At 34.3% G+C, this 144,179-nt stretch overlaps 7 protein-coding genes across 15 annotated transcripts in view; 4 read left to right on the top strand and 3 right to left on the bottom strand.

The window, feature by feature from the left end:
- LOC106070832 (uncharacterized) overlaps nt 1-49,772 on the top strand; it is a 51,471-nt gene extending 1,699 nt beyond the window's left edge. The window contains exons 2-13 of one of the 2 annotated variants that reach the window (XM_056003915.1): nt 25,274-25,372; nt 26,481-26,663; nt 26,790-26,888; nt 27,887-28,044; nt 28,963-29,090; nt 31,198-31,324; nt 32,543-32,704; nt 34,445-34,573; nt 35,772-35,939; nt 36,712-40,641; nt 43,035-43,170; nt 49,250-49,772. In XM_056003915.1, the coding sequence (XP_055859890.1) occupies nt 25,279-25,372; nt 26,481-26,663; nt 26,790-26,888; nt 27,887-28,044; nt 28,963-29,090; nt 31,198-31,324; nt 32,543-32,704; nt 34,445-34,573; nt 35,772-35,939; nt 36,712-40,641; nt 43,035-43,170; nt 49,250-49,446 (5,511 nt within the window). In that variant the 5' untranslated portion in view covers nt 25,274-25,278 and the 3' untranslated portion in view covers nt 49,447-49,772. Of the gene's footprint in view, nt 1-25,259; nt 25,373-26,480; nt 26,664-26,789; nt 26,889-27,886; nt 28,045-28,962; nt 29,091-31,197; nt 31,325-32,542; nt 32,705-34,444; nt 34,574-35,771; nt 35,940-36,711; nt 40,642-43,034; nt 43,171-49,249 lie in introns of both variants that reach the window. The other variant, XM_056003916.1, reaches the window with a different exon arrangement.
- LOC129921732 (uncharacterized) lies at nt 3,497-15,622 on the top strand. Its single transcript, XM_056004317.1, has 2 exons — nt 3,497-7,425; nt 15,115-15,622. Exons 1-2 carry the CDS (start codon nt 3,497-3,499, stop codon nt 15,620-15,622), a joined length of 4,437 nt encoding a protein of 1,478 aa, XP_055860292.1.
- Nucleotide 49,773: 1 nt separating the features above from the next.
- On the bottom strand, nt 49,774-62,572 carry LOC106070833 (uncharacterized). Its single transcript, XM_013230806.2, has 10 exons — nt 62,109-62,572; nt 58,314-58,393; nt 57,611-57,697; nt 55,966-56,029; nt 54,969-55,060; nt 54,037-54,155; nt 53,495-53,587; nt 52,809-52,921; nt 52,130-52,207; nt 49,774-51,831 (listed from the first exon to the last, which is right to left on the bottom strand). The coding sequence occupies exons 1-10, from the start codon at nt 62,277-62,279 to the stop codon at nt 51,706-51,708; spliced, it is 1,023 nt and encodes a 340-aa protein (XP_013086260.2). The 5' UTR covers nt 62,280-62,572; the 3' UTR covers nt 49,774-51,705.
- Nucleotides 62,573-68,062: 5,490 nt separating this feature from the next.
- LOC106070831 (alternative oxidase, mitochondrial-like) lies at nt 68,063-74,185 on the top strand. Its single transcript, XM_056004627.1, has 10 exons — nt 68,063-68,543; nt 68,919-69,022; nt 69,453-69,554; nt 70,324-70,387; nt 70,490-70,581; nt 71,295-71,413; nt 71,500-71,592; nt 71,722-71,834; nt 72,685-72,762; nt 73,422-74,185. The coding sequence occupies exons 1-10, from the start codon at nt 68,253-68,255 to the stop codon at nt 73,545-73,547; spliced, it is 1,182 nt and encodes a 393-aa protein (XP_055860602.1). The 5' UTR covers nt 68,063-68,252; the 3' UTR covers nt 73,548-74,185.
- Nucleotides 74,186-74,928: 743 nt separating this feature from the next.
- LOC106063209 (intraflagellar transport protein 57 homolog) lies at nt 74,929-86,820 on the bottom strand. Of its 2 annotated transcripts, none has more exons than XM_056004625.1 (11): nt 86,646-86,820; nt 84,775-84,942; nt 82,516-82,624; nt 82,045-82,098; nt 81,439-81,557; nt 79,581-79,677; nt 79,385-79,462; nt 78,321-78,443; nt 77,316-77,582; nt 76,640-76,706; nt 74,929-75,731 (listed from the first exon to the last, which is right to left on the bottom strand). In XM_056004625.1, the coding sequence occupies exons 2-11, from the start codon at nt 84,936-84,938 to the stop codon at nt 75,556-75,558; spliced, it is 1,254 nt and encodes a 417-aa protein (XP_055860600.1). In that variant the 5' UTR covers nt 84,939-84,942; nt 86,646-86,820; the 3' UTR covers nt 74,929-75,555. The 2 variants fall into 2 exon arrangements, with proteins under 2 accessions (XP_055860600.1, XP_055860601.1); XM_056004626.1 differs by having other exon boundaries at nt 78,321-78,440.
- Nucleotides 86,821-87,054: 234 nt separating this feature from the next.
- Nucleotides 87,055-105,027, top strand: LOC106063208 (tetratricopeptide repeat protein 12-like). Of its 2 annotated transcripts, XM_013221518.2 has the most exons (17): nt 87,055-87,157; nt 90,220-90,375; nt 91,321-91,416; nt 92,183-92,331; nt 93,588-93,698; nt 95,189-95,321; nt 96,759-96,947; nt 97,293-97,362; nt 97,718-97,812; nt 98,128-98,308; nt 98,432-98,524; nt 99,334-99,397; nt 100,822-100,950; nt 101,600-101,872; nt 102,680-102,776; nt 104,177-104,399; nt 104,778-105,027. In XM_013221518.2, the coding sequence occupies exons 1-17, from the start codon at nt 87,079-87,081 to the stop codon at nt 104,845-104,847; spliced, it is 2,208 nt and encodes a 735-aa protein (XP_013076972.2). In that variant the 5' UTR covers nt 87,055-87,078; the 3' UTR covers nt 104,848-105,027. The 2 variants fall into 2 exon arrangements, with proteins under 2 accessions (XP_013076972.2, XP_055860826.1); XM_056004851.1 differs by lacking the exon at nt 101,600-101,872.
- Nucleotides 105,028-107,474: 2,447 nt separating this feature from the next.
- LOC106063206 (uncharacterized) lies at nt 107,475-142,485 on the bottom strand. Of its 6 annotated transcripts, none has more exons than XM_056004856.1 (22): nt 142,228-142,485; nt 142,037-142,138; nt 139,725-139,885; nt 139,154-139,307; nt 138,377-138,466; nt 137,040-137,690; nt 133,962-134,066; nt 132,973-133,183; nt 131,161-131,736; nt 130,402-130,478; nt 129,065-129,246; nt 128,673-128,909; nt 127,808-127,873; nt 126,428-126,882; nt 125,192-125,244; nt 124,471-124,786; nt 122,871-123,264; nt 116,907-117,002; nt 116,249-116,284; nt 115,162-115,272; nt 114,410-114,507; nt 107,475-113,453 (listed from the first exon to the last, which is right to left on the bottom strand). In XM_056004856.1, exons 3-22 carry the CDS (start codon nt 139,815-139,817, stop codon nt 113,306-113,308), a joined length of 4,149 nt encoding a protein of 1,382 aa, XP_055860831.1. In that variant the 5' UTR covers nt 139,818-139,885; nt 142,037-142,138; nt 142,228-142,485; the 3' UTR covers nt 107,475-113,305. The 6 variants fall into 6 exon arrangements, with proteins under 6 accessions (XP_055860831.1, XP_055860836.1, XP_055860833.1 ...); XM_056004861.1 differs by having other exon boundaries at nt 122,928-123,264; XM_056004858.1 differs by having other exon boundaries at nt 142,044-142,138.
- Nucleotides 142,486-144,179: the final 1,694 nt, after the last annotated feature.

The following is a 144,179-nucleotide window of genomic DNA, read 5'->3' as shown; positions in this document are numbered from 1 at the left end:
GTTTACATTAGTTAGTTAGAACTAGTGGGAAGTGTGGTCGAGTGGCTAAGTGCGCTTGAACTTGGCTTGTCTTGGCTACCTAGAAGGGGGCTCGAGGTTCGGGCAGAGTTGTGTTTACTGAGCGCCTAAAGGCAGCACGGAAAACCAACTCCTAGATACCCCCTTCCCCCACTGGTCCACAAATGAGATTGGACCAAAGCGCTCTGAGCATGCTATAAGCATGAAAGTAGCGCTATATAAAAACTATAATAATAATAAAAAAAATAAGACGGCAGTTGAATTTTCTATGCGTGCCAAAAATTAAATTGTATGGTTTATTTAAAGTGATGTCAAGTTCAAGAATAAATGTTTTGTATTTATTCTGAACAGTGTTACGTGAGGCCTGAATATGTGTTCCACGAACTACTGGAATCATTAACTAGTAGATGTTCTAGGTTTAGAACGGGATTAGTTGAATCGGGAATTTCCTTTTAGCGTCGTGACTTTAAATAGCACTTTATTTGGACGGAAGTAGTTCTGGGATAGTAACGGCAGTTGGAGACGCACTCTTCTAGCTGAGGCAAAACGTTGTTTGTATTAAGGACTGATGACAGTGGACTGTGCCCCCTTCTTTAGGAATTAAAGGTAGATTTTAAGTTGAACAAGCTTTATCAAGTCATTTTCTAAATTTAGTAGATCTATATGTGTGGTGCGTGTTGGCAAACCGCAAGGCCTGAGTGTGAGTTATTACAAAATTCTACATTTTACAACATCTAATAACACCGACACAATATAGGCCACCACGTGAACGAATCTCTCTATAAAAAAAAAAGTAAGTGTTTAGCTAAGTGATCAGAATATTCGAAGTGTTCAGTTGGAGAAAAAGTTTGGGAAACACTGATTTAGTATTTCTGTTTAAGTTTATACCTTAAACTAGTATCTCCGACTTTATGATGGTGTGCGAAAGATCAGACAATGGAGGTTTCACAAAGCCACCTATAAGACTGTCTCGACCACACAAACCCACACCACATCGTTTCACTGAGTGCTTCAAACAGGTTAAGCACCAAGAAAAAAAAATGCTAATTTCAAGATTAACACTTTATTCGAAGTACGTATCTGCGTTATTATCTAATTGAATGGTTCCAAAAGTAAAAAGTAAAGTATGTAAATATCTAATGATTCCCACAACTTTTATTTCGCTAAAACAATTAAAAGTTAATTAAAATTAGAAAACACTTATTTGAACAATGATAATATTAACCTGAAAAACATCTTCGGGGCCATAAATATAAGTATTAACAAGCAAAATATTAAACGAAAAAAGAAAAGGAAAAAGCTTATTTAAAGGGAAAGAACTCCGTTCTTAATTTACAAGCTATTTCCCTTATTCGATATCAAGAAAAATATTTAAGTGCCAATAATTAATAGACTAATTAAGTATTTTTGTTTATTGATTCATGTTTTGTTAGTCAAAATAAATAATTATTTAATGAATCAACTTGATCTGAGAATGCGTGAGGGGGAAATTATCTAATTGGACTAAAACCAACAAATTTAGCCATATCTGTGAAAAATGAAGTATTAGTTTCTCTTGTGATATTAAACAATATAATTATTTACCAGTAATTAATTTACCAATTTGTTAATTTTTTTCTTATTGATTCTTGTCTTGTCTATGTCAATGAATAATGTGCGAAGTTTCAGCTTGATCCGAGAATGGGCGTGGTAGATGTTGTGAAAGGATCTTGGTGTGTGTGTGTGTGTGTATGTCGCGGAGCATGAGTGTCACCCTTAAGTTACGCCCCTGTTCTGTACCTGTCCAGCGGTTGAATGGGTCAGCCTAGCGGGTAGCGAGAGGTCAGGAATGCAGAAGTCAGTAGAGCGGCTAGGCCTGTTAGTGTAGGTTGTGAGGTAGAAACTAGAGAGGAAATAAAGTGCTGTATTCATAGAAAGGAAAGCTAGTCGAGTTTGTTACTTCAATGTTTTGTGGTGCATTAAAATTAGGTTAGTCGTCACATGTTTGGTGGAGCAGCAGTTCGATCCAGCCCTACAGTGTCCACTGTTGGTATTTATAGTGTATAACGGTCGCCTTGTTCGGCACGCCAGGAATTAATATCTGGCTTTATTACACCGATAGTTGTCACACCCAGTCTAGCAAGTCTTGATACCTGCGTGTGAAACACCGGTGCTTTGAATACACTGTATCTCATATCCATACGTATCTGACTAACAAATAGGCCTATCTTGTGGCAGGAGTTCTGTATAGTTTCAATGATATATAGCAGAGAAAAGCATTAGTCTACATTAGTCTACATTAGTCTACCTCTTAGAGTTGCAATTGTAGTACATCGTACATCGTTTAACATTGGACTGCATAGTGACGTCATCAATGCAACCTAGAAGACACTTTAACTAAAGCAGTGTCTGACATCTAAGACAATATTTCCATTTCCGTGTGGGTGAAACGTAGACAGATTCAAGCTGCAACCATTTAGACCAGTGTGAGTTCCTCGGACACATTGACAACTGTGTGTGTGTGTTCAAGGAGGAGAGACAGCAACATTGAAACATCCAGCAGCTAAGTAGCTTACCTTTCCTCGTTTTCAAAATTAACGTTAATATTTGGGGGTTTTGAGTATTGAGTTGAACATTCAGCTAATAGTTTTAATGTATGATGTGTAGATGTTGATTGTTTTATTGTATAGCTTGTTCTAGTGTGTGTTTATTGTCAGTAGAGAGTGTCCTAGGGTAAAGGGCGCATTGTCGTATCAAGCGCAAGACTCTCTTTTGATCATAAATACTTATATATTAGATGTGACAGGGTTGTGCATACATTCTGTTTACTCTAATCTTCTAGATCGCTAACATAAAATCTGTTTATTTTTGCCCTGTGTCTATATGGATGAAAGTTTGACAGTACCTATTTTATCGTTCCTTATTGCATCAAAAAAAAAATCAACTCCCAATTAGCTGTAGAATAGTGTAAAGGACGTATTGCTGTAGCCCTTGTAGTGGGTAAGTATTTCCATTGCCAGGTTACTAGTTCAATCATTTTTATTTTAGCTTTGAGGTGTGTGGCGGTGTTGACATGGAGAAAACTATTAGTGAAGTTGAGAAAGTAGAAAGATATTATGCGTTGGGAGAGAGAAGAGGGTTATCGGGAACAGAGCTTGACCAGTGGGTGCAGAATTGCCTAGACCAGGAAAGTGAACGAGCAAAACGTGAGGCAGATAGGAAAGATAAGCAAGCAGAGGCGGAAAGAAAAGAAAGAGAAGCAGAGGCGGATAGAAAAGAAAGAGAAGCAGAGGCGGAAAGAAAAGAAAGAGAAGCAGAGGCGGAAAGAAAAGAAAGAGAAGCAGAGGCGGATAGAAAAGAAAGAGAAGCAGAGGCGGATAGGAAGCAGCAGTTAGAAAAAATTAAATTGGAAAATGAGCATAAACTGAATTTAGAAAAACTAAAAGGCCAACAAGGAACTAGTGAAAAAACAGTAAGTAAAGAGGGAAGTAATACAGACATGCCAGGAGAAGAAAGAAATAAGACGGACATGCTAGGACGTAGTAGCCGACTATTTGAAAAAATTCCCAAATTTGACGAACAAATAGATAACCTAGATTCTTATATACGTAGATTTGAGACCATAGCGATATCCACAGACACCCGACAGGAACTTTGGGGACCGCAACTACTGACATTAATAGGGGGTAAAGGGCTAGATGCATGTCAGACCCTGACTGAATCAGGCATGAAAGATTATAAGACATTAAAAAAGACTTTACTGGAATTCTACGACTTTACAGAAGACGGTTACAGACGAAGATACTACGCTACGAAACCCAAAGACGGACAGGATTTTAAAGTTTTTGTTAATGATCTGACAACGACATTCGATAAATGGTTTGACGCGACCGGTCTAGACAAAACTTTTAGTAAGCTCAAAGAGTTCCTCTTAATAGACAGAGTACTAACTTTGTGTGACGGACAATTATTTGGATTTATACAAGAAAGACAACCCCGAGATCTCAAAAGTTTGACAGAACTGTGGCAAAGGTATATGGCTGCTCATCCGGACAAACGAGTAACTTGCCAGACTGAGCAACCTGACATTGTATTTGCCACTAGAAATGTATCGAATATACAAGTGGGGCAGCGTTCTCGACCCACACTTAGGCAACAGAATGATGGCATGAGGCCTAGGAGTCTGTCCACTATAGAATCAAGGCGCTGTTTTGAATGTGGCACGTACGGACATATAGCCAGAAACTGTAACAATAGTCGACAGAGAAATAGGGGAGGAAGAGGAGGCCTGCATCAACAAGCGGGGTACAGATCAGATTACAATAACAGAGCCTATGTTGCAGTGCTTAACAAGGGTGATGGGGAAGTTACTTGTTTCACTACGCTTGTAGGAGAGAAGAGAGCCTTGACTATCAGGGATACGGGAGCAACACTAATCGCAGTCAGAGATACATTTGTCGAGAAAGACCAATATACAGGGACCTGGAAGCAGGTTGAGGTCTTTGGAGGACAAAGGTACAGCTGGCCGGTGGCTAAAGTGATTGTAAATACACCGTATGTGAAAGGAGAGGTGATGGCTGTAGTTTTTAAAGATGGCCCATATGATTTGATCATAGGTAACATACATTCACGAATGCCACATTTGGGAAAAGGTGAAATCAACAAATGGTGCAGAGAAGAAGTCCTATTAATGGAGACCAGACAACAAGCTAGACAAAGACAGAGAGAGGAGACTGAAGCAAAAACTTTGATTAGTGACCACGGCATAATGGAGAACGCAACAGATATGTCTCTAGAAGAAAATGGCAGTGTGATTCGGGAGTCTCATAGTGAGAGTCAAATGTGGTCGCCAGAGGAGTTTCAAGAAGGGCAGAGGTCCGATCCGTCACTAGAGAAAATATTTAAATTTGCCAAAGAGAAATCCGTGGTGAAGTCGAAAACAACGGAACATTCGTTTCTGATAAAAAACAACACGTTGGTACGGAAATATACAGATACAAAGGGGGAGCTAATACAGCTTGTGGCGCCACAAAAATATAGACCCCAAATTTTGCATCAAGCCCATGACTTGTCAGTCGCAGGTCATTTGGGTATATTAAAGACAAAACAAAGAATCCAGACAGCCTTCTACTGGCCCAATATGACTAAGGATGTAACAAATTATGTTAGGTCATGTCAGGTTTGTATGCTTAAAGACAAACGACCACCAAGACAGGCTCCATTACAGCGAACAGATCTAGCGGAGAAACCCTTTGAGAAAATAGCCATTGATATAGTGGGACCAATGAACCCAATGTCAGCCAGGGGCCATCGATACATTCTCACAGTAGTTGATCTCGCTACCAGGTGGCCAGAAGCTATTCCTCTGAAGTCCACAACTGCTGATGATATCACGTCGGCATTGATTATGTTGTTCGCTAGAACGGGGCTCCCAGATACCATTCTATCAGACAGAGGACCCCAGTTCGTAGCAGAACTAACCAAGCAAATAACTGGCACACTAGGAATTCATCAAGTATTTACCTCACCATATTGCCCTCAGAGCAATGGGGTCTGTGAAAGACTGAATGGAACAATCAAAAGTATACTGAGTAAGGTGTCGTCCGAGAAACCAGAAAACTGGGATCTACTTCTTCCTTGCGTTTTGTTTGCGTATCGAGAAATACCGCAAACTTCCACAGGATTTTCACCCTTTGAGCTAGTATATGGAGCAAAGCCTAGGGGCCCTATAGACATTCTGAAAACTTTGGTGTACAAACAGAACATTGACCCCGACAGCCGCACCACGTACGAGAAAGTGATAGATCTCCGAAGCAGAATCGTCACTGCATGTCAGGCAGCGAGAGCGGCCCTAGAAGAAAGGGGGGAACTAGTTAGACAAAGAGTCAACAGAGGTCGAAAATTAAGACCTTTTAAAGCCGGGCAACAAGTTAGGGTTCTTCTCCCTTCAAAAACAAATAAATTGCAACTAGCATGGCAAGGGCCTTTTGCAGTCACGAAAAGGATATCCAATGTGGATTATGAAGTTGAAATTAGAGGGAAAAGAAAAATTTTTCACTCAAATATTCTTAGTGATTTTCACCTACGACCTTGCGAATTAGAACTGGCCAACGACAATGGTACAACTGAATCGGCATTGACAAGTGGCATAGCTCAAATAGCGTGTGCATTTCTTTGTGAAGAAAATGATGGAGATGACGTAGGTCCAGAATTACCGCTACTCCCAAGAGAAAAAGAAGACTGGCATGATGTCAAAATAGGAGCTGCACCACATGGAGTTAGAATGAAAATACTGGAGGTGTTAGAGTCTTTTAAAGACATATTAACTCCTACACCAGGAAGAACAACGACAATTAGACATGACATAAAGTTAACGTCGACAAAACCGATTAAGTTGCGGCCATATGACATCCCATTACATCACAGAGATGCAGTGCTAAAGGAAATACATGAGCTACTGGAAGAAGGAATCATCGAGAGATCGGACTCACCCTACTCAGCACCAATTATTATTGTAAGAAAAAAAAATAAGGACGAGATAAGATTATGCGTAGATTACCGTCACCTCAACAAAGTAACAGTGCCAGATTGTGAACCCATGCCAAATCCAGAAGATTTGTTTGTTAAGTTAGCACAAGCAAGAATTTTCAGCAAGTTAGATTTGTCTCGGGGATATTATCAGATACCCTTTACAGAAAGAGCGAAGCCACTCACCGCCTTCATCACGCCGTTTGGACTCTACCATTGGAACTACATGAGCTTTGGCCTCTCCAATGCACCGTCCACCTTCAACAAACTAGTTCGAAGAGTGCTTGAGGGTCGTACAGATGTTGTAGCTTATTTGGATGACATCTGCTTATTCCACAACAGTTGGGAGGAGCATGTAGAGGGCATACAATCCCTGCTATTGTTATTGAGACAGCATGGTTTGACGGCCAGACCCAGTAAGACAGAGGTTGGAATGGGCGAAATCCAATTTTTAGGGCACGTCGTTGGTAAAGGTCAATTAAAACCTGTCCATGGAACGGTGCAGAAAATTTTAGAGCTGAAGACGCCTACATCACTTAAAGAAGTGCGAGCTTTGATAGGTCTTTGCAACTATTATAGGAAGTTTATCCCAAATTTCGCGTCTTTGTTGGAACCTATCACTTCTTTAACGAGAACAAAGACTTACGGGAGAAACACAGACACAGAGCTCAGGACATCCAAGAAGCTCACATGGAATGATGAATGTGAGCAGGCCTTGCAGAACTTGAGACAGGCCTTTCAGATGGAACCTATTCTGAAATTGCCTGATGTATCAAAGCCTTTCACCCTTTTTACTGATGCCTCATCCGTTGGCTTAGGAGCCTGCCTTATGCAGGAAGTACATGGTGATTTACATCCAGTATTATATTCCAGCAGAAAACTGTCGGAAACAGAAAAAAGGTATGCAGTAATAGAAAGGGAATGTTTGGCAATTGTTTGGGCCATCAATAAGTTTTCCAAATACTTAGCAGGGGCACCATTTGTTCTGCACACTGACCATGCACCTCTTATAGCATTAAATACTAAGAAGATGACCAGTGCAAAACTAACACGTTGGGCTCTGAGTCTTCAGGGCTTTACGTTTCAAGTGGTACCGGTGCCTGGCAAGGGAAACGTTATTGCAGACACATTGTCGCGGAATGTCTAGAACAGTCCCTGGACGGTAAGTTCGTGTTCTTCTCCACCCTCCAAAGTCTAAGTGTAACTAAATAAGTTCATGATGTCCACGGTAAGTGTCTGAATGTTCAACTCTGGGTGGGAGAAATAAAATAAAAGTTCACTTTTTTATAAAGAGGAAAGGTAACTGCTTAATTTTGCTATATCATTCCATGTCAACTTACACACAACTCTACATATAAACAATGACTTTAACAACAACAAATTTCATTTTAACTATTGTTGAACAGTGTCTCCTGATAACCCAGACAGCAACAAATGAAACCTCTATGACTTCCAACTTGAACTTCAAGACTACATAGGTACATTGTGTATAACAACATTGACGGGGATTGTCAATGTGCATTAACTTTCATGGACGACCCGCACATATTCAAATGGAAGTTGCTCTGAACGAAAAACATGAATGTCGTCAAGAGCTGATTTCATTGATGTTATTATGATTATTCTAATTCTTATTATTACATTTATTTCTTATTACTCTTTCATGAATTGCTTCCTTATGTTCTATGTCCTTTAATTTTTATGCGTATCTTGTCTTGTATCCTTATTCTCATTTATTGTGTGATTCATACTTTATCTGAAATTTGTTCCTATTTTATAAATCACTTTCATAGGATAGTTAAAATGTTAGTTTTAGGATAGTTTGTTGTGCTGTTGTACCAACAGCTTCTGAAAGGTGGGGGGAATGTTGTGAAAGGATCTTGGTGTGTGTGTGTGTGTGTATGTCGCGGAGCATGAGTGTCACCCTTAAGTTACGCCCCTGTTCTGTACCTGTCCAGCGGTTGAATGGGTCAGCCTAGCGGGTAGCGAGAGGTCAGGAATGCAGAAGTCAGTAGAGCGGCTAGGCCTGTTAGTGTAGGTTGTGAGGTAGAAACTAGAGAGGAAATAAAGTGCTGTATTCATAGAAAGGAAAGCTAGTCGAGTTTGTTACTTCAATGTTTTGTGGTGCATTAAAATTAGGTTAGTCGTCACATGTTAATGTTGTGAAAGGATCTTGGTGTGTGTGTGTGTGTGTATGTCGCGGAGCATGAGTGTCACCCTTAAGTTACGCCCCTGTTCTGTACCTGTCCAGCGGTTGAATGGGTCAGCCTAGCGGGTAGCGAGAGGTCAGGAATGCAGAAGTCAGTAGAGCGGCTAGGCCTGTTAGTGTAGGTTGTGAGGTAGAAACTAGAGAGGAAATAAAGTGCTGTATTCATAGAAAGGAAAGCTAGTCGAGTTTGTTACTTCAATGTTTTGTGGTGCATTAAAATTAGGTTAGTCGTCACAGTAGAAATAACGTGTACAGACTTTGTTGTTAAATGTTTTACGTTTCGGATGTTCCTTCAGAGTTGAAGATAATTTACTTCCTAGTCTAAACCTTCCGCAGGACAAGGGGAATGAAAGGGGACAGGGTTTAAACTCTGGACCATCGATAAGTCCGAATGACACCCAGAGCACAAACTGCACGAACAGACAGACAAACAGAGTTGATATAAGCTTTGTAAAAAATGTAACTCTGGTTGAAATGCAGCTATAAGATATCTTCTTGACACCGCTGAGGGGAGACAACAATAGATATATTTTATCGTAACGAATCTTAGTGATAAAGAATGACTATAGGTTCTTGGGGTATCACATTCCTATCCCTTTGTCTGTACACATAATCACCATTTCTTTTTGCCTTGTTAGAATCTCTTTCAATGACAGGCCCGCCCATTTCATTCTTTTATGTTGTCTTCCCATCGCTTTTAGTGTCTGCCTCTTCTTTTTTTTTTTCCTGGAACTGAGAATATTGTGATATGACCATAAGTTTTATTTTGCGTTTTTTTTTAACAGTCGTTAGCAGGTAAGTAGGTCATCGTGGGGTTAAGTCGGGAATCGCCTTTGTATTCCTGTTTCTAATCTCTTTGTTTGTGATACGGTCTTTACATGTCATACTTAGGATCTTTCTGAAGCATCTCAATTTAATTGCTAGGATGCTCCTCTCTAGTTCTGCAGTCAGCGTCCAAGAATCGCAAGTATATAAGAATGTGGCAATGACCAAGGTACGCATCAGTCTGATTTTAGTATTTTTAGCACATTAATATTGTAACGTAAAATTCTCTATCATTCTAATGTGTTTGTTTCCCTATTCTTGACCTGTATGACAGTAAATACCTGCTTCCTCGTGGCCGAACATGGTAGACTTTCTTATTCTACTGGTTGTGATGGGGCCGGTGAAAGACTGTGAGACTGACTACGACCCACCCCTTAAAGTGGACCTACATATATTGTTAACCAAATGTGCTTGTTAAATATAAGAAAATAAAGGGATTGAGATTTCATATACAAGCCTTTTACTTCGTTACAAAAATGTCATGCCTTTAGATTGAAGCTTGAAGCGAGTAGGGCCCAACATTAAATGTTCTGTTGTCAGTATCCCCTAGGTTAATATAAAAATAAGGAATAGTGTTAGTTTAGAGAGATTCCCTAGTCGATTAATCTCTAAGCTTAGGTTTTCCTACTTTGTACTATTGTTTTCTCTTTCAATTTTCCTTTATATTGTGAGCTAGTCACCCATAGTGGTATTGCGATGTCAATGACCATTAAAATTTATTTAGTTGATAAAGAACAAATTTAGTCGGATAAAGTTCACTGGTTGATCCCTGAAAGTAGTTCCATCCCTCTATAGTAAATGGTAGTAAGTGGTATTATAGGGTTAGGGTTAGGGGTTAGGGACCATTGAAATCGATTTAGTTGATATGGAATAGATTTAGGTTTTTAAAGTTAACTGGTTGATCCCTGAAAATAATTCCGTCCCACTATAGTAGATAGTGACTTATGGTGGTGACATTCTCAATGTGTGTTTGTAATATGGGGGAGTCTTTTTTTAAATCAAGACATGTGTGTAAACCAGTTGCAGTTGTATTATTAGTATTATTAATATTATTATCATAAGAGTCTGAAAAGGGGTATAACTATTACAATGAGAAAAAACATTTTCGTGCAGTTGTCTACCTTTAATTGTCTCCTGGGATGTTTACTTGTTCATAAGAAGGTTATTAAATGTCTAATGTTATTGAGTAGGCAACATTATGCGAGCTATGGCCCTTTCCTTTACTCTGTATGCACTATACCAGTGTTTCCCAAAGTTTCCCCCTAGTGTTCCGCGAGGCATGTGTTCCACAAACTACTGGAATAATTAACTAGTAGGTCACTACGTGAATAAAGGTCTCTAAAAATAAGCAAAGTGCTAAATACTTGGAATGTGCAAAGTGACTTCTCCAATTACATCAATAAGCGGCGAATATTGAAATCTAGAGGAAGTTTCATTCATACATCTATATATATTATAGCTAGACTGGAAAACGGAGGCATTATCTAATTTGATAATAATCAGATCACAGACCTATATTTAGAGAGAGATTGTTATGTTCGTAACTCTTTTTCAAGCTGCAAGGGAAGTCGCCCGAATCTAGGAAATCTGTCTTTTCTGTCTTAGAAAAGTCATTATCTTTAGTTTTCAAAGTTTAGAAATAATACAATACCATTTTGCGGATTTTTAATAGAATAGGCTATTAATCACAGAGCTATACATTCAAGCAAATAAATGAAATGAAGCCATTTCCTGTTAGTTTCCATTGAGATAATATTTTGAAAATCCTAGATTGAAATAATTCACGTCTGTTGAATTTAATCATTTTATACCAAGTACTTCTGACACCAAAATGTCACCGTATTATTTTATTTCATTAGATTGATACCGAGATCTTATAAGATTATGTATCTAAAAATTGCAAAATAATAATTATAAGAAGAGAGTACTCTTATTTTCGATGTTTAATTACTAGATCTAGATCTAAACATTAGCCTAAATTATAAATTACATAGATTAGGGTTGAAAAAACAGCTTTACTTCTTAGAACTACTTTACAAAAACAACGCTTTGTCTCAGCTTTTTGGAAGTTTTTCACGACATTTTTGTGTAGTGTTCTGTGATTTCAACACAGTGAATGTTAATTAGAGTAATCTCCTCTTTTGTTTACACCACACTTCGATTTGTTAAAGCCGGTCTAAATGTTCGGTAAAGATCAGAATACAATAGGACTCAATAGCGTAGACAAAGAAGAGACAACGCTATAGAATGATGTCGGGTGATATAGGGAACCTGAATACAAACTTCAGAGAATGGAAAGAGAAAGATTAGAAGAGAATCTGAAATCAATAGTGGATTATAAATTAAATCAATGACGCTGTTACCAATGAAATATCTCGATTAAAAGATCAAGTGATCTCCGTACCAACCTTGCTCTAGTATGGCTTGCTGGCTGCTCGTTGGTTTCAAAATATGTTGTTCGTTGCTCCACTGCCATCTTCATAGAGCTAACCTCAATATTAATTTCGTTAGTGTGGGTGTATCTTATCTCAACTTATCTTATGAAATACAGACGTTACTTCAAAAACGAAGATGATTACGTCCTACGCTTGTTCCTAGGTCAATCTAGTCATGCATTTTAACCAATGACTAAATTCTGCCAAGTCATTTGTTTTCGTGGCTGGCTCAGGCAACCCATTCTATGCCCTATAGCACTAGGGAAGAAGTAGCATTTTTTTATGTATCTTTCTGAGCATTTGATTAGGTTTTCTTTTTTAAATTTGAAGATTATGGTTCTGTGTTTTATGTATAATTGCTACTTTACTTTTAAGTCTTCTATCCCGATGGCTTTCTAAATTTAGAGATTTTACTAAAGGTGTTACTCTAGTCAAATGTGAATATTCGTTTGTAATGAATCTCACTGCTCTATTTAGTGTCTGTTCCAATTTCTTAATGTTTTCTTGAGTTGAGTAGTCCCAAACAGAGGATGCGTGTATGCTATAAACTTAAGATTTAGAACTTCGATTCTAAAGCAGTCAAAAGAGCACAGAAATTAACATATAGCTTTAAAAATAATTCATCAACGCTGCATATATTCTGTTCAACAAATTCACCATAGACACCAAAAAGCTAGCTGTAGTTATCTGCCGTAGACGAAAGTTCTCCAGTAGCTGTTACAGGCTTAAAGACAACAAACAGACTATCTCACTTCAGAAACAAATTTGCTCCATTTTCACGTTCATAATCCTATTCTTAATCCTATAAAAACCTTTATTTGTGGTCCGTTGTCTCCTGACACATTCTTGTCTGCTCTAATTGTAACCCCATGACCATAGTCACGACATGGTGTGGCGAGCTACGTGGACAGTGTCCAAATTTTTGGAAAGTCTCTGATACTTTGGAAGACGCCCAGCAAAAAGAGATGTTCTCAGAATTAACTTTGTGTGTTACCTGCCACACAAAAAAAAAGATGCAGTGCATCACAGTGCGCCACAGTGCACCAAAGGGTTTAACCATAGACGTATATATTATATCTAGACTGGAAACCGGAAATAATTTCTTATCCGCGACTGATCGATTCACAGACCTATACATATATAGATTTTTATGTACGTAAACTCTTTTTTCAGGCTCTAAGGGGAGTCACCTTTATCAATCTTTTCTGTCTTAGAAAAGTAATGATCTTTAATTTTCAAAGTTTAGGAATAATGCAAAATCATTTCTCGGATATTCACGCAAATATATGAAACAAAGCCATTTCCTGTTTTTTTCCATTGAGATAATGTTTCAAAAATCCTAGATGGAAATAATTCATGTTGATTTAAATCATCTTTTGTACATTTAAATAGATTGATTACCTAGATCTTTCTAGATTATGAACTAAATAAAAAGTAATATGGGACAGCACTGACCAAGGCACGAACCATAGACCTTCCGATTCATCAACCAGGGTAGCAACTGCAGCATCGCAGTGCCAAGCGAACAAGAGACTAGATCATCCAGTTCCCTCCTCCCCCCCCCCCTCAAAACACACACACACACTAATAATCTTTCTGATCAGCCTCGTTCGTAAGCATGTCAACTAGAAATCAGCGGGTCACGTTTGTAGTAACTCAATAGATAATGCAGAAAGTAAAGCGTATGCATCTATATATGTATGTCCCGAATAAAAATCAAAACAGTTGGACCAATCTTGATAAAACTTTGCATAAAATACCCTTAGATCATGACAGAGACCGTAGAGTATGTTTTTAATGTTATTCCCACAACCGGAGGGCCCTAAAACACAAAAAAACAACTAATTGTATCTATTAAAAAACGAAACTTTTTAACAAATCGGGTAAACCTGTTTTCTCAGTAATTTATATTGGTCATTTATTGGACATACATATTTATATGTCAAATGAACGGGTAAACCTACTTTCATTCTCTTCTGTTATTTTAGTAGCAAAATTAAAAAAAAAATGTGAAGGAAACATTCTCCAAGTTTGACTTAGATCTGAATCCAATTCACTAGATTAGTAATACACAAGCTAAGGCCCGCAGGGCATATCCGGCTAGTTTATTATAACTCTGTGACATTTTAGATCGCCACTATTCGCTGTATGTGTACATTGAACGGTTTCCATATGGAAAAATATAAATTGCGCGCATTTCATAAAATTTTTTACCCCATAAAAAATGAAATGTTTAGGCTTTAAAATTGGTTTGTAGTAACTTTCCTCTTTTGAGACCTAAGACTAACTAGAAAAAGACGATAGTTCATTTAAAGACAGACGGACAGACATACAGCTCAAAAACAGTATTGACTTTTCCTACGAGGACCACAAAAAACTATGATAATTATGTTTCCATACTTTTGTGCACAGACCTAATTCTGAAAAGCTGAATTCTACTTTTATCATTTTATTAGATCAGTGTTACAGAAATCAGTTGTTAAAATTACGTTTTCTGCACATAGTGGAATGGAAGGATAGTTAGTGTAGCTAGGGATTTGTGGGCCCGGGGGCTGATCTCTTTAGGGGCCCCTTCATTTTGATGTTTGACATCATGACATAAGATAATGGCGTAATTTTAAAAGGAAAAACAAATTTCGGATAGTAGGGGCCAGGGGGATTTTCAAAATTGGACCCACCCCCCTCGCCCCATCCTAGTTACGCTACTGGGGATGATGAAGTGGCTAAAGCGTGCTGCTTCCTGAAGCTTCTTGTTTCACCCAGCTCTTCAAGCATAGATGAGTTTAACTGTGGAAAGTAACGGCAGCTGGCAAGATAACATCCTCATTGTTTGTTTGTTTTTTTTTTAGAGAAGATCCAAGATTTGTAAATACCTGGCAGTCCGCCCCCGAATACCCCGAACCTAAAAGCATGTTAGAATTGAAAAAGAAAAGAATAATAGTAATTATAAATGCAATATCATTTGTTTTTCTTAAGGTATATATTTAGCATGTATATTTTTTAAATTCTATATTTCTGACTCGGTCTAGGCCCCAATTTGAGGTGATGTCAATCCGGCCAGAGTGTTTTATTACACTGGTTAGGAAACATTTCATTCAATCACGACAAAAACTATTATAGGGAGAACAAACTAAAGTACACACGAGTGAACTACACACAAGTCAACTACACACAAGTCAACTACACACCAATCAACTACACACCAATCAACTACACACAAGTCAACTACACACCAATCAACTACACACCAATCAACTACACACAAGTCAACTACACACCAGTCAACTACACACAAGTCAACTACAAACAAGTCAACTACACACCAGTCAACTACACAACAGTAAACTACACACCAGTCAACTACACACCAGTCAACTACACACAAGTCAACTACACACCAGTCAACTACACACCAGTGAACTACAAACAAGTCAACTACACACCAGTCAACTACACAACAGTAAACTACACACAAGTCAACTACACACCAGTCAACTACACACAAGTCAACTACACACCAATCAACTACACACCAGTGAACTACAAACAAGCCAACTACACACCAGTCAACTACACAACAGTAAACTACATACAAGTCAATTACACACCACAGTCAACTACACACTAGTCAACTACATACAAGTCAACTACACACCAGTCAACTACACACAAGTCAACTACACACCAGTCAACTACACACTAGTCAACTACACAGGTCAATTACACACCAGTCAACTACACAACAATCAACTACATACAAGTCAACTACACACCAGTCAACTACACATATAATGGACATGCACAACTAGATTATTTTCTATTGTGTAAGACCGAAGCCAAAGAAAGGGAAAGACACAAAGATAAAGGCACATTCCTCGTTCCATATGCTAGGACAAATTTGTACAAATACTCCTTCTTCCCTAGTGCTATTAGAGCATGGAATGGGTTGCCTGAGTTAGCCAGGAAAACCAGTGACTTGGTAGAATTTAAGTCATTGGTTAACATGCATGACTAGATTCATGACGCGTAGGACGTAATCATCTTTGATTTTTGAAGTAACGTCTGTATTTTATAAGATAAGATAAGCGTGTAATAAAGATACACAGTGGACGCGAAAGTTGTAAAAAGTTACAGAGATAGAGATTAGCACATGGCTACCCGTATAACAAAGTTATCTTATATTTAGGAACAAAGTCTGTAATTTATTACACATGATCTTACAAATCTAAGAGTGAACTAACGAAGGTAGATGTGATCTGCCTTCAGCGTGAAAATCCCATATACATTTTGGAGCTCATTCAGACGCAATACGTTTAGTTATATTTGAACCAAAATGCCGGGACTCTCGGGTGGGTGGGGCGTGTAGAAGCCTGATAAAGCTCACCATTTCCCCATATGTAAACAAATAAAACATTTGATTAGAAAACGATTGACTGCTCTCGCACAGTACTAGCTGTGCTCCGACAGCCACGACGTAAAGTAACTTAGTAAGTTCACAGTATTACATTAACGAAAATTGTGCTTCTCGAGAAAAGAATTTAGTTCTATAAATTTTATTTCGAAAACGGCTCTAACAATTTTCTTTATAATTTCAAGGTATGTGTATATTAATGAGAAAAGAATTCTCCACTTATAGGCCACATCGGGAAAACTCAAGGTCGACCGTTATATCGGTTTTAAAATGTCTCATTATCGAAAAATTAATTTTGGCTAGAATGTTTAATGAATGAAAATTTTTTATATGACGTCAAAGGGAAAAAACATGACACCGCTTACGTCACTAGGCTCACAGCAGTACACTAAGGCATTTCTTTGCAAACAAGAACACGTTTTAATGAATCAATTGGCATAATTAAACATTTGCGCACCATCTTTCTGTAGATTAATCTATTATGTAACTATGGATGAAAAATAAGGAAATTAAATTTGCTAATCCTAGTACAACTTGGCGCTACACTTTCATGGAGGTCGTCAGAGCAGGTGGGAAGAGACATTGCCAGTGACAGATTTTTGTGGAAGCAGCTTGCCGCCCAATGCGCCAAACGACTCGGGAGGATCTAAGTCAGTAAGAATAGCACATAAGGTTTTGAAAATAAAACTTTTTAACAGCAGGCTAATGCACTGTAAATACCTCAGAATATGCATTTTGTTCTGTTTTAATAACGGAAATAGTGCTTGGCAATGGCGGGGAGTCTACAATGTTTCCACTAACTCCAGGAAGAACCTAATGAAGGGTACAGTAAACGTCTTCCGAAAGAATGAAGGGATTAATTATGTACACACACACGCATACACACATACGCATACACACATATGAATTTTTTTTTTGGGGGGTGGGGGAGAAAAAATCCCCCCAAACAACCACTGCCGAAAAAAATCTTGTCTACGCCCATGATATATATATATATATATATATATATATATATATATATATATAATTATATATATATATATATATAATTATATATATATATATAATAACCAGCAGTCCTAATTGTAAAACCCTGAAGATCGCTGGTCGGGCTCACACTACACTGGGTCTATGATGTTATTTAGTGCCCATTATTTCTGTGACGATGTTATGTTTATAATGTTGTTTACAATTCAATCCTTATTTCCCTTTAATAATAATAATAATCTTTTATTGTCCGTACGGAAATTTGTCTTACAGTTTGTGCATTACACCAAACAAAAAACATTATAATTTAGAACTATAAGAAACCAAAGTGTACATTCACACCAGACTCACTCGTAATTTACATGTGACAAAGTTTATATCAAATTGTTTCTATTTAATGATTTGATTGCCAGGGGAACAAAAGAGTGTTTGTGTCTTGTATCTCTTTTGTGATGGTAAAATCACAAAATTCCAATCTAGTGAATGATTTTTCATTCCTAAAATCTTTATAGCTTTATTATAGATGTTTGTCTCAAACAACTGCCCAAATGGGTTTTGTTTTTTTGCCAATGATTTTACCAGCAACATTTAGGATTCTATAAAGTTTATTTTTACTTTTAATACTCAGATTGCCATACCAGGCAGTGATACTAAAACTTAAAATATTGCAAATATGTGCGTGATAAAACATAGCCAAGGCCTTTTCGCTAACACTAAACGAGGGCAGTTTTCTCAGTAATCGTAATAATTGCTGCCCTTTTTTGCTGATATGATCAGTATTTGCAGTAAAATTTAGTTTATTGTCAAGGATAGTACAAAGATATTTAAAAAGTTTTTGAACTAAAACTTTTTAACAGCAGGCTAATGCACTGTAGATACCTCAGATTATGCATTTTGTTGGGTTTTAATAACGGAAATGGCACAAACAGAATCGTTGGCCTGTGAAATATGAAATGAGGAAAACAAACAGAAGAAATGTCTTGTGTTCTTTTTTCTCTCATTTAATGAACTCCTTCAAAGACATAAATTCAAACAATTCATTAATTATTCATTCAACATTATCTTGACATAAAATCTTGCAAAATAAAACCCCAAAATATACTGTTTCTTAGTTACACTCTAGTTATACTGTTACACTGTTACAAATTTACTCTTATATAACTTTATACTGATATAACTTTGGACTGATAGAACCACGGAGTGATACAATTTTGGACTAATACAGCTTTAGAGTGATACAACTATGGACTGATACAGCTTTAGAGTGATACAACTTTGGACTAATAGAGCTTCGGAGTGATACAACTATGGACTGATACGGCTTTAGAGTGCTACAACTTTGGACTAATACCGCTTTGGAGTGATACAACTTTGGTTTGATACAGCTTTGAAGTGATACAACTCTGTACTGATACAGCTTTGGAGTGATACAACTTTATACTGATACAATTTTTTATTGATATTAATTATTTTTAATATGACTCTAGAACTTGTGGACCTGCAACTGTTCATGGAATTTCAACAGCTCAAGGACCTCTCGATTAACTCCTTTCCCTCAAGTTATACCTCTTTAAATCGACATTTCTAGAATCCCAGAAACTTCTATTTCAAATATTACTAATAGCTTTCACCTTCTAGAAACTGACATTTATTCCTGACCTCTTCCTCTGGTCGGTTAATTGTACACGTGCTTACACTGTGAACAGGGGCGTAACTAGGGATTTGGGGGCCCGGGGGGATTGACCTCTTTGGGGGCCCGTTGCATTTTGACATTCGACATATGACATGAGATAATGTACGCAAAAATATATAAGCCCAAAAAAATAATCATGAAGACTCTTTTAATGAATAATGCCGTTGTTTATTAGTTAAATAATGCACAAGTGACAAATCTCAATTGATATCGCTTCACGTCGTGCATTCTGTGCAGAAAGACAACTATAACATCAACTACATCGATACTTTCTAGTTTTTGTGACTTCACTGACATTAAAGCCATGATAAGCCTTTCTTGTGTCATTGTGCTCCTGAGATAGCTTTTGATAAACTTGAGCTTTGAGAATGATCTCTCACATGACGCAATAGAGGTGGCCTGAGTTAGCGGTATTCGGAGGAGGTTGCAAAGTTTGAGCACACGTAATTCCCATATGAAGCCTTTTTCCCTTAATATGTCTATTGGTGATTGTATTACTGGTTTGTTGATGAAAAGTGCTCGTGCATTAATTACATCATTGAAAAAGCGATTTTCCATTTATTTCATCATACAAACAGGAAAAATAGCACAGTTTGTCATAAGCATGTCTCCATCTAGAAGAAACCCAAAGGTATCCATTTTCTTTCCAGCCTTTGGAATCTGCCCTTCATCTCCATATGAAATCTGTCCAGCACTTCTGTTGCAACACGTTTGATTTGCAGTTCTATTGACAGTCCTACATTAGAATTCAACTTCCCATCAAGTCTTTTCTTTCTTCTGGTTGTTTTGATTACAGGGAATCCATAGTATTCCCTACCTTCTTTTGCTTTTTCGATGGATTGGGTTTTTGTCAGTTTCTTATCATTTTGCAGAAAGCATGAAAGGGTACTAATTTCTTTAGCAGCTTCCCGTATATGCAGTCCAGACTTTTGTAGTTTCTTCTGAACTATATTAATTGGGCGCAGGAGCTTTGACTAGAATTCAAGATAGGCAAAAAATTCTTAATTTTCCACTGCATGAAGAAGCTTCTGTGCTAATATTATATGGTATTACGTCATTGTTGGTTGTTTATGTTTTGTGCGAAAGCAAAAGGATTCAGAGCATACAAAAGTGGGAAAGATCCATATCTCGTTTTGCTCGAGTTTAGAAATACTCCGATAAGTAGACTGACGTATTCACCATCACAACTGCTGATGAGTAGAAGACTCAGGGAATCATTCCAACTGATCCCAAACTATTGAAACCATCGGTAGCTGAAAATGCAGATACATTACTCAACGAACGACAGATGAAAAGCAAAGTGAAATACGATGCAAAAGCAAGACTACCTAAAGATTATTCTGTCGTCTAGGTCAAACATGGCAGAAAGCAGTTGTCATAAAATAAACAACATTCAGCACCCAGATCTTACACCATAAAGACCAACCTCGGAAAAACATACAGAAGAAATCAAAGCTTTTTGAATAAGAGTTTCGATGAAGACATCTCTGGGTACTATGATACCGATTAAGACAATGAACTGCAAACTGTTGGAACAAACGAAACAGTCAGTTATAGACCAACGTCTAGAGAACTTGTTGAGCCAGTCAAGATAACCAGAAGTGGACGAATAGTTAAAGTTCCTAGTAGACAGGGCCGGCCTTAGGCTTCTGCAGCCTATGCGGTCGCAGTGGGCCCCGCGCTTTCATAGGCCCCGCGCTTATTCTAAGTATTAAATTAAACCATTATAACGTAAATAAATTAACAGGGTTTTCGCGACCTCCTGATTTTCCAGGGCCTCCAGGAAATCTCATGAAAAGGCAAAATATACGATAAAGTCCTGAACTTTTTTTGAATTTATTCAAATCTCATGAAGAATAGACCAAATTGACATTTTGGGGTGCCAATAAATAAAAAGTGGCATTGCGAGCTTTCATTTGATAAAAATTTACTCTAATTTTAAAAAAATCATTTTGACATTATGCTTATCCCTACCCAGACTAGGCCCCGCGCGATCCGTTTGGCCTAGGGCCCCGCAAATGCGAGGGCCGGCCCTGCTAGTAGATATCACTCTTAAGAACTTTAAAAGGAAGGATGTGATAATAACTTCAAAGGGAAGGATGTGCTAATATTATATGATATTACGTCATTGTTTGTTGTTTATGTTTTGTGCGAGAGCAAAAGGATTAGATGGAAATAAAAAGGGAGTTTCCATTGGATTAAGGAAAGATGAATAGAGGGGTAATAACTCGAGTGTGAAGTTTAATTCTGAAATTATAGACGCCAAACCCGAATAATGCACTATTCTAGCATTATTAAGAATAACTTTTAGATCTGTTATACTCGATTCTGTAAATTTTGATTAATTAGTGTAGCCATAAAATACTCGCCATTTAGATATATTATTAGTAAAGGTAACAAGATACCTGGAATTCGCTGTATATCATGCAGTTCTATTCGTGGCAACAAAGTTTAAAATGTAAAACCAACTTTAAAAAAAACTTTGATCTCTGTGGGAAAAAATATTTTTAAAATTTCAACAAAGTCAACGTACTGATAGACCTAGATCTAGGTTTAGTCTTTGTGATAACTTTAATTCATAATTGTTGAAAAAAAAAAGACACCCGTTGACACTATTAGTCAATCAAATATATTAAGTTATGTATTTACAAATAAATTTCGGACACCCATTTGGGGGCCCCCCCTAGGTGGGGGCCCGGGGGGATTTTCAAATTCTCCCCCCCCTCCCCCCCCCTTAGTTACGCCACTGACTGTGAACTTCTTTTGACCTGACCTTTTTCTAGAATGAAGTAGAATAAGGTCACAGTATCGTTTCGTGGCATAAACGACATACCCTAATCGACTCCACCACACTTAATAGCGCCTAGCTTCCGAGCCGGCTGGTCTCGGGTTTGAATGTCGGTGAAGACTTTGATTCTCAGCTTCGAGAATCTTAGGATGCCCCTGAGTCCACCCAACTCTGCAATTAGGTGGGGAAATTAAGGCAGTTTGTCATTGTGCTTGCCGCTTGACACCCTCTTTAACCGTCGACTAGAGACACAGATGACTTGTACATCCTCTGTTCTACAGATTGCGAGGTCTGAACGAGGAACTTCACTATACTTTACTTAAGCCAAATGTATTGGTTTACAACATCTAAGCTCTTTTGAAGAATATTTTGGTAATCTTTTGTCATCAAATGTTTGTTCAGCATGTTTAACAAAAGTTTCACTTTGGACGTTTGTCTTGTGTGTTGAGGTTTTTACAACAAAGCTTTTAACAAGTCACTCTGTCTGTCTGTCTGTCTGTCTGGTAAAAAGTTCGTACTCTTTTTTTCTCCCACACCCTATCTTGGATGACGCTGAAACTTTGCAAAACTATTTCCTTTACCTCAATGGCGTACCCGTCGGCTCGGGTTCGAGAAAATCTTGGTGGGCCCCCCTCCAGCCAATAAGACAAATTTAGTGTGTGACAAAAAATGAGTAATCTAAATGCAAAGACATTCCAATGTAAAGATCGTACCTTTTTTAAAAAATAATTTATTCGAATGGATGGTTTTAAGGTCATACGATGAGAATGTGTGGGCATTGGCATCGTATTGGTTTCAAAATCAACCACTGCAAGAAAACAAAGAAACAAACAAACTTGGAATGGATGGTTTTGAGGTCATACGATGAGAATGTATGGGCATTGGCATCGTATTGGTTTCAAAATCAACCACCACTGAAATCCGCTATCGGAATAATTTAAATAGGCACTCGCTGAACCTCCAAGAAAACATTTAACATCTATATTTCATTTAGTATGGGGATCCAACCCAAGACTTGTGTGACAGGCTCGAGCTAAATGGGAGATGGCATAAACACGGCTTGGTGTTGGACCGAATTGATGTTGGAAATCCAGTGCCAGTGCTTCTTGTGACTGAATTAGAGACAGTATTATAAGCGCACATTCTTATAAGCACGGGATAAAACGATATAAGCAATTAATATCTATTCGTTTTAAGACACATTAGGAAGTAATATGTAAGCATGCAGTTTAAATATTGGACTATTAGTGTTAAGAGACTGTAGATGTATACGACGTAACCACTGCCTGCTACACAAGTAAATATCACTCCTGTACTGCGAGGACTATAGGACGTAACCACTGCCTGCTACACAAGTAAATATCACACCAGTACTGCGAGGACTATAGGACGTAACCACTGCCTGCTACAGAAGTAAATATCACACTAGTACTCCGGGTTCAAGAACATCTTGATGGGCTTCTCTACAACCAATAAGACAAATTTAGTGTGTGACAAAAAATGAGTAAACTAAATGTAAAGACATTCCAATGTAAAGATCGTACCTTTTTCTTAAAAAAAGTAATTATGTCATAACGTTTGATTCAGATAGGACTGCATATAAGTAATAGTGTCTTAAAAGTCTATGTTTTTACAGTTTCTTATCAGAGTTAAACTACTTAAAATTGTTTCAAATGAACAAACAAATGTTCTTCCTAAGTTCTAATGTGGGCTCCAACTGGCCTTGAGGCATGGCCCCAAGCGTAATGAGTTCCTTCGCGCCATGGTTGCTACGCCATAACTGTGGGCCCCTATTGCTTGTGGGCCCGGGTTCATTGAACCCCTTCGCGCCATGGATGCTACGCCACTGCTTTACCTGCCAAAACAAGAATCAATTTTAAAAAGTAACCAATTAGTTAATTAGTTATTGGTAATAAATTATTTTGTTTGGTATCTCGAACAAGGGAACGAAATTGCAATTGACTGAAGTGGTGGTAAACACGGAATTATTTCCCTTTATATGTTGTCGTCTGAGTCTTAGTGAACACAAACCAGACAAATAGGAGGAGACTATAGAAACAATAGATAAGTCAACAATCTTTCACGTTCATAGGCTTCCCACTAGCAAAGTGGTTACCGCTTGTTCTTGAGAAGGTTTAAGCCATGAGTTCGAATTCAGGTCATTCCCACCCCCACCCTTTTTTTTATTTGTTTAAATGCTTTTGTTATTGTTTGTCTCGATCTATTACAAATGTAATGACATGACTTATCCAAACTAATTGATACAAGTACACTTAACGTAAGCTTTGTTTTTTTTAAGTATTTTTTAAAAATATTTTCTTGTTTTTTGCTATCGCTTACACAGAGAAACAGTTCTTCAAAACCATTAAGATAGTGGCATTACTGGCACTACTAATGTTTATATATTATCTTATAATTAGTGGAAGTTTTCAAAGGACCAATGTAATTTATATAAAGATGTTAACAAACATAATAGTGTAGGCACAAGAATGGAGAACTTATTTAACATAACAAGTGACATGAGAATGTTTAAAACAAAATTCTGTTTGTCCTTTATGAAGTTGTATGTAGGAACTATTACTTGGCTCTCTTGAAGGATAGATTTAACCAGAAAAACATTTTTTAAAAAATAAAAAATTTAAAGACATTTTACCTCCATCATAAACTTAAAATCTAGTCAAATAAATTTCTTTAAAAATTAAATTCTCAAGCCGGGTATTGAGCTCTTACTTTGGAACCGTCGATGTACCAAAGACGTTACCATTAATTTATTAAACTCTTGAGTGAATAGAGCCTACATGCGGAAATACCAGAAGACGTAGTCTGTTCAAGATAAATATTTACTAGTTGAAATTTACTTGCCAAATTTAAATATATTATACTTTTTAAATTTATAACGGTCTAACCAAAGGGTGGCCAAGGAGCTAGTAATTCTTTTTCCAAGGATTCATCTAATGTTAAATTTCTAGAAAAATCGTTAGAGCCGTTTTTGAGAGTCGCGTTCACCCATCCAGGTTATGCCCAACCAGAATGTTTGAATCCGAAAGAGTGACTTGAATATAAGTATTGTAATTAACATGATTGTGTAGATCCAATTAGCTTTCTATGTTTAGAACGTCTATCTGTGACGTGTACATTCGATTAAAGAGTGAGACTTCTTGAAACATGTCACTATTTCAGATACCTTGATACTCTCTATATGACTCTCAGATTGTTTATTTTATAAACCATAATACTATCTATACGACTCTCAGATTGTTTATTTCAGATACCATGATACTCTCTATATGACTCTCAGATTGTTTATTTCAGATACCATGATACTCTCTATATGACTCTCAGATTGTTTATTTCAGATACCATGATACTCTATATATGACTCTCAGATTGTTTATTTCAGATACCATGATACTCTCTATACGACTCTCAGATTGTTTATGCCTGTGTGCGTCATTGACCTTTGCTATGGTCTCTGTTGTGACGGCTAAGAACACTAAAGGTAATTAAAACTAAATGGTATATCCATAGGTGTATCCATAGGAGCAACAATACATTGGTCTAACACAGCAGATAATCTGAGGGGAGGGGGGTAGCTGTAACAATGAACAAGATATAATGATACATTTATATATAATTGTAGCGATACAGAGAAGTAACGATTAACATACGTGAGTACAAGCCATGGGTTAAAATTTACATATGTACTTAGTTGTAAGGACTATACATATGTGTAGTGATATATAGGTTGAGTATCAAATTAGTATGGCTATTGGGGGCGTTTTAACAATTGGCTTGAAATAAAACTACGACATTGGCAACAAGCACTTCGAATGCTCTGCAGACAATGAGATCATCAACTGTGTAACCAAATCATCTCCCCTTTATCAGAATCGCTTTCATGTGCAATTACTTGCCTCAATGTTCTCCACACCAGTCACTATACAGTTATTCTCAAACTGTTGGACTGTGCCGGGCGCGTCGACCTTAGCGGCGTAGGGGTCCGCAGAAAAATGAAAATTCAATGCATACATTTAGTCGGTGCAGGATCTCATTCAGTCAATTCAGCAATTTTGGATTATCTCGTGGAAATGAGATGAATGCCTGGGCATTAGCTGTGGTCGGAGCGATGTCGCCCACATATCAGTTCCCCCCTATCCACACAGCTGATGTATCTATAGGACCGGGCTGTTTCGGGTCAGCGGCGTCGCAGGCTCTGCCAGGGTGTAGCCCTGAGTGCTGCAAATTGCCTAAGGATCGCCGACACCTGGTTTGTCCTCAGGGTTGACTCCCCAAGCCTTTCCCATGATTGGGTATAGCTGCAAGGCAGCAGAGGTTTGAATTCACAGTTTTCCTTCTAAGTGGTTAGCTCATTTAAAAACTGTTTGCTTAAAATGACCAGCAAGACAAGAAGACATGGTGAAAAAGAGAGCCTTGTATGAATTACAAAGACTATGCGCTTGTGTTTTGTTTAATCGTCAAATATAAAGTTTACTCGTTTTATAGAAAATTCTTCTGTGAACTAACAGTAATGTTTTGTAAAATCTAAATTTGGAAACAGGAGAAAGATTCATTTAAAATCAACTTTTTTTTATTCTCCTCACCGGTAGATCACTCCGACAGCTATAAACGAGTCTGCTACTACACCAACTGGAGTCAGTACAGGCGCGACCAAGGGAAGTTCCTCCCTACAGACATTGATCCCCATATTTGCACACATCTTATTTTCGCTTTTGCAAAGATAGACAAGGGAGTACTCGCCCCTTACGAATGGAACGATCTTCAATATCCTTGTAAGTTTCAACATTATTTATAAGATTAGTTTTTTGTACTTACACATTTTTAATTCAGGTGTAGGCCTCAAACAAAAGCAGGACATTTAATATTTGATTGTTGACTCACATTTTTGGTATTTTCAGTTTTATATAAACAATTCAACGCACTCAAAGAAAAGAATCCCACACTAAAGACATTGTTGGCTGTAGGCGGGTGGACACATGGTTCGCAACCTTTCACAGGTATGTCTCTTAACTGCGCGTCTTATCGTTGGGAGTCGAAATCGCAAGAAACACCGCACTCTTGTAAGATATTTGTGAGCGATTTGATGAGCACTGCCCTGCATTATGTTAGGGTCAGGGTCAATCTTTGTATTATTAATATAAGATTGTTGTGCTGGTGACTAAGTTTAATATTAAATTTTAGGATTTATTTTGTAGTTAGGGTTATGTTTAATCCTTGTGGTGCAGCAAGAGTATCTTTTGTATTTCATGATGTATTTTGATAACTTATGTGTAGACATCTGTTATCAATGGTAACGGATTGTGTACACTCTCAGTAATAGACGATTTTTGTTTTATAGCAATATATCTTTTGTATTTGAAAATATATTATATAGAAGGCAACACAATAGTATGCTAAATATTTATTACAATCTAGAACAAAGGTCATAATGTCCTCTAGAGGTTTTGCTTACATAGGCAAATAGGTTTTGCACATTATTATAGACCACACAGATGTAGCACATTGCGAAATTGAACAGGTTGTAGTTTTTGCTTTAAGGGTTTTTCAATTTATAGTAAGTCCCTTTTACGAAATAAGATTGGTAAGGGAGTTAAATATGGATAGAGGGTGATAATGTTGTTTTTCAAGAGTAGTGTACTTGCAAAGTCCTGCTACATTTTATTTCCAATGATAGACCTTCCTGTTGACCTTTACTCGGTGCTTTATCATTTGCACATTACTTTATAGGAATCATATTAATTGGATTTATTGGGTATTTTCAGGATACGTTTTAGATTCTGAACAATGTAAATTATTGTATATTTAAAGATCCCTGTTGCCAACTATAATGATGACAATTATTACGTGCTACATCGAAGAAACTTAAAAATCTGATCTTACAACGCAAATAAATAAAAAAAAATACAATTGGCATGATCGCAATAGTTCGAGTGAAAACCAGAAAGTATCTTTGTAAATAGCTTTGTATTTGATTTTCTTCAATTTTCTTTTCCAGAGATGGTGACTAGTAAGGCCAGTAGGCTGAAGTTTATCCAACACGCCATTGAGTATCTACGTACTCATGGATTTGATGGATTAGACTTGGATTGGGAGTATCCAGCCAATAGAGGGAGTCCAGAAGGAGACCGAGAAAGATTTACTGCCCTTGTTCAAGTTAGTCTAAATATATTTTTGTTATTTCACTAACAACTTGATCCCAGACAATGAAACGACCAAGCAACTCTGCTAATGTTTATCATAAATCATCTTCAGGACTTTGTCTACGCTATCTATCTATTCGAATTCTTTGCCTAATCGAATATCTGTCCAAACAATGTCATGCCATAGATTCATCACCATCTGTCCTTTGACGTTGTAGACGTGAGGGTGCCGGTTCGCGTAACCATCGATAAAGGCCTGTAGGTAATCGGTGACGTTCTCGCCATTATCCCGATGGAACCTTAGAAGGATTTTATTCAAAGGCCAGACTTGAACCGGGAGCTCTTAACCCCAAATCCTCATTGAAGGTTTCAAAATTATTGTGACCATTACTGGCTTGGGTTGTACCATATACATAGCCCAACACGCTTCGGTCCTGGGCCCGCTCGCTACAGGCGGCCAAAGGCTGCGCTAACCACGTGAATTTCTTCGTATTTTTATTCTGTAGCCGGCACTATACCATGTAAGGGCCACTAGTCCAACCATGGGACTCTGAACACTGTGTTTCATCCTCATCCAGAGTAAGAAGAAAAAAAAGCTCACCCAAGGTATCCTGACAGAGGCCTGGTTAGCTCCCCTTTGGCGATACTGGAGCTAGAATCCTTGAGGTTCGCGTAATCAAAATTCTCCACTCTAACCGGTCAGCATCAATTCATTCATCAAGAAGCCGGTCCATATCTTTCTTTTACATTGACAAGCCAGCTTTTCCTTGGACGATCTTTCTTCGTGCTCCCATTAATGTACAATGATAGAGGGGGGGGGGATATGTCATAGACGCGTGCCTCACCATATGACCCAACCAGCTCAGCTTTTGTTGTACTCATAATGATGTTTATGCCATTGAATATAATACATGTACACCAATCTTCACAGGAACTGAGAGAGGCATTCGAGAAGGAGGCAAAGACAAGTAACAACAAGGAGCGTCTCTTACTTTCGGCAGCGGTTCCAGGAGGGGAACGTCTGACGAATTCCGGATACGACGTGAAAACTCTCAATAAGTAAGATTTCTTTTCATACTTTATTACACTGCTCTTAGTAGATATCTTATCTTATATAATACAGACGTTACTTCAAAAAAGAAGATGATTAGAATAGAACAAGACCCTAAAGAAAGTAATAAACATCATTACCTCTATACCTTTTTTTTGGCAGGGGGGGGGGGACATACATTTCCGTCATATATGTCAGGGGCCTCATCACCAAGAAAATAGTGTTGGGTCTAATAGAACCGGCCCTCTGGGCCTTATTATGCACTGTGTGCAAAGAGAGTGTATCTTCTCGAACCGGATGTTGCTCGCGGGTCGTAGTTAGGTATATTTTAGTATAACCGAATGTGTTTATTCTCTGTAAATAATAATGATACTAATAATAATAAGAAGAATATAATAATAATAATAATAATTATAATAATAATAATAATAATGTGGGCGAGTCAATTGAACACATTATGGCAGGATGTCCAGCCCTATCAGAATCAGCCTACCTAGGTCGCCATAACCAAGTTGCAAAGTTAATACACCAACACCTGGCTTTGACTTACAAATTGATCGGTAAGGACACTCCCCCTTATTATAAATACTCTCCGCAAGAGGTTCTCGAGTCTACTGAACATCTGCTGTACTGGGATAGGCCTATTCTGACCGACAAAACGGTAGATTTCAATCGCCCGGATCTGTCGTTCATCGATAAAAAAGAAAAAACCGCTACCATTATCGATATCGCCGTACCACTGTCTCATAATTTAAGAAAAACTGAGATAGAAAAACAAAGAAAATATGGGAACCTAGGCTTGGAGATTAAGCGTCTATGGAAATTGTCCAAAATAACAATATACCCCATTGTTATATCAACCGAGGGGATAATAACAACTGACCTCACAGACACCTTCAAGGCCCTTAACATTCCTAGGAACATCTTCGTTGCCTGTCAGAGGGCGGTACTGCTGCAGACCTGCCACATCACCAGAAAATTCCTCAGTGGAAACTGTTAAAGGGACTACGATGAATTTTGTTTCTCTTTAGCGAAACTCGACCCTGGCAGCGCCAGAGAATGACTACTCGTTCATTTCTAACATAATAATAATAATATGTCAACCTAAGCTTGGAGATTAAGCGTTTATGGAAGTTGTATAAAATAACAATAAACCCCATGACTAACCTCACAGATACCTTTTAAGGCCCTTAACATCCCTTAGAAGACTCTCTTTTGTCTTCAGAGGGCAATACTGATGAAGAGGGCGGTTCTACTGCATACCTGCCACACCTCAGAAAATTCTTCAGTGGACACTGACAACGGGACTACAATGAATTTTGTTTCTATTTAACGAAACTCGACCCTGACAGTGCCAGAGAATGACTACTCATTCGTTTTTTACATAATAATAATAATGGCAATGTCTTTGATATTCCGAAGATTAAGGATGAGTACAGTGTTTCACATGACTACGCAAACCCAGTTGTGACCTGCATATTGTTCAATATCTGATGCAGACATAGTTGTTGTCTGCCGGGGTTCTATATAAGTTTTCTTTTCGTATTCTGCGCCTGTCTTCAATACGGGCTTTCCTTTGGGTCTCAAATGTGTGTCCCGCAGCTCTCTCTCTTTCTCTCTCCTTTCTACGTGAGAGCTCTCCAATTGTCTCTTACGAAGGCCATCTGCTGCCAGCTACTTTCAACTATGCAAGTGAGGGCAAGATGGCATCAGCGTTAAACTTTACAGCGCATACAGGGGGAGGGGGGCACCGCTGCTTTCCGTCCACTTTTAAGCTCACCTAAAAGGATTGCCTTGAGCAGGATAAGTGTCTGACACAGCTCAGCTCTTGAATTGTAAGTAGTGCACAGTATAGAAGCTCTCTCTCTGCTAAAACAATCAAGAATGTAGATATACTAACGCTGTTATACTTTTCGTGGATATGAAATCTTTTTCTTTTAAGTTAATTTACAATTTTAAAAAGGTAAGTTATTAAGCTTGTATGTGGTATCCACTTAGAATTTTAAACAATTATTATTTTCGCATGAATCAAATCTCATGAATCAAATCTCATGAATCAAATCTCATGAATCAAATCCCATGAATCAAATCTTATGAATCAAATCTCATTTACAGGTACGTGGACTTTTTTAACTTGATGAGCTACGACCTTCACGGGTCATGGAGTCCAATCATAGGTCATCATGCTCCGCTAATCGGTGGGGAGAAATGGATGGACGCCAAAGGAGACTCTCTTAGTGTGGTAAGATGGTCTACACCAATATTTGTGAAATTCGTTGTTTTAAAAAAAGAGATAAGATAGTTGACACCACAATGTAGAAAGATGACATAATAGTGTGGTAAAGTGTTTAATATTATTGTTGCATTGCAATAAGTCGTAATCACAGTGTGGTAAGATAGTTGAAATTAAAATAAAAGGTAGATTTATCGTAAATTCATACATAGTTTAAATTGTTTTATTAAAATGTTGACAAATACATGTATAGAGATATTAGTCAATTTTATAACAACAAAATTTCATTCATCTTCTTTTACTTTTAATGTATGTTTCGATCCACAATAGCTATTATCAATTAACTCTGCAAATAAAAAAAATATTGAAAAGTACTTTGAACTTTTTAAAAAAACTTTTTTGGCTTGAGACATAAATTTGATATTTTTTTCTGCTTATATCTAGATATTGTGTCACTGTATGAATTTTATTGCAAAAAAAATTTTTTTTTTGTTTCGGCCAAAAAATTAAGCGCTTGCAAAGTTTTTAATTTTAAGTCTAATCCGAAATGTTTAAAAGCCTATGCAATTCGTCAGACAGACTGCTTGAAAGGAAACCATGAGTCAGTTAAGTATCAGAATATGTATCCGAAATGATTAGTTCCAAGTTAGAACTTACTATATAAAATCTAGAGTCTAGACTAACCTGATATTCTATGACATCAAAAACGAAGATAAGATCATTTTATTAGTCCGAATAAATGGAAATTCAGCATTACTACAGTTGTCTACCTCAGCGATACCTATCCCTATCTCTTAGTCTGTTGAACCGTTGGGGCACTACACAAGATCTGTTGACCGTCTTTCTCCATTCCTCTCTGTCTTTTGCCTTGGATAGAAATTCATTAAATGACAGACCTGTCCATTCTTTTATGTTTTAATTTTCTCTGTCTGCCTCTTCTTCATTTTTCTGGTACTGTTCCCTGAAGGAAAGTCTTTGCGAGCCCTGAGGACCCTATGATGAAGCCAGAGTGTTAAACTTTGTATTTCTTGACCGTGGTTAGAAGGTCATCGTTAGTAAGTAAGTAAGTAAGTAAAGTACCCCTTTCAGACCTTGTGGTCTATAGGGCAGATGATGTAAAGGTCATCTGTTTCTTCACACTCGATACACGCATGAAACTGAGGTTCCAACTAATGAAATGATCGGACTACATGGGTGAAATGCTTATACGTTCATTGACATTAACAGGAGCAATCAGTCAACTTGTGGTTGAAGCTTGGAGCTGATCCAAACAAACTTGTTATGGGACTAGCACTCTACGGCAAGACATTCAAGCTTTGCAATAAAGGATTCGAACCAGGAGACAAGAGTTGCGGTTCAGCCAACCCAGACACGCTCAACTATTATGAGGTAAAACTATTCAACATGTCATTGTTCCTAAAGAGAATAGAAGGAAAAATGGAAATGTTACAGGTTTAGGTTTTATTTCAAGTAGCTGGTTTTTTTTTTTTATTTTTCTCATAGCCATCCTTGTTGTAATTGGTTTAACCCAACAATGTCACTAAATAAAGCTTTAATGTTGCTAAACGAAATAAAAGTTACAAACCAAAAGAAGAAAAAATTGATCCAGCAGTGCTAAAAGAGCACAAAATTAATCATAAGACTTGAAAACAAAAATATTTCAAACATTCGCTTCTCCAGACTTGTTTTATTTTGTCCACCGGATACCCCAAAAAGATTGTTATTTATGGATTTACCTCCACGAATGAAAATCTATAATAGCTATATATTTCTATATGTATATGTGAGCTTGCGCTCCCAGAGCTATATTTTTATATATTTTATTTTTATAGGCTTTGTGCCAAACTTATTATTTGTACTTCCGCTTTTTGTGTATAAAAAGTGATGCCACGCTGTTTTAAAACAGCTCAGTGTACAGTTGACCAGTGGTCAGTACCATATCTGTCTGTGTGACAGCTGAAGATCTTTGTGGTCGGTCGTCTAATTATATTTTTATTCCTGTACCTGGGACGGCCTGTAAGTGTAGAAATATTTTATATTTTTTTACTAGATCTATACTATGTGTAAGGTAGTTATTTTATTTTCTACTTTGTCATAATAGTTGGCAACATGCTGTACGGAAGATGGCGGCGTCCATCAGTCCTAATAGAATATAGATCTAATATAGTTTTGCATTTATGTATTGCAGGCTATTATTACTGCTGTGTTACTGCTTTTAACTGCTGCTTTTAACTGCTGCTGTTGAATATTACTGCTAATAGCTGCTGTTTGTAACTGCTGTTTTAGATCTATTGAAATCTATTCTAATTCTAGGGAATCTAGTGTTATTTTGTTTCTGCTATTGATAGTTTTGTTAAATTGTTTCTGTAGATCTATTCTAGATCTAATTCTAGGGAAGCTTAAGCTAGTGTTATTTTGTTTCTTTATTATCGCCTTAGTAAACTTAGTTATATTTATAGTCTGTTTCTCAGTTCTGTTCTTAGTGAATAGTAAGGTACTGAGCCTAAGGATAAGATATTCTTGTTTTAGTGTTAGTGTTATGAGTGTAATTGTAGTGTGTTTATGTAGATCTAGGTCTAGTGTAGTAGTTTTAGTGATTTAGTTAGATAGTTGTTTTGATCAGTTTGTGTCAGATAGTTGGTTTGGTTAGTTTGGTAGTGTTTGTAGTGGTGCAGATTTAGAGGGTAGTTTATAGTGGTTAGTGTATATATTATTATTTGATTCCATGTAAATAAAGTTTCATTTTGTTTATTTATACTAAACTAAAGTTTGTTATCTTGTTTCCATTTAGTTTAGTTTAGTATGTCTGGTTACTTAGGTGACTCTAGCCCCTTGGTCGTAGACCGAGGTGTCACAGATGAGCCCACCCAGTAGCGCAAACATCTGCCTACTGTTGGTAATAATTTAATGTTGAGCAGAAGAGAATAGGTCCTCTCTCTATCCACTCGCGCCTGCCTGACCTGCTCACATATATATTGTTATCCGAAAAATAAAACAACTGGCAAAGTCTTGATTAACACTAACACAAAGCTTTCTTTTTGGATGGAGAGTTTAGTTGAGTCTAACTGCACGCTTGAAGACATAACTCTCTCTCTACATGTTGTCGCTAATTGACTTGACCGTTCCCAGATTGTCCAGAAGCTCAAGTCCGGCAAGTACGAGAAGAAGTGGCTAGAGAATGAACTGGTGCCTTACGCCTACAGCCCATCGGAGAAACTTTGGGTTGGCTTTGACGATGAAGAGAGTATCACGGCTAAAGTAAGTCATTAGAAGAGCAAATTAGAAGCTCTCTCTCTCTCTCTCTCCTTTCTCTCTTTCTCACTCTCTCTCTTTCTCTCTCTCTTTCTTTCTTTCTCTCTCTCTTTCTCTCTCTTTCTTTCTCTCTCTTTCCTTCTCTTTCTCTCTCTTTCTCTTTTTTCTGTTTCAAATATAAAGTCCGCAAGTTCTGTATCCATTTGTTTATTCAAAATAATTGCATGTTACAGAAATAATTAAACTTTGCGAATATTTTGCCAATTGACATGTAAGAGTATTTCTCATAGTCAAAAGTGTAAATTTGTTTCACGACAAACAATCAAATCATTTATCATTTTCAGTGGGAGAAGGTGTAATCTGCAACCCTCGTGTGAACACTCACGAAACTAAAATAAGCTGAACCCTGGTTTTTACAAAACATTTATCAAATCACTCTATCGGTCTGTCTGGTACAAATCTTGTACACGTTATTTCTCCCACACCCAATCTCGTATCAAATTGAAATTTCGCACAATTATTCATATTTGACGACAATGCGTGAAAAAAATTAACAAATCAATGAATCGATTAGTGGTATATAATTAATTTTGTTTTTTTTTAATTAGAAAAAGAGAGCTTATTCTTGCGGTACTGAGATATATGACAGTGATTTTCTGTTTTTAAAAATGATTTTTTTTTCTTGAAAGTGTCGGTCAGAACACGGTCAATAGTGGACAGAACACGGTCAATAGTGGACAGAACACGGTCAATAGTGGACAGAACACGGTCAATAGTGGACAGAACACGGTCAATAGTGGACAGAACACGGTCAATAGTGAACAGAACACGGTCAATAGTGGACAGAACACGGTCAATAGTGGACAGAACACGGTCAATAGTGAACAGAACACGGTCAATAGTGGACAGAACACGGTCAATAGTGGACAGAACTCATTCTCTACGACCCATCGAATCATGAAAATGTCATTTCGTTCATTAGTTTAGTAACGAATAGTATCATCAGTGCACGTAAAAAAACGAATTATTACACAGTTAACTGAATGTTGAAAGTAATCGAACAATTTGAAACAGTCAAGTCAATAACAGTTCAATTCTTAACGAGCCAATGAATGTATTGATCTAGTGTACCAGTAATGAGAAGATGTTCCTGATCCATAACTTTGACCAAAACATAATCACATGTGTAATTTCATATTTTCAGGTGAACTTTGCCAAGAAAAAGAAGTTGGCAGGAGTCATGGTTTGGGCGATAGATGGCGACGACTTCTCCGGAAAATTCGGCAGTGGTGCGAAGTACCCAATGATGAATGCTATCCGAAACTCTATTGAAGGAGTTAAAGACGACTCTCTAAAACACTCTCCCAACAAAGTAATCCTTTTTTTTTTAAAGTAAATGTCAAGAATTGTTTAAGAGAAAAAAAATATTTTTAAAAGATAATCATTGAATTTTGGAAAAATGATAAAATAATCGTTAAATTATCAGCAAATTTTTATTAGATTATGCCGTAATGAAAATTATCACTAAGATATCATCTAAATATTGGTTAGGATTATAAGTAAACAATCGCGAAATCATTAAATTATTATTAAAAATAAAAATATCAATAAATTATAATAGAATCATAAAATTTTCAGTAAATAAACATAATATTATCTTCAATTATCAATTAATAAGTTTTCATAAAATCGTACAATTATAAGTAACTTATCATTACATAATTATCAATATTATATTACTAGCAAAGTCTCATCGATATATTGATTAATTATCAGCAAATTATCATCATGTTATCTTGAAAGTGTCAGTAAATTATCAGCAGAATATCGTTAAAATTTAGCAGAAAAAGTTTTAATAAATTGTCAGCATATTATCCCCCCAAAAAATAAATCGTATAAAAATCATCGAAATATCATTAATTCTTAATATCATTGAACTATCTGTAAATAAACAGTAAATTATCATAAAATTATCATTATATAACTAAAAAATTGTTAGTGATAACTTTACCACTCAAACCACACTTTTTATATCTATTTTCTTTTATTATAAAAACATTACTATATTTATAAGAGAAGACAATCATTATTTGAATAATATAAACTCATACACCTTATAATCCCTTTCTTTATTTGAATTCTAGTTAAAAGAACTATCAGAGAAAGACAAAGACGATATAAAAAAGACAGCCTCTATAGAAAAGAAATCGGCACAAGTAAAGGAGGATCAAGTATTAAAAGAAGCCTCTGCCCTCAGCCAGGATAAGACAGCACAGAGCTCAAGTGATAGCGACAGCAAGGCTATTCAATCTTCGAACACTGCACTTAATGGTGAAACAGCTCCAAACGCTGTCCCAAAGATTAAAAACGACTCGGACCTGGTTAAAACCGACACAGAAATGATCCACAAAGACGAAATGAGAAAGAAATCTGACATCATTGACTTGAAAACTGATCAACAGAGTATCATCAATGCCCCAGTGGTTATTAGAATACCACCAGCTCCTTATTCTGACCTGGACAAGGAACTGTTCCAGAAGCCCATGGCTGTTCCTCTCCATGCTAACTTATTAGCGCCTAAAGTTGGAGCAAGTGATAAGAAAACTTCACCAAAGCCAGAACACAAGCAAAGAAGCATCACCATCCACAACACTGGCGCACAGCTCCGTGAGCGGCTAAAGCAAGTGCATCAAAAATTTGCAAGTTCTCAGACAAACCTGTCATCTAACGCAGTGTCCAATCGACCTGTAATCACAATCGACAAACCTGCTTCAACGGAAAGAACTCCAGTGATCCGAAAACTTGGTCAAAGGTCTAGAGGTCAGCCTAAAAGAAATTCGCCACTTAAATCTTCTAGTGTATTTGAGCCTCCAAAGGAAACTGCCTATCAATACCCGACATTCATTAAATATTCACCTAAATCGAGCCTCACCAGTCATTCTTTAATTCAACAACCTTCTTTGGCAGAGGCTAGCGACACACCCTGGTTCACAGATATTAAGGCGCAAGAGATGAACAATCCAAACCAACCAAAAGAAAAGTCTACCTCAGGAATCAAAGGCAAGCCGAAACGACGTACAACTTATTCCAAGCCACAGTCAATGATGATTAATGCAGTTCCGTTTGCAAAAAGTGTTGCACAACTGATTGAAGGCAAGAAAACGGACGAGGAAACACAGGCTGTTGATAAAGCCAAAATTGTAGCCAGCCAAGTAGCAAACAGGAATCCATCTTTCGGCAGATACGTCACTTTACATCCTGAAGAGCTCGAAGGATGGCGAACTACAGTTGTAGCAGGAACGGATGCACCAGAATGGGTTTCTAGACTAATGATAGAGAAAAAGGAGCCAATCAAAGAAACGGCCAATGAGGACTCCGACAATCTAGTGTCTGTCAACATCCAGTCTTTAGAAAACCAGAAACAAAATTCTTTCTTCGACAAAGAATCTTCCGAGCTCAAAGCTGATGACACTTCATCAGAACAGGTTAACGAAAATCTTCCTAGCAATGAAGGAGACGGTGGTAGAATTTTAGCAAAGGTAACACTACCATACAGCTTAAACCAGATGAAGCTAAGAAGGAAAGCGGCAAGAAGACACTACTTCCCTACTCCATACAAATCTCTGTCACCGTTTGCTTCGCAAAAGGAAAAACTAAGTCGCAATTATGACAGAATTCCAAAGATCTCAAAGTACTCTAGATTTAACGACGACGAAATCGCCAGCATTAAGCAGTCACATATGAAAGCCAATAGAAAATACCAGATGAACGCTAAGCCCAAAAGAGCTCAACAGCCAGAAAGTGCTTTACAGAACAGTGGAGAAAACAAGTGGTGGGACGGCCCAACTACAAGCAAGTCAACGGCTACAGCTACACCAGCGTCGCTCGTTGATGAAGCCACTGTGTTTCTCCGATCTTCAGAAAGGAAAAAATCTCACTATGATCAGCAGTCTGCCGGGCTCGTGCAAGAGAGGCGAGACTCTAAGGATAGTGGTTTAACTTTAGAAACTACAACTGCAAACAAAAAGGTGCAGACAACAACGGACTCTAAGACTGAGCACGAGAAGAATAACAGGGCAAGCGAAGCTCAGTCGCCCACAAAAGAAGAGGATTTTGTCAACTTGAACAGTTTTCTACACAAAACGACCACCACCCAGTACGTGACAAGTACGAGAAACCACGAAGAGATCACGACGTCCGCACCGCAAACATCGTCTCGTGGTTTTAATCTACCGGCGAGATCTTCGTACAAGAACAACAAACCCTGGTGGTCAGTTACCACCACAACATCCGCGCCATCAAGCGGCGGAATCAAGACTTTCAAAAAGCACAAATTTCCCAATTCCGGGCGTAAGTACCACGGTGAATCTATCAACGCCGTTCATAATGAATTAATGGGGATATCCGACACACCCGTCTTTAAAGGGAATCTTGATTTGAACAAAATAAATCCAGATGTTGCACCAAAAGACAATTTAGAAAATATTAAACTGAGCAAGAAACAAGATGTTATTGTGGATGAGCAGACATCTGAAAAACTGTCATTGAAAAACGAAATGTCTGAGGATGCTCAAGAAGGGAAACTGAATGAAACAGAAACAACTAGCCAAGCAAACAAGGTTTCCGACTCCAACTTACCGTATGAAACTGCGAAACCTGACTCCCAACCATACCACTCCAAACTGACATTAAAAACATTTAAGCACAACCCGACCCCAGAGAAAATATACCATTACCGTCATGCACCAGGTCAGAGTGAAACGGAACACTCCCACAGACGAATTAATAAGCTTGCTGAAAACGAAATTCCACACAAAGGTTTCTCGCAGCCGCCGTCTATAAGCAGCTTCACCCCAGACATTAGGGACTGGACCAAAATCCGAAACCTGCTTCGGAATTCCACAGTCGTAGCCGAGATCAAGTCCAAGTTGGACGAGATTCACCGAAGCGTCACACGCGATTTGACCACCGAGATGCCGACCGAGGAGCCGAAAAAAATTGATGCGAACGGCAAGAAATCAAGTAAATGGTACGAACGAAAGGCAGGCTCCGGAAACGAGAACCAAGTCCAAATGTCTCCTTCTGTGGACACGGAAGTTGGGCAATCAAGTAATTCCAAGAGCTCCGTTGTAAAAACCAATGACGATGACAGCAAGTTGAATGTAGATTCTAACAGCCAAAGTGTTGATAGGTTGAATAAATCTCCATCTAATGATGATAAATCACTTTCTTTGATTAGGAACGCAAAAGATGATGTCTCTATGAACAAAGATACTGAGCCATTGATCAGCGACATTTCGAACAAACAGATAGCTGACAGCGTCATTTCGAACAAACAGATTGCCGACAAACGCCAAAATAATGATGAAAAAGCATTATTGAAAACACCGAATACTTTTCAGGACGTAAAGTCCACATCAAACAAAGATGTTAGGAAGAGCGACAAAGCAGAGAAAGTTCTGGACGACAACGATGGACTACAATGGTGGGAAAAAAACAAGAAAAGCGACAGCAAGCTTTCGGAGGTTATTGAAGGTAAAGAAGACTCCAATTTAATTCAGAGCAACGCACCAGTCATGTCTGGAAAAGACGCTAACAAGGAAAGGTATGAAAAGTATTCTTCTCTTCGCCAAACGGGTCCCAGAAGAAACAAGTATAATATGTCATCAGCTGCGAACTCCAGGTCCAGTGTACAGACGTCAACACAGGAGGTGAGCACAAAGAGATTTGAGACGACATCTGCAGACACTCGAAGCATGACCAAGAACTCCGCGAACACACTAACCAAGTATCCCATGAAGAAGCCTAGCGGAACAAGAGAGTTCAGAGATTTCAAGAGACCCAAGAACTACAACGGCTACGTAGTCAACAACATCAGACGCGAGGGGCTGAGAAAGAACTCCGCCATTAATGCTTACAGCAGCAGAATGCAGCAAAGCAGTCAGAAGAACACAAATAATTCTCACAGCGAAGTTACTCAGTTTATGAGCAACTACGGAATGAAGGATCCTTCTAGAAAGTTGGACTCTAGACATTTACAGATGAATGCAGTTCCAGAAAATGAACCTTACCAGGTTGGCATCTAAAAGAATCATTATTTGTACAAAGCTTATATCAACTCACTCTGTCTATTTGGTCAAAAGTGTTTACACGTTATTTCTCCCAAACCCAATCTCGGATCAAGTTAAAATTTTGCCCAATTATTTCTGGTACTTGAGAAAGCAAAAATATCAATTTTTAAAATAACCAATCAGTTAAGTAACTATTGGTAATTAACTAATTTGTTTGGTTTCAAACGATGGAAAGAAATTGTACTTAATAGATATGGTAGTATATGCTGAATGAGTCTCCTTTATACTTTGTATAGAGAACTAAGTCGTCGCTTAAATATTTAAAACTAACAATAGATAACTATAAAAGCTATGAAATCTTCTATTTTCAGAAGCAATTTGCTAGAACAGTGGTCCTTTTGTTGGCTTGGGGAGGATTGAGTCCTCAAGTTCGAATTTTTTTTTTTATAGAATGCACTGAAAAATCGATCATGGTAACATTTACAATTATACAACCTTCATTCTTCGCCTCCCCTTTCCCAACTGATCCAGACAAGTGATAGGATCATAGCGCATTGAGAAAGTGATAGGATCATAGCGCATTGAGAAAGTGATAGGATCATAGCGCATTGAGAAAGCTAAAAGCATGAAATTACGCTAAACAAAAACAATTGGTAAAATTAATATCTAATCGCAAAAATGTATCACTGTTAGTCTAGATCTATGGCAAATTTAATTACATTACTGTTGTTGACAATGTTTTGCCTGGAGAAATGTTTTATTACAACATTACAACATTAAAACATTCGTAGAAACTACAATCTGAGTGGTTGGGCTCAAAAACCTGGACACGGATCTCGATCTCTTACGATTTTCCTAGAAATTTGAAAGTTAATGTAGGTCGTTAAGAAAAGAATTACTAGCTCGTTGGCCACAATGGAAAAACCCTAGTTTGTCCGTTATATTGTTTTTTCAAATTTTAAAAAGAAGAAAAACAAGGTTACAAAGACAGTTTGTGTGGGGACACAAACTTAAATTCGGTCCCCAAAGTGGTCCACCCAGGCAGGTAAAAAAGCAGAGAAGAATGGAGAAAGAAGGTTCACGGATCTTGTATGATGCCCCAGCAGTCTACAGACCAAAGGATAGGTGAAAGTGAATGTGAAGTTAGATGTGAACCTGGCCTAACTAATGTCTTATAATGAATATATAATTGCTCTAATTGTTTTGTTAAGGGACAATCTCTTATTCCTCAAGAAAAAAACATTTCGTAAAAAAAAAAAAATTCCTTTAGTTCAGTGTTCCGTTGTAGTGATTATGCCGCATATGCTGGAGTTCACACGATAATATGGAAAAACTACTTATTAATTGTTTTTAAGTATGTCCAACTTATATGTATACTAAATAGATTATTTAGTATAACATAATTTACTAAACTTAGTAATACTAATGTAAAAAAATTTGACAAAAAAACTAACACCGTTTGCATAAATGCGTTTAAATTATGGCAATTTGTTATTCACCCTACTAAGGCACCTCCAATGTTTATTACTATTAATAGTGAATAGTTGTAAAAGTGGTGTATTTTTATGAAAAAACTGCTTGCATAAGATGATTTAAAAAATTAGATTTTTCGCTTTCAGAATAAAAAAATAGCCGTTGCATCAAAACTTTGAATGGTCTAAAATATTATGATGTCGGATTTTCACTATCTTTTCTAGTTTACGGGACGGACGGACAGACGGAAGGACGGACATTCCACACAAAACTATTAGCGTCTTTTCCCCTTTCGGGGGCCGTTAAAAATTAAATCTGTCTGGAGAACAAAAAAATATTTATCTTGATCGGATTCTACGTCTTTGGTTTTTTCGCATTCATTCAAGAGCTTAATAAAATTGATTTTCAGGAACAATTGGCACATCATCTTTAAGTCGTAGATCTAAAGACCTATCTTTGGAATATTATAACAAGCAAAATAAAAAAAATCCTTTAAAAAAAAGCAAAGCTTATCTATAGGGGACGAACTCCGCCCTTAAAAAGTATATCTATCAATAATGTAGGCCTACACTTTATTTCCGTTGTTCGATATCAAACAAGATATTGTTGTTTTCTTAGGTACAATGAATACTTTTTTTTTAACTTGATCGGAGAATGCACGAGGGAGAAATAGGGTTAACAATTTTTAAACACTTCTTACCAGACAGACTGAGTGTGTTCACATTCGCACTGTACAAACTAGTAGATCTATACATTAGCTTAAGATGGGATTTTAATCGTTCTAAAAGTTGTGTAGGCCTATTTTTTTTTTTAAATATTTTTCTATATGTTTTTCTTGTTTATGTTTTTATTCAGCCCAAGAACACCATGATGACAATGTTTCACTGTGTGACAATTGTTTTATTTATGTTTTTTCTATTTAGCCTAAGAACACCATGATGATTGAAATCGTCACCCAACCTGGACAAACACAGCCTTACGATCTTATGAAAGAAAATGTGGACAGAGTCACGGACAAACCAGAGAGCAGCTTTAAATATAAGACTGTAAAAAACACAGGTAGGTTTAGGACCGGATCTAGACTTGAAGAGGCCCTAAGCTGAGATATGGGGCTCCTTGTCATCAATTTTTCATTTGCTTTTTAGTTAAAATTATTGAAAATGTCCCTTTACCAATTTTTGGGACCCCCATCACAAGTAAGTTCAGAGCAACGCACCAGGTATGCCTGGAAAAGATCTTAATTAGCTATATCTCATGTTGCATATAGGTAAATCAAGCACTGAGTGTTATAGAGACATATCAGAGAACAGCTTTTGATATAAGACTATAGATAGGTACCCTTCTATATGGATCTGAGACATGGGTACAATACAAAAAGCAACTAAGACTACTTGAGCACTTTCACCAAAGATGCTTGCGCTCCATCATGGACATACGGTGGCAAGACCGCACTACAAACAGAGATGTCCTTGCGAACGCCGGTATGGACAGTATAGAGCAGTGGTCTTCAACGGGGGCGATATCGCCCCCAAGGGGGCGTTTTCGAGATTTTGGGGGGCGCTGAGAGCCAAAGGGGCGGTAGGGGGGCGCTGAGCACAAAATGGGGCGGTAAGGGGGCGCTGGGCATAAAGGCGGAAAGAAGAAAATTAAGGTGCCCTGAAACAAAACAAATTAAAAAATTCTTCAACATTAAAGCTGGGAAACTAAATATAGACAAATTATAAATAACTTGCTTCTAATTAAAGAACAGAAACAGCGTTAGAAATTGAGTTCGGGAATCCCATTTTCTATTTTTAAATTCTTACTCTTTTGCTGTGATAGGAGAGTATTTATTGTCCTTGCGCGTATAAACGTTTAAGATTTGATAAACAAAGTAGGTAATACGCCTTTTAGATTATAGTTTATTTTATCTACATATGTTAATATAGTGATATGTAAATGTTAATTGCAAAAAAAAAAAAAAACAATACAGGTAACATTTAATACAATAATTTAACTTTTTAAAAACAAAAAACATTGATAAAATGTTGTTACGAAATCTCACTGGTATTGAGATTTAGTGAATTTCCACTAGAAAAAAAGTATGTTCTACTTTGATCGCATTTCAGATGAGGTTATGAAACCAAATCGGCTTCACGAACATATAGCGATATCCAGAAATAATTTAAGAATATTCACGAACAATTATAAAAATCTACAATTAAAACAATATTAAAAACAAAAAACGGCAAAGCAGGATATGTTTTAATGGCTTCTTAGAAAAATGCATAGCTTTTTGAAAATTCTTATAATGTTAAAAATTGATTAAAACTAAATTTATTTTAAAACATATGTAACACAAAAATACTTTTTTTTCTGTTAGAGATGAAATATTATTTCAAAATTGTCTAGTTATGTAGCTTCTGAGGACATATAGGAAACCATCAGTGGTTGGACGCTACAATGACTTTATAGGTAATATAGAATAAAGAACAAATCTATTTACTATTCACATTGTGAGTTATGATACACAAGAAAAGTTTAGCCCGCAATTTCATTTATATTTGAATTTAATTATAAAACTGTAAATAAAATACAAACCCATGCCGAAATAAGGCGCATCTTTCAACAGTTTGGTGAAACAAATGATGAAAATGGTGTTAGACTCTTGTTGTAAACTGAAGTTCGCTGGATTTCGAAAGGAGTTTGTTAATTGTTATGGCTCGTTTTTTAAAGCTCTTAAATAATATTTTTTTTTTTTTTGAGAAACGGGAAGATTCAACGTTTGGCGATGACTTAAAGCAGGCTAAAAAAAATGTTTTACATGGTAGGCATCTAACACAAGTGAATGAAACAAACCTCCGACTGCTAGGAAAGAGATTGACTTTTATTGATAATATCATTTTCTCTTTTATCGAGATATTAAATCTATTTTAAAGGATTTTACACTCTCACATAACTTGTTTGTTGACAAATGAATTACTGCCCAAGGACACCGATATCTATGCAATTTACATAACAATGCTCTATGAAGAAATTAAGATTCGCTTCTAAAATTAAATATATATATATATATATATATATATATATATATATATATATATATATATATATATATATATATATATATATATATATAAATGACAATTATTAAACATCTTTTACTGGCGTTCAAATTGAGTTGCATGAAAAAATAGATTTACAAAACTATGTCTTCAGTAAAAAGAAGGTAAACATAGGAGGCACACAGTGGCGTAGCTAGGGTGGGGGGAGGGGGGAAATTTGAAAATCCACCGGGCCCCCATTTAAGGGGGGGGGCCAAATTAGTGCTTTTTTAATTAATTAAATTAAATATTACGCAAAATGTAGCGGCCCCCAAAGATGTCAAGCCCCCTGGCCCCCCAAACAATGGAGATTCCTAGCTACGTCCCGGAGGCACAACAGAGATGTGGCTGCATTTAAATGTTTCATTAAAATTCCAAAACTGTGGTCGAAATACGAATTATGTTTTAGCTGTTCAGTAAACCTACATGGTTAACCTAGATTTAGTGCGTAACAAAGTTAATGAATAAGCAAAGAAATAGACAGGATGTAGCGACTAGAGAAGACCTTCGCCTTGCCTTGGCTAACTTAAAGCTTGAAATTTCTAATATTGTCAGACTGCAGGAAGCACACGGTTAGCTTAATTTCATTTTGTATAGAATTCAGCAATAATAATATTTATATTAAAAAAACAACTATATTTACAATTAAACCTAAAAACAGTAGGCCCTAATAGTCAAAAATTTAAACGGAGACTATTCTTATGATTTGAAAGAAAGTCTTTACAATTAATTTTTGTGTGTAATCACTGCAAATTATTTGACATAAGTTTTTCCATAATGATAATATTGCCTGTTTTTTGCCTTTAATTCCGAAGATTACGGCTGAGTCCAGAGTTTCACATAACTACGCAAACCCAACTGCGACCTACATATTTTCCGAATTTTATGCAGACAAAGCCTTTGTATGCTGGTGTTCTATTTAAGTTTTCTTTCCGTCTTTTGCGCCTGTCTTCAATAATGGCTTTTCTTTGAGTATCAAATGTTAGTCCCGCAGTTTTTGTAAGAGCTCTCGAACTGTTTCTCTCAGAGGCTATCTGCTGCCAGAGAATGCTGCCAGGTACTTTCCTCTATGTCAGTGAGAGCGAAATGAATAAATCTTTATAGCGTTCACCGGGGAGGGGGGCACCTCTGTAACTCAGTCCTCCTCAAAGCTCGTCAGTTATAGGCCAAGGAGTTCACAACAATCGCCTTTTGGCATGCGGTCGTCTCCCAAGCGGGTTAAGTGTTATTGACAGCATAACAATTAATAGATAGATGATATTTTGCTCAAATTTGCCTTCTCACGCTTCTTTATAACTGTTTTTCTTAGAGGGGGGCGCTGGCGGATTTTTTTTTAAAGAAAAAATTCGAAAAGGGGGCGGTAGGCCAAAAAAGGTTGAAGACCACTGGTATAGAGGGACTGCTTATGGGCCGACAGTTACGCTGGGCAGGGCACCTATCCCGTATGGGAGACGAACGTATGCCAAAGGCAGTCTTTTTTTATGAGTTAAAAGGTGGTCGACGTAACAGAGGTGCCACACGGAAACGCTTTAAAGACAAAGAAGAGAGCACCTGGGTGCATGCGGTCTCAGTACGAGACAGCTGGAGGTCACTCACGAAGGCTACGGGATACACATTTGAGACCAAAAGAAAATCCGCTTCCGAAGTAAGACGCAGACGGCGAAAAGAAAATCTAAATCAACTACCGGTGGATAATGGTTATGCTTGCCCTGGATGTGGCAAAATGTGTAGATCACAGCTGGGACTGCGCAGCCATCGGAAATACTGCATTTCTCGCTAATCTTCGGACTCGAAGACAAGCCTTATTATTGTATTGTTATAGGTAGGTCAGAGGCAAACCAGAGAGCACCTTAGGCTAAATATAAGACTGTAAAAAACAACAACAGTAGATTCGAGGTAAATCAGATCGCTGCTTTAAATATCATACTGTAAAAAAACACAGGCAGATCAGTGGAAAACCAGAGAGCAACTTTAAATACAGAAGGTCGGAGGCAATCCAAAGAGCAGCTTTAAATACAGAAGGTTGAAGGCAATCCAAGGAGCAGCTTTAAATACAGAATGTCGGAGGCAATCCAAAGAGCAGCTTTAAATACAGAATGTCGGAGGCAATCCAAAGAGAAGCTTTAAATACAGAATGTCGGAGGCAGTCCAAAGAGCAGCTTTAAATACAGAATGTCGGAGGCAACCCAAAGAGAAGCTTTAAATACAGAATGTCGGAGGCAGTCCAAAGAGCAGCTTTAAATACAGAATGTCGGAGGCAACCCAAAGAGAAGCTTTAAATACAGAATGTCGGAGGCAGTCCAAAGAGCAGCCTTCTGCTAAATATAATACTGTAAAAACACATGTTGTGCATAAGTCAGCCAGAGAGAAGCTCAAAATATACAACTAAAAAATTAATAAAGGTGTATCTAACCAACGACCATAAGTATATATGAAACAACAAGCAAACGAACGGCACATTTATTTTTTATTCCATACGCTAGAACAAATTCGTACAAGTGCCCCTTCTTCCCTAGTGCTTTTAGAGAATGGAATGGGTTGCCTGAATCAGTCAAGAAAAGCAACGACCTGGCAGAGTTTAAGTCATTGATTACCATGCATGACTAGATTGAAACATGAAATGCATAGGACGTAATTATCTTCATTTTTTGAAGTAACGTCTGTAATATATAAGATAAGCTAAGATAGATTTATTTTCGTGTTTTGTATTTTCCTTGCATTACAATGTAGCATAGGCCTACAAAAAAAAAAAAATTGATAGCTAAGGCATAAAAAAAGCTTAAAGACATTTCAAAACTATGATTGAGACAGACTTCTGGTGTTTAGTTTTAGGTCTAGAGACTGAAATTCAAAATTTGATAAATTGCTTTCAAGTTAGATTTAGACAATTGATTTTAGTTTCAGAATACTAACTATAAAATATAATAATTAGGGCTATGTTATGGTTTGTAGCACAATAAACAGAATTAGCCTACACCTACGCTCGTATGAATTATACATGCAGGGTCGGATTTAAGGGAGGGTAGGCGAGGCTACTATCCTAGAGACTCGCCCAAAAAGAGGGGCCTCCACAATAGAAAAAAAAAAATCCGAATTTTGACATTTCCAAAAATTTATTAAAGTTGTTTTTTTTAAGCATTTATTTTAGCCTTTTTACCGACAATGCTTTAAATCTTTCTGTTTCAATTGGCGACACTGTCGAGGTGCCTGCGTGTATCACTGGCGGATCCAGGATGGGGGGCGGACGCATTTTAGTAAAGAAATCACACAATATGTATACGAATTTATTAGTTATGTTAATAATATGTAGGCTACTAATAATTTATTATATTTCAAACTATTTTTAGATTATTTCGCCCCCCCCCACTCTAGTATGTTGCTGCCTGTAAATTTATAGTAGAATATTTTTCAAGTAAAACATTATTCAAGAGGTTCTTTTTAATAGTATGAATAATGAGCTGTAGACGTCAGCAGAATGCGTTTCTGCAGTGAAGAATGCAAGAAAATGGATTTGGCGTCGTGGCTTCTGGGGCGTTAGGGTTTGGAAAAAAATCGCCCCCCCCCCCCCACTCCAAAGTTCTGGATCCGCTAGTGGGATGTATCGTACACCGATTTACGGCAGTGGGTTTTATCTTCCACGCACTCAATAATATATATTTTGTTTACTTAAGTATGTACATTAAATAGCTTTTTTAAAAAAAGAAGAAAAATGATATTAAATTTACAAATATTCTAATTCTTTCTTCTAAAATATGGCATGCTTTTAGGAATAATAATTATTATTAAGAAGTGAATTTTTATTAAAGCTGTCAAAAAAAGTTTAGGGGCCTCCACATTCTTAAATCCGTCCCTGCAGTATATCACCATTTGGCCTACCAGTTAATAGCGAATGTTCCTTTTAAAAAAAAATAGTTTGCAACCAACGTCTAAGGATTTTCACATACACTTAGGGCCTAAATATAGGCAAACGAATGCCTGATATTTGTATAACAAAAAAAAAACCAGCTGTAAAAAAAAAAAAAAGAGTCTGTATTATCAACTTGTGCTCTCACCAGGTAACTTCAGCTGTCCGTCAACATTCGGTATCTACCCTGACACGTCAGACTGCCGCAAGTTCTATCAGTGCGTCTGGTACGTCGCCTTCCATCACATGTGCGGACGCGGCACGGCCTGGAATCAAGACAACAGGACATGTGACTGGCCGAAACGGACCGACTGCTTACTATCAATGGAAGGCGAGCTTGTCAACTGATCGTCTGCATCACCGAGTGTTCAAAAGTGTATAAAGTGACTCTGCACCGCGCTACTGACTCCTCATTGAATGTGGCTGTTCTTGCACTAGGCGGTGTTCAGTAAAGACAAAACCAATCCGTTCTATAAATATCGTTTTCATTTGTATTGTTGTATTGTTTATTTGTTGTGTAGTAAACATACTTGAATGTTAATACATCTTTATTTTCTTATATAAAAATAGCAATGCACATTAAAAAAAACATTTTTATTTTTGTTCAAGCTTATCCGCAAATTAAATTGGTATCTAACAAATTTAATTTTTAAATAAACAAGGAAAACTATGTCCTCATGAGTTAATGTCTTTATTTTTCTTGCTTCATCGCAATGATTATCTAATAAAAGTATTGAAAAAAAAAAGAAGATACTAATGAATATTTCTACATTTTCCCCATGAACTATATACAAGAATTTAAATTTAACAGGCTCCACCACTCTAGGTTCAAAGCTTACAAAAGAAAGTGAACATTTAGTTTATAATGTTTGAGAAATCATTCTGCTTGCCAGAATGTAGGTTCTTATGTGGAACCATGTGACTGTGAGTTTGTTTAACATTTCTAAACTGTAACCATTAGAAAAGTTTAAACGAAAGTTTACACTATGGAGTATGACATAAGATATACTTGCAGAAGTTCATAAAATGTTTAGTGATTCCTCTAAACAACAGTGTCAGACTCAACTTCATTCTCTTTTTATTTCAATTGTATTTGTAAACAAAAGCTTTCTTTCCCTTCTTTGACCAATTAACTGTTTCCCCCATCACCTTTTTGTTTTAGCTCATATGGTGCTGCTTGATCATCAACAGAAAACACATGTGCAAAATAATGAATACAGAAAATTGTGCTTCCACATATGAACCTATATTCTGGCCAGCAGTTGAATGTTATTTCATTCAGTTATTGATTTGAATAGAAATTAGTGGTTCCACTTATGAGCCTACATCTTGGCAAGCAGTTCATTGTTATTTCATTCAGTTATTGACTTACTTATTATAATATGTTGATATACATTTTTACTGCAATCCCAATCAGAAAACTCAAGTTGAAAAGCTATAAATTGTACCAAAAAAAAATAATATTTTCTTCAGGGGAGTAACTCTGTAAATTAATCTTTAGCCAAAAGAACAAATACAGACTTTTTTCTTTACATTTATATGCAATTGCACTACAGGAGACATCAAGTGTCATTAGTTGTAAATCTAGACTAAGTATGGCAGCTTTGTTCAGGAGACTTTAGAATTATGTAGATAATGAGAATGAGTATTTTGTGTGAGGAAAAGTGAAACAAACATAGAATGAAGAGAGCTCTCTTCATTGCTTGTGTACATGTCAAGATATCAAGAGTGTGAACAAAGGAAACATACAAAACTGAAACATGTCATGTTATATTATCATTATATTATCAAATAAAGCCAAATTGTAAGATCTATATGATAGTTTTAACAGAAAGACATTTGAGAATAACAATTATGAACATCAAAATGAATTCATAAAATGTCAAATATATCATGTGGTATAATGCAGCTGTTACTGCTATGGCAAAAAGCAATTTAAAAATGAAATAATAATTGTAAACTATAGACCAAATATCAGTCATTAGTATTTACAAAAAGAGCAAGATTCCTTAATATATAATCTCAGTTTTAATAGAAAAATAATAATAAGCAACAAGCAAAATAGAAAAAAATACTTTTTACAAAAGCTTATCTTGTCTTAAGGTACAAACTCCCAATTAACAACTACATATTTCTAAATTAAGTAGAATTTACTTCCCTTTTTTATATGAAACAATATAATTAATTACAATTAATTAACTTATTGGTTAATTTTTTTGATACATGTTTTCCTAGGTACAATAAATAATTGTGTTTCAACTGCATCTGAAAATGAGTGTTGGGAAAAATAACATGTTTAAAATTTTTCCTAGACAGACAGACAGACAAAGTTGATATAAGCTTTGTAAAAAAAAAAAAGAGAAAATTGGTTTGCTTACAATGTGGTTCAGTCTAAAGCTACCAAAAAAACCCAGCCCTACCAAAGCTTCTCTTTAGTACAACGTTTGTATCTCTGAATTGAACTATGTATATTACTGGTAAAAGTTTCAAAAGTAAAATTGCTTTGTTCTGAAAACCTTTCATTTAATTAAAAACAAAAAACAAAAATAATGAAAGTATGAATGTAACAACCAATGAAATCACATAAAGCAAAAAAAAAAAAAGTAATTAATGACCAGGTTTGTAAGGGTTAAAGTCATCCTTGCGTAATGAGGCCAGACAATGGTTGACCACTCGATGGTGAGCCTCATCAGCTCTGATGGCCAGTATGACATCTTTCATGGTGGCATCAGGCTGTAAGAAACAAATCAATTAATCATTTGGCAGAAAATTTTTTGCTGATGTAAATAAAGACACATGGAAGATGCACCAAAACAGAAAGCAATAATAATAATAATAATAATAAAGTTAAAACATCATAATAAAGTAAAACAGATAAAATGTCAAGGTAGTGCTTTATTATTTTTTGATGAGCCAAACCTCAAACTATTTCTAACCATAGAGTATCCTGTTTTTTTTTAGTTCTGAAGACCTAACAGCTACAAAACAGTTGAAACTACTTGTGTCATATGTGAAATGATAGACAACTTACTTGAAGTTTCCAATATCTTATAGCAACATCAGGAGCTGGCTGTGTCTTCCAATGTTGCATATTACCTTGTTCAATATCCTGTCAAAGCAAAAATTAATGACTTGTGATGCAACAGAGAATTTACAAAAAAATCTTCATAACATTTAGCATTGACAAAACCAAATTGAAAGACATTTTTTTTATTATTTTGTTCTGTTGATGTTAATATATAGCAAAAAAATCACAATAGTAAAAAAAAAAAGCCTCACACTTCAACTGACATCACCTCTATCAACTAATCACCTATATTCCCACCAAATGCCTTTATGATAGTAGATAAGGAAGGAAGTTTTTAATAGTTGATTTTTTTTGCATAAAGCAATTTAGTAACATTACATTAACACAGTAAAGAGTTTTAGATAATGAAAAAGTTATTAAGTAATGCCACTAAATATAAAATAACAAAATAAAAAACAGTGCACTCTGGGTCACGCTAAAGACTTTATTCTAAAAACTAATATAATGGCAGCATTTAGCAGCCTGATGGGTGATTTTGAAATAGAAAAATCAGCTCTGTGTGGTATTATGGAGTCTAAAACTTCTACTCACATAGTCAATGGGGAAAAAATTGACAAATGCTGTATCACTGTAAATGTAAAACTACTAGGCTTGTAAGGCAACGTATTGTACTGCCCTTTACCTTTAGACAGTTGGTGTAAGTTTTAACAGCTTCTTCTTCCAAGTAGCCCACAAACCTGTGACAATACTTTGGACTCAAAATGTAGCTGATGCCAAACCAGGTGACAAAGAAACCTGGGAAACGAAACAGTTAAGTAGTTTTAGATGCATTCATGTATAAATATCAATCAATAAATATAAATATTTATTTGTAAGGGTGAATTAAAGGAGAGAAACAGTTATATGTTAAAATTAAGGAATACCTGTAAATTAAATCAATTATATTGAAATTAAAATGTTGATAGCTGTTATGTACGTAGCATAGTGTGAATGAGGAATGGTGTAAATGCATGTTGAAAGAAGTAGAGAGAGAGAGAGAGAAAGAGAGAGAGAGAAAGAGAGAGAGAGAGAGAGAAAGAGAGAGAGGAAAAAAAAACAATAACAATGGAGTAACAGGCATCTCTACTATTAACATTGTTTATACTTCATCTCAAGATGAAATTATTTGTAAACCAACTAGTTGCAGTATTAATTATTATAGCCCTCCATTGCTTTATTTTTTTTTTTTGTAATTTGTTTCTATTGACATTCATAAATCACTAGTGTTTTTATATTTTCTAGAAAGTTTAATTTCAAATATAGCTACTACAGTGTATATATAAAAACACACAAAAAAACAACAACAATATAACAAGCAACAATAAACACCTTGGGATCCAATAACACAGAGTCTGAACAGAAGAGAAGGTTGCTTCAACTGTAAGGCTGTCAACAAATGCATTCTTTCATTCTCTGCCTCTTCTAAACAAACCAAAAGGTACAAAGTTCACTTTACAAAATAAAAATGATTATACCTCAAATACAATAATAATAAATATTTACACAAACATAGTATTTAATAGCTTTTTAAAATAAATACTAAATGTCAAATTAACTATGTACTTAATTCAATGATACTTTAATAAAATTAAGATAAAGATGATTGGCTACATCTTGAAAAAAAAAATTTCAACTAATATTGCAAAATGAAAAATTTTCATGGAATCATAAAAAGAAAAGAAAAAAAAGAAAAAAGAAAATGGATTTTAAAAAACCTGGCATGGAATAAACCATGAAACTGTTGAAAGAAAAATTGAGAGAGAAAAAAACAGAATTAAAAAATTGGAACGATGTTAAAGATTAATGATTAATTTCTGGATGAGAAGAAAATAGTATTATACTTTTATAAATTAGGTTTACAAAGGATTTACCCAAAAGTGTGTGTATCCAGCCCTGGTCTCTCTGCATTCTCCTTAATGACCTCATATGCCTCATCATGGCAGCTACCATTCCTGGAACTCCAGCAACAGTTTCCAGGAAACAAATGCGGCTTAAAAAAAAATTAGAAAAAAAACTTATTTCTTTTTTTCTGAAACGTATATTATACTGTGGAAATCCAATATTAATAAAATTACAGCTATTTCTTTTCAAAATGATAAACCTGAAATAATGTCAAGGGATGAGGGTCTATAGGTTTAATACAAATCCTTAACATGTTATGATTTACAAAAATATGTCACTGCAGTTGACCCTTGATAGTCCAATGGTTAGGAGACCAAGGTGGTGTTAGATTATCAAAATGCTGGAATGCCAAAGGTTAGCTGTACTTTTAAGAATTTTGCTGCATATGTCAAGAAAATTTTATTTATTATGCACTGTAGTAAAATATATTCTCTTAAGACTTTTCAATGGTATAAAAAAAATAATAGATGAAAAAGAAGAGTTTATTGATCTAAAAAAGGGAAAAAAAAAACAAAAAAAAAACTTCAACTATGTTTGGTCAAATTAAAGTGTTTTTCTCTTGGTGGTCTTTACTGGATTTCACAAAATGTTCTAATTTCTCTCAACTATAAAAAGCATTAAATTAAAACCCAGTCTCCAACAGGATTTAAATTTTAGCTACCAAGCATTATTCTATCTCCATATTGAGCAAATTTTAAACCCAAATTCTAAAACCTGTCAACAATTTTCAAACAGTTATGTGATCTTACCCAAAAAGTTTTAGAAAAAGGTTTGGATGTGTATAATAAAAGTTCTTTTTTTTTTTTACCTGTTTTGAAAGTTAAAATGCTAAGGATGATAACATAAGCAAAATTTAACAGTTCAGGAAATTAAAAAAAAAATTATTTTAACCCTAGCTTACTTGATCCATTTTTTCTCATTGGTTTCTCCATGTTTGAATCCAGAGAATAAATCAAATGCAGAGCGTAGAATCTGTACAGTTTTGTAAGCCAACTGAGGAAGCATTTATAAATACTTGTATGTTATTTACTATCTATATATGCCTGATTAAATACAATTTTAGGATATTACAAATTTTTTTTATTTATTTGGACTTTATTATATTTTTTCTGCTAGTCTTTACAAACAATCAGTCACGGCAGTGAATTTTACTTTGGTCTCCACACTATAACATTGACAAGCTATTCTTAATTACACTTGTGCACTGTTTGTGAAGCCACCATTAGCATTCATCAAGAAATTAAGTCAAATACTAAATATAGCAAAAATCTGAAGTTTAAACATTTTGGCATTTGATAAATTAAAAAGAAATTAAAAAAAAAAAGACAATGAGGGTCATTAGGTACTAATTATGTAGGCCTACTAAAAAACAACAACTATATTTTGTAAATATTGTTACAAATCTCCACTATCCAGGCTCTCTACAAGCTGCACCACCAGACACAACAAACTTAAAGGACCTCACAACTCAGGGCTCCAATTAACAGTAACAGTTTAATTTCAAATACATTACAAATACTGCAAAGTTGGCAACAACATAACACTGACAGTCCAAAAAGCTAGCCTTACTCCGACTTCAAACGTGAAGTGTCTTGACTCAAGCACACTCGCTCTTATATAGGGTCTCTACTGGCCTTCTTGAACCGGATGGAGCGTTGCTTGACCACTCCAGTTGATCACTTTCGCAGTGACTTGCGTGCGAAATATTTACACACAGGTCCTTGCCGAACGGTGTGTACTTCCACTGGTCATGGTTGACCGCTTGTCTAGCGCTGGACTGGGGCGATTTGCATAGGCTAAAAACACACACAGCCTACAACCATCTGTGTCACCACCAGGCTTACAACAATTTACAATAATTTATTTGACTATACATAATATTAATAACAGAAACTTACTTTATCAATAATTCCCTCTGGTACTTTATGAGTTATCTCTACATTATGGAGTTGGTCTTCACTCCTATAATCACAATATAAATGACTTAGAGTTTCAATCTGTAATTAACTTGAACATAAAGATTAAACACATGAATAAAGGGCAAATGTAACAATCTTACTTATGGAACTGTTGATGTGTGTTTTATACAGTTTGTACCACTCAGAGTTTGGTAGTTAACATCCTTTGTAACTGCTGTTATCAACGACTGATTTGTCGTTTATAGCTAACACTAATAGTTTTGTTATTAATTGTTTATGATAATCAACCAAGGAAATCCTATGCATAACTGGGAGTCAAACACTTAGTGAGGTTGCAACAGAGCGTTGCATGAGGTTTGCGGGACATGTTATACGACAAAATGAACAACGCATGACAAGGAGGCCAATATGAGGAAAGCGCAAACAGGGACGTCCTTGTATAACTTGGCATCACACCTTCAAGGAGGACCTCAGAACAGTGGAAACCAGGTGGGAGGAGGCTTCAGACATTGCCAATGACAGATCTTTATGGAGACAGCTTGCCGTCCAATGCGCCGAACGGCGCGGGAGGATCTAAGTCTAAGTCTAATCAACAGGAACTATTTCCAAATGTAGGCAAAAAATATGATATAATAGTTCAGGTGTTTAGTATATAAAGGATCTGTTGAAAAATTACATATTTAACAAATGTATCATAGGTCTAACTTTTTTTTATTCAATAATTAGCAACAGAGCCTGCTGCCCCAAAGTTGAACTAATGCGACATTCACTAGATAAAAGTGATAAATTATTTAGAAAAAAAACAATGGTTAGGTTAACATAACAGAGGTCTAAACTAGATCACCATTTACCTTTTTTGTTTTAAGGTTAGTTGTGAAATATGCAGAAATCCTTTTGAATTTCATTTCAGTAAAAGTAACAGAAGATAATTAATCCAATTTTTAAAGGTTATAAAAAAAACAACAACAGAAACATCAGATATATTGAACCATATTAATCAGTTCCATGATGTTCAATTTGAGGTACTTTAAACTACTGACATGATGGTCAAGAATTTAAATCATTTTAGCTATCAAATTCTAGAGTTTAAATCATTTTAGCTGTCAAATTTTAGAATTTAAATCATTTTAGCTGTCAAATCCTACATGAAATTTTTGAAGAATTAAAAATGCAATGATAGTTGACCATATTATCTTAACATAATTAGAGTCTCATTTTCTTCATTGTTTTTTTTTTATTAGGCAAAACCAATGAGATACATAAGCACATATCCTTTTACAACCTGAGTTCAATTAAGATGATTTACTTGAAACTTTTTTTTTTGCTTTTTTAATAAAAAGGTGAAAAAAACAACAATACTATTTTTAATTTAGACTTAAATTTTAAGCTACCGGTACATCACAAAGTATTAATTAAAATGTTTTTGAAAAGAAAAATCATTTAATTTTATTAGCTTTAATGATAAGTAAACAGTAACATCTTTTTTCTTAATTTACTTCAATTAGAGAAATTTTTAAAGTAAATTTGTTTTATAAGACTATTTTTCAGCAAATGTTTAAAAAAAAAAGATGGTATAATTGTTGATTGAAGTGATGGTCTTTTTACCATTCAATAGAATAGTTACCATATTGGGTGTGGCATTGCATACATTCCTATGGGAGGGTTGTCCTTTTCTTTATCATCTTTTTTGACAGGTGGAGAGGAACTTGACCTGAAATTAGGCAATTTAATCCTAGACTACATAGGTCATAGACAGAATGGTAACAAATAACTTTATTAATACCAACTAATGTCAGGTACCCATTAAAACCTGTCAGACTGAAAAACTTGTTAAAGTCTGATTTAGAATACTAATCTCAAGGAGTAAGATGCTTGGTTATCTAATCTTTACATGTGTGATTTCTAATCTCCTAAAAATTGAACAGTTTAAATCCTAAGCAAGTATTTTAGTTAAGATGATTTTTAAAGATGTTCATGAATTCTGTTAAATTTAAATGGCACTAGAATTTTTTTAGTTTGAATAAGTAAGACTGGCAGTCCAAGGTTTTTGGAAGAGATAATTTCAGCCTCTCAAGTTCTCACCCAGAAGAAGTTTAAATGATGATGATGAAGCTGGCGGTTAATTTCTGACCACATTATTGACCATCACCTAAAGAAATGGCTGAGCTCTAATTGAATGGATGAGAACATAGTTGTGATGCTAAAATGTTTTATTATATGGCTTATTAAAAACTATTTATAAATGTATGCTTACAAGGAAGACAAAAAAATCAAGCTAAAAAAATTTAGGAAAATTGTTACTTATATAACTATGTGCACTTAATTACCTGAAGTGAGCCAAATCAGATGGATTAGGTAATTTATCATATTTAGTCTCAGTTTGCTTGTCATCTGCAATACCCCTAATCTAAAAAATAAACAATTTTAGTTGAGACTTGTGCTTATATATATTTCTTTAGAATAGGTTGAATATTTATGTATTATTATTATTACCTGTTCTATAGTTCATAAAGGTAAAATAAAAATAAATGGAAAAAAAAAATATTTAAAGATGGATGGAATTACCCTTCTAATTATTTTCTTGTGAAGGACAGTGAAGCAATAGTTACTTTTTTTTTTACATTTAATGTTAATGAATGTATCTTAATATCAGACCATTTCAAAGGAAGAACTGCTTTATAGAAATTGTATCAATGGCTTGCTAACATTTAGAGCCTTACACGAGATTAATGAAGTTATAATTTCTCTTCAAAATTAAGACTGTAGCTCTTCCAAATATTTTGACTTTTGGATTTATTTTTTCATATATTTTTTAAGAAAGGGGTGTTTTTATCGACTCCCCCCATCCATATCCTTGTACTAGCAAGGGAGATAACCTATATAAAAAAATTAAAGTGTTATGTAATAAACTAAAAACTTGTAAAAGTTATCCGTTTTAAGTCTCATTCCTTCTTTTGACAGAAATAGTAATATATATATTATATATATATGTCGGTGGCAATTATGTCTCGAGAGACGATCTTTTCCCTTTGCAACTTCTTGTGTGACTAAAGAGGCCAATCCTTGATACACAGCTGGTTGGGCATATGTAATCACCAGGCGCTGTTGCATTTTCACCCTTCTTTCTGCTTCTGTTGTATATGGCATCTGCAATCCGAGACCCTTCCTTTATGCTCACTCTCCATGTGGATCTATCCAGTGCTACTTTTTCCCACCTGCTAGTGTAGATTTTGAAGAGCTTTATGTCGCGTTTGCATACATCTGTATACCATAAAAGTGGGCGACCAGCGGCTCTTCTGCCATACAGAATGTCTTGTGGAAGTCGACCTACTGGCATTCTACGAATGTGGCCAAGCCAGCCAAGGCATCTGCTGCTGATAACAGAGCGGATGTCCTGGCACCCTGCTCTTCGTAGCACTTCCCCTCATTGGTTACTTTATCTTGCCACCTTATTTTAAAGATCTGCCTTAGGCATCGGAGGTGGAAGACATTCAGCATTTTTTCCTGCCATGAGTAGGTTATCCATGTTTCACTTCCGTTTAGCAAAGTGCTCATCACACAGGTCCAGTAGACTAAGGTTTTAGTATTGTTAGTCAGCAATATGTTGTCCCACACTCTTTTTTGCAACTGTGACATGGTGCCCATTGGTTTGGCTATCCTGTTGTTAATGTCTTTATCCAGTAGAGTATTGTTGGATATGATGGAGCCGAGATAGCAAAAGTGATCAACAATTTCTAGTGGTTGGCCATTAATGATTACTTGAGGTGCAGTCTTGCTTTGACTAATATTTAAGCCGAACTTCTGGCAAGCAGCAGATAGTTTGTCAACCAGGGACTGAAGCTGAATATCAGATATCTATATATATATATATATGAAAGGAAGTCCTCTGTGCAGCAGGCATTGAGCTACAGAATGAAAATAAATGATGTATCATTTTGAATATATATATATATAGTTCGTCCATCGTGGTTCGATGATGACCACTTTGTCATCCAGGGGGCTGAGGGCTTTGCACTGGGGTTTTATACCTCCTCATGTGGCTGGTGAGACCTATGTGAGCCCGGAATGTTTGGCCGCACACTGGGCAGGTTATTCCAGCTGGAGCTAGTGTCGTGGGCCTTGCTTTTCTTTTCTGGCATTTTCTTCTGCCAGCGCTGTTCTTTTTTCCTCAGCAACCTGTGTGACAGTTTTCACAGCGCGACGCCATGATGCTCTGTCATGTGCCTCTGTCTCCCAGGTGTCCCTGAAGCGCTTTCTTTGACCACCTTGCAAGCGCTTTCCTTCGCTTAGTTGGCCATACAAGAGTCGTTTAGGGATGGGGTGGTCTTCCATTCTGTAGACGTGACCTGCCCATCGCAGCTGGGACTGCATCAGGATTGTGTGGATGCTTCGCAGACACGCTCTTCGAAGGACTTCTGTATCTGGTATTTTGTCTTGCCATTTGACATTTAGTATTTTTCTCAAACATGTCATGTGGAAATGGTTTAGTTTCTTTGCATGTTTACTGTACACTGTTTTGAATATATTATAGTGCCAGGTACCTAAAACAATTGCATATGGTGACTGATGTTAGTTGTTTGACCAATGCTGCAATTTAATATAATTTACAGGACAGAAAGAAGATTCATGTTCTTTATATTTAAAGCTACTCATGTGATATCAGTTCCTTTTGGCTCATCAAGATCCGTGAATTTTTCTTTACAAAAAAAGCATTGATTTCTGTTTATCAATGTTTATACACTGCATTAAGAGGCACTCCTCTTTCTGCAAATAACATTCTGAAGAAAATGTTACTGGCATATGTTTGGGTGATTGATGAACTACAGTAAAAAGCTGCTATGTCTGAGAAATAGGATGACCTACTTCCTACTTAATATATTAGTTTGACATTCTAAGTAAAAGTAAACCTAGTTTTCAAATGTAATTAAAAGGTAGCCGGTATAGTATCTGGGCATCTAAACTATTACCATCAATAACCGACATTAGATTTAATTAGTCTTCCTTTCTGTCCTCCTTTAGGTTTCTTGTAACCTTTCTCTTTGTAGTCCTATCCCTTTAGGTGTGACAGACTTGATCAAGTGATCTCTTCAAATTGTATATCAGAAATCTCTTATTACTATAATGTGTAATTTCTAAATTCTCTAATTACTCTAAAAATTAAGAACTGACAGTTAAATTTGAATAGAAAAAAAAAACAAAAAATTATTTGGATGAAAAACCAACAGCTTTCCTTGTTAGGTCCAAAACATTTCAGAATTTCCACATATATAAAATTCTTTCACGACGACAAGTCAAGGAAACTACTACAAGAACAAAGTCTTAACTAAATATGTTATTTCTTTTAGACAAGTCAAGGAAAATACTACAAGAACAAAGTCTTGACTAAATATGTTATTTCTTTTAGACAAGTCAAGGAAAATACTACAAGAACAAAGTCTTGACTAAATATGTTATTTCTTTTAGACAAGTCAAGGAAAATACTACAAGAACAAAGTCTTGACTAAATATGTTATTTCTTTTAGACAAGTCAAGGAAACTACTACAAGAACAAAGTCTTAACTAAATATGTTATTTCTTTTAGACAAGTCAAGGAAACTACTACAAGAACAAAGTCTTAACTAAATATGTTATTTCTTTTAGACAAGTCAAGGAAAATACTACAAGAACAAAGTCTTGACTAAATATGTAAATTTCTTTTAGACAAAGCAAGATATGGCAATTTTTTTTATGTGTGACATTTTACCCCATGCCCTGTGTGTTAACTTACCCTGGTGTGGGGCAAGATGTCACAACCTTAACCCAACCATGTTTCTGTTGTCTGAATGTTTAAATTACAACATGCTAAGTTTGTTGAGAATCAATGAATTCTAAATATGATTAAAACTTCAAAATTTGAAAATTGTGACAACTAGATCTAGCCCCACCTTCCCCTACTATCAGAAAATATAATTTAATATGAAAATGCATTTTTAGTTCATTTGTTCTGGACATCAAACATCCAGTAATGATGAGTAATACATTGTCTTTTATTCTATATAGAGATCTATAGAAACTAAACTAGCATATTGATCTTGATCTAACTGCTTCTTGATGTGAAAAAAAAGATTTTACAGATGACTTACCTGCACCACTAGAAACTGATAACCTTCAATAAATGATGTTCTAAATCCTGTTCTCTGACACAAGAGTTTTTTCCCATTTTTATGAGTATTAAATGTTGAAGGCAACAAAGATGCAATTGAGTTGCTGCTGCCGAACTTTGTAAATCCTCGAATAATTGAAACCCTGTTCATTGTAACTCAACTAAATTAATTTAATAAATGTCTGGATCTATTGATACTTCACTAGATCTAGAACTAATATAGGCTAAATGGGCCTATAAAATTCGGATCATAAACGGTCCTACCAACTAAAATAAAATATTTATAATAGTTCTATCTAGTCTAGAATCTAGATGTAGGTAGAACAGAATAGATTTTTTTTTATCTGTTGATCTATACTCCTCTTATAATAAGTTATGTAATATTATTAAAAAAATAAATATTGTATAAGTATTGTCAGTATAGACTATATAGTCTATAATATTAATAGTCTAGACTATATAGTCCTATAGTTACTTATTACTTGAGTAGAAATATTTGACTACAAATCTTCTTTAATCTACTAATCTAGCTATTGTGTTGTCTAAGTCAAACAATTTTCAGTGACTTTGTAAGTAGCCTAGACAGTTGACTATAGATCTAGATGTAGACCAAAATATCCTTTCAGGCCTACCCCAGTCTACACTCTACAACTGGCTCTAGTCATAATAAACAGGACAGAGCAAATGTAAAGCGAAAAGCACTCAGATACTCAGCTGTTATATTATATAACGTATTTATAACTCCCGGTAAATATTGAGATCAGGTCACTGCCATGCGCATTGGCTACACAGCCGCTCGTATCTGATTTTTTTTTTATTTTCCCCACAATCTACTTAAAAACTTTATTTTTTTTTCTCGCTCGTTCATAGCTCACTCTATCTCTCTCTCTCCCTCTCTCTCCCTCTCTGTCCTGCGCACCTCATAGTGTACGTAGGAGAGAAAGTAGCCTATAACTTTTTCAAAGCTTTTCAATTTCAAAATTAAAAAAAAAAATAGGCCTAACAAAATGAAAATTATAAGAATTTCCCCTAACCTTTTTATAGAGGGAATTAATGGTGGTATTGCTTTTAGAAGGATATACGGATTTTTTTCTCTCTCTCAAATCAATGACTGTCTGGTCGTGTGATATTCGTTCTGTAGCATACTTAGTGATGGGCTGCATACTGTCGTTTCGATGGTCCTTAGGGGGATTGGTTCGAACCCCGCCCGTAGGCCTATTGGGATAGGATACTAGGGTCAAACAGAGCAAAAAATGGAGGATCAATAAAAAGAGAGATAAGCTTGGCATCCGCTGCAATGTGCAAATTGTGGAAAATCTGGAATAGTAATCAGATTCAAGTAATAGAAATAGATATATATACTCTTCGCTAGTGGTCTCTGTATGGTTGTGATCGTTGTAACGGCTGGACACTGAATGCCGAGACCATAGACATAAAATATATCCGAGGCTTAAAAAAGAATTCAAGCCTCTGAGAGTAAATGCTACAGAATAATGTTGAGTAGGCTATCAGGTATCAGGAAAAAAAGACAAAATGAGTCTGGACCTGGACTGTTACAAGTCAACACTGTGGCTGGCAAAGAGAAGGAACTCTTCAATACTGTGAGTGTGAAGAGACATTAAAACTGAGCTTGTATTGTCAAATTGTAAAACTTGACTATAACCGTGACCTCCGTGACTCCGTGTCGAAGCGTGACCTCCGTGACCGTATGTCGAAGGCGCCGCTATAACCGTGACCTCCGTGACCCCGCTATAACTGTCTGGACAATGTTAAATAATGGACTGGCCTCTCTCTTAATACTGTGACATACTGTCACAGCCGGGGGGGGGGGTGAGATAAGCAAAAGTGGTAGGATTACTTTAGTTTACGGCCGAAAAGTATGTGTTCGTGTGTAGGACTGGGGGGGGGGGGCATTATAAAACGGATAATTACTATTCAAATTAAAAGTCGAAGGTGCAGGATGAAAAAAAAAAAAGAAGAGGTTAGGGAGAGAGAGAAAAAGAGTGAGAGAGAGAGAGAGAGAGCGAGAGATATAAGGAGAGAGAGAGAGGGGGGGAGGGGGAGAAAATATTAGCCTACTGATACTGATACTAGAAATCATGGGTTACATCGTGTGTTATTGGTATAGTTGAAGTGCGGACCATTTATTGGAAGTTCAGGGACATTTAAAAAAAAAGGAAAGGATCTTCCATCTCAAATAAACATTAAAATATATAGCCTGGGAATAAATCAACGGGCGTAGCAGATGTGTAATGCTAAACACTAACTCATAATATGCAAATACAAAAACAAAAACAAAAAAATCAAAACCAGGAGAGTTGGAGGAGGCACATTTCTTATTCCATATGCAAAGACAAACTCGAATAAGTGATATAGCATCAAACCATTGACACGGATTGCCTGAATCAGCCAGGAAAACCATGGACTTAAATAATCAAATTTTTAGTATCAAATTATCATGAATGACTATAGATTGACTCAAGGAAACGCGTAAGACGTAGGCTAATTCTCTCTGTTAATAAGGGATAAACAAGATAAATAAGAACAATCGTGAACCACTAGCGGATCCAGAACTTTGGAGTGGGAGGGGGGGCGATTTTTTTCCAAACCCTAACCCTAACGCCCAGTAAACCCTAACCCTACGCATAAACGTGCATACAGCGCGCGCGCACACACACACACACACACACACGCACACACATATATGTATATATATATATATATATATATATATATATATATATATATATATATATATATATATATATATATATATATATATATATATATATATATAAATATGAGAATAAAAAAAGCAGCATTTCTCAACCTTCGGCGAAAACCAAAACAAATGGGGCAGCGCTTTAAGGTTCTCTGGTGAAGTTCGGGGCGAAGCCCCGACGCCATAAGCGTTTTCTTGCCTTTTTCACTGCAGAAACGCATTCTCCTGACAAGTACAGCTCATTATTCATCAATGGAGTTCGGGGCGAAGCCCCGACGCCATAAGCGTTTTCTTGCTTTTTTGACTGCAGATACGCATTCTCCTGACAAGTACAGCTCATTCTTCACAATGTAGTTCGGGGCGAAGCCCCGCCGCCAAAAGCGTTTTCTTGCTTTTTTCACTGCAGAAACGCATTCTCCTGACAAGTACAGCTCATTATTCATAAATGGAGTTCGGGGCGAAGCCCCGACGCCAAAGCGTTTTTTTGCATTCTTCATTGCAGAAACGCATTCTCCTGACATCTACAACTCATTACCCATAAATGAAGTTCGGGGCGAAGCCCCGACGCCAAAAGCGTTTTCTTGCATTCTTCACTGCAGAAACGCATTCTCCTGACCTGAAGCTCATTATTTATACTATTAAAAAACGACTTTTCGAATAATGTTGTACTTGAAAAATATTCTAATTTGAATTTATAGACCCATAATACATTGCAAATAAAACCGATTTGTTCCTTGAAAAGATAGGATACCCCACGTATTTAGATTTTAGCTTTGAGGATCGCCGCCACAAAAAAACTTATTCGATAAATAGTATTCAAGAAAACTCTAGCATATATTGTTAGTTATAATCCTAAATTTATTTAGCTAGAAAAATATCAGATTGAGTAAAGGTTGGGAAAAGGCGACTATGAAAACGTTATTTGAGTCTAGAACTCATCTCAATCATGACTCTTATACTGAAAAATTTCGTTTGAATTCTAACTTTTCCAATGCAAAGTCTTTCTTAAAATACTTATGATAACTTCATGTGAAATTACAAAAACTCTGTCTGGAAATGGGAATGGCGGTAGAGTGAAAACGATTAATCCTCGCTCCTTTACTAATTTCTGCTAAAGATTGCATTTGGCATTAAAGAATAGGTATGGGGCGACTCGATATAAGAATTTAATTTATAGTATATATAAATTATATTAGTGACAGATTTTTTTTAATTTTGTAATTTCTTAACTATAATAGAAAAAGAAAAAGTATTGATTTGTCTGATGGGGGAAATGCGATTGCATGTATCGCCCCTCCCACCTGGTACAACCCTTTTTCATTTAAATTTTCTAATGATACAATTTGAGATTAGAGTGTGGTACGACATATTTACAATGGGTCACATATCAATACGTAGTTTATATTATATAGATATTCAACTAATTTTATTCACAAACTATGGTTCTCCACAAAAATAGGACCGCCCCCCCCCCAGCACTCAGAGGGCTAGAGTGGGGAGGGCAGTTATTGCAATCCCCCCCTCCCCTCACCCCACCGAATCGGCCAAAATACCAGAAATGGAGCGACATAATATAAAATGTATATATTAATTCAACTAATTTTGTTCACAAACTATGATTTCTCAAAAAAAAAAACGGACCGCCCCCCCCCCCACTCAAAGGGTTTAGGTGGGAAGGGCAGAAGAGGTATTCGTCCCCTCCCCCCACCAATCGGCAAACAGGGAACGACATAATATAAAGATCGGTTAAAATATCAATAACAAGTTACAAGGATATAGATATTTAATTGATTTTGTTAGCAGGCTGTGATTTCTACCAATAAATTGGACCGCCCCCCCCCACTCGAAAGTTAAGGGGGGGGGGGCGGGATTGATACCATCGCCCCCTCCCGACCCCACCAAATCGGCCAACATACTAGAGGGGGGGGGGCGAAATAATCTAAAAATAGGTTGAAATATAAATAATTAGTATATATTTTTAACATAAGTAATAAATTCGTATACAAATTGTGTGTATCCTATACTAAAGTTCGTCCGCCCCCCCCTTCGGGGGGGGGGGTCGGCCGAGTGGGGGGGGGGGGGCGATCGCCCCTACCGCCCTCCCCCCCCCCCTGGATCCGCCAGTGTCGTGAACTCATCATTACACGAAAAAAATAACAATCAAAAGGAAAACATAATATATCGTCTATATAGGCTATATCAGTGATACCAACCTAATTCGACCTAGGCTACAAAAACGAAATGAAATCGACCCGAAACTATTTGATTAGAAACTTATATTAATTAATGAGACATTGGAAGTTCCTTTTTTTTTTTTAGTCGTCGGATTAAGTGGCTCCATTTCTCTATACTCAAAATGTGAGCAAAATTGTAGCTAGCTTTACCACCGATTCATATTCTTGTCTCTTTTTGGTAAATATTCTCATCAATCCTCCACACTCTCAGCGTAGTTTAACAATCTTTTATTCACGGCTCAAACCGAAAATACCATCAGGAAAGTTTCACAATGCCGTTATTTATGTTTTGTTTTAAACAGCCACACTTTCTTTACAACTTAAATATGTTGGCTTATTATCATGTTCCACAAAAAGTAAAGATCCCGTTTAATAGCGTTTCGGCGGGCCGGATACAACCACGTCGCGGGCCGGACGTGGCCCACGGGCCGTATTTTGGGAATCACTGGGCAATTTAATATCTAGCCGTCTACAGGCCAAATTACCCCCCCCCCCCTTTTTGTGCATTCATTTTTTTTTCTTTTTAGAACTAAATAAGTCGGTGTTCTGAACGATATGTTACTGTAGGCTGAAAAGGTCGAGTGCACTAAGCCGGTGTAAAAGTGTTTCATCATCACGGTACTAGATCTAAATTATATGATGAAACCCGGCCGAGCTGTTTTTCTTTTTTGCTAAGCTACTCCAATATAGAAAGTGTTTCATCATTACTTTAAGTGCACATCTAGATCTAATAAAATCTTTTCTATTCAAATTATAATAAATTAAGATTATTTACTAGATTTAGATTTAAAATTCAATTAATCATATTTATTTCAGCTTTTAGCAACTTTTACAGTGGAAAAAATCATACGCTAAATTGTTTATACTGTACGGTACGGCAACGTAATGTACTTCTACACCTTACTGCGCATGTCTGTAACCTCATTTCATCATTAACCGGGTGTTATAAATACCATTGCACTGTATTCAACTAAACAGCTGAGCTGATGCTTATTTCGAGAGAGAAAAAAACACGCTAGTAGAGGTCTACTGGATTCGCGCTAGAAAAAAAAAATAATTTCGTGCATATTTTAAAAATGTTCTAGTAATCTAAATCTAGCTAAGTTTATTTAATTATCACTGAATCATTTCTGTTTTGTGAATCAAAAAGTGTGAAAAAGAAATCAGAATGGGTAGTTCTACAAGCTCAGTTTCATCATTCCGTAGACTCACAAAACTAAGTGGGAACTTTTCTTTTTATCATTTACCAACGATTCACCCCAAGATCAATTCTTTGGCTATTGGTAGCAGTTGTAATCACCGTTGTTTTATTCATAGCAAAATAGACAAGAGGGAAAATGCCATTTATTCAGAAGCTTGTTCAAGCCCACCATTAAACTCATTAAACCACAACAAAGATAATAATGTTACAAAATCTTTTTCAAAGCAATGGAACAGCCAGAAGTTAGATCTTCAACAAGTAAGTAGATAGTAGATCTAATATCTTTATTATTTATTTATTACGTGTAAATACATAGGCTATATAGCTCGAATCTAGATCTAGACTAGATACTATACTCATCAATACTGACATAAAATGTGTAGGATTATCTTCCTTGAAGTGTCTGTATCTAGGCCTACACTAATATAAGATTATTATATAAATAAGATAAGATATAGATTATAGAGACATATATGTTTAAGTTTCATCTATCTACCAGTATTTAAATATCAACACGATGTCTCCCTTTTTCTTTTACAATAAGCCGTCTTAATTTTTAGTTAATATGTATTATTATGTATTAATATTATCTCAACATTGTTTTTGCTTTAATTCTCATTTTTTGTTTATAAGGTAAGAAGTCTGGCTGATTCCAATCAAATAAACACAGAGGTTGACCAATATCGTAAAGGAAAATTTGATACCATCCCAAATCCATCAGATCTTGCCCATTTCAGGTGATTTTATGTTTGGTCTATTAACACATTTTCTAGTATATGTATATTTGTAAAATTAAATCTTGTTTTGTGTTTTGAGGTTATTAGGGAGCCTATAGGCTGGCCCATTTGTAATACATGTCGAGTGGTGCTGTACTTTAGCCTGTTAACAAGCATGAAAATACTAGATTTAATCTGACAGTAAATATAATATAATTAAAAGCACTTGAATAAAAATAAATAATGTCATAACTTTCAATTACTGTAGTAAATTTCTAGATATTCCTTGTGGACATTTATAGAAAAGAAAAGGAAATTAAAAATTTTTCAAAAGTGCCATTAATTAAACTTTGAAGATTGTATTTCCTTATTAAAATTGTAACAGCAATTATGAAAAAAATACTCATTAAAAATTGTTGAATTTAAATTTATTGTATATATTTTTCTACAGACAAAGTTCTAACAAGGACATTGACTCATCTGTTCCACATCCAAATGAGGCACTGAACAATCACCCTCCTATTGGCACATATGTTTTACCTCATCCTATATGGTATTCTATATTTCTTTTTTTATAATATTGTCAGACTTGTTATTTAAAGATTTTTTTTTAAGGAAAAGTGTAACATCCTTCTTATATTTTTGCTAATCTTTGAAGTAGCCTACATTGTTAGTCCTGTTTCAATACTGGCATCTCTTTAACTCTTAACCATTTTCTTGTAATTTTCATTAAGTATACTGGATATTTCAGTTATAGTCTGCACCTATTTCATGATAGTTAGTTTGGCCATTGTGATTGAAAAGGAATTTTAAAAACATTTCTTATTAATATTAATTAGAATATTTATTCCCAAAGCTTAAGAACTCATTGTGAAAAGTATTTTTCTTCATAATGAAATATATATTTCTCCTGTTCCTTAATTGCTACTCTGATTTTTAGGGATTCAAAAGTGCTAAACACAAATGGGATTTATTATTTAAATATTTATAAGTGCTAACAATATTAGGATTACGGGGAGACAACTACCTATGATTACTGACCCTTGTTACAAACTAATTAGTGGGGTGGTATAGGCAAGGGAAATAACACTTGATAAAGGTAACATGGAGAGCACAAGTAAGACTTGAAAGGCAAAAAATCAAAGATTTTTTTCTTGACCCCTAGGAGCTGTTTAAATAATTACTTAAATGTATGTATCAATCTTAGTGATAATTCTGGTGCATCACTGAAATAATATAACATGAATTCAGAACTATCATAACATTTAACATTATGCTATTTGTAAACTGATTCATAGCCTATTGGTTTTCCAATTTTACAGGACTGAAAAACAAGTTCACAGTGTGGAAATAACTCACAAGAAGCCAGAAGGATTTACAGATAATGTTAGTAGGCCTAATCTAGAAATCTTAGGCTACAGACACAATTAAAACAAATTTATGAAAATGTTTTTTAAATTTATCTATCTATTTTCTTTCCCCTTACAGCTAGCTTATAAGACAGTCCAGTTATTTCGTTCTGCCTTTGACTTGTTTTCTGGATTTAAATTTGGACAAACAAATGAAAGAAAATGGCTTAAGTAAATAAATACTTGATTATATAGTTTGGCTGTATAGCATTAAGTAAACCAGTGCTTTTTTTTTCTGTTTCTAAGAATTCAGTTTTGTTTTAACCATTGTTCAAGATGTGGAAATTTATTGACAGAAAGGGTATTGTGCAGGAGTTATTGTAGTATACACCCAGGTAAGTACTAGATACTGTAATTTAAAAAAAAAGGCACTGGTGTTTATCTTGTATTTAATATACTTTGTTAATGAAAAACATTTTTATGAGTCTAATTATTATGTATAGTATAATTATATAATAAAAGTTAGTAGTTTTTTTTGTAGTAAATAAAAATCTTACATTTTATGGTGCATGTCAGATGAATACTTTAAATAATAGCACATTAACTAATGTTAAAATTTAAATGTTAAAACAGTTAAAATTTCTGTTAATTACAGATATTTTCTTTTTTGTTCTCTATGCATAATTATTTATACTATTTAAACTAAAATAGAAAAAAAAACTTAATAAAATTTCATTCAACTCAATTCTTAGTAAAAAAAAACAACAAATTACAATTTTTCAATAACCTTAAACATTTTGTTTCTTTAAATATGATTCCTATTTACTGTCCATTTTTTTGTTTTTAAATTATTTTTTTTTAAATTATTCAATTGAATTTATTAAAAATTTTCAATGCAATATTTTCTGTACTTCAATGCATTTTTTTAAAATTTATTTTTAAAGTCGAATCTGTTTCCTGGAAACTGTTGCTGGAGTTCCAGGAATGGTAGCTGCCATGATGAGGCATATGAGGTCACTAAGAAGGATGCAGAGAGACCAGGGCTGGATACATACATTACTTGGTAATTGTCTATATTAATTTTAGTAAAATAAATCTTTATCTGTAACATTTCAATGCATCCCTAAAATTCATTTTTAATTTTTTCAGAAGAAGCAGAGAATGAAAGAATGCACCTACTAACAGCCTTACAGTTGAAACAACCTTCTCTTCTCTTCAGAATGTGTGTCATAGGATCTCAGGGTATAAAAAGCACTTAGCACAATTTTTAAAGATTATTTTAGCCATTATGGAAACACTCTTTTGATAACCTTCTTATATCTCTTACCTGCAAATATATTTCTTTGTACATTTTATTTCTTATCTTTCCAGGTGTGTTTGTCACAATGTTTGGTGTCAGTTACATCATAAGCCCTAAGTTCTGTCATAGGTTTGTGGGCTATCTTGAGGAGGAAGCAGTGAAAACATATTCTAAATGTCTAGAGGTCAGTATTATATTCTCTGTGATACAGTATAATACAAGCATTCATGTTTTACTGAATCAGGATTGTCATCCAAAATGACTTGCATATAAAATGAAATATCCCTATAATGGACATATACCGTTTCCTAAAACAGCTTAAAAAAGCAGTTTATGTGATTTAGTGATAAGCAATTTAGGTGTGTTTAATATAATGTATGTCTATAACTGACCAGCAGGGTCTGCCCATGATTTATATCACAGAAACTTGTTATAGATTTAGTGCATAAATGTTCCAGATAGTTAGTATATATCCTGGAAAGTCATTATTGGCATGATAGAGTACAGAAATAATAAAAGGGAAGTGGTTAGTCACAGCTCCAAAAACATTTAAACTAAGGACTTTGAGGTACACAGACTTGTTTTGATTATATATGAACTTAGCACAGGATAGCGATGTTGACATTGGTCCCTATTTCATATAATTAAACTTTGTGATGTGATTTACTATCAGCAACCTCCTAGGATAATTCATTTGCTCATGCCAAGTGTGTGTTTAATTACAATTAAACATCGAACTCACTTATAATTAAATTAGATGTTTAACTGAAGTATTAATAATCAAATTTATTTATATTTTAAAGCTCTGTAAATGTCTGCCAAGTGTAAATGGTTTTTTTTTAGGATTAGGAATTTTATTTTCTTACACCTGACCTGTATCAGGTGTATTTGCTTAGGAGAATACAGAGTTGAAATACCAGCGTTTACTGATAGTTACATGTCTATTTTGTTTACATTTACAAGGTATTGCTAGTTATTGTCTATTTGATAGAAAAAATTAATTCTTAAGTCATATTTATGATTTATTCTGTAAGGATATAGAACATGGTAATATGAAACATTGGAAGACACAGCCAGCTCCAGATGTTGCACTTAGATACTGGAAGCTTCAAGTAAGTTGGAAATTATCTCTAGGAGAAAGTGTTTTACTTTAGAATTATTTAGTTAAAAAAATGTTCCTTCAGAACTGAAGAAAATTTACTTCCTAGCCCAAACTTCCCACTGAACCCATGTCCATTCAGGTGACCAAAATTAAGTAGAGCATGCATACTGCACGACCAGGCAGCCATCCTGTTAAGAGAAAAAAAAATGAGACTAACTAACCTAACCATACTAGCTCATAATGGTGTTTAAAGCTTTGATGGTTGGCTAGTATTGACATTAATCTTACAATCTTGATATAACAGTTCAGGGAATAGCTCACTGTAACTTGTGCACATTTTACCTTGTTGGGTTTTAAGAAAAAATAATTGTTAGGAATTCTTTTCAACAAGAAAGCTGTGTAACCTACAAGATTACAACGTAAAGAAATGTGTATATGAAGAAAAAGTCTGCTTACTTAAGTAAAAATTAAAAATATGATATTTTAAGGTAGTAGACTTGTTTACAATGGCTCAGGTAAAGGATTATGAAAAAAAAAAGTGTTGGAAATAATTTTTCTAATTAAATTTTGAATGTTTTTTTCTATTCATTTAATGAAAATATAAAAATGCATACGTTAATACCAAATCATTAATTTAAAATAAAACTATTTTTTCATATTTTTAAACAGCCTGATGCCACCATGAAAGATGTCATACTAGCCATCAGAGCTGATGAGGCTCACCATCGAGTTGTCAACCATTGTCTGGCCTCATTACGCAAGGATGAGTTTAACCCTTACAAACCTGGCCAATAATTTTGATACTATTTACAAGCTATAACTATGTCCATATGAAGCCCTGTAGTTCCTTGACTTGCTTTTCTAGAAGTAAGGCATTTAAATATGAATTATGGTCTTAAAGAAATGAAAATGGATTTATTCAATCATCTATTGGATTGTAATAATGTGCAAAATCCACAAGAACATAGCATAAAGACTATTAATAGTTTTGTATGTTTCTGTATCTTATGAATATTGTTGTTATTTTTTTTTGGTTAAGTTATACATTGACTAAGTATACTTTAAAATAAATATATTTTATGTCATTTACTCACTTGGTTTCCAGCACTAACCATTTGTTGTTGTTATATGGTGCAAATAAACCCACCTATCTAGTTAGGTCAGACAGTGAGCTTTTGTTTCTGATGGAAAATGTAGCCTGCTACTAGGCTAGAGTAGGATTGAAGCATAAGACCTTTTTCTTGTTGCATTGCTTTCACTCCACTGTTTCTCAAAGAAATGACACCATATTTGCAGGAACATGTAATTCATCTTTCTTTTTTGGCTTTTAAAAATTAGCATTTTGAAATCACTTGAGTCCAAGACCAACTCTCTTAAATGTAAACATACTCTGGTATGTTACATAACTCCTCTTGACCATACATGAAATATAATAAACAAAATTTCTCATGGTCTTTCACTTAAAAAAAAAAATATTTTTTTTTGTAATGGTGGAACCTTGTCTTTCATTTGACTTGTATTATTTTGAAAATGACAGGGCTATGTAGTCCATGTATATGTGTTATCTGTGTATTTTAAATGCATATCACTTGTATAAATTAGATGTATGTATTGTAGAGTTTTATTGACATTTTATTGACATTTACAACTTTCCTACAATTTTTTTAGTTTTTATTTTGAGGTAGAAAAAATAAACGTCAACTATGATACATTTCAAAATGTGACTTTCGTCTTTGTTTTTAAATATCTATTTTTTTTCCCCCCTTAACTTTCTATACAATTGAAGCAAATAACTCTTTGGATTGCCACATCAAGTCTTACAAGATACAATTTCAATAATCTTTGTAAATGGGTAAAAAAGTGATTTGTAGTTTTCCTTCGACTCCCCCATTTCATAAATAGATTTGTACAACTTTTAGGTTAAAAAAAATGACCTGTTGTTTTAACTAAAACTATCTTAGCTCCCTTTTCATATCGGCTTTTTTATTACCTTGTAAAGCAACATTAAATTTTTTTTTCACTTAGGTTAGTCTTGGATGCAAGACCAGGTGCTACTAAACACAAGGACTAACTTAAATCTATACCCAGATATAATTTATTACAAGTAACAAACAAAATCGGCCAATTAAAAAAAATGATAATTTCAGACATACCAAAAAATTAAGACAAGGCCCAGTCAAGTTGTATGTATTTGATTTAATGAAATTATATCACAGTTGCTAGGACCAGAGTTAAAAAATAAAGCATCAATTAAATATTTGTGTACATTTTTCAAAACCGTAAGTGCCCTTGTACAGCTATCTATTATGCAATGGCTGAATAAACTAAAAAATAGATACAAGACACCAGTCAACATATTGCTTGCATTTACTCAAAGTTCTATTTTAAAGATACTTCAAGGCATGAAACAAGATCCTTTAATTGTAGTCATTAGTTATCTTTAACCTAAAATAAGGACTTGGGAAAAGATTTGAAATTGCATTATGCATTAATGAAAACCCCTCATTTATAATTAGTAGTGATTATTGTATCTTTATTCCTGAATAGAGATTTTCTATCCTATTAATTTTTAACAGTATTCCATCTAAAAACAATAAAATGAGTAGCCAATTATAATAACTAACAAGTAGAGGGTTAGAGAAATTCAATTTCACATAGATATTTGATAACATCTTGAATAAACTGAGGCACTAATCAAGTTTTGACCAACCTTTCCAAAGATGATGTAGGCATAATGCTTCTAATTCATTTTTTTCATTATTTATGCATAGTGTGACAACAATAAATGAATCAAAAGTATTATTTAAATGATGAAACCGTCATTGCCAGCGCTGGTGGAATGGACCTGTTTATTGACCAATGTTTTGTCTTTTAACTTTGCCTGCAACAATATATGCTCTACCACACCAACCCTGATGTCCATCTGTGTGTTTTCTTTCTTGAGTGCTTGAATGGCCTGTTTGATCTTGACCAGTGGTGCTTTTGGAAAGGATACAGAATAGTATAAGCAAACATATATAATGTAATAAAAATAATAATATATATATATATACTCGTCAATGTCCCATAAATAAATGCTACAAAATAAAGCTAATTTCTCGATGCATACAATCTTATTGCTTCCTGATAACCCAAAAATTGAGTACAATATTGCAGAACTTATCCTTAATGCATACACAATGATGAAATCTCCAGGCACATTAAAAAAAAAAGTGATTAATGACATTTGAAATGTATACATTCATTGACACATGAAAAACTTTGCAGCAAACAATTTTGCAATAAAACTTCACCATATAAACCTGCCTTGCATTGATATCAAGGCATGTATCGAAATATATTTGGGATATTTTCTTGTCAGGTATAATTGCTGTTCAAAATGAATTTAGATAATAAGACAAAAATCTGTTTAATAGTTGATAAAACAGGGGTACTTAGGGATATACCTAACTATGCTCCATTATTAATAATGGTACAGACACTTGGAACTGCATGATTCTCAATGAACAAACATTGTTCAATAATGAGGCAGTTGAGGTATTGTTTTAAAATGTGCATACAGACAAAACTATTTTTTATGTGAAGGGTATGTAAAAATGGACAAAATTTAGCAACGGATCAATTTAATTCAATTTCATTCAATACCATAAATTTCTGGCAAAAGAGGTTAACCTATTATGTTCAATTTATTGCCCTCTTTTTTCATACACCAAAATCTTTATATTTTATTCAAGTCCATGACTTAAAATACTTGATCATATTATTGAGATGTGGAACAAAATATCAAACATGGCCAAAGGTTAGAAGCTAGTAATTAGAAAAAGAAAATGTGTGATCTATTAAACTTAGAAATACTGTAAATAAATTTATAAAGAAAAAGAATTTACCTCCGTCTGTCATACTGCTCCCCCTTTCATCCATTTCTTGTTTAATTTTCTCTAATTCTTCTGTAATCTGTGGGTCAAAGAGACATTATCTCATTAATACAGAATGCTATATCAATTACAGCACTAAGCCTTCCAAACTACAAATGATCAGAAGTTTAAAATAAAAAAAAAAACATTGCTAAATTCAAAAGTGCAATACATTATATTGTTTTAGTTCATCTTTTCAGAAATAAACACAATGAAAATTTGGAGAGTCATTATTAAGATTATAAATTAAAAAGAGTTAACATATTCATAGATTTATACAATCCATATGACTTAATGTTCAAACAAACTACACGAAAAAGTTGTTTATGCTGATCAAGGAAAGTTCTGATAGAGTTATACATTGGTCATAACATTTAACATCATTTTAAAACAAAAATTGATTAAAAAAAAAGGTGTCTTACATTACTGTCAGAAGGGAAAAGAAAGTGTAGTGAAGTAAAATTTATTGGAGTAAAGAAGTAAATAGAAGTAAGATAAAGTGAAGAAAAGAGAAATGAAATGAGATAAATACAAATAAGAAAAAAGTGAAGATATAAAGAGAAGAGCACTAACTTAAATTAAGTAAAGCCATTGAAAAGATTAGTGAAGCTTAGCATTACAAAGTTATAAATATTATTCACATTTTTACCTCAGCTAACAGCCTTGACCTCTCCGTCACACCACCACTAGCCTGCCTGTACTTTTCTTTAGTCTCCGCTAAAACATCTTGTGCCTGTCGGAAGGTTACTAGAAGATGCTCTAGCTGGGAGTTGATGTATTTTTCTCGGCTGGCAATTTTTTCTAGCGTCCTTGATATCTCATCTTGCAATTTGTCGAGATGAACTTTGCTCTCATTTAAGGAAGTCTTTATTCCGTCATGGTGTTGGTGCATTTGTTCCAAGTGGACACGCCAATCCTAGAGGAAAAAAAAATTTTCAGTTTCATTTTACAAGTTTCAAATGTTCCTTTAGAATTAGAGATTAACACAACCTATCCCAAACCTTCAGTAGGATTGTGGTGGATGGCGGCAGACAGGGTTTGAACCAGGGACCATCAAGACGAAAATCTAACCGTCACACCACATGACCAGGCAGCCATCAATATGCACTCAAAAAAGTCTATCTCTTTCTTGTTACATACAGAAGATAAGTATTAACCTCAAAATTTGAGTGTCATGTGTATACTCACATTGTAATTGATAAATGTCCATCTGTTAAAAGACTTATTGTGCTTGGGCATAATGCTGAATATCAGCACTACTTAGTCAACACTGATGCCTTATACCCACACTGTTGCAAGGAACAAGAAACAAACTTTTTTTTTTTCAAATTTCCTTGCTATTCTTTTTATAATAAAGATAAATATTACTTTTCAGTGTATGTATATAATCAGTTGTTCAAAGCACAGATCAGATTTGACAAACATCTTTGAGTTATTAAGAAATGTCATTGTACTCACCTTTGACCACAAAAGAGGAGGTTATTTTTCAATGTAAATATTTATGTTAAGTATTGATTTAAAAACACAACATTGAAATATTTCACTACAAGAGTCAAAGAGTACAATTTTTTTTTTTTAAGTTGTTATATCTCCTATAAAAATGGCATTCTACCACACCAAGAGCTTTTGGATTAATTGTCTATAGGTCACCTACTTTATTATCTGTTCTGATAGTGACCCTAAGTTGTGGCATCACTCTTTCTACTTCTAGTTTCCAGTCTGCTGCATCTGTTGTGGACTCCAAAATCTCCTCAGGCTTGCTAGATTCAAAAGTCTGCTGATCGATGTAGAAAGGAGGCAAGGAATAAGTTTCAAAACAAACAACAGGTTGACATGAGAACTTTAAACTTTCTTTATATTTGATTTAGAAAAATAACTTAAAAAAAAATGTAAACACTGAAATAATTCTTCACTACTTTTTATGCTTATTTGTTTACTTTGCTCCCATTTTTTTTTAAGCATACATATTTTATTCAATGGTACTTTTAATCGTACTGTTATAATAAAAAATTTATAATGAAAATTTCCGTTAAAAAATCTTATGAATGAGATACAAAAGTTCACTAATATTTAAATATTTAAGGAAAAAAAATGGTTAGTATGAAATACTCATTTATTTAATAAAAAGTGCTACCTGATTATTTTCATATTTATTATACTCTATAAAATGTCAAAAAGGACAAAAAAACTTTTTTTTTTTGATACTTTGAAAGACTGGTTTCTGGTTTAATAAAAATATATTTTATTTTATTAAGATTTGATTTTTTTATTTGAAGATAAGTTTATTTGCTTATGAGTTTCCATTAATATAGCATTTTGGGAACAATTAAAACATCAATGTAAAAAGATAATAAACTGAATCTCAGTTTAGTTTTAACAAATCATAGTTTACTTCTTCAATTTATATGTTTAATAAAGAAAAAATTATTTCACATTTTTTGTTAAGTGTTTTTGGTGTATTTTTTTAAAGCACTAAATTACTTTAGTTGTTGTTAATAAATCAATCTTATTTTTTTTTTTGTAAGATAAACATAAAAATTTTTCATCAAATTATTTACATATGTAATATCATGTCTTGGGTCACAATATCAATATAGTATAGTAATAGAGTTAAATACATTTATGTAGAGATGTAGAGAGTTCACTTTAGTTAAGTGATAGAGTTTAATATAGTTATGTAAATTATATTTGGTACACTGACAATGAAGCTCTACTCACTTTGTTCTGATTTAGTCTTTTCATTCCCTCCAAATCTAATATAGGCTCATCATCATCAGCTTCTTCCACATCAGAGTGCTAGAGAACAAGTAAATATAACTATGAGATGTTAAGGTTCTACCAGAAAGATATTTAATACATTTGTTGATAGATACAAACAGCTTCTTAAACAAAATTACAAAAGAGTAAATCATACCGCCAATGCCATAGATTTCTCAATTTCATTCAATGTTAGTTCTGAATCATCCTCAACAATATTTTCCTCATCCATTTCTTCTTCAGGGTACTGTGGCCTGCAAAAAATGAACAATCAAAAAAATAACCAATGACAAGATTTCTGCTGGTTTTAAAAGTTAAAGAATTAAATACACTAACTTTTTTAAAAACTGAAAATGCTAACAAATTAGTTCATAAGAGAACTAAAGAAAATGTTGAGAAGACTTACACCCATGAGATAATCTTGATATAAAAAAATGTTCAACCCCTAAAATTGTCATGACACTATGATTGCAATATTATATACTAAAATCATGAATATTTTCAAGAAAGTTGTTCAAAGATTTTTTGTTGAGAATTTTTAAAATTTTTATAAAGAATGCTTTCAATCAGTTTGGCATAAAGGAAGGGACCTGGATTGCTGCTGGTATACACACCAGAAGTAGAAAGTAGGGTGAAAATACAATGGCAATGGTGATTACAGATGCCCAACACGTGACTGCAGTTGTGTATCAAGGATTGGCCACTTCAGTCACAAGAAATTGTAAAGAGAAGAGATAGCTCTAAAGATGTAGAATGCCACAAAAATCAGATTATACACAATTTTATTTTTAAATTCAAGTATAGCCCAGCTTTACAAAAGGGTTTACAGCTAAAAGAAAAACACAATGTCCACCACAATTTAACTATAAAAAAACAAGATAAAGAAATCCATCCTACACACATCCTAAAACTTTGATTTAAACATGAAATGGAGGCAGACCTGGTCAACTTAAAGGCACAGATAAGAAAATACAGTGGGATGGATGGCTGTGTGGTGCAGATAGCTTTGATACATACGAGGCTTGAGTTTGAATCCCTTTCAAAACTTAAGGGACAGGCTTTGAAAATAAAAATTAAATTTTCTATATCAACTTATAAGTTACAGATGTTCCTTCAAATCAGAAGATAAATGTATCCAAGTATTTCTATTTCTGTGAACCAGTTTGCCATGGTGTCTCAAATAAGGAATATTTTTTAAACGCATAGAATTAAAATTTCAATTCAATGCTACAAAGTACAGATTGCATTGAGCTTTACTTTGACCAAACACACAAAACAGGCAATATTGTGTATACATTTAGATGGGAGAACTTTGATGGTTATTTTTTCTTTATGCATGCACTTGACATTTAGCTTTATACCAAGATCGAGGCAGACCAAACAAGACACCTTATTTGGTGCTGCAGTAACATCTTCACAAAGTTCAGTGTTTTGGAAACAAATCAGATTTGACATTTTGTTATTAAACTGTACATTAATGAAAGCAACTGTGAGAAAGTGTTTAAATCTCTGCTGAGTTCTTAAGGAAGAGCTACAAGGTGGAGAGCAAGTATTATTGACAGAGAATGTTCAGAAATAAAACTGGATATTAAAACTTCCTTGAGTGATACATTATCTTTCTTGCTTGCATGGCAGTTGAATCTAGGGCATTGGGCTGTAAAGCATTGGATATTGAGATTGTTCAAGATTTTTTTTGTATGTTATTAAATCTAGATCTATTTTGTTGGAATTTTTCCTATAGTTGTTTCTAAATATCTTTAATTCAAGATTCTATTCTTGAATACTCTTCAAACTCATTTATCTAGATTTTAGTCTAGATGTAGAAATATTTAGATCTGCTGAAAGAAATTAATAAAGAACATTAACATTCAAAACTTAATAGTCTGCCCCTGCAGGAGGTCAAAGTTTGAAAATACACAGACAGATGCATGGAAACTTTCACATCTATAAATATATTATGAAATGTTTTTAAGAAAGAAAATGTTGACATAAAGGGCAGAAAAACCTAAGCTTACCGTTTCCATGAAAATCCAATACTTTTGAGTGCCTCGTCTGCCAGTCTGTCAAGAATATAAATACAATGTTCTCCCCAGCCTGGTTTTAACTTGGATGGAGGAAAGTCAATAGGGTGACCCTGTCATGAATCATTCAATTGGAAATGTCAAAATTCACTGTTAGTTGATTTGGTTGATTAGTGGGGAGTTAATTTACTCTTGAGGCTAAACTCTTTATTTATATTATTTAGCTTGATTGCTCTTTTTCTTTTAAAATGCTGTTCATGTACACCCTCATAAATCAAAATTTCATTAAGACTACTTAAGAAATGGAATATTATAAAAATACATTTATAAAAATCATTGCTATGAAATATTATAATGTTTGATATACAATTGAAAGTTGGAAATCATCAAAACTCCACTGGGCATATGTGTACAAGAAAAAGGTATTTGTTTATTTGTAAGCGTTATCATTTATTTTCCAAAACATATAATAAATAAGAATGATGAATATTAAAACACACTTATTTTTTTTGACTCTACAATAGTGTACTCTAATAAGTCTAACATAAAAAAACCCATATGTAATTAATTAAGTATCAAACAAGAAAAAAAAAAACTCACACATTTTCTGACTTCATCAAGAATACTTGATATTGTGGCATTAGGATCATCATACTAGAGAGTTCAGATGAGTTATAAAAAAACATAGGTGACAGTATATATATATATAAAAAGTATATATAACATTTAAAAACATCATATTAATATTACTATTCTATAAAAAGAAAAAATCTCAGAGCACCACAAATATTCCTATACATTTGTTTTTGAAATGGTTGCAGTGAACATGTAAATTTCTAAGTAATTATTTTTAAAATGTATGAATTTTAAAAAAATCTATATTAATGCAATAAAAATATATCAAACAAATTTCTTTTTTTTCATACCTATAATTTTTTCAAAACAACACTTTTTGTTTTTAAATTTAACACAAAATGTTGAAGTTTTATATTTTGCATTATAAGTTGCTTCATGGTGTCTTCAATTACATTTGAATCAGAACTTTAGAGGTTTAAAGCTATTTAAACAAACCTCTTGCGGTTGATCAAACGGCCGTCCTGCTTTATTTAATAACCATGCTGCTAATGATGTAAACATGTAAAACTGTTCTCCAGGATTAGTTTGTATTGCAAAGTAATGTCTGGATGAGAAAAAAACATAACAAATACTTAAAAAACAAAAACAAAGTGTAATTGTATCAAATAGTTTGGATTAGTCATGTAATTATATGTATGAGTGACCTAGACATAATAAATCTGTGTTGATTAAAAATATTTTCACCAATTGTTTTTGTTTAGCTTTTAGCTTTCTCAAAGCGCTATGATCCTATCATATGTCTGGACCAGTTGTGACAGGGTGAGGGAGGAAGGGGGTACCTTGGTGAATGTTTAAATAATCATTTTTTAAATGCAAAAAAAAAAAAAAAAAAGGTTCACTCAGGGCTCGAGTCCTCAAGGGGACTAATTCTACTTATACCACCACATCTATCAGTACAATTTCTTTCCCCTGTTCAAGATACCAAACAAAATAATTTATTTCCAATAGATAATAAACTAATTGGTTAATTTTTTTTGTTGATTCTTGTGTTGTCAGGTAAATGAAATAATTGTGCAAAATTTCTGAGATAGGGTGTTAGAAATAACGTGTAGAAAATTTTTACCATACAGACAGAGTGAGTAGATATAAGCTTTGTAAAAACAGCAACATTTTTCATTTATGTTTTTAACTTGGAATAGAGAGCAAGAGTGGTACAAGATAACTTATTTATAATTAGTTACAATTAAACACAAGATTATTATCCTTGGAAAGATGAAAAAATAAAGAAAACAAATGACTTAATCAACACTAATATGGAAACTTTTTTTTACGAAAAACAGACCTGCCTACCAAAAAAAGTCCAAATGCGTAACGCTGATGGTCAAAATGCGTATTTTGGCACCTGAATGCATAACACTTACTGTGACTTACGCGATCCACTATTTTGTCATATATATATATATATGTGAGTGTGTGTGTGTATATATAATATTGGATCTAGATGTCATGATTAGATCTATATCTACAATCTAAATCAATACGACAATAGAGATGATATCTAGACTAGATCTGGATCTATGTCTATAATCTATATAATGAATATAATCTATTCAAGATCTGGGCTCAAGAGTATTACCGATGCCGTGGATCCGCTACAAATGTAGGTCTACTCCAAACTTTCGTAGGCCTACCTTCATCCTTGATCTATTCTATACTAAGACTAAGAATCTAATCTAGATCTAGACTAGATGGTTTAGTAGATGTTATCGATCTAGATCTAGTCAATTTAAATCATACTACAACTAAATTGGATCTAGATTGTAGAGTAATGTAGAGAATCATGACATAACGTAATGACTAGCTAGACTCTAGATCTACTCCTGTATAACAAGTTATCTAGATTCTAGATCTAGAATCCAGATCTTGATCTAGACTAGATATCTACAATGTCACTCAATGTGTTTCGAATCGATAGCACTTCGATATTTTTTTCTATACAAATGAATACGGGAATCAGGGATTCATCATAATTAATTTCTACTATAATGAACTTACAAAAAAAATAAAAGTCACGTTGGTGTATCAGCTAATAGACGGTACTATCCTGGTACCAACCCGCCACTCCCTCACTCTCGCGTTCTTCATTTCTAGACTAAACCTAATTGCTTTTAAGAACCAATCAACGTATAGATCTGGACACAATGTGTTCCCCCACCTCTTCTGCCCCCCCCCCCCAACAGGACGGCTTAGCGTGACCTCCGTGACCGCTCGTAAGCTAGTCAAGAGAGAAAAAAAAAACAAAGCATACGAAATGCGTAACGCGACGGGTTCAATGCGTATTTGCGTACTGACAGTCATTTTTGTGAGATTTTGCGTAACGAATAAGCATTTTGCGTAACGGTAGGCAGGTCTGGAAAAAGAAAAAAAAATCAAGCAATTTATTTATGTGTACCTTGTTTTGAAAAGGGCATATTTTAATTCATATTCAAAGGACAAGTTCTATATTTATAATAGGACAATTAATGTAAGATTTCTATTTATATTTTTCTATCCAGACTATTAATAGCTTGAAACAACTGTGTGTTAATCCCATCATCCATTTATTTTTTAATAGGAAAGAAAAACAAAAGGACTGCCATTGTTTAGATTATATTGTATGTTTCATGTTGTGTTGTTAAATACCTTAAATGCCAAATGCAACTCTTACAGTATCTTTCTTTTTCAAAAAAAAAAAAAAGAAAGAAAGAAACCCACCTGTTTACTGGCTTGAGATTCATTTTCTTAGAGAACTCTTTTTCATATTCAAGCAACCGCAGTTTGTCCAGCAGTTCCTCCATTATGACAAAGGGCATGTAAATGAGACCTGGACCTCCATCTTCCACTTCATCCCCACCTCCTCTTCTCTTGTCTTCAGACATGACTCTGTGAATAAAAGTTCAAAGTTTGTTTTTTTATAAGATCACAAGCACGGTATAAATGATATATATTTAAATATGTACTAATCTTCCATTTGCCGAAAATATACATGAATATACAGCTCTTTGAGAGTCTATTATTTGAAGTTATACTGCTTTTGTTTATGTTTCTCATAAAAGTAATTCAATAAATAATCTATAATGCATGATAATCTCAAATTTCTCTTAGGATTTTTAATAAGTGAAGAAAGTTATATTGCAAGATCTAATTTGGGACCATGAGACATTTTGTTGTTGTTTTTTTTCTGTTTGCAATACATATTATATTTTAGAATTTAAATTACTACACCAATGAGATCAGCACTGACTTCACAATAAATAGTAATGGTTGAAAATAGATGTTATTCTACATTAAGTTAGAATGAAATTAAATATTGGGGCTAAATCAGCTTTACTTAAAACTCAAAAGTGCTAATCTCTAATGAATCTGAAGCTGTTTCATTACCTTGGGAATCGATACCACAATAATTTAAAAAGAACCCCCTACTACAAAAAAGGGACCCATTTCAAAGGTTGCAATTTATGTGGGCATATAATGTATAGCATTTCTATTACTGTGCTTGATAGTTAACAGCACAATGATCTACTATCTTTATTTCCCCAACATGTCAGACGTATGGTACCCACTAGAGTTGGGTGCACTCAAAGAGTTCAAAATTACAGTTTTCACTGCAAGTTATAGAATTTAGATGTAGATCAGAAATAATTTCCATTAAGATCAATAAAGCAGTCTTAGTCTTAATTATCATAAATCTATATATATTATGCTGTCATATAAACAGGGCTGGTCTTAGGTATAGGCAAATGAGGCAGCTCCTTAGAAACTCCAATTGGTGGGGGGGCCTCGCACAGGACTCAAAATATTTTTTAGAGAAACATTGGTTAACTTGTACAAGTGCCAAATGTTATTGTTTAAGTGTATATTATAATCTTATAACATAAAGATGTTACTTCAAAAAAGAAGATGATTACATCCTACAGCTAGGCATCATGCATGTTAATCAATGATTTATACTCTGCCAAGTCAATGGTTTTCCTGGCTGACTCAGGCAACCCATTCCATGCTCTAATAGCACTACTAGGGAAGAAGGAGTTTTAATTAAAATGTATCTTTTCAGTGTTTTTTTTTTTTTTTAAATATTTTTCTATTTCATTTGAGGCCAACCCTTTGCAATATAGATTTAGATCTAGTAGAGTATAGTCATATAGTTTTGGCTGTAGATTGACACAATAAGAAATATTAAAAATAAATGTAAGCTTTCATTTAGACTGTAGACCTAAGATAGTATTAATAAGTAGTTTCTCTAGATATATCATTTATTCTATATAGATGGTATAGAAAATAATTATAGACCTATAATATATTAATATATCTAGATTCTAGAATATACTGAATTATAATATAGTGATAATGAAATGATAATCATGTCTAATATAGATATTAATCTAAAAATTATTTCAATTGTTATCTAGATTCTAGAATAAAATTATTGTGTCTTAGAATCTAGCATACTCAATACTAATAGTAGTAATAGTCTTGATTCTTATGATTCTAGTCTTAATTAAGTCTACATTCTACAATTTCACTCTGACTAGTGACTTAAGTGACTAGTCTGACTCTAGTGTAAATTAAATTACAGCTACACTTACAATACAAATAATTAGATCTAAACTACTGTGTAGATAGATCTATAAGTATAAAAAATATTCTATTTTATATGTAGTAGAATAGATCTAGATCTAGTGTAGTCTAATCTCTTGATTGATCTAGCTAGTCTAGAAACGGGGCGATTCTATCAGGTTTGTTTGTATTTGTAGAAACCAATTGAAAATAGGAATGCTACTAATGCGCATGTGTAAAGCTGATATCCGTTTAGGGAGTTACTATTACTATATTCTTTTTCTTTTTAATTTCTTAAGAATATTATTAAATAAACAAAACCACTTATTTAAATGTAAACTTTAGCTACCGTTTTAAGTTTTCCGAATGATATTAATAGTAAATATAAAAGAAAATATAATTCATATTATTTTTATTAAACGCATGCTCCCACAGCAAAGTTAAGTAACCAATGTAATCAACATGGCGAATGTGCCAAAGCTTCCCAATCAGCCTTCTGAGAAAGAAATACAAAATTTTCTGTCTAAAGTGGATGAAATAGGTTTAGATATCTTTGTATTATTTCAAAAAACATGTCTAGATTAGATCTAAATATTTCGTTACATTTTAGAAATATGTAGGTCTAGATCTTTTTAAAATCTAGATTAGAAGTCTAGAAAATTCTAGTTTCATTTTTAATCATTTTATCATTTTATCTAGATCTATTAAATCTATAGTATGCAGATTAATCGTTATAATTATAATTATCGTAGATCTATATCTAGCCAATCTCTTGAAGTCGAATTGTTTAAATATTAAAATGTGTACTAATCAGAATAATTATTTTATTTACATTCTTGATCTACTCTCAATTCTTGAATGACTTGAAAATTGATTAAAAATTAAAGGTATTGTTACAGTATTGTACATTATATCATACTACCGACATAACCTAATAATTAAACTACTGATAAACAACCAACTAGCAGCTTCTGTGTAATGCACTAAAAAAAAAAGAGGACCAGAAAATTCATCATTAGATAAGATTATATTAGAAGGTTCAATTTATATTATTTTATATGCTTGCTCTTGTGTTTCTTGACTTGGCTCACTAGGGGTTTACTTATATGAACAATTATTACTTGATAAAGTTTGACTCCAGATATCCACTCAATTAGAACTTATTACTGAATAAACTCCAACTCAATAAATGACATAGACTCTCAAATACATATTAATTCACAATCGCTGGTCCATCAACTTAAAAATATAAATACATAAACATCAGTCCAGGAAGTAAATGTCCAACCTTCCTGTACCGGGAGCAAGACCTTACTAACTAACACACTCTCTCGCACACCCAATGAAGACTTTATTTTAGATCATTCTGTCATAACATGTACAAAAGACTATTCACATTCACAACAAGGGGATATAAAAACTATCATACCAAAATAACAAAGTAACAGTCATTCTCGCCATACCTTCCCCATGACAGATTAATTTAAATCAGTGATTCCCAAAGTGGTCTATATAGACCCCCAGGGGTCTACAAAGACTTCCAAGGGGTCTACGAAAGTGAAAAAGTAAATTGGGGGTCTATGAGATGTCCATGGGGGTCTATGACTTTAATGTTCACACCCCATTAATGTAACTATTTCAAACACTTATAAATGATTTGTACCTTAGTTATAAATAATTATCCAATTGTTCGAAAGTAAAATAGTTGTATTTAATTTCAATACTTATTTAAATAGTTAATTTTGTCTACATGTAAGTAATGTTTAACATAAAGAAATATTGATTTTAAAGCGTTGATTATTTATTTCCTTGTTAAATAAGCGATTGTCTATAATAAGAGCCTTTTTATGATCATATGAAACCAATTACACTCGAGGATTATTTGAGACGATGCCACCCTGATAAAAAGAGAAAAGTGAGAAAAAAGTTCAGAATAGACTCACAAAATCTTTCTTCAATATCATATAGAAAAGATGGTGGTTTGTGAGCATTTTACAAGATCTCTTTACCTATAGCCAAATACGGAAAACACTGTAGATAAAACATTGATTTTACCAGCCCTTGAAGTAGTTTTAAAAACTGTTTTACACAAACCTTTATCTGATATTATGAAACAAATTTCTTTAAGCAACACTACATTTCAAGGGTACATCGGTGGGAGGAGCATTAAACTGCAAACTGCCTAATGGTCTTCAGCTCCATATTTTTCCCCAGGGCTGACCCAGGAAACCTTTCCCATGTTTGGGTGTATAGCTGCAAAGCATCAGAGGTTTGAATTCTATTTTCCATAAGCCAAGGCTTATGAGTCCTCTCCTGCCCGAAGCTTACTGGTTTAGGCGACAGTAACTCACCTTTGCCCCTTCTCCTGTTAGTGAAAACAGCTTCGCAGGCTCAATTTGAGTCAAACGTGAAAGATCAAGAAATACACAAGAAACTCTTTTGCGAAAACTTTTACAATAATACATAAGGCAAATTAATAAACTAATATTTAATGTTTGAAGGACTACTTCATAGAACAACGAATTCCTATATGAAACAATATCCGTAGAAAAGGATGATGAACAAACAAAAAAAAAACATTTCCAATGTTCATGGTGATTCCAGCAATACATATTAATAGTTATTTTAATAGGTTTAAATTTGAATTATATCTGTAAAAAAAAGATAGATCTCTCTAACTAAATATAAGTTAAGCAGGGGGTCTACCGAAAATCAGAAAACATGGCAAGGGGTCTACGAGACAAAAAAGTTTGGGAACCACTGGTTTAAAGTATAGTTGCGGCACCTACAAATCTGAATATGTCAGATGATTTTGAGAAAATACATTGCAAGTCTCTCTTCAAATAAAATTTTAATTGAGTAAATAGCTCTCTCTGAACTACTAAACATTGAAAAAAAAATTAGATTAAAAAAAAGATGAATAATTTGTTCTTCTTTAAAGAAAACTAATTTAACAAATGCACTTGTTGAGTTGTCTATTGACAACATGAATTGTTATTACCATTATTCCAATTCATTGTATTTTATACTTCACCTAAAAATAAAGTTATATCTTAAGTTAGTATTTATGGATGTTACTTTATTCCCTATCCCTGTTCTTGTGTGATTTGTAAAAATTGTTTCAATAAACAAGTCAACACTCTGGCTGGCAAAAAAGAAGAACTCCTCAATACTGTGAAGAGACAAAAGCTGATCTGGTTTGGTCATATTGTAAGAAATGAGCCACTATCAAAAGTCATTCTTCTAGGTCATCCAAAGAAAAGCTGGCTGGATAACATAAAAGAATGGGCTGGCCTCTCTTTATCCAGCTAAAAACAGCTGCTGACCAGGAAAAGTGGAGGGATTTGGTAACGCGGACTGTCACAGCACCTTTACGATGAAAGTCAGGGACAGATGATGAAATATAACTATTTGAAATCATATTAATTTGTCTCACTCATTATTAATGATGTAATATATTCTGCTTAATTAAGTAGTAAATCTCACAGGCCTCTAGATATCAGTGCATACATTATTGTAAAGATCATTAGACTTGTTTTCAATTAAGGCTCTATCTTATTTTCAGAAAATGTGTTTTCAATTAAGGCTCTATCTTATTTTCAGAAAATGTCTTAAAAGGTCTCAATTCTGACAATGAAGAAAAGAGAGATCTCTATATGTCAAAAGCTGATGAGATGATTGAGAAAATCCAAAAAGAAAAGAAGAATCCTGTGGATGTCAATGATGAGGAAGAGCCAGATATGCCTAGAACTAAAACAGGTCTAACTTGAAGATTACCTATTATCTTATTGTACAACCATCTAATGTTTTTAGACTTTACTCACCAAAAGTCAACTTTTTTTGTAAGTAAAAGTAAAATGAGGAATTCAGCTTCACAAAGGACCTTCTAAAATTTTAGTACAATTAATTGAAAGATCTTTTTTTAGTCATTAATTTTTTATACTTGTATATGGTAAAAGAATCAAACTGCATTTAACTCTGTTGGATTCATTTGCTTTTTTAATATCTTGAAATAGCTGGCCATAGAGCAGATAATTATATGTTGTTTTTTTAAATTGCTTTTGTATTGTGCATCTTTCATCAAAGCATGCTCCGTGCGCTATGATCCAGTCTCTTTCGTGGACTTGTGAGGGAAGGGAGCATCTGGGAGAAGGTTTCCATGCTACTAGCACAACTCAGCTCATGTCAGGTTTTGAACACAAGCTTCCTTGATAGTTGGTCAAGCGGTTTATGTTTTTCAGTGACACATGTAAAAGTAGTCCCAAGTGTAAATGACGTTAAGTTGTTTCAGTTGCACAGATGATGTATTCATCCACAGGGAGATTCTAAATTGGTTCATATGGAAGAGGATGTTATTTTCAAATGTATCCAGCATATTTTGATTTGCTCCCAATTTTTTTCAATTTTTTTATGGATTTACTAGCACTGGTTAATTTTATCAGCTCAAGGTCTATCACATATCAACATGATTAAATATATATATATATTTTTTTTTTTTTTACTTTCTTGGAAATTATATATATTTAATTATTATTATTAATTATTATTATATATTCATTTATATATTTAATTCCACAACATAGTTCTATAGTTTCTGATGTAATTTCTACATTTATAAAAAAATTTAACACTAAGAAATAAAACTTTACATTAGTTTTAGTAAATGATTTAATTTTTGTTGTTACTTGTTATATTTTTATATAGGCTTTAGCAAGACATCAATTAACAAAGACTGCTACAAGAATGATACAGAGTCAGCGTCAATTCCTGGCCCAGCTATTACAGAATGCATGGATCAAAGTAAGCTAACAATATTTATTTGAAATGATATACATGTTTTTACGGTTGGTTGATTGTTAATATTCATTTGATTATTTTCTCTGAAGATAACATATGCATACATTTAATAGTAGGTTATTTGCTTAGGAGCAAATCATCTATTACAACTGACAGGAGTAAACACTATGCCTTTTTTAATACTATAAAGATAAGGAAAAATTGGGCAGCAGTATTTGAGTTGACAAAAAATGAATATATAAACTCATTTACTTCAAAAAGTCAATATTGTAGAAATTTATAACATACACTCATATATTTCAAATCAACTTGATCCGATTAGTAGTCTGGGTGTCTTAAATTGTTATACAAATAAAGATGTTTAATACCAAGACTTTTTGAAAAAGTATATAATATAATGAATAGTTTCAAACCTTGACTTTTTAATAAGTGTAAGCTATATCTAATTTTTTGTATACAGACACACACTTCATACAGATCATTAGATTTGAATATTTTGAAAAATGTTTTACTTGTTTCGTATGATTCCTTTAGAGTTGAAGTTAATCTACTTCCTAGTTCAAACCTCCCACAGGACCATAGGGGATAGTAGTAGGCAGGTTATGAACCTGGCACAATTGGGATGATTAAAGGATAGTCCAGCGTGCATGCTGCATAATCAAGCAGCCATCCTGCTTGATTTCTTCCCTTCTAGGAGCTCATATTAACCTGTTTTTTTGTTTAGTTTTGTTTTGAACTATACATTTATTTATACTTATATTTTTTTTAGACGCCTTTATGGCAGCCATGGAAGCTGATGCTAAGGAAAGAGCAGAAAGGAGAAAAGAAAGGGAAACTACTGCAAACACTTTAAAAGAACAGGGAAACACTGAGTTTAAACAAGGAAATTTTCAAAAAGCGTTAGAGCTATATAATCAGGTAGAGCCCCCATCTTAAAAAACATTATTAACAATTTGTAATGTTTTTTTTTTTTCAGTAATGATAATTTTTTTTTATCTTACCTTTTAATCTACATGAATTTTTTCAAAAATGAAGATTATTGTTTTGTTAGCAGATCCACGTGATCATTGTATATGTTAATTACAGATTTAAAATATTTTTTTTTTTGATAAATGAAATTTTTGGCTATTTCTTAATTTTTATTTAATTATTAAAAGTAAGTTACCTTCATCACTTCAGTCATAATTCTATAGAAAATTTTAAGTAATGGGTACTAGTTTGAAAGTCATCTGATTTTATTTCAACTAATGCTTAGACTAAACATTGAATTAAAGCAGCACAGCCAATTTCATTCATTTTAATTTTAGGAAGGGTAGTAACATTATGATTCATAAATATACAGATGTCTAATATCTATGTCAATATTGTTACGAATCTCACTATCCAGGCTCTCTGCAAACTGCACCATACACCACCAACTTAAAGAACTTGACAAGTCAGGGCTCCAAAATAACGTAAAGGTTTAATGTCCATAAATAACAGCCATTACTGTACAATTGGCAGCACGTAGAACAGCACAAATAGCTCTGCGATAACAAATATTTCTCCGATAACACCGTTCCGCCGTATCAAGTCTTGCACTGGTCTCTCCGTCTCCTTCCGGGCTTGCACTGGGTTCAACAGTTCGGGACTGACTTCACACCCTTGGGCTCGTTGTGTCGGACTCGATCACAGACCATGATCAAGACGCCGTTCGTCTCAACTGTACTTGACAGTACTCCGCACTGAACCGTCGTAATGCTCCGTACAGGACCACACCGTTGAACTGTGCTGTAGTCGACCGTGTTCTGAACTCCTGTCGTAAACCCGCTTTCTGAACCGTCTTGACTGCGACACCTCCGCTCTTTATATAGGGTCCCTACTGGCCTTCTAGAACCGGATAGAACGCCGCTCGACGTTTCTATGTGGTCAGATGACTACAACTCTCGTGACGCCCCTGAGCTCTTTTCACGTCGGCGATCCTTCCCGAACTCTCTTGTTGACACTCGTCTCGGCTGATCGTCGTAACTCGTCACGGTTGACCGCTCGTCTAGCGCTGGCCTGGGGCGATTTGCGTCGGCTGACTACACACACACCACTACCCCCATCTGTGCCACCACCAGGTTTATAACAATATTATTAAAATTTGCTCTTTAAGAAACATATATACAATTCTAACTTTGATATCTGTAAAGGCAATCGATCAGATCAGGGACAGCTCAGTATTGTATACTAACAGAGCTCAAGCCAGAATGAAACTTGGTCTGTATTCAGATGCATTGAAGGACTGTGATCTAGCACTGAGAGTAAGTATCAGGCATCATAATTCTTTTGTTGGCATGTATCTTACATTTTTGTTAATGAAATGTGTGTTGAGTTTTGATTTTATTTTTAATGAGATATTTTTATTGAGCCTACTGTTATATATTAATATAATGACATATATTTAAGACATTTGCACCTTTGAACTTTGTATGACATGACCTATAGAATAGTAACATAGGAGACAAGAAATCAGTATGTGCTAGATATCTGTAACAGCAAGACCTCCTTTTGACTATAAATGGCAGTGATACTTTTCTATATCCTTGTGTGAATAAAATCTTATGTTCAGACTCAACAAAGGTTTATTGAATTTATCAACTTGTTATGTTATTGTGTTAATGGTACACATTAGTCAACACTAACTTAACAATAGCTAAAGGACAGAGAGAAGAAATGTCATGAAAGTCTAAACGCTAAATCATGCATAATTATGTTCATTATTTATTTACTTTTGTTTTTAAACTTACATTTTGATGGAGGAATTGTTGTAATAATAAAAAAAGGATGACTCTGAGGTCATGTCTTAAGCATAATAATGTGAAAGATTTTCTAGAAATAATGCTTTAACCTCATTAAGCCTTCTTTTTCTTGGGATTCCTTTTGTCTTGTATCCTTAGTATTTGGGGGTGTACAATGGTCTAGTTTATTACTAATGATTCCTTCTATTTTTTTGACTTTTACTTTTCCCAGCCATCTCATCTTTGCAAATGTTGTTTTTCTTTACTTCTCTTTCATTCTGTTCACTCAAGGTCTGACTGATATTTCATTGTTGGACTTGGGGGTCATTTTCTTCAATATTCTGCATCATTTACTTTAAGTAAGAAAATTAAACTTGTCTTTCTATACATAGTCATTAAGTAGTCACCCCCTATTGCATGCAATCTCCAGCCTCCAGCTGATAACATTGTCTAGATTGTTTATTGCACCATATGCTTCATCATCAAGTAGAAAGGCTTATCAGTCTAAACGTTAGATTCCTAGGATCAGCTTGCTTTTAACAGTCTTATAAAATAGTCTTAAACCTCAGTTATGTCTTTGTAACTGAAAATTTGTTGACACCTGTCTTCTAAAAGTAAAAATACTTTTAAATGCTCAGTAATGTTGAAGGAACAAGAATGTTGAGGTAAATTATATTTTTATTGACATAAACATTTTAATAAATTCTTTTTTTTTTCTTGTGGTTTGACATAAACATTTTGATAAAGTCTTTTTTTTTTCCTTGTGGTGTGTTACTCTAAATGAAATTTTGTTTGTCCCTCCATCAATCTTATTGTCTAATTATTACTTTATTTTGATTGACACTAATGACATATTGTTAAATTATTATTTAATGCTTTGATTTAAATGTTATTGGAACTCAGAATTTGTTTCTGAATCTAAACAGTACAACCCTGGACTGCAGTGGGTTAAAATGCTATAAACCCTACTTTTTAATATAAGTTTTATTTTTTACTATTTTACTTGTACTCAGCTCTGGCCAAACTGTTTGAAAGCTTACGTTCATCAAGGACATGCCTATTTGGCTCTCAAAGACTTTGACAAGGCAAGGAAAAGTTATCAGCAAATTTTATCAGTGGATCCAAAAAAAGAGAGCATGGTGCAAGGTTAGATTTTAACTTTAAAGTTTTGATAATCAGATATTTCTTAACCAGGTTGATAAAAAAAAGTTTAGAATTATTGGCTGCCAATTAAAAAAAAAGTCACAGGTTTGAATTCTGTAGATCAGAATTTATTTATATGCTGTAGTTTTGAAATAAAGTCCCTTAATGCCACATTTGTAAATGATCTGCTAATATGGAAAGATACCATGTAAACTTAATTGGAACAGACATAAAATAGAGCAGTGAGATTCATAACAAAATGAATATTCACATTTGACTAGAGTAGCACCTTTAGTAAAATCACTAAATTTTAAAGCCTTCAGGATAGAAGACTTAAAAGTAAAGTAGCAATCATACATAAAACACTGAACCATAATCTTCAAATTCAAAAACAAAACCTAATAAAATACTCAGAATGACACAAAGATAAAGACACATTCCTCTTTCCATATGCTAGGACAAAGTTGTAAAAATGCTCCTTCTTCCATAGTGCTATTAGAGCATGGAATGGGTTGCCTGAGCTAGCCAGGAAAACCAATGACTTGGCAGAATTTAAGTCATTGGTTAACATGCATTACTAGACATAATCATTATCTTTTTTGAAGTAATGTCTGTATTGTTTAAAATAAGAAGAAGAATTGCAGTCTTATCTATTCCCTATCTTTTGGACAGCTAGAAGGAGTGGAGTTTTGAACAATTATTCTTCTGTCTGTGCAACTCAAGATTTACACAGATGAGATTGTGCTAAAATCTTATTGGCAGTTGTGGTGGTTATTGACATAATTCTATGTACATGTATTAATACTTTCTTATTGCTTTGTAGGTCAAAATAGTACAGCTAGCTTTACCAATGTAGACTTATTCAATTCTTATTGTAAATCTTAAAGTAAACACTAACAAGCTTCTTTCCAAATAAAAGTGGATAGAACTTTTATTTATTCAACTTGAAAGTAGATGTAGAAATACAAGTGAAATGATAATTGAAACAAGATATAGCTCATTAAAAATACACATCTTTTCTCTCTCTCTCTCTCTCTCTATATATATATATATATATATATATAATAAGATAAATTTTTAAACTACAGGTAACTCTTTATAGTCTGACAGTTACCAGACTGGGTGGTTGTCAGATGATTGTAATGTACTTCAAAGACTTTGACTTTATATGTAAAAAAAAGTTAAATTCTATTCATGATGCAAAAACTTTTAATGGTATAAAATAAATAGATCAAAGTGAAAAATGATTGATCTATAAAATACAAAAATAGCATTTCAGCTTTATAATACTGTTATTTATTATGATTTAAGCCTACTACTTTCTAAACAACAGTGTGCTAGAGTATACAATTAATTACATGAATTTATGATTACTGAGTGCATGGGATTATAAAGTGTCAGAGTATCATAAGTCAACTGTATTTAATGTTTTTCTTACAGAGTACATTGCTGATGTAAACAGAGCAGAAGAAGCCAGCCAGATGGAGGCAAAAGCTACTAAACTGTTTGAATCAGGGGATGAAGTGGCTAGTGGTGTTGTTGACGTATTGAACAGAGTAAGCCAGAAGAACCAGCTGCCCTTGTATTACTCTGGTGGATTTAGGGTGCTTGCGTCAGTTATAAAAGATGGTTTGTGACAATAAAACATTCTATCATTTTTCTTTGTAATTAATATTTTTTGTATATAGAAGGAATATAATTATCTTCTCAACTTGTTTATGTTTCAATCTCTCTCTCCTGCAATGCATTATTTCCCCCATTTCTCAGAAAAATGTAGAAACATAAAGAAAACATTAAATAAGCTTTGTTTTTTTTTTCTTTAAAAAAAAAAAGGATTTTTTAATATTTTGCTTTTATTTTTCTTTCAATTTGTCTCTTTATTGTTGATTTGTTTCAAGCTATCACTTTGTTATTGTTAGTTTTTCTTAAGTTGTAAAACAGAGCTCAATTGAGTGCAAAATAATCTGTTCACAGCTGATTCTCAGACTTTATTCAGAACTCACAATGGCTTCCAGTTACTAAGAGAGCATCAACTACTCAGCAGGTAACACTTGTATGAATAGTTAGTAAGTCATATCCCTAAAATACAACAGTAATGACTATCAGACTTTATGCCTTAGGCAGGCTTTATGTATCTGTCTATAGCTAGGAAATGAGAGTAGGGGGCTTGCAATGTTTATATTTTTAAAGGGAAAAATATTTTAATTTTGTTTGTATATATATGAACTTTAAGTATTTTATTTATATTTTTTTTCTTGTTTTGCTGTTGCTATTTGTTTTAATGACAAGGTAAGGAACTCTGTTTTCTTATGGTTTCCTAACAGTAGCAAGTATTAAGTCTGTATTTCATTCACCAGGGACTTAAAAACCTAACATTTTATATTGGATGTATTGTGCAGGTGTTTGTCATCATCATTGAATACTTTGTCCAAAGAAGAGAAAGATGTCATGTCAGCAGCCTTAGAAATGTTAACAAGTGCTTGTAAGGATAATGGTATGCTTTTTTTTCATCTCATCCACTTTGATTGTTTTGTTTTTTTAATTCAGTCTTTTTTTAAATCCAATTTTTTAACAACTTAACATGTAGGAAAACAATAAGATATTATTTGGAAAATGCTTGAATAATATTTGATTCTTAAAAACTTGTCTATTAAATATATTTATTTATCTTTTTTTGCTTGTTTGTTTAGCTAGTTCTATAAAATAAAGGAATAGATATTAATAGAAACTTTCAGTCATGAAAAGAAAAATTAATAAAAGGCATTTCAGTTATTTTTTTATTGACAATTTATTTATGACTGTTTTACAGAGACCAATCAGCAGATGTTATTAAGTCTGCCAGAATTTGTCCATCAGATTTCTTCCATACTTGTGTTCAATTTTAAAGGGCAGGGGCGAGTGTTAAAAATAGCTTGTTTGAACCTGCTCCATGAAATATCTCTCACGTCTGCTGGCAGGGCTGCCATTGTTGGCAAGTTTGATGTTGACAGGTACAGTACAGCGTAGAAGTTGTGCAGTATTTTTTATGTTATGAATATTTCTCAATCACTGTACTTTAAAAATATTTTGATTTAGGCTAATTTAGTTTTTTGTTTTATTTTACTTTTATAAAGACTGACAGCAGCATTATTTCCCTTGATGATGAAAGCCACAACCTATGGCAGCACTGCTGCAGCGGTGCTGAACAATATTGCACTTGACAGAAGGTGGATTTATAAAGTTTCTTTCTTTTGAATAATTTTTACTTTTTGTGCATCGTTTCATAGCTTAAGGCAATTTTAGTTATGTTTTACTAGCAAATAGAATGGAATTTGTAATTGGATTAATAATTGCATATTTATCATTTTCTTTTTACATCTATAATCTATTTTTATCTTTGTTGTCTTTTTTTTTTTAATTCCTCCTTTCTGCTTAAAAACTTTTCATCAGGTCAAAAAAACAAAAAGCAAAAACCTGGGTGTGTGGACCCTTCCAGAAAAGGGCTCTAATTATTTTCCTGGAAATTTGACAGTTGAAGTTTATCTTTGGGAAAAGAATTACTAGCTAATTGGCTGCAATGGGAAAAGTAGTTAGGCCGTTATAATTTTTCACAGTACAATAGAAAATTGAAAATAACTTTAAATCTGGTCTAGGTCTAGACAATCTTTATCTTGAATAGACATATGCCAGCAGGTTTTCCCACTTCTAGGCCCCTTGATCATTATATATTTTAATAAATAAATAGACTTTGAGGAACATTTTGCACACCTTCCTCTTTGTCTGGATCTATAGGCCTATTTTATATAGGCCTACTTTGAGTAGATTTATTCATTTGATTAACCAGGATTTTTTTCAAGGGTAGGGGAAATTTTGGGCAAGACAAAAAAAATGTTTCATCTTTGTTTCAATCTATCATTTATTAGTTATTAAAAGTCCAATAATAACTCTTACAAAACAATCATCAGTTTTATAAAAGAGGAATTGTCTTTTTTTTAAAAGTTTTTTTTATATCTACATAACTTGTCTTCTATTACAGGCTCAAATCTCTTCTTAGAGAGAAAATTGAAGAGAAAATTTTGCCAGCCTTTGAAAGTTTATTGGTAAGTTCAAGTTTTTAAATACTAAAATAATTATTTTGAATTAAATAAAAACGAGGCTTAATAAGTTATAAAAGATTAGGTGCACATGAATTATTATTAGAATTATTAGAATAATAGTAGAATTATTTTTAGAGGTGCACACGTTTATTTATCTTATTTATAATAATAATAATAATAATTATCTTTATTATCCGTAAGGAAATTTGTCTTACACTTTGTGCATTACACCAAACAAAAAACATAACTATAAGAAACCAAAGTGTACATTCACACCAGACTCACTCATAATTTACATGTGACAAAGTTTATAAAGGAGGACATAATTATCTAGATCTTATTTATAGAGATGCACATGATTATGTCTTTTTTATACCATCACATACTTTAGAGCTCCATCATAAAGACAAATGGCATAAAATAAACTAGATGTATGTTACACAACATATACTATGCACAGAATTACTTTGAAAAAGAACATTTCTAATTTAACAGTCTTATTTTGTTGACATTTTCATCCATCCATCCCATTGGCGCTACATCCCATGGAGGGTTCTGGCCTGTTTCAACACATCCTTCCATTCAGATCTCTCCTGGGCCTTTCGTCTCCATGCTCTAACCCCAAGCTGTTGCAGATCTGCTTCCACATCATCAATCCATCACATTTGGGGTCTGCCTTTGGGTAATAGATGATATAATGGTTATCTGTTTCTGTAACCCATGGTTTATAAGGGTGTCCTATGCCTAACACAATGACCAACCACCTTCACTTTTCCCCCAACTAATGTCAGGTACCCATTAGAGCTGAGTTGACTCAGAGGTGCCCTAAAGATCCCTTAATTCAAAATCTCTGTCTTCACAGAGATTTGAACCCAGAACCCCCGGTTGGAAGCCAAGCACTTTACCACTCAGCCTACACGCCACCATTTTTAGTGAGCTTCTTAATTCATAGAAACATGAAATAGAGAATGCAATCATAAAAATGAAATAGAAGTCTAAATCTCTACATCCCAATTTATAAAACATATAAATATTTTATACATCATCCTAAGTTAGTTTTGCATGTTTCTGATTTCCCATCAGATTTGAAGATCATTACATCCTAGCCCAAACCTCCCACAAGACTATGGGGTATGTTGGCAGGCAGGGTTCAAACCTGGACCATCAAGACAACAGTCAGAGCACATACCACAAAACCAGGCAGCCATGTTAGGATGTTTCTAAAAAACGAATATTGTACTGAACTACTAGAGTAAAGGTCTTGGTTTTCAGTTCTGTTGGAGACCATTTGTTTTGGAATTTAATGCTTTATTAATTCCAGCACTCTTTATATATATATATATATATATATATATATATATATATATATATCAATAAAAAAGTCAGTGATTCTTAAAATGTTAATGTTTATTTCTTACTTTCTCTAGGTCACTACAACACCAGCAAGTATTGTAAGCCTGGCTGCATCTGCTGTCACAAATCTGGTAGGAGATCAAGTCATCAGAAATAAAATGGCTTCCAGCAAGAAGTTGTGGGATAACATTGGACATTTATTAGTAAGTTCTTGTTATAAATTTACTGACGTTCCTTCAAGAAGATAATAACATACTACGCATATCCAAGATTAATTTATCTAGTTGTGCATGTTAATTAGAAACATATACTCTACTTAGTCATATTGACAGGTTACTTTAGTGGTGCATGTTAGTTACAGAATTAACTTTACTAAGTCATTAGTTTTCCTGACTAATTCAGGCAACCCATTCTATATTCTATTAGTACTAAATAAGAAAGAGCACTTATAAGAATCTGTGCTACAATATGGAATAAGAAATGTGCTTTTATCTTTGTGTCTGAGTATTTTTTAGGTTATGTTTTTGTATGTGTAAGCTATGATTTTGTGTCTTATGTATTATAGCTGCTTTACTTTTTAGTCTTCTGTCCTGAAGTGTCTCTAAGTTTTGTGATTTTACTAATGATGTTACTCAAGTGAAATGTGAATATTCATTTGTTATAAATCTCTTTGGTCTATTTCTCTCTCTAATACCAATAGTTTTGGTGAAACAAAGCATATGTTTAAGTTTATCTATAATGTGTGTTTGTTAGAAAGTGTTTGTTGTACTTTCGTTTAGCTAGTATAAGTCTTAGTGTTCTAGACTTTTAAAATGAAAAATGTGTAACTCTATTAATTGGTTTTCACTACAGGGGTGTTACAAAGAGTCCAAGCTAATAGCTCCATCAGAGTACTTGCTGGGCCTTCTGTTAAACCTTAGCACCAATGTTCCATCAGCATCACTAGAGCAGGTAGGCGATGGCCTCATACAAAACTGTTACAGCATTGCTGCATCTGGAGACCTATCTGATTTGTCAGCATCAAGGGCTCTTGGTGTCCTGAGCAATCTGCTGCCTCAGTGCCAGAATGCAGTCAACTATATGTGTCAAGATGAGAGAACTCTTCTGTTACTCAACCTTTTAAAAGTAAGCAAACAATGTCCATAGTTAATTAACGACAAACAAGACTCTTCAACAAGCAAGTTTTTTTCAAATCAGATTGATAAAGCTTCGGAAGTGGAATATAATAAATAAATATAAATATTTATAATTAAATAATAATGATAATATATATATAACTAAAAAGCCACTTCTAAGAATGTGTGGTGAGTGTGCGTATTTTGAAACCTGGACCATCAAGTCGACACTCCAGAGCACATATCTCACCACGAGACAGCCATGGTAAGGTAAAAGATGGGTGCAATGGAAAACAATGGATTACTGCCTTCAAGGTTGAAAGATAAGACAACGTGAGATGAGTAAAGTTCCCCTTTGTGATCTATAGGGCAGCACAATGACCAACTGTCTTTACTTTTTCCCAACTATGTCAAGTACCCATTAGAGCTGGGTGGACTCAGAGGCACCCTAAAGATCTTGAAATTAAAAATCCTAGTCCTCACCAGGATTCAAACCAGGGACCCCTCGGTTTGGAAGCCAAGTGGTTTTACACTCATCCTAAGGGGCTAAACATTTATAAACTTTGCTGTAAATATTTTCACTTGTTTTTATATCTTTTAGCATAGTTTGGTTTTTAATTTCATTTTAAATTTAATTCATTTCAATAGAGTGGTTATTTATCTATCATGCAAGTATCCAGATGGTAATGCATATATTTTTTTTATTTCTCCTTTTTTTGGCAGCCCTGCTGCTGTTAACATTGTTTTTTTATCATTACTTATTTAAATTTAAAGAAATCAACAACTCAGCCACACAATATTTCTTTTCACTTTTCAGAATCAAGATCCAGCATTTTATAAGCCTGCTTTGAAATGTATCACAGCAGTAACTCAGTCCAGTGAGGAAGCTAGGCAAATGATTGCACAGAATAAAGGTCAGGATTCTCATCTGTTTGTAAAATAAAAATTGGAAACAGCTTCTTATAAGATTGTATATAGAATGAGCCAAAAGATTTTCTCTGCTTTCAGCTGAAGCCGCTGCTATGTCCTCTCCTTTTTGCTAGTTAAAGCAATCTGTCATGTGACTATGTTACTGCTAAGCTTGTAATCCATTAAAGTGCAAATAGCTAGCTAATCTGCAAATTAACTGATTTAACTGATTTTCTCCTTTAAGACTAGGACTAGTAAAGTAAAGCTCCCTTTCAGACCTTGTGGTCTATAGGGCAGATGATGTAAAGGTCATCTGTTTCTGTGGCCTACGGTTAACGAGGGTGTCATGTGGCCAGCACAATGACCAACCACCTTTGCTTTTCCCCAACTAATGTTGGGTACCCATTAGAGTTGGGTGGACTCAGAGGCGCCCAATGATCCCGAAAATAAAAATCCCAGTCTTCACCAGGATTCTTACCCTGGACCCCGGTTTGGAAGAAAAGCACTTTACTGCTCAGCCACCCCGCTTCCAAGACTAAAACTAAGACTGCTTTATTGATCTTTATAGTTGTAATTACAAGGACGCTTTCCTCATAAAATGTGTGGAATCAAGAGTTTTACCCAAGTCACCTAGGTAATGTGCACATTAATGAATTCATTAAAGTTGCTCAGTTTGTTTCTCTCATATTGTTTGTTCAGAAGCAGATTGTCAGGTGCTTACAAGTGTACATTATGGGATATGTTTGTTTACATAGTTTTGGGGTGAAATAGATTCTAAAGAGAAAGGATATGGTTTCAATGTATTTCGCAACATCTGTAAAAGAAAACGGATCAGAAAATACAGTCTGATGAGGCCAAGAAGGGTTTAGTTGATCTGCACTATGCCAAGATAATTTGTAGATTAACTGATTTCTGTATTTTATGGATAATAAGTGTAAAATCCATTTCATCACTTAAATGCTTGCCTAGTAAGTATTGCAAAAATTTATCTAGATAATTTGCACATTATCCAGGTAATTTGAAAAATGAAACAATGTTCTGCTCACTAATGGATTACCCTAGTTAAAAGCAAAATAATAACAATAGGTAATCTGCAGAATAACTGATTTCCGCACTTTAGCGGTATCAACTGCTCTCCTTGAAAAAAGTATTATGATGAGAATGGGACCAGACCAGATTGTTTACACATAGATTTATAAGAAACTCTTACATTTAGCTTTATTTTACACAGTCACAGAAAGATAGACACTCCAAGGATACATTTACATTTTCATATTGTTAAGTGTATGAGATAAACTTTGAAGTCATGGTGTTATTATTTTAGTGTTAAGTTACTTGTCCTAGTAGTATAACCAACTCAAAAGGCAGATGAACAGTTTAGCTACATAATGTAATGTATTCTCAGGGACTTCTATTCTTATGAGATTTCTGGCCATGGAGGATGAGGTGGTGATTGGTAATGCTGCCCTGTGCCTCTCCCATCTGTGCCAAGTAAAACAGGTGTGCTCAAAGCTGACCAAGACCAACATCATTCAGAAACTTCTGGAGCTGGCCAGGGATGGCAGAAAGTCAGCTTGCCAAACTAACTGTGCAATATTAGTCGGGAAACTTGTGCAAGGAGACAGCAGGCAAGTAACCTATAGCAAACTGTTAAACTGCTATCTAAGCAGCCATGGGAAATACTACATTCCTAATTAATTTTTGGACATGAAGACAAGCCTTATTATTAAGTCATTTTTTTAATTTAAGTGTCCCACTCAGCTTTTTGCATTGCAGAAGTTCATCGTTAAAACAATTTTTGCATCAGTCCTCAATGCTTACATTTTTTTTAATCCCAAAATCAAAATCCAAGTCTTTGAACCCAAGACTCCTCTGTCCAGAAGCCCCATGCTCCCCTGTAACTTAACATTCCTTATAAAATTTGTTAGCATTATTCCTTTGGTTTGAGTTCATTTCGTTTACTTCTATGGTCTTTAATGCTAACAACTTGATATTTATTTTTGCAGACACTTAGACAGACTAAGAGAATTGCACGGCATTGAAATTCTGCATGGCTGTATGAAACACATTAAATAAAAAACATCATCATATACATGTCATATATCATATACATATTGACTAGTTATTGAAGAACTGTTAACCTGCTGTGATATTTGGTTGATTATTAATTTTAAATAAATATGTGTATTGAACACAAATAAGCTGTTTATAAATGCTTTCAAAGGTATTAAATAAAAGTGCTCATTTACTTTTTAATTGCTTATTATTATTACTTATATTAGTGAAGTTTCGATCTTTATAATCATTAATAATGACAATAATCATAACAGAAAAATATTTTAAATGCTTAAAAAAATAACTTTGGAAGATTAACAACTTCTGTTGTTGTCTCCTAAGAGTTTGAATAACCAGGAGGTTGATGCATAGCAGAAAGGATACATATGACTTTAAGGCCTACCATATTTTCACACATATACTCTGTATACCTATATAATCCTCAAATGCCTATACCCAACACATATTACAAGGTAACTAAAAACTAAATCATACAACCCACACTTGTGACTTGATGTAAATTACTAGTACATAAAGTACTATCATCCTAACTATTTTTTTTTTTTTGAAGTTTTTCAATGAGATATTCATAAAGCTTTCAAGTGTACATTTCACAACCACACAGCTGACTATAGGAGGTATAAAGACCCACTGGTATGTCCATAGTTTTCGTCATGTTTATGAGTAAAATAAATTTTGTAAACCTTGCACCTTTGTATACCCCGCAATCTGCCATTTGTTTGTAAAAACGTGGGTTGTATGCTCGAAAATATGATAATACTACATCAAAATTAAAAAAAGAAAGAAAAAACAGAATATTAGAGATTTTAATCTATGGCAGAAAAAACTATAAATAGCCTGACCTTTTGGTGTATCCAGAGTACAGAGTAAAGGATAAACTAGGTTGTTGTTGTTTTTTAAAAGCTTTAAGGAAATTTTTGTGCACTTTTTATTGAGCACTGCAGAATCAAATTTTGAAAGCTCTTCTGTTAGCAGCTCAATGTTGTTTACTTTAGTTGGCAACATTGAATTTCAATTTAGTGTCCTTGACATTGTTTAGTTTATAGTGAACATCCACAAATGTGACTCCACTCTATAGTAAAAGTTCCCCTTTCAGATCATATCGTCTATGGGGCAGATGATAACCATCTGTTAATGTGGCCAGCACAACAATCAACCACCCTAAAGATCACAGAATTAAAAATCAGTCTTCACCATGATTTGAACTTGGGACCACACCCTCCACCCTAATTGGAAGCCAAGCATTTTACCACTCAGCCACTGCAACTCTCTATAATATAATTGACTTTTTCCTACAACATAGTGGGAGATGCAGTAAATTGTGTCCTTGTTAATCCATGACAGCCACGCTTCCCCAAGAGACTCATGGGCAAGCTTTGAACAGAGACCCATATTGCTCCTGCAATCCTAGCCCTGCTTGCATTATAGTCTGCATCCAATGACATTTTTTTTTCTCTGAAATGTACAGGATACAAATTTCCTGGCTATTTCTTGCTAGTTATATATTTGCACTAACTGATTACACACCTTCAGAGTCAATGGCATGATATTAAAAAAAACATCCATCTCTCATTTAACTTCAATCTTTGTGAATTTTTGAGAAGCCGATCAACATTTACCACCACACAGACAACACAGAAGAGACACAAGAGCCCCCTCAAGAATGTGAAACTGACATCCATGACTGGGAAATGCTTGTCCTTGATTGCTCCTCATGTTGTCAAGCCATGAATGTATTTATGGCAATGAGACAAAGAGGACAGAAAGAGCTGAGAACACAAAACACTTTTAAAAAAAAAGCAGATGACTGCGCAACAGCCTATCCATGCTTTATGTGCTGGCTTTACTAATCGAAAAATCTACTTCATATTTGACTAACATGGAAATGAAATCGTACTCATTTTTGGCCAAACAGGATCTAAATAAGCATATGTGACAACTTAAAAAAAACTAAACAGTTTAACAAATGACAAGCAGAGTCACAGGGTCAAGCTGATTTTCTGCATATTTATTTCTTTGTAAAATATCAATACATCAAAGGAAATGTTCCAAGCTAAAAATCAAATGCACACAAAACAAAAAATAAAAAAAAAATGTTGACATAAAAATAGTTGAATGTCCACAAAAGCATCAATTGAAACTCTAGTACAATGTGCCGTATTCTAACTGAAGACAAAATCTGAAGTTAACAATTTAAGAAGGAATCATTTTTGTGTTGTTTTAATCAAAGACTAATTTTAAGTAGGAAGTATTTTAAAAAATACAATTAAATTATCAAAGAACAAAATGCAAGTTATCTTTCTGTAACTCTTGAAACTTGTTAAAAACCTCACTGGCAATATTAAAAGCAAAAATAAAATACAACTTCAATAAAATCTGTCGAACTGAAAAACTTTTATCATCAACTTTCATTGTGCTGAAACAAAATAGAAAATTCATCTACACAGATTATATATATATAGAGAGGAGATAAATGTATATATATATGCTAGAACACATGTAAAAACACATTGTTAAGACAAGATGAAACTAGTTCAAAGTTTTGTGAAGACTCAACATCTCCCTGAGACAAATCCCTTCAGCCAAAACAAAGAAATGGAAACAAAAATCTAAGGGTGGGGGGGGGGGGGGGGGGGAGTGGATTCTTTAGAAGTGGATGGCAAGGAACTTAACTAAAGTGTAGTGTAAATTATTTAGAAAAAACAACAACAGCAAAACAACAAAAAAAAAAGGCTATGATAAAATAAGACTAACCCTAAGATCATTTTTTTTTAGTATAACATACAAACATCCCTTTAAATCAGTAACAATACTTCTAGATGTAAAAACAAAAAAAAATACAAGTGCTGGTACCAACATTAAAAATAAACTATTTTACAAAATCCACTTCTAAGGAATTCCATGAATAAATTTGCTACTAGAAAGAAATCAAAGTTATCCTGTCACTGTTTTACTAATAAAATCTTGAACCTAAGCTTGAAAAGCACAGAATATCAATGAAGAAGAAGCCCTGGTTTTATGCAGCCATTAAAGTCCTTTAACAATTGCATGTTTCTCATATTGGCTTTATGATTAAAGATTACAATTTCTTTTTTCTATCAATGTTTGCCAAGTCTCAAAAGGCATGGCTTTAAATCTTCCTGTTATCTTGCAGAGAAGGCAGATTGTAATCTGCAACAGAAACATGAATTACTTTGGGTAAAACTTGTTTCAGTATCATTCCACATAATGTATATTCCATGAAAGCATTAAAATTGGTTTGAAAACATTAGTTAAATATTGTTCTAAAAATGTTAACCTAATTCTGTTCATTAAAATCTTTGTTAGTAAACTTTGTTTTTTAATTGTAACTAGCTTTTGATCATTATGAACTTAAAAAAAAAAAAGACACTTTTGTAAATGCTGGAAGAAAACATAAACCAAAAACTAAATGTTAACTTCACCTGAGAAGAGTGAGCAATGAATTCAGGGGGAAGTGGATAACTGGCAAGGTGGGTCACTCTCAGTGACTCCTTCCATCAACACATCAAAAATATATAACACAAGCAGTTGCTCAGCAACATCATCACTGGCATATGTATCAAATGTTGTACCCTAGCCCAACCTACAAGCTTTGAGACTCAAGTCAGCAGATAGCCTTAGTGGACCAAAAAACATTGACCAGTATTACTTATAAACCTTTGCTGTTTACTCTTCACTAGATCAACATTTGATATGGTAATATTTGGAAAGTACTCATATCAAACAAGGTAAATAATTTTATCTATTGAATTATGTATGTTTATAATGAAATCTGTATATAGTGACCTCATTACAATAATTCATAAATCTCTATTTAATAAAACCTAACTGTACATAATAATTTTTTAAAACAAATGTGTATTCTTTTCAACAAAAAGGTTACACATATTTTGGACAATAGTGAGTGACAATCAGAAATAAAATCTTGTCAAATTACAAATCCAAATTTATTTTTGTATTTACTACAGAAACAATACATACAAAATGATGAATGATTCAAATAATTTAGATATTTTCTAAGTATTCATTTGCTAAAGTTAAGACTGACTATTGAAATTTAAAGTTAGTTTAAATTATGAAATTTGACTAATTATAAGCCTTTCTGATAAGTTTGTTTTCTTTAGGATACACAATTTTAATTTTGGGACTGCCAGGTATGCCAAAAATGTGTTGCTTTTTAATAAAAAATTATGATTAAATAGCTCAATAACAAAACTTTATATCACTAACTTTAGAATGTATACATGACTCATACTGTTTGTGACATAAAAAGTATGTTGTGCATATACCCTTTAATTTGTTAATACAAAATAGAGATAATATTTCACCAATTCAAAATTTAATACTAAAAAAAAAATTTATTGACAATGGATACAAAAATGGATACAAATATTTCTGCATGACTGCTGATGACTGTTAGATAAAGGACCCTATCTTTTTACATCCCTACCTATGCCCATCATGCTAGAGTTAAAATTCTTAGGATTATAAAGAAGATATGATACTGACAGATTTTATTTTGATTAGAAACCAATGTGAAAATAAAACAGAAATAGCACTATGTTACTAAATACTCCCTTTTGTCTTGCATGATATGAATTGGTGGTTACTATAGCAGTAATCAGTGTCATAGTTGCTTACACAAGTCACTGGACTACTATCACACTAGCTTACTTAAAGGTCCTTTAATCTCTATTTCCACATACTTCGTACATATAAGGCTAACAAGATTTGTAGGTCAAATATCAAATATTTAAAAAAAAAAAAAAAAAAAAAAGATCAGCTTCTGCAAGTGCTCATTATGCAACAGGCATGAATAGGCTATTTTTTAGCATTAGTAATGGGTGAATACATTTCAGAGCCAAAAAGGTAACTCTTAAAAAAAATATACTTTACAAAACAAGTTAAATACCTTTAGGAAACTCAGACCAACAATAAGGTAGTAATAACAATGACAATCATTATAATAGGTCTGAAATGTATAAAGCAGACAGAAATGATATGTTACTGTTTCAAACCATCCACAGTTGATTTTTTGTTTTAACTAAAAAATTATTAGATTGGAGTATTCTAAAATCTTCTTAAAGAAACATGGTACAATTTTTATCTTATCTAAGGCCATACCAGCTACAAAATTGAAATGAAGCAGGCTATGAATAGGAATTTTCATTAAAACAATGCTAAAGTGCATGACATGTAGCAGGTTGTGATTGTGGATTTACACTTGGAAACAGTTGGCCCTACTGCTGACTACACTATTAGTGACTGTTATATAAAAGATTAACACAGTGGACTGCTAGGAACAAGTAAAACCTATTTTTTTTTAAAGTGTATAAGTCAATAAATATAAAGTAGGAAATAACTGTTGGTAAGGGGTTAACAAATAAACATAGAATGACAGCCTGAGCTTGATGGAGCACATTGTGAGTTCATAGGATGAATAGATTTTGTTTTGGATTTTTATGTTCTATTCAACTCTTTCTCTCCGTAATTATTTACCACATTCTGATAGAATCAATGTTTGTATTGTCAGTTAGGAGAGAAAGAGTTAAGTCTCTACTACAATACTAATGAAATTGAAACACTGAAAATGAACCAAAAGATTTTCACCAACCCTAATTCTTTTTTGTTCTATAAATCCACATCCTGAATAATTGAATCCTGTTATTCTTTTTTAAAATATAATTATTGGGGGTTACAAATGCAAACATTGTTATACAAGCTCCAGTTTTTGGTTACATCCAAACACCATCTGCTGATATTCTTTGTTACAAAGTGAACCAGCCTGTGAGAGGGAAGAAGTCCAAGTTTACCCACCAACTTTTATTTCTTGCTAATGCTGACACCATTAATGGACAAAGGATGTCCCAAGCCTTACACTAACGTTTTTGTAGCACAAGTTATTCATGCACTACAAGGATGGGGACATTATTCCCTGCATGCAGCATTTCCATAAAAAGTGCTAAGTTTTTGGGGGTTTTTTAGAACTAGAAGCCTATGAGGTAAATAATATAAGTTTCTCTTTTTTTTTTTTTGGAAAGGGGAGGGGAGGCAACTATAAGTTTTATTTCCTCTTCCAATCAAATCATCTAAGCTTGCCTAATTAAAGAAAGATGGAATAAAGCAACTGCAAAAAGTGTCTAAATTACAAATAAAAATCTGCCGCCTTCACTAAGATTCGAACCTAAGACCCATGGTTTGGATGTTTGACACTAAACCACTCCATCACCACAACTGCTATCCAGTCATCATTCTGTTCAGCATCTACTATGTCATTGAATGTCTACCAAGTATGTGAATGGCTAAGTAGCATAACTGGGGGGGGGGGGGGGGGGTCAGGTTGTATACCTAATAAGTAATGGAGGGCTATCTACATGGGGTCCTCTACCTAGCAAAGTGATAGGCATAGGGGTTATATACCTAGCATAATAATTGGCAAAAGGAGGGGGGGGGGTATCTAACTAATGGGGAAAAAAAGGTTGTAATGAGAAATGGTATTGTGGAAAAGTTGTTAAGAGAATTTGATCCAATGACTAATCACATAGTTTTTAAATATTAATGATACAAGCATAACTACAACACAATCTATTTTAAATTGAAACCACCAGACCACAAAACCAAGTCAGAGTATTAGATTTGTAGCCAAGAAATGTCCCATTCAGCCTCTAAATAGTGTGGAAAAGATAAAACATAATACAACTTACCCTGGATACAGACAATGATATATAGATGTGGTTGGGGGCCTAATGGTAAAGTAATTAGTTGCCAAACAGAGCCTCAGGTTTGAATACTTATGATTTTATTTTTAACTCAGGATTTTAATGTCTTTCATTTCAGCCAGTTTCCATCAGTAACCAACATTTGATTGGTAGAATAGTTGTTTCAATCCATCATATATTTTTAAAACAGACGTTATGGTCTCCTAGGCATTTTTCTCTAGTTACACCCAGTTTTACAGTACAAGAAAGCACTAAGTCTAGCAGTCTTCCCTAGGAATCTAAATCCCAACCAATAGGCTAGTCCATTCACTCCGGTAAATAAGAACAACAAAGATGTTAAAAATAAGCTAAATATATTGTCATTACATGAACAGCAAACCTGTTACTTTAAGTCACATATTTTGTTTTTGTTAGTAGAGATTTCTTTTATACACACATTTATATATATATATATATATATAATTATATTGCAAATTTTATTTGTGTTATTTTTACGAAATAAATATAAAAACACATGAATTAATGCTTTTACAATGACATGATTCAGAAACTGGTGGTACACAGCCCAGCAAGTATGGTCATCAAATGTGCTTCCAAGTGATTCAGTTTAATCAAATGAAGTGTGATTCCAAGTGAGAGCTAGATAAAAAGTTTTCTTTTTAGTCAACACAAACTTGAAATGATACAAATTTACAAAAAACATAGAATACCCATGTGGCTTTTCTTTTGGGAAACAATGAAATCAAAATATCAGAACATAAACATAGTACAGTATTTTTATTTTCTGCTGAAGAGTATGGTCTAAAAACATATCATATACATTTACATAGACTCTTCTGTTTTTTTCAGTCCTAGGGCAGCTAGCTTAATGTACATTTACATAGTTAGACTCTTCTGTGTCTTTGTCCAAGTGGAAAGGAAAGGGGGGGGGGGGGGGCTAGCTTAAATGTACATTTACAACTTTTACAAATTGAAAACTGTTAAGGGTCTTTTAAAAAAAAAAACAACTGTTAGACAATTAGTTTCACATCAACAAAAAAATATTGAAACAGAGAATGGCACAAATGACACATGAAATCTTTGTGATTAGGGGCAGGCTACTGCAATAGTTAATGTGCAGAAATAAAGGTACAATCAATCAATGAAATCAATATGATAGGGAAACGTTAATACCAGCCCATACTTCATTGTAGACTGCACAAAGTCTCAGCTTACTGGATCATATAAGGAAGCATCAAGTTTGGGATCACTCCAGCAAATAAAAGCAGACCAACACAGCTATGTCTGTCTGCATGGAAACAAGCGGTTCCAGGGCCAATGAAAAAGTTATCTTATAGACAAGCCAACAATGAGAGGAAAATAAATATTGAGACATAATAACCCTCACACCCATCCTCTTCTCCCCCATCCATCATTTAAAAACAAAATTTCTGTGATTACAATCAATGCATGAAAACAAGCTGTGAGATTTAGATAAATCCATTTCTGCTGGTGAGTAAAAGGAAATCCAACTCTGGTGAAATGTCAGGATGAGGATTTCTTGACTGTGATGAATAAATATTGCTCAACTGCTAGACAAGATTATCCACTGATGCACAGCACTAGGTATTGCTTTGGCTGATGGCTAACACAGGCTGATGACTGAAGATTTCCTTACAGTTGTCAGCACCAAACCATCCTCTGATGAGAGAATTAAGAGTGTGTGAAAAGATAAGGTGTCACTGGCTGCTGCTGGCACCTCCCAGATACATGATGCCTTTGAAGGCTCCAGCTTCAATGTCCACACGGCAGATCGGGCAGTTCTTGTTAGTGGCCAGCCACTGGTCAACACATTCACTGTGAAACAAATGCATGCAAGGAAGCCTCCTGAAATAGAGAAGAAAATTTGAAAATTGTTGAGAATAAAGAAGCCTAATATTTTAAACCAATTATTAAACAAGTAAAATATAAAAATAAAAAAAAACAAAGCTTATCTAATGGAAAGAACGCCACACATATGACTATATTTCTCAATAATGTAGAAGTTATTTCCATTATTTGATATCAAACAAAATAATTAATTACAAATAATGTTTTGTTAGGTACAATAAATAATTGTTAAAAGTTTCAACTTGAACTTGATACAGGAATGGGTGTGGAAGAAATAGCATGTTAAATTATATAAGGGGATGAAACCCTACTTATTTAGCCATCTCTGTGAGTACTAAAGGATTAATTGTCTTTGTTGGTATCAAACAAAATAATTAATTACCAGTAAGTAAGTGACTAATTGGTTACTTTTTAAAAATTGATTCATGTCTTGTCTACACCAATGAATAATTGTGCAGAGTTTCAACTCAATCAAGTATGGGTGTGGGAGAAATAAATAGACAGAGTGAGTTGTTGATATAAGCTTTGCAAAAAGTAGGCCCTGCCAAACTAATAAACCACACAACCTAAGCACAACAGTCTATAAACCAAAAAGATTAAAAGAACTGAATGTCATGCTGATCATGTGGTCAACATTAGGGATTAAGATTTTTGTGATTCAATATCAAATTTTAATGATGATCATGAGAGCATTGATAAACCCCCATAAAATATTTCCCAATTTCAGGGAATAGAATTACATACATCATCCAACAATACAGGATTCAAAAGGGTAATAATAAGGCACAGTCTTAGTGTTTGAAAAATAAGGAAAAGTGCACAGCCAGCTATGAACAAAATTTTGTCTTCTGGCACAGACAAAGCCTTTCTCTTCCAAAGGTATGATTGAAGTTCTCTTTTCAATATCAATAGTTCCAAAAAGTGTGGGTGATATGACTGCTGAGACAACTCACCTGACATCCTCTCCAGTTTCAAACTCACTTAAGCAGATGGTACACTTCTCCTGGTGGTTGCTGTCAGCACCAGCATCCCCACTGTTGCTAGTTTCCACCTAGAATAAAAAATGCACATTCAAAGTTGACAGAGCCGTACAAGTTTAGACAAATGACACAGCTCATGTTCTAATAACTGCTTTGATACCAAGAAATAAGGGAAATAAGTTTAGACAAATGACACAGCTCATGTTCTAATAATTGCTTTGATACCAAGAAATAAGGGAAATAAGTTTAGACAAATGACACAGCTCATGTTCTAATAACTGCTTTGATACCAAGAAATAAGGGCTGAAAATAAAATTGAATGAGGCATCCTCGAGTGGATGAACTGCCTTCACATTGCTGGTTTTTTTTTAGCACTTCATAAACTACTGAAATTGAGTTATTGGTATATATGACAATAGTAGTTGATTAAACAATTTTTAAGACTTAAAATGTGCAAGTTAATGTAGCCAATAACCACTGCTACATTAAAAAGGCTTTATAAGGAAGTAATAATTAGACATCCAAATGTTTGTTTTAAACTATAACTTCATTCTAAATGCTGAATACTTCTTTGTCCTATAGATTTATTTCAGGATTTGGGATATAACCTATTTGAAAAATTAGTTGTGAAACACAACACCCAAATTAGTATTCCCTAGCCCATCAGCATCTCCTTATGTCCATCAATGACTTATATTTAACCACCAATGAGATCATTTAATTACCTTTTTATATTTGTGAGGGAGAGTGTTCCTCTCGATGACCTCCTGTGTTGCGCCCATGACATTGCAATGGCTCATATCAAAGTGTGGATGTCTTCTGTCCATTGGCATATGCTGAAGCAAAAAAAAAACCAAGAATATTTCAACTCATAAATCAAACAAGAAAAACATTAAAAAATTACATTTTTTAAAAAGACAATATTTCCATTATACAACTTAAAATAAAATAAAATGTAAAAAAAATATAGCTCAAATTGGGTATCCAAACACATGATGTTGATTAAACCAGCGGGCATTGTATAGGATATCTATTATTTTATAGGTACGTTTATTACATGTAGATATAATCTAGATCTAGATCTTTTTCATGTAATCTTATTAGATTTACGTAAAAATATAAGCAAAGCTTAGATAATCTATCAATAAACTTAAAGCAACTTAAAATTTAACAAACAACTGTTGTTTTTTTTATTGAATAGTTCCAATGATCTAGGCCTTTTAATCTAGACTTAGAAGACTATGCACACAATTTTCCTGAACATTAATTGAATCAATAATGCCTTACATTTGGAAATTCCTGGACACGACAGTCCTTTCAAGAACATGATAGTCCTTTCAAAATCAATGTTGGATCTAGACCTATATTTTGTCTCTAGCCAAATTACATTTATTAGTTTTTTTACTTTGAAAAATTGTAACAGTCAAACCAGAGTTTTCCCCTTGTGGCCAACGAGCTAGTAATTCTTTTCTCAGTGACATACATCAACTGTTAAATTTATAGAAAAATCATTAGAGCAGTATTCGAGATAAGTGTCCACCCAGGTTCCTCCATGAAGGATGACTTGAAAAGAGGTATTGTAATAAGTAAATAAATACAATGGTCTACAGAATAACAATAGTTCTGCAAAATGAGACAGTGATTGGTTAGTCTCATCACTTAGAACACAATCCTTTAGCTGCTAACAAGATAAAAAAAGATACTTTTTGTACCCTCTGATGGTTCAACATCGTAATTTGATAACTAATCTTCTCCGACAGCTCTTGACAGAAGACTTAGTGCTAACTCAATCAAGTAAACCAAACAACTCACCCGAGGTCCTAATGTCTGTCTGTAGGGATGAAACTCCTGAATGGGAAAAAACAGCAACGGGATAATATATATTCAAGTACAAGATAAAGATGACCACAAAATGCTAATGAAATAGAAACAGTTGCAAAAACAATAACTGTAAGGAATCGGATGGACTTGGTGAATGAGCAAAGATGTTAGCCTAAGTGAATAGATTATCTGGGTAAAAGTTTCACTCTTTCTGAGGTCTCAACAGTATATCATTAAGTGAATAGATTATCTGGGTAAAAGTTTCACTCTTTCTGAGGTCTCAACAGTATATCACTAAGTTAATAGATTATCTGGGTAAAAGTTTCACTCTTTCTGAGGTCTCAACAGAATATCACTAAGCGAACCAAAAAACTAAGGAGGAGAAATAGGAAGAAGCATTTGTTTTGTCTTTTTAGAACAAGATTTTGATAATGCTAGCATGTTTGGCACTTTTAATTGTAATTCATTTCTCCATCTCACAATATGACTTCAAGTATTTCTTTAAAAATACAACTTTTAATTACAAGCATGAAAAAAAAACAAAAAAACAACATATCAATAATAAAGTAGAAAAAAAATTGAAGGTAAAAAAAAACACAAAAAAAAAACAACTAGATTCTAAAAGTGGCAACTAATTCTGTGTACTTACATTGACAAGGTCCATCATTTGTCTGTCTACAACAAACTGATGATATGGAACATGGACTGGCATACTTGGATAGGGCATCAAGTCACCCCATGGGTACTGGGATAGAGAAACAAAACATTTAATATGACACAATCATGGCAAAGCATTAAATACAACAAAAATTATTGCTTAGCAACACTTTCTCTAAATAAAATACAATCAGAACAATGTAGATCTAAGTCAAAGTCAATATTTCATTATTTTTACAGGTTTTTAATCATTCCTGCTCCTAATTATCTCCATGGGCCAATGCATAAAAAAGAGCATGAAAATATTCTAAGCTAGATTTTAACATTCTTTTCATTCACAGCAAAAACAAAAAAAAATGGGATTTCATTATTTGCACATTAATACAAAAAGTCGTGTTTCTGAGACATAGTCTTCTTGATATAAACCTTTCTTCTAACCATCCTATTCAGACTAATACATCTATAGAATTAACCACCCAGAGATAAAACATGTCTAGGTCAACTTGAGACATGGGGAAAACATGACAGACTATTCAAATCAAATCATTGTGTAATAGATCTAGTGCTTTCTTATGTAGATATATTTAGTGCTTTCTTGTATAGATTTTAGTGTTTTCTTACTCAAGTATTTAAAGTTTTTTGAGTAAACCCAGTTCTAATATTGTCACTGAAGTTATGAACTCAAGTGCCCATCAGGTTTCCCATTGAATGTATGTAAAACATTTGTTTTACATACATTCAGACTAAGCCTATAAATAGTTTCATTAGTAAATAGATAATATAGAAACTTGAAACTAGGCTAGGTCAGATAGTAAACAGAATTGATATCAAGTCTGAGCTATGTTTTCAAAACTAATTACATTTTGTTTTCATGACCTTTCTCAATATGGTGCATTTATTAATTTTCTCAAGACAGCAGACATTCAAATAATACCCATTAAAATAAATCAGAAACATAGCCCTGAACTGGGAGTGAAGAATTTGCTTAACATGACCATACATGATTATCAAGTTATGGTTTGATTGTGACAAGATATACAAGTGTGTAATTCAAAACAGTCTTCTTAAAGTAATTACAAACATATTAAAAGATGAAAGGAATATATGTATATAGCTATCACAATACATTGGAGAAAAAAAAAAAAAGAGTTCAATAACACATTTAGGAAAACAGAACATTCAAAAAGAATTCAGAGTGAAAGTTATTGGGTTAACAGAAGGGAATGGACAACAAAAATCCTCTTGACATTTAATTACTGGGTTTGTAGATTAATGCTAGAATGTTAGACAATTTTCTCTTAACTATTAATAAATATTACAAGAAGGAACTAAAACAAAAACGCACAAACTGAAAAATGTCTTTTATGTAAAATTAGGTATCTAATTTTTGTTTATATAGTTCTATCATCCAGCATAGCGTAAGTACCTAAGCTGCTAAACTCATTATTTAAAATAGTGAAATATGAGCATTTTGCAGCTGAAAAGAGACTTTAGGTTTGGAATCTTGTAGGAAATAAAGTCAGAACATTTGGAGGATGAAAAGTAACTCTTATGTAAGAAAAGAACCTAGAACAGTTGGCTGTGAAAATGTGAGTCTTAGATTGGAGCCATGAGTTGGAATAAGAAACCTAGACTTTTTATTTAGAGGTATCAGAAGTTTAACAACTTAATCCTATAATACACTCCTCTACAGTACAGAAATAGATGAACTTAACACCTGAACTCAATGCCCAAAATTAAGAATATTTTTTGCATTAAGCCAGTGTTTCTCAAACTGTGTGCCGCGGCACACTATTGTGCCGCCGAAGATTTGCAGGTGTGCCGCGGGAGTTTTCAGAACGCCACACGTGCAGCGTTACGCAGGTCTGCCTACTATTAAATTTTTATTTTACGTTGAGATGACATCCCCACTTGCAACGACCAGTAATAGTAGTGGGTCTCTCCATATTGACGGAAAGGGGTGTTAGCTCTTAAGGTTATGAAATTTTCCACTATACATAATTATAATGACTCAAATGTAGGCCGCCTTAGCAGACGCAAAGCAGTTCTTGAATTGGTAACGATAATAATAAGCGATGTGTTTCGTGTAAATTGTTTAGGTGTACGCTAATAATAACAAAATAAAACAAAAAGTTATCCATGGAGAAATACGTTAGCAAAAATGAAACTGCGAAAGCATTAAATGAAAAGCAAGGAACCAAACGAAGGTACAAAGAAGATTACATCGGATATGGTTTCATATCTTCTGGACCTGAAGATGCTCCATTGCTTTTCTGTCTGATCTGCAATGCAACTCTGTTGAATGTGGCGCTTTTCCAAGCAAATTGAAGAGACACTTGGAAACAAAACATCCAGCTGTAAAAGCCAACCGAAGGAATACTTTGAAAACATCAGGGCTCAACAAAATAAACAAGCTAAGAAACTTACGAACTACCTAAAGCTGCCAGAAAAGGGATTGATTGCAAGTCATAAGGTTGCTCAGTTATTAGCGAAACGCAAGAAAGCACACACAGAAGCTGCATCTGTCATTGCACCAGCTTTAGCAATATTTGTTGAAACTATCCTTGGACCCGAAACTGCCGAAAAAGTTAAGAAATTTCCTTTGTCCAATGATACTATCTCGCGCAGACTTATCGTCAGATTTACAAGATCAAATCTGCGAACACTTCGACTTGATTGACGATAATAAAGTTTCTCTGCTGTGGTCTCTTTCTATAAGTTGATGAATCCACAGACGTTAGCGGCGAAGTCCAGCTGCTAGCTTTTATTCGGTTCATAAAGGATGACAAATGTGTCAACGAATTCTTATTTTGCAAAGACTTACCAACTACGACCAAAGGTGAAGATATTTTCAAAGTGGTGAATGAAAACATTTTGCTATTCAAACTACAGTGGAAAAACTGTGTCAGCGTTTCCACCGATGGCTGTCCTTCAATGCAGGGAAATAGAAAGGGATTCGTCACTCTTTTGCGTCAAGAAAATCCAAATGTATTAGTTGTTCACTGCATGATCCACAGAGATGCTCTTGCCTTCAAGTCTTGGCCGAAAGATTTGATGTCTGTTCTGGATCAAGTGATTCAAGTTGTAAACTTCATCTAATCTCGACCGCTTGCATCCCGACTTTTCTGGAGCTTTGTAAAGCAATGGATTCAGACTACAAATGTCTCCTGTATCACACTAACGTTCGTTGGCTCTTCAGGGGAAATGGGTTAAAGCATGTCGTCCAACTCAAGTCTGAGCTGATTTCATTCTTGGAGGCTGAAAAAAAAAGACTTAGGATTTTCTTTTCATGACGAGATCTGGTGGGTTAAGGTGACATTTCTCTTTGATTTATTTGACAAATTAAATTCATTGAATTTAAGTCTTAAAGGACCATCGGAAAACATCATCACTGCATCTCAAAACTGAAGTCATTTGGTGAAAAATTGTCGTTGATGCAAAGTAAGATCTCGAAAGGACTTACAATGAATGTGCTTCAAATAAAGAAATGAGCCCCGAAATTCTGGAAACTTTGAAACATCTGCAGTCAGCATTGCAGCATTACTTTCCAACAGTTGGAAGTAATGCGTATGGATGGGTCAGCTGTCAATTTGGAAACAATGAAGCTACAAAACTTACAAAATGAAGAAGAAGAGCAGCTCATTGATTTAAGAAATGATGCAGTTCTAAAGTCAAATTTTTGGGGAAAACAGCCAGGACATGTTTTGGTTTTCAATCAACAAGTTATATCCTGCTATCAGTTTAAAAGCAATCAAAATAATTCTTCCATTTGCATCTAAGAAAAGAGAGAGACTTCTTACAATAGACGATGAAATGCGAGTTTGTTTGTCGACTCTGGAGACTTGATTAGATCGCATTTGCTCTCAAAAACAGGCATACCCTACACATTAAATGTAATACTTAAAAACAGGTAAAATCTTTTTTTTTTCTTTTTATTATAAAACAACTGTTGCTCTTCGTGGTGTGCCGCGAAATTTTTGTAGTTTTTTTACTGTGCCGCCAGACAAAAAAGTTTGAGAAACACTGCATTAAGCCAACTTCAAATGAATCATTCTGAATTCTAAGCCTGCCCTTATCTTCAAATATTTGGTTTCCATTAACTTTATTTGGGCATTATAGTAGTTTGTATGATAAAATATTTTTTTTTTCTATCAGAATACACAACATTGGACTATCTCTAGCTTACATATAGTCAGAATACAAAACTAATTGTTAAGATACAAGGTTAAAAACAAGGTTAAGATTAGGGTTTGTTGATTAATTTGATCATAAGTACAAATAAGATGTTACAGAGATATTATTACCAATACAAGGCTTTACATTATCCTTCATACAGAAATAGATAGATATATATAGACACAAATCTTTGGTTTACTTTTCCTATTTCATAATAAAAGATTAAAAGATTTGTTGTTTTTTTTACTTGTCAATTTTGCAAAAATAATGTATTATACTTCACATTCAAAAACTTAAATGTTTCTATAAAAAACTTTTAGTACAGGTTTATTTAACCCATCAATGTATTTTTATTTCACATCAACAGAAGATTGTTATTATTTTTTTTATTTTTTTTTTAAATAAATTATTTTTGTGTTTTGAAAATGTCTACACATTATCTTAAGGTACAAAAATATAAATTCTGAATTCTGTGTAAATTGCAAAGCCAATTAAAACTGCATTAACTCATTCAATACGTATCGCCGCACAGTGCGCCAAGGCGATTTCAGTAGACTATTAAAAACAAGGTCTATTCACAGTTAAAATAGCAAAGGTAGTGCTCTGGATGTGAAGCAAAGCCTCATTTACATCCTAAAGGATGCTTCAAATCCTTTCATGACGCACAATAACTTTATTGGATGTTGGACAATGTATCTTTCTTTCATTTTGTGTACATAGTGTAAAAAGTTCAGTTTTCTTAAGAAAATGTGTAAAAAATAAATTTCAGGTGTGTGGACAAAAAATTTTGAACTTTTTTATTTCTTGTGCTATTTGAATGAAACTAGCCTAATTTCTTACAAACATATTTTGTAACAAATTGTGTAAAAAGTAGTTTATTTGGACTAATATTTATGGATTTCTGTAACCCTAAGTTGAGTTTAACTTTTTTTTTGTAAATATTTTCTTTCACAGTGTTGTACTTAAAGCAATAACTTTTTTATTTTTGTAATTATCTTATTAATGTTTACAGTATAACATTCCTCATTCAATGACGAAAAAAATTATATGCTACTTTTCATAGAAACTAAAAAAAAATGATTATACAAGAACATACAATACTATCACTAGAAAATTTTACAGCTATTCTTTTTTTTGCTCCGTTGCATTGACAAAAACTAACGTATGGAATGAGTTAAGAAAAGTACTTTTTAAATCTATATATTAATTTTAAAAAATTGAGTTCTCACCTATTATTTCTATGAAGTCTGTAAAAATTGCATGGCTATTTAACCCTTTCTCTCCTAATTAACGATAGTATCGATTTGACCCCATTAAATTAAATAATTTTTGTTTATAAACTTTTAATTAGTGTTTCATAAAAATAACTTGCATTCTCCTATAATTCTATATCAAAACTAACGTTTTCTGATTATAAACAAAAAAATTATTGAAGTTTAATCAAAACAGGTAGAATGCACAAATGTGAAAAATGAACAATTATGTCAGAAAATAATTACGGAGATAAAGAGTTAAAACCCCATCAAGAAAAGTAAAAATTTACCTTGTTGTAATTTTAATTTATGGTTAAATGTTTTAAGTTATTGCCTGTTTATCTTTGATCATTTCTAGCTTTAGGTATTTTACTATAATGTTGTTATTTGGGAAACAGAGTTAAAAAGTTTGTTTACAATATTAATGTTATGAAAGCTTGATAATATTTGGGCTAGTACAGTCATGCAGTGCTTCAGTACAACACAGAGAGAGATATGAGTGCTGAAAAAGAATGCTGAGTTTTTACCTCGTTATTACGTATCAAGCGGGTTAACATAACGGGGACATCACCCGACGGACTCACCATCATGCGTCGTGTGTCATGGTGGGGATGCGGGTGACCGTGAGTATGATCGCACAGCATTCCTGAGTGCTGGTGCATGTGGGCAGCCCCTGAGGGGCCACCCTGGTGGCTGTGGAGGTGCTGGCCTGCTTCAGGCCCCGCCTGAGAGAGCAGGGAGGCGGCAGAGGCCCCAGAGGGAAGACCCATCTGCGGGTGAGACTGCTGCTGAGAGGAAGAGATGGACGGTCCGGCGGGAAGCTGCTGGTGTGCTGCTGGTGGCCTAAGCCTGGTCATACTAAAAGTAGGCATCTGGTTTATTGCTGATTGCTGGACAGGCTGGATGGGCATTGTGTCCAAGCTGAAAAGAAAGCAAAGGGACTAATATAAAAATAGTCAAAATGTCAGGGAGAGGTATGGCGAGAATGAATGTTAGTTTGATATGATTGTTATATCCCCTTGTTATGAATGCCAAGTGTTGCACGTGTTGTGAACTGAGTGATTAAGTCTTCGTTGAATGTGCGAGAGAATGTGTTAGTCAGTAAGGTCTTGCTCCCGGTCCAGGAAGGTTGGACGTTTACTTCCTGGACTGGTATTTATGCATTTATATATTTATAAGTTGATGGACTGGTGTTTTGTGTATTTCATAAGAGTGATATAATTGTGTGCTTTATTAAGTATTAAAGTATTATCGATATTCGTAAATATAAGGAGTTAGAGTTGATGTATATTAAGTGTTCGTATTTGAGCAAGTATTGAATTATAATTGAGTAACCAAGAAAGTACCAAGCAAGTATTATTTAATATTTAAGAAACCCCTAGTGAGCCAAGTTAAGAAACACAACAAGACAAGAGACAGCAGAGACAAGCAGCAGCGTATATATTGTTATGACTTTGCCATGCGCACCGCCATCCAAGATAGTGCAGAAAGAAGGTGCGCACTATCTGTGACCAAACAAGTCGGATGTTGACATTAGGAGACTAATGATTTCCGCCCAAGGAGAGAGCCAATATGGAGATGCTGTACTCAAGGCAGATGCCCTTTGTGTTTGTCATGTCTCCATGTAAATAAACGTCTATGTCCTCGTTGAGTTGCCTCACTTAAGTTATTACAATATATATATATATATATAAAATTGAACCCCTGACACAAAACAAAGAAATGAACTTCATAACAAACTGTAATAGTTTTCTAAGACTAATTTATCAGGGGACATTTGCATACATATTGTCATTTCAGCTTCTAGGTTATACTCATACAAGTCTTAAAGAGTAGACAGTGATATTTCGGTATGGAACTAAACAGCAAAAACATGATGACCAACGCTTAATGAGATAGGGAAAATTTAATTCCTGTTAGAAATTAGGATTTTTCATTCAGTCTGGACATTCACATAGAAAGTTTGTTCCATTCCTGTTAGAAATTAGAATTTTTCATTCAGTCTGGACATTCACATAGAAAGTTTGTTTCATTCATTAAAAGAAGGTTGGCACTAGGTTACCAAAAATGATTAAAGAAAAATTAAAACAAAACAAAACTCTTTCACGTCTACCGCTACTAACTAACCTCATGGGTCCGATATGTCCTCTTGCCATTGATCTGGAGCCACCACTAACCTGGCTGTTGATGACTGATGGGGGCGGTGGGGGGAGGCACCCAGAGTGGGAGCAGGCAGACACACACAGGGGAGAAGCGTGCATGCATGGAGGAGGGGGCTGTACAGACGGGGCAGGCGTGGGTATGGACTGAGCGCCAGGCCCACTGGGGTAGTGCAGCAATGATGTGGGGGAGCTGTTGCTGCGGAAAAGGATCTCTGTGGCAGGGTGGTAGTGGTGATGGTGTATGTGGGCCTGAGGGGGCGGGTGGTGGTGCTGTCTGTTGGCTGTGGAAATAAGATAAAAAAAAATAGCAGTGATGGTTTACATTTACAGTATAACAAATGCTTTGACATGATCTATGCCTGACTTATAGATCACCACCACACCTAGCCCTAGATAGTCCAAAAAAAAAATGAAATCATTACATATCATGTGAACAATAATAAAAAAAAACAAACTATTTTTAATTATTTTGCTAAGTTTAAAACAATTCTTAAATATTAATTAAAAGATTCTTGTTCTCTGATAGTCAGGGACATAATTTTTCAACAATTTTACACCATTACAATCCTAGTCATAGTACCATAGTAAGCTTTTTGACTGTCTGAAAGTACATCAATCAAAGAATAAGCAAGGGAAAAAATCCTCTGGACAAAAATCAGTAATCAGAACAAGGTCAATTCAATTACCTGCAATACCTATGTGTTGCGGCAAATGGTGGTGAATGATAGGTCCGCCAGTTCTGAAATATTTGAGGGAGAATATATAAACACCAAATTACAAAATTATGTCAATATTTTAATTCAGGGTTAGTAGCACTTTTCCATGACAAAATTTTAGGAGATTTTAGGAGGTTTTTTAAGGATGAAATGTATGATGTATATATATATATGTGTGTGTGTCCCATCCATTTAATTCATAGATTGTAAAACATAAACAAAACTATGCATTTATCAAATCAATTATTGTTACTTGATTTTGGAAATAATGAATATCTTGCCAACATCCCACTCAGAACAGAAACAATGCCATCAGCTGTGGTATGTCCACAGAAAATGTAATGAAGGTTATCTTTTAATCAAGTAACAACTTGACTGTCATCCCAAGACCTCAAACTACCATTTCTTTTTTTAAAGATTTATTAAAGAACATTACAAAATGGTTACTATTCCATTGTTAAAAATAAGAAACATTCTTAGCCAGTAACGTCATGTGATAAGAATACCTAGTTATGCTGTTGTAGTTTTTTACCCACATTTTTTGCAAAAAACAAGCAAAATTATATTTTTTAAAAATATTGGATAAAAATTTTAGGAGAATTCTGGCAATTTTTAGGAGAATTTTAAGAGACTTTTCATTTTTTAGGAGATTTTAGGAGCACTACCAACCCTGTTAATTGGAAATCAAGGAGGTGGAATATGCGAATGGTCTGTATAGTCTTTGTGGAAATACTCATTGTGGACTGAAAAAGCCATCTTCATGAACCAAGAAAATGTAACTGTGTTCATCCTGGACCACAATGGAGAAGCTTCAGTTATTTATATTCTTATGATTGTGACCAAAAGTTTTCTTGCTTATAGAATTCAGACTTTAATAATAATGGATTTGAAATGGAAGTTGACAAAACTTACATGAAAATAAATCAACTGTTTTATGTGATTTTTAGCATGTTTTATTAGAGATTAGCCTGAGTCTTACATATAGATTTTTATATTGTCTATTGGTTTATATCGACTATGGTTTCTTGCCAAAGTGACTTCTAAATTTATTAACTTGTAAGAATGTTTACTCATAATATGCATTACAGTAATATTTAAAATTTATTTGTTTCTTTTTGTAAGAGCAGTGAAAGAGGATTGCTATTTCACTACTACTAAGCTGTGATTAAAGAGTTCAATGTTATGTATTTACAAGAATTGTACTACCTGAAGTAGTTCTGGCGAGAAGAGGAATGTGCTCCAAGCGGATCAGGGCGGTGGGCTAATGGTTGAAAAGGCCGGGTCACATGATGGTGATGGTGGTGATGATGATGCAGCTGATGAAGCTGGGGCGGCAAAGAGAGAGGGGAGGGCAAAGAGCTGGCAGCAGAAGAGAAAGGGTTGATGGGTGCGGAGCTGGAAGTGGCAGACTGACAGGTAGACGGGGGCATAGGGTTGGAAGTTGGAGGTGGGGGCAAAGATGGGTTGCCATTTCTTGGAGAGGGCTTTGGTGGAGCAGGAGGTGGGACTGGGTTGCTCGGGGCTGGTGGCAGGGCTGGGTTACTTATCCTAGCAGACTGATTGGACGAATTAGTAAGATGGGGGCATGGAGAGGCGTGGGCACACCCTTCACACATGTGATGTTTGTGGCCTCTGGCACGCAAGGGATTCTCAGGTCTAGTCTGGAAAAAAATAGTAAAACAAAAAATATAAATGTTTAACTTGTAATCATAATGAACATTTCTTCATTACATAGAAAATACACTGGCTTACCCTTTCTTCATTCATATCAAAGAGAAAGATAAAAGAATGTTTTAACAACAACTATGTCACTTAACCTCACGATTCAATTTTGATTACGAGCTCATTAACATAACAAGAGAAACTTGGCAAATTTGTCTGAAACAACTGCAACTTAAAACAAGTTAAAAAGCATATGGCATGAAAATTAGATGTCTCTAGGAGCTAAACCTCAGACTTATGCAATCATTTGTCATTTTTTATGTATGTATAAATCTTACATCTTTTCCTTTTATGGTTAGTTCTGAGCTACATGAAAATGAATGATAAAGTAAAACCTATTCCAGAAGATGAAAATTGTAGCCAGTGATAGATCTACTTTCCCTTGTGGAATGACTCTAGAAATGATGACTATGTACATTGGACTAGTTTGTTGAAAGGCCCGGGGAAAGGCTCTTAATGCGGAACTTCATGGTGATCAAAGCTGGAAACTAATGTAGTACTAATTATTTCACATCCTTCTATCCCAAGAGGTTTTGATGAGGAGATCTTACCCAAGATTGTCTATCAAGGTATCAGGAAAATAATACCAAATAGGATCCCCAAAAGAAAAGGTGAAAACTAGAAAGAATGAATGAATCCATATCCTGATTTGCTAATAGCTTTGGTCACATAAGTATGAAGAGCCTTGCCCAGACAACCCAACATTACAAAGGAGTGAAAATGAAGCTTAAAATAAAGAAGTGAGTAAATGGTCAACATAATTTTTCTTAAGATTACACAGTAACGAATGCTTCTAAATGTAAATAAATATATTAGTAATATTGATATTCACTGAGTCTGTCAACAGCATTCTCCAAAGCTTACCTCATTCTCCCACACTTGATGTACCTGCCAAGGATTCATCATTGCTCTTGGCATAAGATTTAATGGCTGGAAGAAAGAAACATTATGACAGTCAGATTGCTTTTTTAAATTCTGACTAATTGGTCTAGCTACTGTAACCTTTAAAAAATTCTACAAGTACTCTCAACTATTATTGTCACATCATATGGATAATCCAATGGATTACCTGGTGATTGAATCTACTTTTGTAGCTTCTTGAAGCACAGGATTGTTAGTTAAATATATAAAGTGGTGGGAATATTTGAATGTGCTCAGTTTTTTATTTAGTTGTTTTAGTCTAAGCACATTAGTAAATTACTAACTACACTTTTATTACTTTGAAATACCAAAGTTCAAAAAAGGTAATGTGCTTGATCGTTAGTTTATATAATTGATATGTTCTAGTGTTGTTGTTTTTTTCCCCACCTGCGTAGCATTAAAGCAAGTAACAAACAAGTCACTCATTGTGACATTCCTGTTTAATGCAACAATTATAGAAAATGTCACAACATAGCCATAATTAATGTTAATGTAAATCAAAGTATTGTCCTTGTAAAAGTAATGTCTCAATTAATAGTCTTTGTACATTACTACAAGAAAATAAGGAAAAGAAAATCCTTCTTGAATACTTTCAAACCAATTTTAACAAAAAGTCTTAAGCACTAGACCTGCTAAACTAAAATTTTATTAAGAACAAGGTGGTAGGCTAAGCTAAATAAGCATTTTAGTCAAGGATTCCAATTATGATGGAAAGCAATTCCCTGTTAACTAGCCCTTCATTTTTCATTTGGAATAATTTGCTCATTTTAAGAGAATTTTGATACAACAGTAAACTTTATCCCCTTACAGTTTTCTGTAGACACCTCTGACACTGGCACTGACAACACACAGTAGAATGGCTCCTAGAGTCACCAGAGCTTGGATCTCCAGAGTTGGAACTACTCCCTGACGGTTCTGGGTGGCCCTCATGGCTGTTAAAGCTGGGAAATGAGGCCAGGCGCCCACTACTTGAGTGATGTGTAGGCTGCAGCCGCCTCACAATAGGCCCAGTAAGGACATTCTCATCCATTCTCCAAGGTCCCACCTTATGTTTAATAAAACAACACATTTGAATTAATGAAAATTTCATTTAACCTGAACAATTAATCTAACAAAAGAATGAAAAAAAATTGATTGAAACAGGATCATTTCCTTTTCACTTTAAAATGACTCTAATAGAAACAAATGACAAATACTTACAGGTATTCGTGGTCCCCGATTCTGCGCAAAAGATGTAGGCCTAAATAACTGAGGAGGAGACATGGTTCTTTCCCCTGAATCACCATTCACTTCCTGTGTAGCATGTTGGCTCTGTACCACTGAGGATGTTGTTGTGGTCGCCTGCTCAGACTGCGAGACACTTGGCAGATGTGTGTTATGATCTGTTCAATAAAGCGACACAATGCTTGTGAATGTAAACAATGTGCTAGCACAAACAATTACATAGACAGTTTTTGTTTTTATTATTTTAATTAGTTAATTATGTACAATGATATACCATTAAAATCTTTTCCTAAAAATACATCTATCCCAAACTTGATTTTCAATCATTCCTAAAAAAACAAATTACTATAAAGTATCACTAAATATCAAAATATAGGCTACATCTTTATATAATACTGACAGCACAGAGGTAAGGGAGGCAGTGCAATAAGATTTATTCAACAAATTAAGATAATGTCTGAAGTTTTGTGTGTTTCTGTCATGCAGGACTGCAAACAGTTAACAGAATAAGTAGGGCAGAAAAGATAATAAAAAGAAATCATAGTAATTTCTAGAAAGGTCTTTATGAGTTAAACAATAAAAGAAGGAAAAAGCAAAACTTTAGGGCCCATAGTTAGTTTATTGTTGGTTACTGCTAATACTGTCATGCTGTTTGTGTTTGTAATGATATTGTATTAATATTGACACAGGTAACAAGTGATTTTTCATTGTAATTGGATCATTGGATTTATATTTATTCTCTGGGATTGGGTTTGAAGGTATTACATTTCCATCAACTTAACATGGATATCATGTCACTTAGTGTAGTATTACAAGAGTCCGCAAGTGTGTGCATTATACTGAGAGACAAGAAAAACAAATTACAAATATCTACTCTGAAAGGAACCGCCACAGCTTCCAATAAAGTATGGAGTTTCCCCCCTTCACTTATCCTATATAAGCATCTGGCAAGCCAAATGTTTTGTCAAGGTTGAAAACAAAATTATTTAAACTTCAGTATTGTAAGATTATAATAATATTTTAGATGTCCAGCCAGGGCTTCAGGTTGAGACCATGACTAGGTGATGTGTAAATTAAATACACTGGCCAGGAGAAAATTAATATTCCAAAGATAATTTGGAAATTAGGTTAAGAATCATTGTAGTTTCTAGAAAGGAAAATATTATGGCCCATTGTAACACATTCCTTATATGCACTTTGCAGTATAGTCTAATGATAAAACTAAAATAAGGCAACCAAGATTTTTTTAGCATTATAGCGTTACAAATAGCAAACACACAATTGGATCCGAAAACACAAGTTCAATGCCTTACCTTCATCAGCCTCGATAATATCTACACCTTCATCTGATTCTGTTGTTAAATCTACAACAACAGTGGCTTGATTGTTCCTGTGAGATAACCAATGGATAGAAATAGAATCAAATTTTCAGGTATCTTGACTATTATCTTGAGAGAAAGAAAAACCTAACAAAAAAAAAAATGAACTCAAAAGATATGATTATAAAACTAATTAGGAAAGTAATAACAGTAGACAAACAGTAATTATTAATTATATGTGCACTTGAAAAAGTTAATAATATTTTGAAAACTTTGTTGGGGGTCACCATAGAAAACTTCTTTAGTTAAAAAAAATATTCTAAAGTAGAAAAATAAATATGATTGGCATTAGGCAAGCTACATTACACACATATGATAGGGTTTCTAACACCTTTCCACAAAAGAAAAAAAACAAACGTTTGGAAAATTCAACAAAATTTTGGTGCCCACATTATTCCCCAATGCTAATTCTTTGATTTGATAGTAAAACAAAAATCTAAATGTATTCAACTTCTAAATATTTTCTTGAAAATGTTATTTATTTAAGATTTTTAATCTTTAACTTTTAGAATTTAAATTCAAAATGATCCCCTGGAGGACAATGTTAGCGTTTTGTGATATGACTCTTGAGCCTACCCAGTTTGAATTTATAATCTAACATGTTGAGAAAGTAGAGAATATTAATTTGTGTGATGGCCACAATACACTATCATTCATGCTTAGATATAGTTATATAAGTTTCACACAACTGACCTAGGCTCAACCATGACCACTTCAACATCACTGTCATCACTAATGGACGGTGGGCGGGGCATGGACAGAAGAGAATCTATGATACTGGCATCACTTCTGCTAAAAGAGTTTGAGCAGCTAGCTGATGTCACTGGAGATGTTCTAGTCAGAAGTGTATCCAGAATGTTGGGAGGGGAAGAGTGGCGATGGAAGATGTACTTTGTGTCTGTTCCACTCTCGAATTCTTCAGATGGACCCGTTGGCGAACGGGCATGAGGGTATGGCTCTAAAAATGACAGCAGCTGCTGCCTACCATCGGTGCTGTCCCCATCATCACTCCCAATGTTATTGGCTGTGGAAGAGGGGCTACCCGATACATTTCTAGAGCCTATGCCTTCCACCAGACTGGACAAAAATGCACACTCATCGCTGGCTTGGGTGTTTCTCTGCTCACTGCGGGAGCCAGAAGCAGCCTCTGATAGGATGCTGCTGCTTGAGCTGGCTATGGATGAACAAGTGGTGCTAGGGTTAATGTCCAAAAAAGATTCCCGGTTTTCAAGACTGTATGAAGTAGATGGCCCAGCTCCATTGGAAACTCTAAAGAAACAAACAAATTATAAAAAGCATATTTCAGAGTTAGGAATAAAAATAATACTATTTGTATTGGTTAAGAAGAAAACTTGATGAGCAAAGACATGCTATTTTTCACCTAAAAGAAAAAAAAAAGAAGAAACCAATTAAAACTGATGTCATGCTCGACCGCACATGGGAGCTAACCAAGAATGTGAGAACTGACCAGATTAAAAGGTCACTTTGTGTATGTGTACAGACTTGTCAGAAATGTGGGTCAAAGTCTGTAGTTTTTCAGGGAGACCAAAAAGCAGGTAGTGACAGAAAGTTGAAACTTCAAAGAAAAGGTCAAGAATTATGCATCAGTCAAAAAAGTCTTTTAGGACTGCAAATAAAACAAGGCTAGATATCAGGGTTGTTGATCTTTAGTAATTTGAAATTATTCTTGTCAGTCAAGTTACTTGCTATTCAAATTATTTTTTAAAAAGAGGTTTTATGTTAATGTGTATTTTGATCATTGATGGAATAATTGCTTTGTTGAATTGAGTTGGAAGATAATAAACTCAAGAAAATTGTAGTCAACACTGTGTTTCCAAACCTGCAATTGTTACATTTGTATGAGAAACAAAAAGTATAATTGATAGTGTGAACAACCCAACCGTCAAAACAAATAGGAGACACTTGATTAGTAACCAAGCCTCTTTAAATAAAAAGAGAAAAAAAAAATGTTACAGAATGAAACATCAAACTGAAAAAGTAACCATGACAAAAAGGCTGTTAAGGTTTGTGGGTGAGGATCAACCCAGACAGGCATGGCAAGGAAGTGATTTATCTTTTAATCAGCTTATTTACAGCAGGTCAACTTATCCTTAAATTGAAGGCTTTACCCCATGTTGTCTACCCAATGGAAGAGAACCAATTGAGAAGACGTTCATACCTAGTGACATTATACAGTCTTAACCAAATGTATGGCGATTTCAAGTATGCCTTGACCAAAGCAAATCACTTGTGGGAAACAAAGATAGGTAAAAGCCACTTTATCCCTGAAACACTCTAGCTAGACTGCACCAAGTTGCCCTTTTCTTAGCACAGATTTGATACAAAAACCAAAGTGTTTCCAATGTACTGTTAATAAGTCAGAGGAAACTTACTGTAGACTAAAAAAAATTTGGGGGCTATAGATGGTAATAACAAAGTTTGTTGTTTTTTCTAATTTAAAAAAACAAAATGTTAATGTGCAAACAATGATTAAATGTTATGTGCCTTTTAGAAGAAAGATCCCAGGCCTGCCTGCCACGTTCTTTAGTAGTCTTGCTTCCACCTGGCACATCACCAGATTTCTTGCCTCCTTTAGGCACAGGCAGACTGAATGCCATGCCTTCCTGGACAAACACCATCTCCACCATTTCTTCTGTCAGGTCCCGGTGGGAACGGCGATGAAATGGCATGTTGGAGTCACTGGTTGTCATCATCTCTAAAAGTGATGAGAATTAAACAATATAAGTAAAGTAAAGTATTCCACATTATCATTCAAACAATAAAGTTAAGTATTCCACATTATAATTCAAACAATACAGTAAAGTATTCCACATTATAATTCAATCAATAAAGTAAAGTATTCCACACTATCATTCAAACAATAAAGTTAAGTATTCCACATTATAATTCAAACAATACAGTAAAGTATTCCACATTATAATTCAATAAATACAGTAAAGTATTCCACATTATCGTTCAAACCCAAAATTATTTTTTTTAAATCTGGACTTCTTTATTTTATTTTTTTTAGTTTGAGTTAGAAATCATCTCAGAAATTCAAGGGGACATTGCCACAACCAGAGCAGTTATGAAAATGAGGTTTATGAAAAACATTGTTTAAAAAATGCAACAAAGAAAAAACATAACATACATATTTCATATAATGCAATGCATCATTTGAACATTACAAAAAATATATTTAAATATATTTCTATGAAAGGATTTTATCCATCGGATCCCTTTTGAATGTTCATACTGACATTGACAAATCCAATATGTTTCAAATATTTGTCTCAGAGAAAACACAAGCCAAGTTTCAAGTATTTGTTATTCAGCTGTTTTTTTTATCTAGATTTAATTTGCATTCAGATTACACTTTCACAAATGCTTTATTTGAATGTTATTTTGTGTTTGCAGCACTCCATAAAAGAAGAAAATATTATCAATCAATTAGAAGTTTATTTGTAACATATATTTGAAAATACAACTCTCACCTGCCAAACTGCCAGAATAATTGTGGATAGCTGGCATATCAGAATTCTGACCTTCATGCTGATTACTGCTAGAGTTTGCTTCACTTCTGTCACCTGCATTGCCCCCTATCAAACAATGAAAAATGAAAAGAAGTAAAGACACTTGTACAACTAGTCAAAATAATATTTTTGGAATTTGTTAGCAAATGAGACTTGTCTCTGGGCAAACATGCAATTGACAGTCTTCTGTTTCTCTAACCTTATATAATCTCATTTGACAATAAACTCTAACAAATCAAATCACTAAATTTAGCAAGCCTACAGAAGAAAAGACTCAAAAGTAAAGTAGCAATTATACATAAAACACTGAACCAAAATCTTCAAATACAAAAACAAAATCTAATAAAATACTCGGAAAGACGCTAAGATAAAGGCACATTCCTCATTCCAAATATATATATTATAAATATAATATATATGAGGATAAATTTGTACAAATGCTCCTTCTTCCCTAGTGCTATTAGAGCATGAAATGGGTTGCCTGAGCCAGCCAGGAAAACCAGTGATTTGGTAGAATTTAAGTCATTGGTTAACATGCATGACTAGATGCATGATGTGTAGGACGTAAACATCTTCTTTTTTGAAGTAACATCTGTATTGTATAAGATAAGATAAATGAAATATCTATTGAAGAACAGATATTTGGGGAGCGAAAGTGGGACACATGTCGATCATGAAACGTGAAAAGAACAGGCTTAAATTTTTTCAAGCAATAAAGCTTTCAACAACTTAGAAGTTAGTACAATACATCAGAAGGTAAACACACACAATTTACGCACAATATAGGCGTACACACACAATAATTAAAAGAACAGCACTGGTTGTCATCATCTCTAAAAGTGATGAGAATTAAACAATATAGGTTAAGACATTTGCTGGCTAACTTAAACGTTTACCAAGATAGATCATTTTTCAGTGTGATCCACCAGAAAGCATTAGCCTGTCAAATAGGCCACTTCTTTCTCTAAAATGCAAGGCAAAATTTTGGAAAAAAGGCAGGTTTTTTCAGAAAGAGCATCAGAATGAAATTCTATCAGAGACAAATGACAGAGAAGAATGGAGAAAGAAGGTTGACATATCTTGTGTGGTGCCCCAGCAGTCCAGCATACCAAAGGATAAGTGAAAGTGAAGTTAGATGTGAACCTGGCCTAACTGATGTCTTATAATGCATACACTGAAGGGTCGGCATCAATAGATTCTGGAAGACTTTCTTGGCTCTAACAGTCAAAATCTTTGGACCATGTGGTAGTGTTTGCAGTTTTGATGCGGAGACCATGGCAGTCTGTGAAGCCTTAAAAGTCATTGACTCTCAACTCGGCGAGGGACATTTGAGGGCAACACAGATTGTTGTGGTCACTGACTCAAAATCTGTCCTGTTGGCTCATATTTCTCGCGACTATGGCCAAATTTTGGTTCACAGTGCCCCTGCTGCGGGTAAGAAGAGGAAACCGTGCCTCATATTCTGTTTGACTGCCCCAGACTTGCTGATCTCCATCTCGACAGGTCTGGGAAACCCAAAATTCTCGACCTGTATGGCGACATTTATGCACTACCCAAGACAGAAGGGTTTCTGTCCAGGGCTTTTGAAAGAGAGGATTTGTGCCTCTCAAGCCCTCACTCTAATGGAGTTTGATGATGATGATGATGAATGAATATCTACTTGTTTTGTAAAGGGTCAATCTCTTATTTATTAAAATCCTCAAGAAAAAAAACATTTCTGTAAAAAAATATATATCCCTATATATCTATAACGGAACACTGCAGTTCACTCGATAATATGAAAAACTACTTATTAATTGTTGTTTTAAATTATGTCCAACATATATGCATACTCAATAGATTTTTTCTCTTTAAAAAAAGAAAAACATTTTTGTGTGTAAATGTAGTAGTTAGTATGACAGAACTTACATAACTTAGCAATACAAATGTAGCTAAAAATTTTTTGACAAAAAAATATAAAACCATTAGCATTTAATAAATATGTTGACAATATGGTAAATGGACATCTCCCCTACTAAAGAGCCTCCAGTGTTTGTTACTTTTAATAGTGAATAGTTGTAAAAGTGTTGTATTTTTATGAAAAAACTGCTTGCATTAAGTGATTTAAAAAATTAGATTTTTCACTTTTAGAAAAGAAAAAAGTAGCAGTTGCATTATCAGAACTTTGAATGGTCTAAAATATTATGGTGTCAGATTTTCACTATATAGATCTTTTCTAGTTTACGAGATCTAAACGGGACAGACGGACAGACATTCCACATAAAACTAATAGCGTCTTTTCCCCTTTTGGAGGGGCTAAAAATGAATGAAGTATAATATATATATGTATATTATATATTTTATGCTAATTAACATTATTTTATAAATTTTATGCTTTAGTCTTTAAAAAACCTACTGTGACCATTTTGGTGGAAATGACAAAAATTAAATTAAAGGTTTAATAGAAATCTTAAGATTTTTTGTGCTTAGATAGGAAATCGATCAAAACCATTTATTAAAGGGTACCTAAAAGGTTAAAGTGTACAATATTTCCTGTTTATCTGTTAAGTGATCAATGAATCAATTTGTGATATTTTGCATATTTTATATATATATATATAAATATGTTACCGACAAAGTAAAATCCAGCTTTCTATAGATTTCAGGCAAAGTAGGAAATGATTTCTTCTTTTTCTCCTTTGCCTAGAGGCATTTTATAGAATGACTAGAACTGCTGTGATCAAGAAAAGTGTGCAATGTTGATTTCAAGTACTCAGTTAATAATATAAGGTTTTTTTCTACTTTGCCTGATGCAAATCTAGTATACATTGCCTAGGTAAAGTAGGAAATGGACTTAATCATTTCGTACTTAACCTGAAAAAGCGAGACATTAGCATTCTATAAAATGACTGCATTTTGCAATTTGTTAAAAGATATCTGTTCATATAAATAGAGAGAGAAAGAAAGAGTGATTTAACATTCACTAATGTAAACTGTGATGAATCTTTTTGCCCCTTTTCCTCTTAATCCAAAGTGAATAAAAATGACAAAATGACTTACCATGATCTTGAACTGCTGGGCTTTCATTTTTATTAAAGGAATGGTGTCTGTTACAATCCATAAAGTCCCATGATTCTAAGTCTGAATTACTGGCACTTCTTCCATTAGAACATGCCTGTGATCTAGCAGACGCAGGAGAAAACAGATTTACTGGATTTATGGGAGAGGAGGGAGGAGACAACTCTTCCCTCCCTTCCTCATTACTGTCCTCATTGTTCAAGTTAAATATGTTGTAACCATCTCGCTCACGTCTTAAAAATGTTGGCTCTGCCCAAAGGCGAGAACGAGAACTGCCTGATGATCCCAGAGGTTCAGGTAGGTTGAATAGTCCATAGGGATTCAATGGATCCCAGGCATCGTCTGAGCCGGGTGACTGGTCTATGGTCAAGAAGTCAGACAAGCTCCCACTGTCATTCCTTTCTGAGAAGGAAGAGCATTGGAAAAGGCTGCTGCCACTTCCGGGTGAAGCACATATCACTGAAGATGGGCCTGATGATCGACGGTGGTGCAGAGAAGAACGGCAAAGACTGGATTCTTCAGTTACAGATGAAGCTGTGTCATCGGAAAGGTCAGACAAGTGGCTAAGAATGGTGTGCATGCCACAGTCAATAGTTGGTTCGGTGTGTACACTGGGTAGAAGATCTGCAGAAGCTTGAAAAATAAAAATATAAAAAATATAAGGTTAAAGGATAATACTTTTTTTTAAACTGCTTCGTAATAAACAAAAGATTCAAACAAACGGTAAGCAGTATGAGAAGCCAGAAGCTATTTTTAAGAGTTATTCATCTTAAATTCATTCAGTTTCAAGATTTGGAAAAGATTCAACAGAGATTATTGACACAAAGGAACACAATGCTTATAGATACATTTCCAAAAGCTTAAAATAACAGTAGCCCAGCTATTAAAAGTATTATTGGCAACTTCCAAAGAATATGTTGTAGCTAACTATCTGCACAAGGCAAAGAGAAGTTCCAAGATCTATGGCTATTCAAGCATAAAAATACTTTAAATCTTTCCAAAGACACATTTTGTTTTACACTGAACCATAACTATTGGAGAAACACTTTTAATAATCTACTCATCTCATCATTTTATTTTAAAACTTTTACCCAGTTGTGCCAAAAGTAATCTACCTCTACTGCGACCCTTACATTGCTTTAAAAAAATTTACAAAATAATTAGAGACCAGAATTCCACTCAAATAATGTCTCCTAAACCTGCATCTTTGTTTTTTCTATGTATTAAATATTGGTGACTGTATATCAAAAATGTAATATTTAATTAGTGCAGACAAATTCCTATGATCCTAAATTTACAATAATTAATGTTCTACTGACCTGAGTGTGAGTCTTCAGCTTCCATTTCACTGGGAGCTAGGTCTGGGTTGGCCCAGGCTGACTGCACTGAGTCTAAGTCTTGGTACAATGCTAAGGTGGACAAAAAATCCAGTTTATAATAAAGGTTATACACAGATTAAAAAAAGGCATGTTAATGTTTAGCGAATTGTAAATAAAAACAAATACACAGAAAATACATTTTAATCCCATGAAATTATACACAATTACAGAACTGGTCACAACAAAATTAGACAACAAATGTTCTGTAAGCTGAAAATTGGGACCAGTGAAATTAGCCCTTGTGGAGAATTACCAAAGAATGCCAACTATGCCCTTCAAAACTGCAATCTCCATCAAAAGACCTAAACAAGACACTAGCCCCAAAACACCCTTATACAAGAAAACTATATGGAGAGCCGCCTGATCTGGGAAACCACTGCGCAGTTCATCTCATATTACACTGTTATACGAACCCTATAAGATAATAATGAGAATGCAGTGAAGAATATGCAATTAAAGGTTTAAGAAGAAAAAAAATGTATTTGAATCCTATTAGTTTAATTATAAAATTTTGATTCTGTGGCTGTGATTAATATCAATTTTAGCAAGTATCAAATGTAAAATTTTTACTTTCTAATCGAGTTTTTTCAAAAACAGAATCAAATAAATTCCTTTCTTGCAGTAACAAATAATGCATTCTTAATAACACTAGCGACCGTCAACCCAGACTCACTACAAAACATGAAATATTCCAATGTGTTCTTAAAATGTCCTTACCACTAGTAGCTTCTTCTGCAGCAGCTTCAGCCACAATAATAAAATTCATGCTGCTGGCAGGATCTGGTGGCTCACAGGACACAGCAGCCATCGGCACAGCTTCAACAGCTGGTGCTGCCAGATCTAAAGTGCTTGCATCAGCATTCTGGTCAGTCTATAGACAAGAAACAAAACATGTATTGAATGTTAGCTGAAGAAAATATATATTTTACTCTAATGCTTTCAATTGTGACTTAACATACTGTTTTGAAGATGTGTTACCCTTTTTTTTTTACTAAGCTTATATCAACTCACTTGGGTCTGTCTGGTAAAAAGTTTGTACATGTTATTTCTCCCACACCCAATCTCGAATTAAGCTGAAATTTTGCACTATTATTTCTTTTACCTGACAACACAAGAAGTTAATTAACTATTGGTAATTAATTATTTTGTTTGGTATCTCGAACAAGGAAAAGAAATCGTATGTTAGCTGTCACTTGATAAATGTTTGTATCCCTCACCCCGCCTCGCACCAACACTACAGACAATAGCACAACTTTTTTTATACGTATTTAAAAAGAGCCACAATCACCTGCTTTATTGTGGTCATATCAACACTAGGAGAAGGTAACCATGACATAGGCACAACATCCCCGGATCCTGATGCCATCTGATCATCCTCCATTCTTTCAAGATTTTCAGCTTCCACCTCGTGAAAAACACTAGCGTTGTATATCAATAAGTGTCACTCATCTGAAATGAAATTCAAATAGGATTTCACTAGATAAATCTAGAAAAATAGATTCTAAATATATACCCGTATGTCATACACTAGTCCCACATTCATTTGATTTGAATCTAGATAAGTCAAAAGATTTACATTCAGAGATAATCTCAATCTAAACACATACTGCAAAAAAAAAGGGGGTGGGGGGGGGGGGGGCTATATTTCATATTTTCTCATCAGGATAGGGAAAATCCATGGCAAATGTACCTGACCAGAGGAGTTTACAGCCCATCATTTGAAATACAGCAATTATCATTTCATTGCTTTATTATATTGTTATGCCACGCTAATTTATATAATTACTCAAACATTGAAACATGAAAACAAAAAAAACAAAAAAAAACTTTGATACGACTTGCAAGCACTTTATATAATATCTAGATATATTTTTTAACAAATTATTATTATGCTTTTAACTTACTTAAAGCCAAGTTAAGCAAACAAAAAACAGAATGAAAATACCAGAGCAAAGCATGGTAAAATCATAGTTTACATGATAAATTAAAATTAATACTTTAATAGCTAGTAGTTAGATCTAAAATCTAGATCTAGTAGAAATAATTAGGCAATACATCAAACGAAAATTCTACATATTAGCAGCACTATTAATAAAAACCACCACTCTCTTCCATTCCCTGGCCATTACCAACACATACATAAATAAAACCACTGCTTTTTGCCATATCCTGGCTACTTGGAACACAAGGTAGGTAAGGACGCAAAACCTGGAAATAGCAACCCCGTCGGCTAATACGGAAATTACCGTAGAGTCTAGTCTCTAGATCTAGACACTAGATGCTGGTATCTAATTCTATAAAGATTTAATAAATATTTTACTATAGTAATTTCACTAACTTACTAAGTTAATCTAAATATTAATGATATATATAGAGTAAAGTGCGAAGTTCGAACAGCCTCAATTTGTATAGAGGTTCGATCAGTTCACTTTTTATTGCTAAAACTTTTTTTTTTTAATGATTACCAAATTACTACTAAATAATATTGTTACTGCGCATGCACCTTTTTTCTTCACTTCCGACACATACTATTTTCCTTTTCCTTGTAAATGCTAAGTTCATGATGAGGTCAAACTCAAAAGAGGTGTGGAATTATTATTTTTTACTACCCGGTAGTGAAGGAAATGGGTCATGGGCTTATGGCTATTTTTAAGTCTGATGGCTCATTAGCTCAAAGAGACTATTTGAAGTTGTGGAGCATGGGAAAGGTGGCAGAAGATGGTGTTCTTGCGCTGGAGTAAAAAGAAAATGACTTCATAGTGAAAATTAAAAGATTAAAACATGTTTTAGATATATTTTCTTTGATCTGTTCGAACCTTCCATCAACCCGATCGAGCTTACTAACTAGGGGAGAAATCCAATCGAGGGAAAATACGCTAGGCGATACCCACCCTACACCTCTTTGACTTCATATTTAATTTTAACTAAGCCTAGTGATACATTAAATCAGATCTATTTTTATAGACAAAAGGACGAGGAATTGAGAGATACCATTATCATTTTTTTCATAGGTCAGACCGTTACAGTACTATTCAAATCCCAACGTGAAAATTGCTGCAAGCGGGCTTATATTGTGATCGAACTTCACACTTTACTCTATATAGACATTATAGACTATAGACTAATTAATATTTTATATCTAGTCATTCTAGATCTAGATCTTGAGACTAGATTATAGATAAAGTATATATAATATTATAAATTACTAGTAATCTAAAATCTACGTACTTGATATCTATATTAATTATCATTAATGATCATAAAATAAACTATAAATTGGTAATGGTATATCATTGATACTGTAACTGTAACTATTTACTATGACTAGTCTAGATATAGATCTAGATTTATGATCAGAATCTATAGACTATTCAGTATAGACATAGATTTTAAAGAATGACATCATAGATTAATCATTAATGATAGAACTAGCTAGATCTAGTGTTTAGAGTATAATTATTATATAGATCTAGATCTAGATTATAATAAACTATCAAAGAATTGAAATAAATACCAAAAAAAAAGAGAAAAACATATTATTTTATTATTCTGATAATCTGATAAGATAATGTCATGAGTATGATGAGAATGATTGATTACCACACACAGACATCGTTGAATCAGACTGAATCTTGAATAATCTTAAAATTCTTGATCATTCATTGTGTCCAAGTCAGTCCTCTGAGTCGACTCTGGATGGATCTAATAATAAAATAAATCTATCATCTATGATCTAGTAGTCTAAGTTAGGTTAAGTATGATCTACAGAATTTTCAATTTACTCAACTCACTACTCAGTCTACTGCTGTAACTGCTTGTAGAGTCTAGATCTATTCAATTCTATATTATTATATACTCATACTGCAAATAAGCAGAAATCTCATTTCTGTAGCCCAAGAAACACTGCTTCATAAAACTAGTCATTAGAAGAGAAAACAGGCATCATTTATAACCATTTTATTACAAAATTCGTTGCCCTTGCTTTCCTTATCCGACATAATTTAAGTAAACAATCATTGCGATTCTTTACCATTCTGAAGGAAGAGCTAAAAAAAAAAAAAACAAGTATACATGTACTTAATCGAGCGGCAGCAAATTACACTTTAGTTTTCATTGGGTGAAAACAATAATAAAATAAAAATAGTGTATCATATATAAAGTATATTTCTTTTTATTTAATATTTATAATTTGATAAAATAAATTAATAGCAATAAAACAGATATTTATGGATCTAACAATTTAGTCCTTATTTTAATTCGAGGAAAACATTTGCCCTTATTCCGCACAAAATTAGGTCAAAGGGTTCTATTTATCTTTTTTGATATGTGCCTACCTACCATTTCACGGAAAGACCACTCCTTGTAGATTGTAATAGTTACGTGAATAATGAATAAATCTATAATACAATCAACTTGATTTTAGATTAGCACAATTATGTATATAGAGTGATAATATTCTTACGATGAAGAAAAAATTTAAAAGACAATTGTATAGAATACGGTTGAAATTGAAACCTCAATAGCCTATAGAGAATGCGTAAAAACTTTTTGGCCCATCAGTTAATGTAGCCTATAGCTTCTCGTCAGTCTGCATTATAACGCCCTGCCACACAAACAATTTAATATTACACACTCTACTTTTAAATGAAACGGTACGCCTAGCTCCCCCCAAGAAGACTTGTTTTATCCCTCATTGTATATTCAGATGAACAGCCAAAATAATTACAGTACCATTGAAGAAGATTTGGAATCCTTCACTAGAAAGCCTTTATTCCCGACCACGAAATTTTGAGCCACCAAACTTATATATAGGCCTATTATATGAGTGGGGTGGCCTAATTTTTTTTTTTTTAAGTTTATTTATTTAGTATCCTAAATTTAGAGACGCGCCTAATTTATATTAACCCTTTTCAGGGCCACCGCGAGGGTTGTGGCCGCCGCTGCGCGCGAAATTAAAAAACGACGCTTCTTCCCTTTTTTTTTCTACAAAAGAAATGTATTACGTTTAAGCTGGACAATGTACCAAAAAAGTTCGTCAATTTAAATCTTTTTTGTAGATCTTTCCTTTTTCCCCCTTTCATTTTCGCACCTTTAATGTATCCCTCGAATCATGCCATCTTAGATGTTTTATTTCCTATTTTAACATTGCATTTTATATTGCAACGTTACAAATTCTTTCTTCAGTTGTATCAGTAATTGGGCAAAACCCTAGAAAATGTTCGTGTATTGCAACATGAGGTATATAAGAAACAGAAGCAATAATAATAGTGGTAATAGTTCGGTATGAGACGTATCTGGTGTGCAATCTAATGTTTTGTAAAGGAATTTTTGTGCTTATACACTTTCAAGGATTTTATTTTCTATTTCATTTCATTTTGAAATTGCCTGTATTAATTAATACAAAATACCCTTTTTGTACGTATTAAAAAAAACACTATTTGTGGATCCTTTAAAAGCAAGACATTGCCGATACTCCGAAAGGTAAATAATTCGTTCTATACAGGATTGCTAAGGCTGCTTTTCAAAATCATGCATTCTTTAATAATGAGTTGAATCTATTGTTTTCTTTTCAGTAACTACAATAGCCTAATAAAATTCTGTGTCTTTTTATTTATTTTTTTTTACTCAAAAGTAAAATAGCAATTATAGGCCAATATAAGACACGAACAATAATCTTCAAAGACAAAAAGAAAATCTAATAAAATACCCAGAAAGACACACATCTTCGTGCTAAGTAAGACGA

This window comes from Biomphalaria glabrata, chromosome 11 (genome assembly GCF_947242115.1).
Source record: "Biomphalaria glabrata chromosome 11, xgBioGlab47.1, whole genome shotgun sequence".
Classification (NCBI taxonomy): domain Eukaryota; kingdom Metazoa; phylum Mollusca; class Gastropoda; family Planorbidae; genus Biomphalaria; species Biomphalaria glabrata.
The sequence above is the reverse complement of the archived record's forward strand: the minus strand, read 5'-3'. Positions and strand labels throughout refer to the sequence as shown.

Bases quoted from the DNA above. Each gene is read 5' to 3' on its own strand.
- LOC129921732 (XM_056004317.1), top strand. From the start codon at position 3,497: ATGCCAGGAGAAGAAAGAAATAAGACGGACATGCTAGGACGTAGTAGC. The intron at 7,426-15,114 runs GTATGCAGTAAT...AAACTATTATAG, and splicing joins CTGTCGGAAACAGAAAAAAG to GGAGAACAAACTAAAGTACA.
- LOC106070833 (XM_013230806.2), bottom strand. From the start codon at position 62,279: ATGAACAGGGTTTCAATTATTCGAGGATTTACAAAGTTCGGCAGCAGC. The intron at 56,030-57,610 runs GTAACTATTCTA...TTGTGATTATAG, and splicing joins GCAATGCCACACCCAATATG to GAGTGAAGACCAACTCCATA. The intron at 55,061-55,965 runs GTAAGTTTCTGT...ATGCTTCCTCAG, and splicing joins CAGAGGGAATTATTGATAAA to TTGGCTTACAAAACTGTACA.
- LOC106070831 (XM_056004627.1), top strand. From the start codon at position 68,253: ATGGGTAGTTCTACAAGCTCAGTTTCATCATTCCGTAGACTCACAAAA. The intron at 69,555-70,323 runs GTATTCTATATT...CCAATTTTACAG, and splicing joins GTTTTACCTCATCCTATATG to GACTGAAAAACAAGTTCACA. The intron at 71,593-71,721 runs GTATAAAAAGCA...TTATCTTTCCAG, and splicing joins GTGTGTCATAGGATCTCAGG to GTGTGTTTGTCACAATGTTT.
- LOC106063209 (XM_056004625.1), bottom strand. From the start codon at position 84,938: ATGTCTGAAGACAAGAGAAGAGGAGGTGGGGATGAAGTGGAAGATGGA. The intron at 82,099-82,515 runs GTTTGTTTAAAT...TGAACTCTCTAG, and splicing joins CGTTTGATCAACCGCAAGAG to TATGATGATCCTAATGCCAC. The intron at 79,463-79,580 runs GTATGATTTACT...CTTGTTCTCTAG, and splicing joins AGAAATCTATGGCATTGGCG to CACTCTGATGTGGAAGAAGC.
- LOC106063208 (XM_013221518.2), top strand. From the start codon at position 87,079: ATGGCGAATGTGCCAAAGCTTCCCAATCAGCCTTCTGAGAAAGAAATA. The intron at 91,417-92,182 runs GTAAGCTAACAA...TATTTTTTTTAG, and splicing joins TACAGAATGCATGGATCAAA to ACGCCTTTATGGCAGCCATG. The intron at 95,322-96,758 runs GTTAGATTTTAA...TTTTTCTTACAG, and splicing joins AAAAGAGAGCATGGTGCAAG to AGTACATTGCTGATGTAAAC.
- LOC106063206 (XM_056004856.1), bottom strand. From the start codon at position 139,817: ATGGAGGATGATCAGATGGCATCAGGATCCGGGGATGTTGTGCCTATG. The intron at 133,184-133,961 runs GTGAGAGTTGTA...CATCACTTTTAG, and splicing joins TTATTCTGGCAGTTTGGCAG to AGATGATGACAACCAGTGAC. The intron at 128,910-129,064 runs GTAAGTATTTGT...ATTAAACATAAG, and splicing joins ATCGGGGACCACGAATACCT to GTGGGACCTTGGAGAATGGA.